Here is a 102,342-nt window from a genome sequence, read left to right as displayed (position 1 = left end):
TCTCAATAATTTACAATAAATTATAGATTTATACAATTACTCAGACTTGGTTGGATATATCTATGAGTTCTTTTTAGTTTTTTCTCCACTGGAGCCGAATGTACACCTCAAACGAACTTTTGAAAGAAATGCGGTCCACAATTTCTGACGATAGAAATCACGACGCAGTAAGAGAGAACAATATATGTTTGTTTGTTTCAGCAGTTGTTTGCATTGTTTTTCATTGTTTTTGACCCTGAAACCGAGGACGAGACTCTGGATTCTGATGTCAGTGCTCTTTAGCTCCACATGCTCGCCACTCAGCCCAAACACCCACTTGCAATTTAGATGCAGTCCCTTCAGAAAGCTGACTGTTGCTGCATGATTAAAGGTAAGAATTACAGTGCAGGGCTGCTCCAACCACATGCTGGGAGAGAGAGGAACAGAGAGGAAGGTGCCGGGCTAAAGCGCTTAAGGTGGTCCGGGCTCTGGGAAGGATGCAGAACCGACGCTCCTCCATACCTGCATGTTCCTAAGCTTTTATTTGGTGTTACACAAAGTGGCTTAATAAGCTTCTTTATCAAACGCTCTGGTAAGCTGCCGTGAATGACTGGCCTTCCTACGTCCCACTTAGTCAAGAGGAGATTTGCATAAAAGAAATAAAAGAGAAGAGAAGCGCAGTGTGTAAACAGAGGCGTCGGAGTCGGGCCGACTCCAGATCTGCCCTCTCTCTCTTCCCTCTCCTCTCTGCAGATGAGTCAAGCGCTGCTTCTCGCTGCAGATGGTGCTCTCAGAAAGGAAAGTGGGCTTTACGGCCCTGAACCAATTTTCACCGTCCCGTGAAACTGTTGCCAAAATAAATGTATCTGCCCTGATTTTTTTTTCTCCCCCATTGATATTCAGATACTGTATTTTCCGCACTATAAGGCAAACCTAAAAGTCTTAAATTTTTTCAAAAGCTGACCATGCGCCTTATAATCCGGTGCGCCTTATATATGGATCGATATTGCGCCTTATATATGGATCAATATTGAGCCGCAATAGGTCTCGCAACCATAGACATATATATACACGTAGACGCCTCATGACATGCTGGAACGTAATCCAGCATGGGCTGTGCGATTAATCGATTTTAAATCTAAATCGGATTTATTAATGTGTTTATTAATGTGTTTGTGTTGTAAATATTGTGTTTTACTTTTAATGCTTCTGTTTTAGGTGTAATGTTTTATAACATCTTGCCAAAAGGACTACAGTTGCGAATTAGCCAGTTGGCTAAAACTGGCGCATTTACAGTAATGTTGATTAATGTGTACTGTCCTTTTTTAAATAAACTGAAACTTAAATTAAACTGAACTAATCAAGACGATGTTAAAAAAAGGATAATCGAAAAATCGATTTTCCTTTTTTGCAGCTGGCTGCATTACAGACAGAGCTCGTCTAGTCATCTTTGTTTGGTCAAGAAAATTGTAAATGTTGTCACTTTACTAAACTCAAGGAGGATTTACAGTATCTTTCAATTGCACTTCATTCCCAATAGGGAAATTTTTCTTTAAAAATAAAGATAAAATATTTGAAACAATTTATTCCATTGTCTTTTGTAGTTTTACCAAAAAAAATCGAAATTGAAATCGAAAATCGGGTTTTCAGATAAAAAAAATCGGGATTTCATTTTTGTCCAAAATCGCCCAGCCCTAAATCCAGCGTCGTCGCCATATTGGATGGGTCTCCTCACTCCAGGCATAATTAATACATATAGGCACAGGCACAATAAAACATAGCCCGATGGCAAAACTAGAATCATTTTAACCCCAAATGGAAGGAAAGGATTTGCACAGAACCCACGTGTGTGTCTGTGTGTGTGTGTATGTGTTTATGTATGTGTATATGTGTATATGTACAGTATGTTTCTATACTACAGATGTACATCATCTGTATCTCTACGATGCAAGTGCTAATCACATTACTGCCGAACGTGTACGTATACATGCAAACAGAGCTGTCTGAGAGATTTGCGAGGCCCTGTGCGAAATGGCCGAGGGGGGGCAAAATTTTGGGGTTTTTCGGGTCGGATCGGGTGTCTATATGCGCAATTTTAACTCTCCAATTAGCAAAATACTGGATACCTTCCCCTGCCTCATCATCATCTCTTGCCTCGACGCGGGGCCCCACGGCTGCTTGAGACCCGGTCGGATTGGTGATTTTTCTAACAAATTTATCAAACGAGCCTTTCAGAGAGGCATTAAACTCTTCCATTTTCTTTAGTTTTTTCTTTTTTCATCCCCTGATGGAAATTTCCTGATTCTGTCTCGTTCTCTTGACATTGTTTGACAGTTTGTTCCAACTCCACCGTCTGGATCAGAGCAGCTTGTGTCTGCGCTTGGTCTGATCAGTTGTATTGAACAACAGACACGCATCATTGCACATATATTTATTGATACGCACAGACTAGTACACATTTAGGTCTGTAATGGAACGTGACTGTTGATATTTATAAGGGAAAAAAGGAAAAAAAAAAGAAAAGAATTTGAATTTTTTTAATTTTATGTTATTTGTGAAGTTATGTCTTGGAAAAAGGGGCATATCAGATAAGATTCTTCTTCTTCCTGCTCCCTTTTCATTCACAATTTAAGAACATTTGTATTTGTATTTGTATTGAATTATGTTATTTTTTTTGAATGAAATAAAGAATTGAAAAAAAAATTGAAAAAAAAATTGGGAAAAAAAAAAAAAAAACGGCCCATAGCGCGAGGCCCCGTGCGGCCGCACTGTTCGCACACCCCTTGCGGCGGCCCTGCATGTAAAGGTGTGAGGTATTTGTTTCACTGCTATGTTTGTATTTAAAACGTGAAAAAACAATAAAAGAGATTTATTTAAAAAAAAAAAAACTATGTTGCAGTAATCAAGTTGTCACATTCAGGCTAGAGTGGAGGGAAGTGGTGCAGCGTTTACGCCTGACGGTGCTCGACACGCTCACGAGGAGCTGCTCTCCTAGCAGAGGAGGTCACATGACCCGGCCAGCCTCCATTCAAGGGCCTCCGGAATAAGGTTCAAAAACATAAATTCAGTTTGAATCCCCGGCGAGAATGAGGCCGCCGTGAGCAGCGAACGTCCCCAAAGCTGCAGCAGGGGGTTCAAAAAAACAGCCATCAGACACCTTCAATGTGATCATCTCATCTTTGGCATCAATCATACCGTTTCCACCCTTTTCAGTTGCAGAAAAAAGGCTCCGAGACTCCTCTGATGTGTGTTATTTTGCTGTCTGACTGGATGAAGAGGTCCACTTTGCGCTGCCCCCTTTATCGGTGTGAGCTTGTGATCATCCTGGTTATGTGGCAGCTGCATTTCTGGACCTTTATGCCATTAGACAGATCAGTAATATCTGTGGGATGGAACGCAGAAACTACTGCAAGACTCAGCCTCAGCAAATGGTTGTATAAAGTTTTACTCTGGAGAGGAAAAAGAGGTATAGAGGGAATGCATTGACGTTACTTTCCTACTGGACCAGCCCCCCCATACTGCACTGAGTGGCAAAAATGTCTGCAACTAGTGGAGAAGACGGGATACCAGACGATTATCGGCTTAAATTAAAGTCAGTTGGACTTGACAGTGACCCGTACAGTTACCCCAAGAACCAGTGGTCCATGGACATTAATATTATTAATATTTGGAACAGTTACCAAGAACCAGTGGTCCATGGACATTAATATTTGGTACAGTTACCAAGAACCAGTGGTCCATGGACATTAATATTTGGTACAGTTAACAAGAACCAGTGGTCCATGGACATTAATATTTGGTACAGTTACCAAGAACCAGTGGTCCATGGACATTAATATTTGACCATGAATCCAGTTTCCTGATATTTATATGTACTTAATTTCTACGCCGGGGAAATACACGAAGTAAAGCTTGAAGGCTTACAAAAGTCTTGACGCTTGGTCCGACTTCAAGGCAGGATTTGTTGGTGAAATTAAAGTGATGAGGACACCGAACTTTATGATTTGACCGTTTAACGTTAGCTACCCAAAAATCCAACATTACCTGATACAAAATGGGAACCACAAATCCACGTTTCGGTGCCTGGAATCCAGTTGTTTCTGTGAATTGCAGCGATCCATTTGTCTCTCTTAATTAGAGAGCTATTTTTCGGCAGTCTGTAAAACGATAACTCCAATTTCTTGCTAAATCTATGAGTACAGTTGATCGTACAACAGCTCTTTCCCATTTTAGATGTTTTCCAGTTGCTCAAACTGAAAGTTTACGCTGCCACTCAGTCTTTCTGCCACTCAGTCTTTCTGCCACTCAGTCTTTCTGCCACTCAGTCTTTCTGTCACTCAGTCTTTCTGACACTCAGTCTTTCTGACACTCAGTCTTTCTGACACTCAGTCTTTCTGACACTCAGTGGGCGAAACCCGCTGTGAAGTTGCATCTGTGACGTCATGTGCATTCCCTCTATTCATGCTTTTATCACAACTTAAACTTGAAGTTTTGAAGTTAAAACTGACCTCTATGGCAAGATGATGGGATAGGGGCAGAAGAGCTAAAGACAATCCTGAAATTATGATTATGGACTTGGATATGAATCTTCTGATTGCTCTGCAAAGTTTATCCTCCCTGGATAAAGAAAAAAAAGCCTTTACTTGACCGATTGTCTCCGGAGGCGTGGAGGCCGTGAAGCCGGAGTCCCATCAACGGCAAGCAGCTCTCCTCCTCGTTAAAACCCCTGGAGGGTCATCCCGCGACTTAATGTTTCATTTCCATAAAATCGTGACATATAATTGCGGAAGTCAGGTTTGAAAAAGATCAAAATCAAAGGAGCAGTGGCTAAGCTGTGCTATCTTTTAATCCTACCCTTCCTGTAACGCAGATAAACCCATCAAGATAGAAGCAGAGATGCTTTTCAGAGACTTGACAAAGCTCCCACTGAAGAAATCACATATATAACCTCCATATACTGTATATATATTATATATATATATATATGTTATATATATATATATATATATATATATATATATATATAACATATATATATAACATATATGCAGGGGTGCAGGCAGGCGGAAGCAGCAACAGCAGACATCCACGTAGGCAGGTGGAAGCAGCAACGGGATGACCGGGGATGGGGGGGGGGGGGGACCGGGAACACAGGCCAGAACGCAGCTCCCGAGGCTCCAGCCTGCAAACATGCACAAAAGAGAAAAAAGGGGGGCCGGCACAAGAAACTACAGGAACGATGGACAAAAATGATAGCTATGAGATATTTATAATAAATAAAAATGGAAATGGAGAAGAGAAGCAGGGAAAAGGAGAGGAGAAGAAGGGTGAGAGGCACCGCCCAGCGGATCATGTCGGTGCCCCCCTGCAGCATAAGCCTATAGCAGCATATCTACCACCAAGCTATATTTGAGACTAACTATTATAGTCTTGTTCTATAGCTGCAACTATGACTACCGACTCTAACACACTAGAGTTTACACTACCGAGAGATTTACCAACACCAGCTAGAGGTTTACTAAACACTAACTATAGACTTTACTAAACAGAAAGGTTTTAAGTTTAGTTTTAAAGGTGGAGGTGGTGTCAGCCTCCTTAACCCAGATTGGAAGTTGGTTCCAAAGTAATGGTGCCTGATAGCAGAACACCCGCCCTCCAAATCTACATTTAGATACTCTAGGAACTACGAGTAAACCTGCACCCTGGGAACGGAGAGCTCTGCCAGGAACATAAGGCACTATCAGGTCTTGTAAATACTGCAGAGCTAAGCCGTTTTGGGCTTTATATGCAAGTAATACAATTTAAAATTGAAATATATATATATATATATATATATATATATATATATATATATATATATATATATATATATATACACGCCCGCCGATAGGGGGGGGGACAAACGGGTCTGTTGTCCCAGGCCCAGGGTAGTGGGGGGGCCAGAACTGAAAAAAAAACTACTTTTTTTTATTTTTTTATTCTCATTAAATTATGGAATAATTTTTCAAAATGTTTCAAAATATGCCTATTTGTGTAAAAAATATGTAGTATTTGAGTTACATAAAAGCTTGTTATTTGTTTTCTTCCTACTTGTCCTTGTGGTCAAGAACCCCCAACACAAAAATGGTTTGGCCGCTGATCAAAATTTGACGTTATCATTTAATTCAACCATTAGAATGGTCAAAATGTCCGGTCAGCACAAGTCTGGTGCTCAGAAAAGAAGAGAAAAGAGAAGAAGAGAAGAAGAAAATAGAGGCCTCATAGATTCTCTACACAAATATTTTAAAAAGATGGTGACGGTGAAGCTGGAATTAATAAAGTCAGCGTAGAGCAAGGTAAGAAACAGTGAAGCCAAAGTTTACCAACCTTGTAACTTAACCTAACTGGCTAGCTTTAATGTTAACGTCCATTAGCTTGTATAAAAACCTGAAGAGCAGAGGGAGCTGGCCTGTGTATATATACATATATATATATATATATATATATATATATATATATATGTATATATATATATATATATATATATATATATATATATATACATATATACACACATATATATATGTGTGAAGCTTATTTTCACAAGTGTCCTCACAAGCTGATTGGAGATGGTTTCATGGTTTCATCAGACTCCCCCTGGAGATGAAAGCAGCCGCTGTGACTCCTTTCATACCTGTAATTATCTTGATTTCATCGGCTGGACGTCACTGAGCTTTTGTCAGCCGCTCAGAACAGAACAGGGAGCTCTTTCTCTGATGTGAGCAAACCAAATTGTCCGCTGGTCAGAAATGGTTGTTTTTATCCTTCCCTGATCCCCTTGCATTTCACATTTCCACTGACAGAGAAAGAGGCGCTAAATTACACTCATCAAATCTCACAAACAGCTCGGCCGAGGCCTTTCAGCAGCGAAGCCTGGAAACATAGACCGGGGGGCGAAAAAAGAAAGTAATTCCAAACTTTACAACATTAATAAATGGAGAGAACAGTGTGATTGCAGGCCGGGGATGGGGTGGGAACACCTAAACGCTCTTGCCTTCCACTGCAGAGGAACATGCGCCCGCTATGATGGGTATTTTGGTTTGTGCACGATGATGCTGATCAGAAACACTCTCCAGTCTCCTCTGGTCACGGCCAGGCCTGATTACAGGGGCCGCTGTGTGAGCCGTGCACAAACACTGCCATCTGCTGCCGGTGTTCTGACATTTTTTGCTGCTTTGCCAAAAAATGTTCCCTATTGGTTTTCTACCTTTGTAGAGCTACAATTCTACTGTGTTTTACTCCCTAACCCACTTCCTTTCCCCCTAAGTGGTCCTTGTCGCTTGCCTGGCCGTCATTGTAAATAAGAATGTGTTCTTTTTTTTGTGATCAAATGTTTTTATTTATTTTTCATGATTTTCTTATCAAAGGTGGCATCCACAATGATTTTACACAATCATTAAAACATTCTCAGCCCCTTCCAAACCCACCCCTTGGATCTAAAAAGAAAATAATAAAAAAATCAATAAATCAATAAATTGGTAATGCAGAAAAACAGATACTACAAAGATAATAGAACAAAGGACAAAATAAAACAAAGGCAAAACATAATAATATCAAAAACTGCACAAGGATAGCAGCAAACAAGGTAATTTATGTCAATTTTAAATACATCTTTCTAGTTTGGAATGAATTTTATCTGCTGCCATAAACTAAAATAAAATATTTTGTTGTTTTGCATTATGGATTCGTACAACGGAGTATTAGGGCCAATCTAAGACAAAAAAAATTGGAAATTACGAGAATAAAGTCATAATGTTGCGAGAATAAAGTCGTAATAGAAAAAAGTCATAATATTACGAGAATAAAGTCGTAACATTACGAGAATAAAGTTGTAACATTACGAGAATAAAGTCGTAACATTACAAGAATAAAGTGTTAATTTATGAGAACTCTAACAGGAAGAGCAGTCTTCTCCCTGTGTTAAAATGTTAAATATTGAGCATCTTGTGAAGTTATATTTATATATTTATAATATATTTAATATTACGACTTTATTCTCGTAATATTACGACTTTATTCTCAAAATATTACAACTTTATTCTCGCAACATTATGACTTTATTCTCGTAATTTTACGACTTTATTCTAATATTATTATGACTTTATTTTCGTAATTTCAATTTTTTTTTCTTAGTTTGGCCTTAATACTCCGTCGTAGATTCGGGCTGTAGATATTTCCAGGTAGATAATTTCAAGGAAGGTCAATAAGTCAATAAGTCAATAAGAATGTGTTCTTAATGACCTGCCTGGTTAAATAAAGGCTAATGACTGAATGAATATCAAATAAAGCGATATAATTGTTTTGTTTTTTTCTTTTTATCGTATAATGTTCACAAAGAGTAATGCGATTCATGTCATGGGTCGTGTATTTTGAAGGATCAAATACTCAACATCCCATATTATCAATTTTACATCGTGCAAGAAATGATTGGCGTAGCAATCAAACTTTGAAAACCGACTGTGCGCATGCGCAGAACCACAAAGTAGCATTTCTCGGCAGGAAGCAAAGATTGTCAGAACACGGGTCTGCAGCATGGATGTATTATATAACAGACCTGCTGCTGCTGCAGATCAGCAGATCAACCCGGGGCGTCTTTGGGGGTGTCTGTGTCTCTGCCAGAGGTGGGTAGTAATGAGTTACATTTACTCCATTACATTTACTTGAGTAAGTTTTGGGAAATGTTGTACTTTTAGGAGTAGTTTTGAATCACTATACTTTTTACTTTTACTTGAGTAGATTTGTGAAGAAGAAACTGTTCCTCTTACTCCGCTACATTAGGCTACGTTGAGCTGTTACTTTTCTTTTATCCCTTTTATCCGCGTACGCGTCAATCTCATGACATCACTGGGTGATTCTTTGGGAAAAATGTTTGTTTTTGCATGTTTTTTCACATTTACACAGACTCAAACACACACAGAGTTTCTATGAGTTCATGTTTGTTCTAGTTCTGGTTAAAAAAGAAAAGTACAAAGGCTGGAAATGTTGTGCTACTTGTGCTTAATTTTTTTTTAATTCTGTTATTATTTTATTTATTTTATTATTTATCAAAGTACTTGAATTTACTTTAAGATTATTTTAATTTAAGCTATTTTTTATTAATTTTAATTAATTTTATTATTTTATTGATTTAATTTGCCTGAAGATGATTATTTTGTACTTTTGTCTGTTTTAAATGGTTGTTAAAAAAATAAATCAGACTTTACTCAACAGTTACTCAGTACTTGAGTAGTTTTTTCACCAAGTACTTTTTTACTTTTACTCAAATAATTATTTGGATGACTACTTTTTACTTCTACTTGAGTCATATTATTCTGAAGTAACAGTACTTTTACTTGGGTACAATTTTTGGCTCCTCTACCCACCTCTGGTCTCTGCCCATATCCATGTATTACAATATTTAAAAAGCAAATTAAGAAACACCTTGGAATATCATATGTATAGGATACAATACACACACTTATACAGATATACAGGTTAAGGCATATTTTTGATCTGATTTTCATTGTGTTTTACTGTATATTAGAATGTTTCATGTATTTTTTTTTTGCTTTAAGATAATGATTTACATGTACGGTAAAGTTTAATGTAGGTTTGCCAAGTTATTTCGTTTTCTTTCTTTATGTCTTGTTTTTAACTATATGTTTTACAGAAAATGTATTGTTTTTTAACATGGACCCCAATAAGACTAGCTGTGTTTAAGTCCACTAAACGATCCGTATAGACCAGGGGTCGGCAACTAAAAATCTTTTAGAGCCATATTGGACCAAAAACACAAAAAACCAATATGTCTGGAGCCGCAAAAAATGAAAAGTCTTGTATAAACCTTAGAATGAAGACAACACATGCTGCATGTTTCTATATTAGTTAGAACTGGGGGAAGATTTTTTTTTTCATTATGCACTTCGAAAAAAAAAGTTGAAATGTCGAGAAAAAAGTTGAAATGTTGAGAAAAAAGTCAAAATGTCAAGGAAATAGACAAAATTTCGTGATAAAAGTCGAAAAGTCAAGAAAAAAGTCAAAACTTCGAGAAAAAGTTGAAATGTCGAGATTAATGTTGAATCACAATCTCGAGAAAAAAGTCAAAATGGTGAGAAAAAAGTCAAAATGGTGAGAAAAAAGTCATAATTTCAAGAAAAAAGTCTAAATATCAAGATTGAAAAGGAAAGGAATAAGGAAGAAAAAAAAGACAAAAAAAGGAAAAAAAGAAGAAAAAGGAAAAAAAGGAAAAAGAGCCACCAGGGCGGCGCTAAAGAGCCGCATGCGGCTCTAGAGCCGCGGGTTGTCGACCCCTGGTATAGACGCTGTTGAAGCGTGAGTTGTCCACTGCGGGGCACGGAGGAGGAGTTATAGCGATTAGGAAACACCTGCTGGTAGATTTTCTCAAATCTGACGACTGCAACAACAATCTGGAGTGGAAGGAAAGCGATCAACAACTTCATATTTTGGGAGAATATCCCACGCAAGGACTTCAAGAGGCTGGAGGAGACGGGAAAATGCAAAGCATCGTCACGGCAGAAGGTGATTAGATTCAAAACACAAAACAGACACAAAAATGATCAAAAAAGGTCCCATGTATGTTTCTGTGAGGGGAAACTAAAATCTAGTTCTGTCAGTTGTTCATAAGTAAAAGCAAAAGCAGGTTTAAAACTGAGGAGGTATGAGCTTGAAAATGAAACTCAAGGTTTGTTTTTCTTCCTTTCTTTGAAAAATAAATCTCCGGTTGCAGAAACACTTGGCCCGGCCGCATATCTCGCCAATTCCTGCTGATAAGAAACTGAATAGAACTTTGTAGCACGGCGAGTGCTACGGGGCCCGACCGACAGGATAGAGAGGACACAGAGTTTTGTGCAGAACCCTATTATTTACCAGAAACGCTCAAACACCCACACACGTCCTTCAGCTCCTTCACAGCAGCAGCCTCTTCTCCCAGCAGAGCCATGCCTTATGAAGGCAGGCAGGGTGGAGAGGTTGATGGGACACACCTGTGACCCAATCAACCAGAGTGGCTGCACCTCCACCCTGCCACAAACTTTGGTCGGTAAAAACAAGCCGTCAGAAATCAGAACAGCCCCCAGACGAGGGAAGAACTCTGGCCCGACTCCACTCAGGGCACGATGTTGTCCAGGGATTGGGTATGAAGGTACGGCAGCCGCCACACCTCGGCTTCAGGGGGAAATGTAAATGTTTTTTTTTTTTATACATTTATGGAACAACATGATTGATTTCACTAGATATTTTATCTTTCCCAACACTTCTTGAAATGTGATATGTCCCAACGTCCCTGACGACAGTGATCGCTAGGTCCATCTTGTTTTTAGTGCACTCTGCAGTGTTACTAACTTACAAAAATGAAAAGGAAGCAGACAACCCTGAAATTTTTTTTTTCAAAATAAGACGGCATGTGATGGTCCAATGTTGCCCCAGCAACGGAGGGAGTCAGGCTATTAACGAGGCTGTTAGCCACTGATGGATTAATTATGCAAGTTCATCTTAAGATATCAAATCACCCTACCCTCATATAAATCTGTTTAACGGAAATATTTGACTTTTTTTACTCTCTCTCTCTCTCTCTTTCTCTCTTCTGCTCCCTCCCTCTCCTTTTTGCATTTGAACTTTAACTGTTTGAGGTTAAACTGGGACGTTGTGATATTTTTGCACTGACATAGTGGATGAAGTGAACAGAATGAGTTAAATTGCGTTTGTCAGATACACTATTTCTGCTCTCTAACTGCCACTTGCTGTCCCTGGTGCAGAAAACAGAGGCGTATTGTGTAAAGGTGCATTGACTGAATTGATCAACACGTTGTTAAAGTGTAGTGTTCATAGTTAGCAGGATCTGAGTGAGACTGCATTTGAAAAAGTTCAAATGTTCTTGACAGATAAGCTAATGTACATAGCATACTTCTGTGACTCGTAACCTTGCCGTACCTTAGCTTTGACTGAATTGACGCCACTGATGTTGTCTAATAGGAGTCCGGGGCTGAGAGGGATGAACGCGAGTCCACGTCCTTCAGCCGATGACCCGGCAACAGAACCACAGCAACACCAGCTCTGTGGTCGGACCCACAGCTCTCCATGAAGGCTCGGCCATGGCATGTACCGCCAACGCGCTGAACGCCTCACGTCCTGGTACAGATTCACTTCCACATATCGACTGCTACGTTCCTCTGAAGCAACGTGATCGTTTCAATTTCAATTTCAATTTTATTTGTATATAGTCTAATACAACAGATGTTGTCTCTAGACGCTTTCCAGAGATCCAGAACATGAACATAAACCCCCGAGCAATTATTACATAAACAATGGCAGGTAAAAACTCCCCTAGTGGGAGAAAAGCAGGCCAGCACGCAGCTCACGAAGAATGTAAATGTTTGTTTTTTAAATACATTTATGGAATTACTCTGTGTCTATTTGTATTGATTATTCTATTACTTAATACATATAGAATAACTACAAATGCAAATCAGAACATGATCGATTTCACTAGTTATTTTACACTGTAAAAACTCAAAATCTTAACAAGAATATTTGTCTTATTTCTAGTTAAAATGTCAAATTTTTAGTCAAAAAAAATCTCATTACATTTAAGACAAGACTCAAAAACAACCATTTTCACCTGTTTCAAGTACATTTTCACTTAAAATAAGTAGAAAAATCTGCCAGTGGAACAAGATTGTTTTGCTTGTAATAAGAAGATAAATCTTGTCCCACTGGCAGATTTTTCTACTTATTTCAAGTGAAAATGTACTTGAAACAGGTGAAAATGGTCAAATAACAAGTTATTTTTCTGGTAATGACTCTTGTTTTAAGTGTGATGAGATTTTTGAGTAAAAATGAGACATTTTAACTAGAAATAAGACAAATATTCCTGGTAAGATTTTGAGTTTTTGCAGTGAGTGAGACTGCATTTGAAAAAGTTCCAATTTTCTTAACCACACATAACAGATCAGCTCCATAAACTTCTGTGATGAGTATTTGCTGGACGTGTTGATTGATACTCTAGTTAAGTTCTGTGACTCGTAACCTTGCCGTACCTTAGTAAGACTGAATTGACGCCACTGCCAGAACAGTTCCGATAGCTCTACCTACAACGTCCACGCAACTCACCCTGACTCTGGTGCCGGGCGGTGTCTGTCACGGTGGAGACGGAGCAAGTACTGACCCTGGGTGTCGTTTGGCTGGAGAGGAATATCTGTCAGCGGGGCTCTCTCGCGGAGTCGTGGACGGGGGAACGGGCGAGCCCAGCAGCCGTCATTGGAAACGGCGAGCCAGGTGCCTTTGGAGAGGCCAGTGGTCTCCCGCAGTGGCCACAGTGGTGCCACAGTGTGGCCTCGGAGGGGAACACGGAACCATATCATCCAGAACGCGTATGGAGCCAGCGTATGGAGCCGACACGAGTGGCTTCACAACAGGAGGAAATCAAGAGTTTTCAAGTAACAAAACATAAGTATTTTATTGAATTACAGATCATTTAACTGCAGAAGAAGACAGTTGAGCAACGACAGTGACGCTCTTGACATCGTCGGCCTCGTCCTCCGGCCCGGCTGAGTCTCCACGTCAGACGCTGAGGACGAGGCGGTCCACCTTGGCCCGGTACTCGGGCTTCAGGTACTGCTGCAGCTCGCTCTTCCTGGCCCAGACCAGCGGGGCGTCGGGGGTTTGGGCCGGAGCGCCGGCCGCCAGGACGGCCTTGAAGAAGAAAACCTTCAGCCCCGCCGAGCTCTCCGTCCGCAGCGCCCGGGGCAGCTTGTACTTGTAGACGCCGCAGGGCGCGTTGCCCAGGAAGGAGGCCGTGAAGCCGGCTGCAGGAGAGAGACAGGAGAGAGACAGGAGAGAGACAGGAGAGAGACAGGAGAGAGACAGGAGAGGTCAAGCAGGGGGCGAGACGCCAGCACGGCGCCCGTCTGGTCTAAGGTTCAGCTGAGCTCGGGTCACGTACATCATCACAGCGCGGCGCCTGTCTGGTCTAATGGGGCTTTTACCACTAGTACAGGGGTGGGCAAACTTTTTGACTCACGGGCCACAATGCATTCTAAAATTTGACAGAGGGGCCAGGAGCATTTGGATGGAGTGTTTGGGCTGGATATACTAAAGCATTGCATGGTGTGTGTACAAACCTCAGCACAGTAAGGACACGCAAAAAAATGTACAACCCGATTTATTAACAGATTTTCACTGAGGACTGTCTTTGAAATATGCAAAATAGCCCTTATTAGTTAATAAGTTTGTCTCAAGGAATATGCAAGATATGGCATTTACACACTATTTTGCACAATACTTGGAAGAAGAAAATGTAAATAGATTAAAATAGCATAGCCTACGCATTTGGATTTATCCAACCTGGAGATTATTTCTGTTTTTTAATACATTTCAATCGAAGGTCCAAGTTAAAGAAATCAACATTTATTAAAAAATGAATGGAATCACTTTCAACATTCAAAACATATTATTACTCAACGTAATACTCAATTGTGTAATTGTGTTAAACCCCGCAAAATCATTGATGGATTATCCTGACCGCGGGCTCTCTGAGTCACTGTTTTGCGCGATTTTTTTACAGAAGGCTTGAATGGCGACATGAAACTAAATGAACTATGCGCCACTCCAACGACGGTCAATGTGTTTGAGTGCGCATGCGCCATCTAGTGGGGAAACGTGGGCATTGCAGGGAAAGGTGGAAAATGAACAAGGTTTTTATTATAATTTGGACGAGTCCGGCGGGACGGATTAAAAAGCCTAACGGGCCGCATGTTGCCCGGGGGCCGTAGTTTGCCCATGTCTGCACTAGAACCTACTCAGCCCGACAACTCGCCTCAGTTTGGTTCTTTCCCACCAGGGGTCTAACGTGCCGAGTAGATACTCTTCTGTAACTATTCTGCTGAGGTTCTAAGTGGCTGAGTCGGGCTGTGATGTCATCACACTCCAGGCCACCGATTGGTCGGGGGGTTGGAGTCAGACGTCTGAGTCAGGATGTGACATCAGAGAAAGAGACTCTGACGGAGCTTCTTGTTCATTTTATTCCAGCAGCAACGGCAGCAGAAGTCTGTTTCATGATCCAACTCTGAGGGTCAGATGTTCATAAACCTGGTGCTGAGGAGAGAATTAAAAAGATCTAGACGGAGATAAGGAACGACCAGATCTACCAGGAGCTCTGTCTCTTCATAGCTTGAACTTATTCAAGCTACATTTTTAAGCATTATTGACTATGGTGACATAATATATCTGCATGCTGCCTCCTCCTTGCTAAAGAAGCTAGACAGTGTTCACCTGCTTCCCTGCGCTTCATTACCAATGCCAAATGACTTACTCACCACTGTGTACTTTATCAAATGGTAGGATGGACCTCCCTCTATTTACGGAGGAAAACACACATGTACATCTTCATATATAAGACCATCTTGGGTAAGCTTCCTCCTTACCTTTGTAGTCTCATTTGCCTCTAGCAGCTACAATACCAGATCCACTAGATGGCTACTTTTAAAAACTCCCAGAGCTCTGATCACTGAACTATAAGACTGCATTTTCTCACTTTGCTCCATTCGCATGGAATGGTTTACAAGATCTCACCCACTTAAGCACCCTGGTTTCGCTTGGCCAATTTAAATCTTTGTTACGAAACAATTTACTTGAAGAATGTAGTTGTTGTCTGTAGAATGGATACACTGTTTGATGTTGGTTTTTGAGTGATGTATTTTGTATTGTGTATTTTATTGCTGCTGTTGTTTTAGCCAGGTGTCCCTTGCAAAAGAGATCTGGTATCTCAATGGGACTTCCTGGTTAAACAAAGGTTAAATAAAAAAATAAATAAATAGCTGCTTGTGGCTCCCAACAGACTTTTCAGCAGCGCCGAGACAAACTAAATAAAATTAAATAGTGTCACCGCTTGAAGCTTCTCTCACTCTCATTTTTTAACTTGATATTGAACACAAGCCACAGACCCAGCAGCACATCTATCATCTCCTCCAGGTTCTACATCTTTAGTGTTGTTGTCTTCTTCGTTTAGATACACAATCAAATACGTCACAGCAGCTTCTCCAACCTCCTACTTCTGCTCCAGGTGCTGGATTGTAGTGGAAAAGAAACCAGACCGAGTTGAGTTGAGCTGAGTAGGTTCTAGTTCGGGGGTCATCAACCCGCGGCTCCAGAGCCGCATGCAGCTCTTTAGCGCCGCCCTGGTGGCTCCTGGAGCTTTTTCAAAAATGTTTGACCTTTTTTTTTTTCCTTTTTTTAATTTTTTCTTTCCTTTTTTTTCTTTTGTCTAATTTTTTTTCCTTTTTTCTTATTTTTTCCTCTTTTTTTCGTCCTTTTTCCTTTTCTTTTTTAACCTCAACATTTTGACTTTTTTCTCGACATTTGAACTTTTTTCTCGACATTTCAACTCTTTTCTCGAAGTGCATATTAAATAAATAAATCTTCCCCCAGTTATAACTAATAGAAACATGCAGCATGTGTTGTCTTCATTCTAAGGCTGATACAAGACTTTTCATTTTTTGCGGCTCCAGACATATTTGTTTTTTGTGTTTTTGTTCCAATACGGCTCTTTCAACATTTTGGGTTGCCGACCCCTGATCTAGTGGAAAAGTGCCATAAAGTTCAGCTGCTGGGGTCGTGTTCGTCCCCGTGGTCGTCACAGCGCGGCACCAACATCGCCTCGTTAGCCAGGCGGCTCCTCCGAGTCCAGATACATTAAAAAGGGATCAGCCGAGCTGCCGTAAGACTCTCAGAGCTCCAAACGCTGCACGTTAACGTCAAGCAGGAAAGTCTTAATAGAAAGTGATTGATGGAGGCGGCGCATTATTAGTTGATGAGTGAGGTCGTGAAGCGGTTCCACGTCGTCCGTCGCTTTACTTTAAACACTTTGCGGCTTATAGGCTTCATCTGATTGCTGCAAATAATGTGCCACTTTTAAGCTTTAATATGCATAATGTGAGGATCTCTACCGAGCCCAGAGACGCATTTGGGGCTTTAACTTTCCTTGTGTCCTCTAATTATTATTTTCCATCAAGGAAATTAAGCCTCGTGTACGGCCGACGCCAACGGAGGTCTGAGCCGAGAGACGGGGAAGAGGGAAGAGGGAATACTGAAAGCCCGGCTCAGGATCCGTACGGACCGCCGGAACTCTGCTGGAGTCTGACTGCTCAAGACAACGGAACGATGAGTACCGGATTTTCCGGACTATAAGTCCCGTTTTTTTTCTTCATAGTTTTGGCTGGGGTGTGATTTATACTATTCTCAGAAAATTAGAATATTGTGATAAAGTCCTTTATTTTCTGTAATGCAAAAATGTCATACATTCTGGCCTTTTATTATTTTAATAGTGCTGATCATGGCTTACAGCTTAAGAAAACTCAAATATCATATCTCAAAAATTAGAATATTCTGGGAATCTTAATCTTAAACTGTAAAACATAATCAGCAATATTAAAATAATAAAAGGCTTGCAATATTTCAGTTGATTTGTAATGAATCCAGAATGTATGACATTTTTGTTTTTTTTAGTAGTAGTAGTAGTAGTAGTGTTTATTTCGAATATGAATCATATAAAAAAGAAAGAAAATAAGACAATCGTCTTAACATGAAACATAAAGTACATATTCGAAAGGGAGTGAGAAGAAGTAAAACTTATAAACTCTCACCCCCTCTCCTTAAATATGACTAGCTAACACATGCGAACATAACATTATGCAAACATAATAAAAATAAATAAAAATAAAAAACAAAAACAAGACAATAAAAACATTGTAGCAACATAAGCTACTGACTAGTGTAAGAAAATAAGGATAAAAATAGATAAATAAAAAATAAACACTATCATTGCACCCAAGCATTTTGCTCATCCCTGTACCTCTGAAAAATAATATCTTTGTATTTTATTTTAAACGGTTTAATATTTGGACATTGCTTTAATTCCATTGAAAACTTGTTCCATAGCCTTTTAAATTGCATTACAGAAAATAAAGAACTTTATCACAATATTCTAATTTTCTGAGACAGTCCTGCAGCTCTTTAGCTCAGTCACCAAGCTGAATCTCGGCTGAAACTCCACCGTGAATCAGAAGAATAACCCGAGGAAAAGCAGCAGCTGCAACAGGAGAGCTGGAACCAGAGGAGGTCGACGTGTTTGACCTCAGCCCTGAACCGGACCGACGCCAGGGCCAAGGAGGCGAGAGCTGGAAACGGCAGATATCTGCAGAGCTCAACGACCTGCAGCAGCAGGGGTGCAGATCCGATGTCAGGATTAGGGGGGACACCAATGTGATTTTAATTTTTTGCCAATATGCAACTCATACCATGCCATAAATTGGTAAAGGCTCGCCAAAAAATACTGCACAGGGAATCATTTATTGTGCTTACCTTTCTTGTTTATTTGTCCTAAACAGCCAACAGTGTGTGTCACTGCTTACTTAACTGTTATATTCCTAAATCATCATTTTAAGAGTTTTGGGCATGTAGTGTCTACTCATCTCAAATTCTTCTCACCGTCTTCCTTTTATCCTATGGGACTACATTATGCACGATCAATTGATATATGGATGAAATATGGAGCCCTAAACAGGTACAAGTACGGGCAGGTACGAACGTAAACAGAACGTTGACAAAAAGTCATTGTCGAGCCCGTCAAAAACTTTAAAAATATTAATTCAGACTAAAAAAAAAAAATGTATGGAGTAGCAATACTTTTATCCTGTACACCTGAAAACGCACCATGGATGTATTATTTTTTTAGAAATATATTTTTAATAAATATTCTACATATTCAACCGTTAAGTCTGAAAATACATTTGTTTAATTTTGAATAATTTAGGGTATTTTTATTGCGGGGGGACAATTCATGTTTTTCAGAAATTGGGGACATGTCCCCCCCGTCCCCCCCGGGATCTGCACCCCTGTGCAGCAGCTTTTCAACACAGAGCTGCGAGAAACGGCTTCAGGACATCAGGAGAAACAAAAGTGGTCTGAAGATTAAATGAATCATGTGATGCATTTTGTTTCTTTAAGGCTCAGTTTTTCATTTTTCCATGTTTTTCATCATCATCATCATCATCATTACATCCTGATAAATAAATAAACCCCCTCTGCACTTCTTTCCCGCGAACACGAGCAGGTCAGAGTGCAAAAAGTGTGTTAACCCATCCTGTCGTGCTGAGCTTTCACCGCCTACACTGCTGGTTAAGATCAAATCAAACTTTAACGATGGTCACACGGAAAGTAGGTTGTTATGAAAACAGAGATCAGGAAAAAACTGTGCCATAAAGACGATAAAACCACCTGATATTTAGGAGAAATGCTCTCACGTGACCTCAAATTCCCCCAAATGGTGTCTACGCTCAAACTTTAAACTTTAAACCAGCTCCAGCCACGTTATGAAAACAGGGACACGTCTCAAACCTGCGACCGGCTGCAGAGATGCAATGTGATTCTCTCATCAAGGTTTTCAGGAACAGCAGAAGCGGAAATTGTGTTTAAAATGTCGGACTGACGACTGATATTAATATTTAAAGTTGATCATCTATCACAGAAACAGCTGTCCAGTCAGGCCGGGACCTTTTCCAGGTTTATTCTGACGTTGGAAGGCCGATTCTTTCCTCTAAATGTTTGGATTCAACCGGACCGACAACGCCCCCGCCCCACCCCCACACGTGTAAATTAACCTTAATTACCAGGAAACGGTGGTGGAAGAAGAAGTGTAGAAATGGAAAGAGGCTCTGACGGATGATTGGCAGGCGCTAAACACCTGCGGCGTAATGACATGTGACATTGTTACACTGATTGCATTTGCAAGCGGCAGCCGCAGAGAGTTATTACAACGTCTGAATGCATTATTGAAAGGAGCTTTATTAAAGCCTCGCTGACAGACTCGCTCAGGAACGAGTGGGAGGTGGGGACGCCGCGGGAGGCCGACCCGTCTCTCCCGGTTCCTTTAAATCGTTTGATTCAGCCCCATCTCACACTGTACGATCCGATGCTCCGTCTGCTCACACTATACGTTCATAATCCTCCCGTCGGACCTCTGTTACTGGAACTCGAGGACGGTTTTGGGGCAGGGGGGGCTGTGTCCACCCAAACGTGCGTCCTGCCCACCCGATCAAAGTTATGGGGATCCTTTATTTTTTTATATATATAAAAAAAATCCCCAAATATCTGTACCGTTTCTGATTGGGTGGGCACTGCGCATCATTTTTAGACACAACAATGAACGCATACCGCAAAAGTTGTGTCTCGGCGGAGGGAAGTGTTCAGAACAGCACAGAGCGCACACTGAAGGCTGATTTATGGTTCCGCGTTACACCAACGCAGAGCCTACGGCGTAGGGTAATCGGCGACGCGTATCGTACGTGGAAATGCAGTCTTTTTTTTCTGCTATTAAAACATGATTTGTAATGTGAATTTGCAACACTTAAACTACAAATAATAGTTTTTGACGTGACATCAGAGATTGTGCATGCTCTCTGCGAAAGGATGAGTCCAATCGGGTCGTAGCTGCTTCAACTGAGCGATTCCTTCACGAGGAGCGACCAGGATTTCAAAAACGTTTGATTTTCTTGCGACCTCACGATTTGTGATCGGGAGCTCGTCGTGAGGTGTTACTCTCTCGTCGTGAGGTGTTACTCTCTCGTCGTGAGGTGTTAATCTCTCGTCGTGAGGTGTTACTCTCTCGTCGTGAGGTGTTAATCTCTCTTCGTGAGGTGTTAATCTCTCGTCGTTACTCCACGTAAACTGCACGAGGCACGAGCGATTGGGTCGAAATCCGGCCCGATCCAAAAAATAGTCGCACGACTGGAAAATCGGCTCAAAACGAGCCGATAATCGCACAGTGTCTGCCCGGCTTAACCCGGTTCCTCTCCGGTCTGCAGGAGATCGTCTGGTGGAGCATCCAGATGTTTGGAAATCATAAGCTTCAGCCGGGCTCGTGTGAAACGCTCTGTGCTGCTAAACTAAAGGTTGGATTGTGGTTAAAGCTCATCTGCAGCTTCATCCGGGGCGTCCCTGAACAGATTCAAACACAGAGCCACCACTCTCATGTCCGTCACCCGTGTTATCCAAATAGCAGTTCATGTTGGTGCTCGAGACCTCGAGCGTCAAAATAAACGTCTATTTTGAGCCTCAGACGGGACTGAAACACGTCGTTCCCCCGAGGAGACGTGTGAAGAGGATCCTTCCAGACTAACGTCATCTGAACTCTGCATCCTTGTTAGAAGTCCATACAAATCAATAACCAAACATCAAATGACCTCTCGTAGGGCTGGGCGATATATCGAGATGTTAATATATATAGATATATTTTCAAACACGATATGGTACGAAACAATATCGTTTATATCGATTTAAAAAAAAAGAAAGAAAAAAAAAAAATTACTTTTTTTTTAATGATTTTGATATAGCTTATTTTGTGACAAATTGACTTGAATGTTTTATTTGAGATTTGCACAAATGTTTTGTTATTTGCACAACTGTCAACCTCAGTGGAAAAGTCTACCTGTTACTGTCTACATTGTATTAATTGCACAGTGTATTTTAATTTAATTGTTATGCAGGAAAGGGATATTTGTTTTATTTTATTCAAGAAGCATTTTTATTCTATATATGCAGGCAGTTTATTTTTATTTCATTTGTTTTATAAATTTTGATATTGTGCAGACCTCTGTTAATAAAGGAACCTGTGTGACATTTGGCACGAGGCTTTGTATTAAAACTGACTGTTTTTTTAAGGGTTTGCCTCAGAAAAAATGAAGCTAACAGAGATGCTATGCTATAATGCTTTTGGGGAAACCCCAATTATGGCACAGAAAAAATATCGATATATATTGAGTATCGCCATTTAGCTAGAAAATATCGAGATATGACTTTTGGTCCATATCGCCCAGCCCTAACCTCTCGCCAGGATGTCTACTCCCACAGAACCGGATCAGAGCTTAGATACTCAAAACAGGAGAGTGTTCAGATGGATTTGTCTCGGTGAGTCTGCAGGGATCCATCATCATCGTTTCTGAGCCTTCTGACCCGAAGCTGCTTCCATTCACCTCGTTCTGGTCAGAACTGGAACTTTACTCTCCTCATCATCTAATAATGGACTGTTTTAACTTCCGGCAGCTCTGTTATTAATCAGCAGCTGCCCCGCGACGTCTCGGCTCCCTGCTACTTTTTAATTGAAATAATCAACGTTGCTTCTTGGTGGAAGGATTTGCTTGGTTGTCGTGTCAGGGTCGTGTCCACCCTGCTGCAGATGAGTTTCAGCTGAGCTCACTTTAGTTTATATATACTGAGTTAAAAAAGCTCAGATCTGCCTCTACAACAGAGTTCACGGTCAACGAGCCCGTACCATCAGCCCTCCACCGCCGTGCTTGTGTTTATATACCCGGACACTTTCAACATCCCCCGTTCGTTCTCATCCCTCCAAAGAAGAAATGTTTGGTTGATCAGATGCAACTCTGCTGCGAAGATTTCTCCCGGCAACATCTGCAAACGGGCCTAAGTTGCTCGGCTGTTCCCTCGTTGTACTGATGGAAGTTTCCATGGATCAGGCTCGCTGAGGCCTGGAGATACGGTTTCTCTGATTTCTCTGGTCACAGTAAAGGTGGACTCAGGCTTTCTCAAACTGCTTTAGCATTGCAGCTTTGGATAATATAATATTGGATAAATAGTGACAGTGACATGTCAGGTGTTGTTCATCAGCAGAGATATTCAGATGTTTTAAGACCGGGTCAGAACCGTGTGACCTTTATTACGTCCTAAAAGGTTCATCTGCCCAGAGCGTCAGCAGCGAAAACTAACAGTAAAACTAACTTTGGTTCGTTATTCTGATGGTGTGATTGTCCAGGTTATTAATTCTTTTAAATATTGATTTAATAAAGTTCATTTTGTCCATAGTTTTACAATTTAATTCGCAAATTTCTTTTGTCGGACAAGAATTTTTTTGTTTTTTAAAATACCTGACATGTTTCGGCGATTCCTTTCGCCTTCATCAGAGTCACAAATAGATAGACTAGGTTATCAATTCTTTCAAATATTGATATCAATCACACATTTAGCTCTTTTAGCAAGTATGAGACGAGAAGTACACAAACCCACGACTCACGAAAGAAAGGAAGCACTTTTCCCAAAGTAATTTATAATAAATCCTCAGTTCTGCAATTATTTAAAATTCAATCAACACAAACGTCATCGGCGGGTATTTAAATGATTGATTGGTCCATTTGGTCCTAATTAAAAGCTCTTGCTATAGCTGTTAAAAGTTTAGTTTTTATTCCCCATTTCTGCACAAAATACAATTTGTAGACTGGGAAGTTTCATCTTCCCATCTTTTCTGTATCATCTCTTACAGTCTGAGTGGGCGGCGAGTTCTGACTAGGGGTGTAACAATATATCGTGCCATGAAATTTCGCGATACAAAAACGTCATAATACGTGTCGTGGAGGTGACAAAGTGTATCGCGATATTGGGTTATTAATATTAATCTATTGTGTTGACTAGTAACGGCCGCGCCTCGACCCGCAGACCAAAATCTTCCTCCGCTCAGAAGAAACTAGTCCCGTTTTGGTCCCGATCACGGGACTCTTGCAGGTTTTGAGCTCTGAACTTTTACTTATGTAAGGCTGGTGTAGAGTTAAGCGTTACCTTATTAAATTAAACCTTTTTGGGGTTGTGAGTAGGATAAACACGGGGAAACTTCTGCTGAGTTCCAGTGTACTTTAATGTCCCTCAACAGTGTAGGATTTTAGAACATCAACACAGCACCTAGTGCCGTACTGTGGCGTATCACTCCGCCCAATCTAAAACAGACTAATCACTACAGATAAAATGACTAGTGTCATTATATCAGAATATCAGAATATATTTATAAAATAATGAACCCTGAATTACCAAAATAACCTTCTTAACAAAAATAAATCTCCTCTTACACTTATAAGGTGAGCATGAATCAATCTTTTTATGATGTAAAATTGTATGTATTTATTTACTTGTATTTATTTATTTAATTTTAGTTGTTAAATTTCTGGAAAAGAAAAAAGTCAAGTCATACATGAGAGAAACTATTCAGTTTGTGGCTAAATATTTGTACTTGTATGAAACTGAAGATCATAATGCAAACCTGACATTTACTTTTAGTTCAGTTTGTGGAAAATGGTTGTCCTGGCTTTCTCTTTAAAACTTAAACAGTTATAAAGCATTACAAACTGGAACAATAGGGAAAATGCACAGCATTGTTTTGTATTTTGTGTCTTTCAAATAAAATAAAATTTTTTCTAGTCATATGTTCCTCATTCAAAGTTGTTAAAAAAATACTGCTATAATATCGTTATTGTGACCTCAGTGTCGTGTATCGAATCGTTATCGTGAGATTAGTGTATCGTTACACCCCTAGTTCTGACCCGCTTGTTTTCCTCTGAAAGCATTTAGAAAGCAGTGAGTTGTTTGTTTGGGTTGAGCCGTTTGTGTCGGCGTTGCCGGCTCGGCCTCGTGAGCCGGCGTTACCTGGCAGGGCGGCGAGCGCCCGCTCCGCCGTCTGTCGCAGCGTCTCTCCTCCGCGCCACTGGGCCTGCGGCAGCAGCCACAGCTTCTCCCCGCCCACCGGCTGCCGGGCCAGCAGCACCAGCGTCTCGGCCAGGCAGCGCTCCGCCGAGGTCGCGTCCCCGTCCACGCCGGCTAAACAACACGGGGGAAGAGGAGACGCGGCCGCAGAGCAGAATTTACACCAACTTTCAAAATGTCACAGGCAGGAAAATGCAAATGGAGATTTTCTAAATGTCAGAAAAGAAAAAAAAAAAAGTCTCCCTGGAATTTAATTTAAACTAAGCTCAATAAAACTCCTTAACATTGCACAATTTACTTTCTCCCCTGCTTATCTTGAATAATAACGCTCACACAGATAATTAATGCCGGTTTTCCTGCCGCCGTCGGCCACCGACCTGTGTCCCGCGGCGCCGGCTGGAAGCCCTTCAGCTTCTGCTCCCACGTGTCCTCCAGGTCCTGGCCCAGCATGATCTCCTGGTCGCCGCGGCCTCCCTCCTCGTCGGAGTCGTAGTCGTCCGCCTGCTTGCGGCTCATCCGCTCCGCGTCCTCCAGCAGCCGCAGCTCGTGGTCCGACAGCAGGCTCTTCTCCAGCTCCATCTGGGACCAGAGCGACGGTTCAGAATCAGAACCAGAAAAAGCTTTATTGCCAAGTCAGACATAAATCAGACGAGAGAACTTGACTCCGGTTCACATCGATGGCAGCATTAATACGGACGGCGCCATTTTTTAGAGGAAAGGTGACACTGGGATGGAGGAGGAGGGAAAAAAGGCATCTTCACATTGTGTATTAATACCTAGTGTCAAGGTGCAAAAAAAACACCTCAGCACAGAAAAGCAACATACACACAACAAAACAACATCACAAGACTTGCATGTGGGTGTGTGTGTGGGGGGGGGGGTCCCGGCACAGCACATCCAAGTGATCGCCGCGGCCTTCGTGGCACTCGAAACTCGGAGACTGTTGGGGGGGGGGCTGATAAGAGGGAGGGGCCGAGGAAGGCGTTGAATTGAGGGAGGTGTGATTATCAGTAAGTGTGTGTGTAGTGATGAGTCCGTGAACCTTCGCCCAGAGCTGCTCTCAGCCAATGTCCTTGATGTTATCAGGCGACTCAGTACAGTTCTGAAAACAGGGATCCACAGGTGTTCGTGGGAGAGGGGGAGGGATTAGTGGGGGCAGAGTCACCTTGTTTACATTCCACCAGGAAGATTGTGACCAGAGCGATCGGCCAAAGACCGCTCTGTCAAGGCCAGATTATAGAATCAACAATTATATTGAAAACAGGCAGCCCCAGTAATTTTCCATCTGCCTTCAGTCCCTGGTTCATCAATGGTGACTCCAATCAGACGAATTTGTGATCACTTCCCGCCAAGCCGAGCTTCCAACTTCTCCAAGTTCTTATCAATCTTGCCAATGAGCTCAAAGACCGCCGCCAGCCTGCGATTCTGTTCGAGAATCGCATCCAGTATACGGCTCTGCTCCCCCAACGTAAGAGTCTGAGCGTTGATCGCCTTGCTTGACCCTTCAGCCACGTCCGGCAGCTCTGAAAGAGCCAGAACAGCTGTCGACGACTTACGCGTTTGTCGATATACTAGGAATCCCCCCCCTCCGATCAGCAGGATGATCAAGAGAAATCCTGCTATCATAAACCCAATTATGAAGCATCTTCAACATCCTCGACAGACAGAATCTTGAGGCACAAAGGCTTCCAGTATTTGTAGGAATCCATTATCATTAGTATTATTGCTCATTAACTGAAGTTAACCATCTGCTTGACCTTCGCCGTCAAAGCTTTGTGAAAGTATTTTTGAGTCAAAAACATATCTGAATATTTTCAGTTTCTCATGTCCTAAAGGTTGTCCAGAATCCAAAAATATTGCACCTTTTCTTCAGATGTTGACAGTTTCCTGACTTAGTATCATCAGTGGCACACTTTGGTCAGAATAAAACAGCAATATACTTTTAAGCCATTTATATACACTTCTGCTCTTAGCAGGGTTTTTTATTGGTTATAATTAATTACATTTTATTTTAGTGATTCACTCCATCCTTCAAATGTGTCTTCAAGATTCAAGACAACTTTATTAATCCCTTGAAGGGCAATTTGATTTGGCAGCTCGTGCCCTAACACACACATAACAAACACATAACACATTCAATAGAACACAGAGAGAAAGTTGGCAGCTGTGTGTGCTGTGTCTTGCAGTTTTATTCACTTGTTCTGAAGTAAAACTAATGCAGCAAAAAAGGAAATTAGGTGGAAGTAAGAACAGGGAGGATGATCCCATAAATATGAGGTGAGGTTGTGTTATGCCACAGTATTTGAGTTAGTAGTACTCGGACGACTTAGCAATTACTTTATAACACAAGAAAACTGGAGGCTGATTATTCTGCTAAAGGACTTTGGGACTAGTTAGTAGTCGTGTCAATCCTTAAAAGCACTGGAGTCAATCCTCCAATAGTGTAGAAATAGCGGTAGTGTGGGCAGCTCGGTGGCGCAGTGGATTAAGCGGCGGCTCATATACTGAGGCTCGAATCCAGCCCGCGCACCTTTGCTGCGTGTCTTCCCCGTTCTCTCTCTACCCCTTTCCAGTCTGCATCTCAATAAAGGGCCACTAGAGCCCAAAAAAATCTTAAAAAAAAAAAAAAAGAAATAGCGGTAGTGCAGTCGCCACACATATCTGATCTCAGCTGATGGATGTTCAACATCATCATCCACTTCTCTGTGTTATTGAGCTGCAGTTGAAAACAAGCTCATATGGAAACTAGAACCAGGATGATGGAATACAATTACTCAGGATCAGGACATAACTAGTGTAAGAGCCATTTGTGTTGGGTTTGAATGATTTATGTTTGTATACGTTTGTTTTGGGTTAGTCTCCTACCACTTGGAGGAGTGGTGGCGCTCGTCTTGATCTGAACTAGTCGCGGTCTCGATACTCTCTGGTTCTGGTCCTGGTCTGGTTTTAAGGTGGTCTGGACTACAAGTCTAGTAAACATCAGTTTTTTCCTCCTCAGTTTCAATGACATTTTAAACTTTGCATCATTTTCTAAGGTCACAGATGCACATGTGTCTCCTGACACACGTGACCCCCCCAGAACCCCCAGAACCCCCTCCCGTGGCCCCCAGGTCCCGTCCCGGACCTCTGACCTGGTCCCGGACCTCAAAAATCACAACAGCGCTTGCACTTTCTCCGGATGCTTAACCGGTTCGGAGTGTGCAAGAAATTAATGACCATGTTCTATCACTCTGTGATTGAAGCTGTCCTGATGTGACCGGTGGGATCTGTAGTGGTGTGCGTTGTGTTTAAAACAGACGGGACTCAGACCAGCAGGACTCTTTTGGAGGCGATCTCCGTTTATTTCCTGACAAACAGAAATATAATAACGTTTCCTCCAGTCAATATATGCAGCGAGTTGAGCCCCTACACAGATAATAACAAAGAATATTAACATGCTATACAGGAAACCCAAACTGTGGTCTATCAGACTTCACATCACTCACCTCTCCCATTGAAATCAGTAACAAAAGGGGAGAGGTGAAGGCGGGAAAAATCATTTATACAGGTGGGGGGTTCCACATAAAACACAAAACACAAAGGTTCCACATAATTCTGGAGGTTTGACATGTCAGGTATACTAAATTAACAGATTTTGGTGATTATAAACTATAAAATAAATGCACATACACAAATGGAAAATTGACTGTTACACTGACATTCGCCATTATCTCCTGGTTTGGTAGCCTCTCACTAGGAGATAAAAATAGGCTGGAACACATAGTTAAAGTTGCCAGCAAAATCATTGGTGTTGCCCTCCCTGATTTGCCTACTGTCTTTGGCAGGAGGGAAACATCCAAGGCTCAGGACATCCTACAGTGTCCTGACCATCCTCTCCATGCCCAGTTTGAACTCTTACCCTCTGGCAGGAGATTCAGATTGCCCAGTACCAGATCTAACAGACTGAAAAATTATTTTATAACTCACGCCATCACCCAACTTAATTTAACACTCAATAAATGAACAGTTGTGAACTTCACTCCCCACTCTCCACACTACATCCTCAGTCAAGGGGTATTTGTGTGTACTTTGTGAGCTGTGTCCTAGCTGTGTGAATGTGCTCTGTGGCCTCACCTGCAGCATCATCCGTCGGAACCGCTCCTCCACCGGGTCCAGTCGGGCCGACAGAACCGGCAGCCTCTGCAGAACCGCGGCGGCCGCCAGAGTCCAGCCCGAACCCGCCGGTTCCGACCCGGCCCCGGCCCCGGCCCGCCGGGCCGAGCAGACGGAGAACCGGCGAACAGAACCCGCAGCAGCGGTTCTGCGGAACCGACACCAGAACTGGACTGACCGACCTGCCATGATCCTCTGACAGGGCGCAGCCATGTTGGACTGAGGCGTTCAGGGACACGGAGAAAATCTGAAATCCGAGTGATTAGGCACCATGATGAAAGATAAACCACTGAAATCAAGCAATATAATTATATTTCCCAAACATCATGAATTAAATGCTTATATTTTATTTAAATACACCTTGAGGTAGAACGACAGTAACTTTTCAGGACTCTAACAAATGTAAGTCTGAAATCCTGCTTAGTCAGCTAGCCTGATGTTACTGTGGGGTTTTTTTTGGGGGATGTTTTGCAGTAAGTTCTTCTGTTTCTCCGATGTTTTCTTTTTTTATTAATTTTATGATGTGTTATAACTGATTGCTTTTATCTCTGTTTTTCGTGTTGTGAAGCGTCATGAGATGACCTTTGAAGAGTTCCTATTTCCCACACTTTTTGAATTACCTGAACGCTGCATATAGTAACGCTTACCCATAATTCAGTGCAAGAAAAGGAACAATCTATTCTGTTAAAGATTGGGGGTGACACTTCTATAAATTAAAAAATAAAGGCCATTATTTAATTAATGAAATGGTAAAAAATGCATTTTGCCTTATTTTAATTATATTTATACAGTTTATTTGAATTTATAGGTGAAAAAATGCCCGTTATGTGGATAGTATTGTTATTTCTGACCGTTAAAACCCCTACAGGTTTTAGTGGTCCAGTCCGGACTTACAGAACCTTCAATGTCACGTTTGTTGTGAAGATTTTCAGGCTTTTAAATGTCTTTATGAACCTGTAGAAAATGTTTAAACTCGGCTGTGTGTTAGTCAGTTCTGTGAACACCGCTGGTCGTCAGCTGGCAGCAGCAGTACATGTAAACGGACCATCTCTGTAAGTGATTATTTCCTCCACACTTGTTAGCTCAGGCTAATGCATTTCCTCACAATTCCACATGTTTGTCTTATTTTGTCCTCTTTTATATCTCATCTGATCTCAGATGGAGCAGAGCGTTTGTGCTGCAGAGAGCTGCATGCAGCAGCCTGGTGAAGCAGCAGGAGAATGAAACATCTGCAGGAAAGTCTGGGAAGGAGTTCAGGTAGAGATTGAACGAGTAAACAAACATACATGTCTGGGAATTACCATAGACTGAGCTGGAAACTACACATCAATAACACAAAAACAAAAATCTCCAAATCAATTGCTATATTATACAAAATGAAACACATACTGAACAGCGATACACTCTACATACTGTACTGCTCCCTCATACTTCCATACTTAACTTATTGTGTGGAATTATGGGGGAACACCTACAAAACAAACATCAAACCACTATACATGCTGCAAAAGAAAGCAATACGAATCATAAACCATGCAGACTACCTTGCTCCAACCAACCCACTCTTTATTAAAACATTCACCCTAAAATTGGAGGACCTAGTGGACATTAATACAGCTTTCATCATGTTCAAGGCACACAATAATATACTCCCACCCTGCATGCAGGAGCCGTTTGAAGTTAGGGAGTCCAAATATCCACTTAGGGGGTCATGTATCTTTAAGAAAATGGTTGTACGGACCAATACTAAGAGCAACTGTATATCAATAAAGGGGGTCCAGCTATGGAATAATTTAGAAGATGAACTAAAACTATGCACTACTGTAACCAAATTCAAAAATAAGTTCAAAAATAAAATATTAAATAAATATAAAACATTGATATGATTATTATAATAAATACCATGATAGTAGCAAATTGAAGCAAGTGTTTGCATGACCGCTCTCCGCGGCCGTTTAGCCGAGGAGTTGGTGAAGCAGCACCACATCATACCAGGTCCCTGTTAGCCAACTTGGTATGTTAAAAAAATGTTTTGTTTATTTTGTTGTTTTTTTTACACATCCTACTCATAACCTCTGCTCCCAGCGCTGTACAGTCTCTAGCCAAGAACCACTTCACTTATCACTTCTTGCAATTTATAGTATGTTTTTTGTTTTGTTTTCATCTTTGTTTTTTTGTCTTTGCTTCTTGTCTAGATACCTTTTGTTACTTGTCGATATATATACATTCTTTTTCAATGTTTGAACCCAAATTATTTGTTTTGTTTTGTGTAAAACCTCCTGAGTAGAGGTTCATAAAAGGGTAGGCATAATAAGCCTTGGCTTCAGCCTATACCTTTCCGGTGCCATTTAAAATATTGGACTATTTTTATGTTGTATTATGTTGTATCCAAATGGACCGAAATAAAAAAAACTCCAAATCAAAAATCAATCAAAGGTCAGATTTAACTAAAATCTGATGTATTTATTCTAGTGTCACATGGGTTTGTTTTTCACAAATAAAAAAGCAGTTTTCCATAATCCCAGAACCTCTGTGTTGCTCTCTAACCTGCAGCTTCCTGCCCCCCCTGCCCGGCCAGGACAGCCCGCTCCGGTGGGCCGGGAAGAAGTTTGAGGAGCTTCCCATCCTCCACATCAAAGCCACGTACAACAAGTGGGTCCAACGAGAGGGAGTCCTTTCTTTTTCTGATTTAAAGGGAACCTATTCTAAGGGCACGGTGGCGCAGCTGGTATTGCAGCGGTCTCACAGCAAGAAGGTCCTGGGTTCGATTCCCGCCGGGGACGCTGTGGGTGCTGAGTGCATGTTAAGTTCCCCCATGACTTCAGCACCACACCCTGGGTGGGGTTGGTGAAAGGATCTTTCTGTGTGGAGTTTGTATGTTCTCCCCGTGTTCCCTTGGGTAGCTAATGTGAGCTACCCTCACAAAAACATGCACACAGTCCTGGGCTATACATGCCCCCTCTGGCCAACCGGGGCCAGATGGGGTGGGGAGGATCCGGCCGGAATAACGTGATCCTTCCACGCGCTACGTCCGGCCGGTCTTTGTGTAATTTAATAATAATCTCAAACTATGACCTACTAGTCTAAACTTGTCCAAAATGTGTTGAAAAAGGTGAAATTAGAGTATTACCTTTTCACAGAAGAAATTTTAAGACAGGTCAAGGTTGTCTTAAAGTTAAGAAAAAAGTCAAGAACAAATTTGAGAACTTTTATTTCAAGAATACCATTTATTCTGTTTTTTCTTAAGAAGAAAGTTGAGAAAATACTTAGAACTTTTTGGGAGAATATGAATTCTTCTCTTTTTTCTTCTTAAGACTGAACTTAAGAAAAAAAAATGACACTTAAGAAGATTTTTTTTCTTAAGAATGTTTTGTGAATCCGGCCCCAGTTTGGTGGGAAAGGGGTGACTGTGAGACGTTTTTGGGACAGTTGAAATGTGTCGTGCTGTGTGAGCCGGGGAGTAACCGTCTCTGTCCCGTTCCAGCACACACATCCAGCTGACGGACAGCGCCGGCCTGTCTCTGGTCAGGACGTCCTGCGGCACCGAGGGATTCAAGAACATCAAGAAATCCACGCCCATCGCGGCTCAGACTGCAGGAATCTCGGCGGCTGCGGTGAGTTCCCCTCGTTCAGGAACCAGAGGAAACTTCACGGGTTTGTTGTACGGGACGGCGTCTGCGACCCCTCATTTCCTGCTCTGCCCAGCTGGTCTTCAGTAGGAGGATCCCCCTTATGATCCTAGTCCAGGTTTCTTCCCCTTTATGATCCAGGTCCTGGTCCAGGTTTCTTCCTCCTAAAGGGGAGTTTTTCCTGCCACTGTTTATGTTTCTGTAATAATTGCTGGGGGGTTTATGTTATGGTCTCTGGAAAGATCCTGGAGTCTCAACTTCTGTTGTAATAGACGCTTTATAAATAAAATTGAATTGAAAAAATTAAAATGATCTCCCCAGAAAGGTGCAAACATGTTTTTAATCAGCAGTTAAGGCAGTGGGGGAATTCCATTTATCAAAACAACCAACCGATATCTCAGTTGGATCATCTGACCTCTGATCTGGTTAGAATTTTAAATGATAGAAATGACAAGGTTTTGTGTTAGAAAAGACTGACGTGTAGAATAAGCATTTACAGCTTTAGGTTTCTCATCTTGATGTTTTAGCATTTTATATTAAACACAGATTTTATTGAAGTCACATGGATGCCACACACACACACACACACACACACACACACACACACACACACACACACACACACACACACACACACACACACACACAGACACACAGACACACAGACACACACACACAGACACACACACACAGACACACACACACACACACACACACACACACACACACACACACACACACACACACACACACACAGACACACACACACACACACACACAGACACACAGACACACACACACACACACACACACACACACACACACACACACACACACACACACACACACACACACACACACACACACACACACACACACACACACACACACACACAGACACACAGACACACACACACACACAGTAATCTCATGTGTGTCCTCTCGTCCCAACAGAAAGCCACAGCGAAGGGAGTCACATTCGTCCGTGTCGTCGTCAAAGGAATCGGTCCTGGACGTCTGGTGAGAAACTGGTTTGACCTTTTCAAACCTCTGACATCATTGCCATCAAAACCAAACACACATTTATGTTTTAAGCCAAGTTTACAAACTTTGACTGCTAGCATCATTCAACATAAGATAATATGTAGATGTTTAGGGGTAACTGGTCCTCCAGGAACCTCCGCCCTGCATGTTTTAGATGTTGCTTCGCTCCAGTTATTGGACCAGAAACAGACTTTTGTGGACCTTGATAATGAGCCGATGGCGGTAAAATGTAAACCATGCAGGATTTCTGAGGACCAGAGTTGAAGAGCACTGGTTTAAATTAGTGATGCACCGATTGTTCGGTAACCGAAATTGTTCGGCCGAAAAAAACACGTTTGGTGGAATAAGTGGGAAAAAAAACAATTAATAACGGCGTTGTAATATAAGGAAATAGACTGGCCGCTCCGTCCCGTACCGGTTGCACCACAAACATAAATCGTTGACCAACCAAAAAGTAACCACATAAGAATTTTACCAACATTCACCAGGAGGTGGAACCAAAACAACATAATGCTGGGAAATTAAAACATGTTCAGTTTTTTATGTTCAATAAATATTTTCTACCTTGTAATTTTGTAAAAGATTTTTTTCTTTGAAAAGCCTAAATCAAATTTATTTAGGCAATGGTGAAAAAATTGGCAAAATAAATGAAAAACTGCTGAAGAACCATGTTCGGTATTGTTCGGTATTCGACCAAGTGTTTATTATTATTTTCGGTTTCGGCCACAAATTTTCATTTTGGTGCATCACTGGTTTAAATGAGATGCTCAGCTCATATTTACACGCCTCAGAGAATAGTTTGATTTAATGATTATTAAGTTAATTTTGTTTCTGGATTATCATTTAATCTGCTAGTTCTTTCTGTCAGACAAATAGTGTACGTTTTTTAATTACCTGACATGTTTCTGATGAAGGTGAAAGCATTGCAGAGACTTGTCAGGTAATTAAATATCCTAAATGATTTGTCTGACAAATAGAACTGGCAAATTAAGTTTGATTTAATGACTCACAGCAACATCACGTCCCCTTCACCGCCGTGATCCGGCCATTTATTCATGTTTCTCCATCACCCAAAGAGTTGATCATACTCTTCCATTAATACCGTATAAATGGAGTTAAAGTTATCAGAAAGTGAATGCTCCTCAGGTTCCGTGGGAGAGAATCTTCCTCCTGCAGCTCGTTAAACCCGTCGCTGCCTCAAACAACCGCAGGAATTAACACGTCTGCACATCTGGATCACGCACTTAATGAGATTCTGGCCTGATTAATGTCTAGAATTATCACTTATTCCAGACGGTAAAGTAATAAAAGGATTCATCGTTTCAGCTTCACGTCGCACGGTCAGATATTGATGAGGTCACTCTCATTTTCTTGTTAATTTCCTTTGGAGAATAGTTGCAGCGTGTCACGTCCGGCCGCTCCATCACACGAGTCAAGTATCTCACACGTGCTCGACTTGTTTCCCTAATAATCTGGGATTATGTGATTAATGTGCAGCAAAGCGGTTTGATGGTGTCGCAGCTAAAAGCTGAAAAACTCTGGAGGTTTATCAGCTACTCTGACTGTCTTGGTTAAGTTCCCCGATCACAGACGACGGGTCAGTATATTGTAGGAACGACGACCGGACGAACATCTGGGGAAGCTTTTCATGGTGGATGAGATCTTTCCTGACGTGAAACATTGAAGCATGTCGGAGGATGAGGTGACGTGTGAGAGGAATAAGCTCCTGGTGAGCAGGTGGATGCAGGTGGATATTCTCTGGATTGTTACAGGAGACTATCGTGGTTAAATTCAGACTTTTACACACTAATTAGGGCTGAGCGATTTTTGAAAATAATCTAATTGCGATTCTTTTTTTCCTCAATATTGCGATTTAATATGCGATTATTTTTTCAAGGTCCTGTTCTAATGTATTTTTCAACTACACAAGCAATAAATCAGTCTGTTTTATAATAAACAATGTCAGATTCATTTAAAGCACAGATTACAACAATAAAGAAAACAAATGTGTGTCTTTACCTCTTTAACACGTCTACACACGTCTGTAGGGGTGGGTATTGGGAAGGACCTCACGATACGATACGCATCACGATACTTGAGCCACGATACGATACACATTGCGATATCCCGATTATGCGATATCCCGATTATTATATTCTACATAGTTCACCGAAAAATTTAAAAATGCATTACACATCTTAAAATCCAAGTTGTATAAATGTACATCAGATGATAGTGATGGATCTTAAAATCCGAGTTGCACGTTCATCAGATTATAGTGACAATTCATGGGACAAACTGAGTCAAAACAATGTTTTATTATAACTATACAAGCTAAAGTTACAATTTATTTGTATATGTTTTTCATATTATTTACATCATATGAAATTAACATTAAATTTAGTATGAGGTTGCTTTAATTATGTGGCAAATGATAATAAACACAAGAAAGATGGTACTAAAACCAAGGACAGGCACAGTGATCAGTCAGTATAGATATAAATCCATAAATAAATAAACCTCTGTGCATTATTTTTCATTTTTTAAGGACAGGCAATTGTGTTATATAAAAAATAAATTATAAAATGAAATAAAACCTGAGCTCAGTGCAGGGCCCTCCCAGGGTTGGTAGAGAGTGGCAATGCCCAGGACTGTCACTTAGGTAGGAGCACTGGGTGATAGAATGGGAAAAAAATCGGGAATAAAAAATATAAAAAAAAAAAAAATCGATATTCAAATTTTGAATATCGATATTGAATCGGCTGGAAAAGTATCGCAATATATTGCCATATCGATATTTTTGCCCACCCCTACACGTCTGTACACACGAGTGTTATGGGTCGTTCTCTGAACCCAATCACACGACACCAAACCGGGTTAAACTTTAGCCAAAACGAGGCGTAGTTTAATAGAAAAACACAGAAAAACTCCCACAGGGAACAAAAAACCTTCCTCACAGGAAACTCAGAACTTCTTCATGAATAACTCAAAAATCATAGAGAGAAAAAAAACCACCAGCAAACTAACAAGGCCATGGTAGATTTAGGTTACACGCGGACACGCGGCACTGTTGACTTTTTTTCCCTACCAACGTGACCAGATCACGTGATCTGGTCAAATCGCAGCCTTTGCGGTTAGAAAATCTAGTTTTATCACATCGCGATATTATCGCAAATGCAATTAATCGTTCAGCCCTATAATAGACTCTTCAAAAGTTCTTGTATGAGTGTTCTCATTATAATCCAGAGGCGTTGGTCCGAGACAGCCGTTAAAGAGTTAGTATAATATTGGTACTATACCTTCACCTACACATTAGAGATTTGCTCTAACCAACAATCCGTCTGCAATAAAGGACTGCAGGAAGGAAGTCCTCAGAGAATCTGCTTTGGGGCTTAATTTGCTGTACAAGTTGTCAGTAAGTCAGTAGGAAGGTGTAAATTATACATCATTTGCACAGAAAAATGTCTTCAGATGCGTATAATGTATTCAACATAATTTGGAGATATTTTGAAATGCTCTTCTAGATCTCTGAGGGTGTCAGAGCTGTTTAGATGTTTGCACGATGACAATAATGAGAAACACACTGATCCTGAGCCGCGTTTCCTCCGTCACACTTCAGCTGGAACTTTAAGATTTGAACTGCATTGATTTAAAAGTGTAATAAATGTCCGTACTTCCACCTTCTACAGTTTTCCAGTAAAACGTTATATTTATGTGTAACCTATTTAAGCTGTGAAAATGGCTTATTTGAATGTGGCAGTGACGGCTGTCGACATGTTTAAGTGGCCGGTAATTTAAGTTGTACTTTTATAAAAGGGGAACAGCAGGATCTCAACATGATTGTATGAAAGGGAAACCTGTTTTCCATCAGCTTTAATCCGGTCCTGCGCGGGTTCTGAGTGGCCGTTCAGCTCCAGTAAACCCGTCACCGCTTGAAGGAGCAGCCGTCGATTGAATCTCAGGCCTTTTTATTACGGGGCTAATTAAAAGAGCCAAGACGTCTTGATTGGTTCCTTTCCAGAGGTGTCTTCAGTATTCACATCCATTATTCAGGTAGAAGTATAGATACTAGAGTTTAAAAATACTCCTGTTGAAGTATCAACTCAAGTTTTTTACTCAAGTAAAAGTATAAAAGTACTGGTTTCAAAACTACTTAAAGTATAAAAGTAAAAGTAATGTAAGGGGGAAAAAAGCCATTGAAATGAATGTATCTTAGTATAATGCAAATATATTAAAGAAGCATATATGTGTACTATTGAGCATTAACATGTGTTTCAGAGAGCAGCAGATATGATGACTAGTTGCCTATAAGTATTGTAATGGTGCAAAAAGTCAAACTTCATGTTCATGTTATCATTTATCCTAACCTTTATTGGAATGTACATCCAAGTTTAGTTGCAGGAATCTGAGGGAACGGATGTAAGAACAAAACTGGACAAGAACATCTGAAACAACCACAACCAAATTCACTCTATCCGGGTGGAGCAATTTAACTGGATAGTTTTTATTAAAGGCTGAAATGAAATAGAGTAACGAGGCTATTTTTAAAATGTAAGGAGTAAAAAGTACAGATAATTGCATGAAAATGTAAGGAGTAAAAGTAAAAAGTCGTCTGAAAAATAATTACTCCAGTGAAGTATAGATAACCAAAATTTCTACTAAAGTAAGGTAACAAAGTATTTGTACTTTGTTACTTGACACGTCTGTTCCTTTCAGCTTTTTTAAAGGCTAAAAGTGTTTTTTTCTGTCATTTCTTTCTTCCCTCCGCCGTACAGGCTGCGATCAAAGGCCTGGCGATGGGAGGCCTGGACGTCGTGTCCATCACCGACGACACGCCCGTCCCTCACAACGGGTGTCGCCCGCGTAAAGCCCGGAGGACGTGATGCCGGAGGACGCTGTCGTCGAGATGTGTGATGCTAATAAAGTGTTTTGTTGTGCAACTTCTTCTGGCTCCGAGTTGACCGTACCTGCTTGGGGGGGAGTAACTGCAGATGGCATCATTAATGAGCGGCGCAGCGGCGTCTGATCAGCAGATTGATGTGTGATTAAAGACCGACTGTGTGAAGAGTAAAGAGCACGGAGCTTCACACAGCTGGTCGTCATGGCGACCGCATCCGAGCAGGACATCACAGCCCGGGGAACAGTTTACATGTTGGTGGAGTTTGTTTCAGACTCTGCTGGGGTTTAAAAGCTGCTAAGCAACAAATCAGTCATAAAATATTCCATTAATTCATATACTAGATATAAATATTGCTTACAGCAGGAAAACAAGAGCAGGGACCCCCGCCTGGAACTCTTATTTCCCCCCCCCCCCTTTTTTTTTTTTATATAAATGTGTCAATTTTTAAGTCCAAAAACATGCATGCTAGATTAATTGATGATTCTAAATTGCCCGTAGGTGTGAGTGTGTCTGATTGTTTGTCTGTATACAGGACTGTCTCAGAAAATTTGAATATTGTGATAAAAGTCCTTTATTTTCTGTAATGCAAAAATGTCACATTCTGGATTAATTACAAATCAACTGAAATATTGCAAGCCTTTTATTATTTTAATATTGCTGATCATGGCTTACAGTTTAAGAAAACTCAAATATCCTATCTCAAAAAAAATTGAATATTTTGGGAATCTTAATCTTAACCTGTAAGCCATAATCAGCAATATTAAAATAATAAAAGGCTTGCAATATTTCAGTTGATTTGTAATGAATCCAGAATGTATGACATTTTTGCATTACATAATATATATATATAATTTTTTTTTTTTAACAAATTTTGGTTAAAATTGCCTTTATTGGTAATGAAGTGATCCTCAGCAGGTTCTTCCACATCCTCTTGGAAAGTTTAGTGTTGGATTGTTTGTCCATTTTGTCTTTGGTTCAGGTACGTGTTTGGTTTAGATTCGTCCTGAAAGATGAAACAACTAATATAGAAAAAAATAAAAAACTATATGAAAAATACAAAGTTTATTTGCACACAACCTATACAAAAATATCTTAGTTTTATTTAAAACTGCAACAAAACCCATTACACAAACATCTGAGCAGGATTATTTGATATATTGTACACTTGTACAGATCAGCTCTCGTCCTCGCCGCCGCCGCGTCAATGGTTCGTCAGCCACACATTCAACAAAACATCAATAAACACTAAACTTAAGCCTCAAAAGTGCATCGATAGTTGGAGACGACCTTATAACATAAATAACAGGTTACAGTGGGAGAAAAACATCAGCGCGAGCTCCGCACAAACAAACACGACACCACAGCAGCTAAAACAGGTGGTGATGAAGACGTTTGAGGACGAAGACGACGTTCTGATTTACGTTAAAGCTTTTTCAGGAAGTCTCTGCGACTGGACTGGAGGAGTCGAGGGTCGTCGTGCTCAGACCTTTTCCCTTATCTGAAGGATTGTTTCCTTGCATCGTCAGGTGGAAGAGCAGCGAAGCTGACAGGAGTGGAGAGTTTAAACTATTTAAATTAGCTCAAGTCACTCATATTCTTCACAGCAGCAAATTTACACTTAAAAACAATCGTCTGGGTTTCCTCATCCGCTCTGATATGGAGGCCTGTGGGTCTGAATCACTCGGGGATGTTTAAGGCTGATCTTGCCTCGATAAGAGACGCCCGACCACAGACGTCTCGGTAAAAAACACCCACCGGACCGAGTTTGGAGTGAAACTGGAATCAGCCGGATCAGGGATCAGTACGGTGGCCAAGACCCAACGTTGCTGAAAATAAAAGTAACGCTGCAAACAGAAACAAACGCCGCTGCAAATTAAATAAACGCTTAGCAAATACAATAAACGCTGCAAACAAAAAGAAACCCTGCTGCAAATAAAATAAACCCTGCTGCAAATAAAATAAAAAAAACGCAAATAAAAAAGCCACAAGGGAAGTGAATTACCGGGGACTATTTTTGTCGATGCACCAGTGTTTTTATGTGAGAGGCCTCGCTCTTCTTATTTCTTCCTTTTCACTTACGTCCTCTTCGTCGTCTTCTCCTCTCACGTAAAAAACACAGGTGCATCAGCAGAAATAGTCCCCGGTAATTCACTTCCGTTGTGGTTTATTTTATTTGCAGCGGGGTTTGTTTTTATTTGCAGCGTTTCTTTTCTTTGATTTGCAGCGGCGTTTGTTTCTGTTTGCAGCGTTACTTTTATTCTCAGCAATGGCGGGTCTCGGCCACCGTAGATTAGTGTACGAGGAGGATCTCGGCGTTTGCTGCCTCTTAAATATTGCACTGTCAAAAGCAGGAGATGCAAATTAGAGCTAAAGAATTACAGGGAGTGTTTGAGCACCCGGACATCTCACTGGGAGACGTGGAAGGAGGAAACGTTTGCGAGGACAGAGCGGGAGCAGGAGGGTCCGTGTACTTCGCGGCCATCCGTTTTTTGTTTTGAAATTACAAAATAAAAATAGAGAAATAATCCAAAATAATAAAAAACGGAAAACGGATCGTTATCCGTTATCCGATTTCCGATTTCATTGATGTGTTTGAAAATCGAAATTGGGAATTAGAACAGCGAGTGGAAAACTCTTTTCTCTATTTCCTATTCGTTTCCAAGGATACTGAAAACAAGGATTGGACAAATGGGGGGATTGCACATGCGCAGTAATAAATGAAGAACGTTGTTTCTGGTTCTTTTGTTGATCAGATTGAAAATGAACAGTTTTAGATTTTTTTAATGTTGAAACAGAAAATAAATCAAATATGAAACCTGGGAGTGAAACATGAGTTTAATCTGTAATCTGTCTTCACTCCGTCATGAAACTGCAGTGATGTTGTGACAGTCTGTTCAGCTGCAGCGTCCAATCAATAATCAATAACATGTACTGAACTCTAACATACTGCCCCCCCGTTGGAAACGAATAGGAAATAGAGAAAAGAGTTTTCCACTCGCTGTTTGGTCCGTGTATCTTTTGGTCATTGGATTTTTCCATCATGAGTGGGAATCAAAAAACAAAAAATGATTGGTTTATTTGATTTTCCTTTTAAAACAAAAAACAAATATTGAATTACACTGCATTTTTTCTTTTTCTGTGTTAATATGATTTAACAAAGATTCAAAATACGCTTTTATTTTCGTTTTCTATTTCATATAAGAAAAATGAAAAACTAGTCAACAGGAACGAAAAAACGAACCAAAAACAACCGTTTATTCATATTCAGTGCAGTGTTTGGTGGGTGTGCTTGTGAGAACTGGGGTCCCTGGAGGTCCAGGAGAGCCAATGTCCCCGTAGCGCGAGGTGTCCCCGGCGAGCTGCAGTGTTTGGCGGGCTGTCTGTGAGTGTCCTGGGGGTTCCTGGAGGTCCTGGAGAGCACAAGTCCCCGTACCGGGAGCTGTCCCCGGTCCTGGCCGGGATCAGTGCAGTGTTTGGCCGGTGTGGTTGTGAGAACTGGGGTCCCTGGAGGTCCTGGAGGCAAAGGGAAAGGACGTGGTCCCGGTCTTGGCCGGGTGCAGTGCAGCTTTGGGCGGGCTGGGTGTGAGTGTCTGGGGTCTCTGGGTCCTGGCCCCGGGACTCCTGGGTGCCTGGGTCCTGGCCACTTTCGCCCGATTTTCAGACACTTTGGCCGGCTTTTAAGACAGAAACGCCGGTTTTTCTGTGATGCTTCCAGGGTTCCTCCAGCCGCCCGTGTCCGCTCCCCGGGCCCCCCCTCGGCCCCGGGCGTCACGCTGCAACCCCGCACCCACCGAACCACCTCCAGACCGATTGGCAACCGCGGCCTGACATCGGAGGGCCCCCGCCGCTCCCGGCTTCACGGCCGGCTCGCGGTCGGGCGGTTGCTCCGTCCTTCGGGCCCGCCTCTGCGGCGCTGCTCCCCCCGACCACCGGGGGGCCGGCAGCGCCTCCCTCTCGGTAGCGAGACCGAGTCGACCCGTCCGCCCCAGGTGTCCCCCCACGGAGCCCCGCCGCCGCCGGGCAGGCCGACCTCCGACGTCGGCTGCCGCTCTGGCGGTGGTGGCGGTCCTCTGGAAAAAACGATGTTTCTCAAACCCTACCACGCCGCATACAGCTGAACCGGGGCCCTGATATGATGGTCACCCCCAGCTCGCGCGGACCCGCAGACGGCTGAACCGGGGCCTGGATTGCCGGTCACCCCCAGCCCGAGCGGACCCACCCGCCCGCCCAGAAAACGGTGCGTCGAGGCGGGGCGAGGTTCCGGCCGCTCCCGAGGTCTCCCCGCACGGGGCTGCCGAGACCCGAGTCCCGTTGCTGCTTTGACCTGGTGTTTACTGTTGCTATGACAACTGGAGGAAGCCTGGAAGCATCACCGAAAAACCGGCGTTTCTGTCTTAAAAGCCGGCCAAAGTGTCTGAAAATCGGGCGAAAGTGGCCAGGACCCAGGGGGCCATGAGTCCCGGGACCCGACCCAGGCACCCAGGAGTCCCGGGACCAGGACCCAGGCACCCAGAGACCCCAGACACTCACACCCAGCCCGCCAAACGCTGCACTGCACCCGGCCAAGACCGGGACCACGTCCTTTCCCTTTGCCTCCAGGACCTCCATGGACCCCAGTTCTCACAACCACACCGGCCAAACACTGCACTGATCCCGGCCAGGACCGGGGACAGCTCCCGGTACGGGGACTTGTGCTCTCCAGGACCTCCAGGAACCCCCAGGACACTCACAGACAGCCCGCCAAACACTGCAGCTCGCCGGGGACACCTCGCGCTACGGGGACATTGGCTCTCCTGGACCTCCAGGGACCCCAGTTCTCACAAGGACACCCACCAAACACTGCACTGAATATGAATAAACGGTTGTTTTTGGTTCGTTTTTTCGTTCCTGTTGACTAGTTTTTCATTTTTCTTATATGAAATAGAAAACGAAAATAAAAGCGTATTTTGAATCTTTGTTAAATCATATTAACACAGAAAAAGAAAAAATGCAGTGTAATTCAATATTTGTTTTTTGTTTTAAAAGGAAAATCAAATAAACCAATCGTTTTTTGTTTTTTGATTCCCACTCATGATGGAAAAATCCAATGACCAAAAGATACACGGACCCTGTTTTAATTCCCAATTTCGATTTTCAAACACATCAATGAAATCGGAAAACGGAAAACGGATAATGATCCGTTTTCCGGTTTCTGTTTTTTATTATCAAAACAAAAGATGGGTAACGGATTATTTCTCTATTTTTATTTTGTAATTTCAAAACAAAAAACGGATGGAAGTCCACGGACCCAGGAGTGGGTTTAACTGACGGAGTGATAGAGGGGCCGCTGCTCTACCTCACTTCCCCTGCAGGTTGCTGAGCTCCATGTCTTCCTTGCGGCGCTTCTGCTGGGTGAAGAGCGAGCTGAAGGGGTAGAGCTTGGCCTTGGCCGGGTACAGCTGGCCCGCGATGTCCACCTCGTAGTCCCCGCGGTTGATGAAGTCGGGCGTGATGGCGGTGGGCAGGCCCTCGGCGCTGGGCGGCGGCGACACGAAGCCCAGGCAGACGTGGCGCTCCAGCGTGTAGCTGTAGGCGCTGCTGGTGGTGGTGCCGGCCAGCAGGCCGTTGCAGTAGATGGGCTCGCCCCACCACGGCCACAGGTCCAGCTCCGTGTCGTGGTCCTCCAGGATCAGCATGACGAACCGCCGGAACACGCCGTCCTGCCGCTGCTGCAGCAACGCCTCCCGGCCCAGGAAGTTGGTGTCCTGGAGGAGGAAACGGTCAGACAGAGGAGGTGAAGAAAACGCTGGTCTACAAAGACCTGAATGGTCTTGGACCAAAATCCATGCTGGATCTTTTAGTTCCTATGAAGCTCCCAGACCCCTGAGGTTCATCTGGATCTGGGGCCGGATTCACAAAATATTCTTAAGAAAAAAAATCTTCTTAAGTGTCATTTTTTTCTTAAGTTCAGTCTTAAGAAGAAAAAAGAGAAGAAGTCATATTCTCCAAAAAAGTTCTTAAGTATTTTCTCAACTTTCTTCTTAAGTTTCTTCTTAAGAATAAATGGTATTCTTGAAATAAAAGTTCTAAAATTTGTTCTTGACTTTTTTCTTAACTTTAAAACAACCTTGACCTACCTTAAAATTTCTTCTGTCAAAAGGTAATAATAATAATAATAATAATAATAATAAGACTCTAATATCACCTTTTTCAACACATTTTAGACAAGTTTAGACTAGTAGGTCATAGTTTGAGGATATACTTTGTAATTAATTACACAAAGAGCCTGTTAACTGTTTGTTAGCATATTAATTAGCGTGGTAGTTAATTATTATTAATTTTCTCAAATAGTATTTTTTTTTTCTCACATTAATCTCATCCACCAGAACCTTGAAAAGTTCCTGCATCTCTTTTTCTCCTTCTCCATGTTTAGTGAGTGACTGACATTTAAGACCAGAAGTACCTGTATGTATAATTTATGTATAATATATATATATATATATATATATATATATATATATATATATATATATATATATATATATATATATAGTTTGTTGGCGTGTGCAATGCAATGACATATTTTAAGAATTTCTTAAGTAGGAAAAATAAGAAATTCGTAAGAAATGACGGTTCTTAAGACGGTTCTTAAGAAAAAATTGAGGAATTTCACTTAAGAACTTTCTTATGAACTTCTTAATTTTAGACATTTCTTATGATCGTTCTTGAGAACATATTGATGAATCCGGCCCCAGGTTTGTTGTGGTTCCAGAACCAGGACCAAGCAAGGTGAGGCAGCGTTCAGTTATTCTGCTCCTCACCGGTGGAACAAACTTCCTGTAGACCTGAGGTCTGCTCCAACTGTAGATCCTTTAAATCAGGATAAAAACATTACTGTTTACTGAAGCGTACTCTTAAATTAAGTAAGAAATTAATAAAATAATAAAAAGCACAAGTAAAAAGTAAGGGTACTTTTTAACAACTTGTGCTTTTTATTATTATACCTCCTTTCTTATCATTTTATTTCATTTAATTTGTTATTTACTGGTTAATTGTGTCTTACCACTTTTAATGTTGATGTAAAGCACTTTGAATTAGCTTGTGTTGAATTGTGCTGTACAAATAAACTAAAAAAATAAATAATGTCACTTTTTATTTATTTTTTTATCCCTGATTTTTATGAACAAATTAAAAAAATATATTAAAAAAAAAACAGTTTAATTGTGTCTTGCTGCTTTTAATGTTGATGTAAAGCACTTTGAATTACTTGTGTTGAATTGTGCTGTACAATAAAACTTGGGAGAAATGGGGGTAATATTTATTTTCCGATCCGCTTTTTGTGTCTCATTTTTCAACCCTTTCATATTAAATGTCAAACTTGAGTGAGACCTTTTCGAGAAAGGGCGTGTGATGCGTCAGGTTGGAGGAGCCTGAGTGAAAATGAGCGTCGGCCCTGCTGGTGATGTGAGACGGACGACCCACGCAGGACCTGCCAATTTCTGCTCCTTTGCCAAAAAATGCTCCCTAATGGTTTTCTACCTTTTACTCCCTAAACCACTTCCTTTGCCCCTCCAAGTGGTCCTTGTATCTTGCCAGTTCGTCATTGTAAATAAGAATGTTCTTAATGACCTGCCTGTTTAAATAAAGGCGAATGACTGAATGAATATCAAATTAAGCGATAGAATTGTTTTTTTTTTCTCTTTTTCTCTTTATGTAATGCAATTCATGTCATGGGTCATGTATTTTGAAGGATCAAATACTCAACATCCCATATTATCAATTTTACATCGTGTAAGAAATGATTGGCGTGGCAATCAAACTTTGAAAATCCACTGTGCGCGTGTGCAGAAACCACAAAGTAGCATTTGTCGGGAGGGAGCAGAAATTGGCAGAACACCGGATCGGAAACGGCGAGGCCTCTCGGGTAAACGGACCTTGTCAAACTTGACCCTGAACTCGCGTCCACACTCCAGCGGGGTGGTGAAGGTGTCCAGGTCCTGGCCCCAGAAGGCGAAGAACTTCTCGATGCGGAGGCTGCGCAGGGCGTAGTAGCCGGCGTTGCGGATGCCGAACTTCTGGCCCACGGATATGACCTCGTTGTAGACGTGCAGCGCGTACTGGAGGACAGACAGACACACCACGGTCACTCCAGCAGCCAGAAGATCGGCTTGTTCCCCCACATTAACATCAGGAACAACATGTTCTGGATCTGAATGTTGAATGTGCTGCCAAGCGTCCTGTGACCCGGTGGCACCACTGAGAGGCATCGCAGGTCCTTCCTCCCCGATGCCATCAGACTTTACAACCAGGCCTGCTCTCAGTAGTTAACGGACAATAACATGTGCAATAACGTATAACATGTGCAATTATGTGCAATATCTGTCTACCTCACACACATCCTACCTGCTTTTTTTTTTCTTTCAATCTACTGTATATACTGCTCATATTTCTGTAATTATACATATTTTATATATATTTTTTACTTTTTAGTCTCTTTTTACCCCTCCCCTGCATGTGTGTGCTAAGTGTACTGCTGCCAACAAAATAAGTTTCCCCACTGAGGGAGAAAATAAAGGATTATCTTATGTTTAATTGTGTTAATTAAATCATTATCGATGATTGTTTAAATTGGATACAACATATTGATACTGTATGCATGAAATCTATGAAGATGTTTGGTATTTTGAGAAAGGTTTGTCCTTTTGTTCTTCCTTCCTCTCATTTAACTCTCTATTATAGTTTAATCTTCCCTCATCTTAATTACTGCAACATTGTTTGGGCTTCAACACATTCAACATATATTAATAAATTATTGATTATTCAAAAAAGGTTTCTCAGAATGATATCACATGCAAACAGATATGAGCCATCTGCTCCCCTTTTCATTAAATATTCATTATTATCCGTCAATAAACATTTTTCAAACATGTTTATTTATGTTCAATTTTAAAAATTATATACTAGATCTTCCTTCTTCTTTTCATAATTTCTTTTGTGTTAATTCCAATATTCATTCTTATGCCACAAGGAACAAAGATGATTTTAATTTACCGTTTTGTAGAACATGTAAACATCAATCTTTCTCCACTTGTGGAATTTACTCAATAAATCTCTTAAATCATCACCATCCTTGCCAATATTGAAAAAACATTTAAAGAACTTTCTTATTGTTTCATCTTTGTAGTGTTTATTATTTAATCTGAGTTACATTTTCTTTTGTGTTTTTTTTACTCCCCCTTGTGTAGCTTTTGTTGTGTTTTTTATTCATATATGGAAAGGATTCTATATAAGTCACCAGGCTTCTTCCTTTCCTTGCATATTATTTCATTGTTTTTTCATTTTTTGTTCAATTTGTCTTATATTGCCAAATGAATAAACTAAACTAAACTAATAGATGTTGTCGTGTGTTCAGGTTGCACCTCTATGGGGATGTAGAGCATGAAACCCGGCTCTCCGGTGTGAGTCATGCTCATCACTCTGATCCCGTTGGCGTAGCCGACGCTCATCTCCTGGAAACACAGGAAACACAGTCAGCAGGAAACACAGTCAGCTGCTGCTCCCGACGATCCCAGACTGATCCCAGCCCTGAGGTCGACCAGGTTTGGGTTTTTTACCTTGCAGAACATGGAGGGAAAACGGTCAGGCGTCATGGAAACGTACGACAGCTCGGCCAGAACGTCCATCGCTCGGGGTCCGATCAGATTTAAAGCTACAGGAAAAGAGCAGGGAGATAAGAAAAGGTGTTCTGATGAAGGCCAGACTCCTTGGTTTTCCACAAGTTGATTAAATACCAAAACTAGGTTTCTCAAACAACTGTACTGGATATGAATGTGTTTTTAATGTTTCCTCCCTGCTCCCGACGCCGCCCCCCACATTCTCACCCGTGTACTTCCAGCTCACGTCCTCCAGGTGGAGGTGCGGGTCCTCCGGCATGTGCTTCTTGATCCAGGACCAGCAGTGGACCTGCTGGTCTGTTGGAGAGATGATGAAGAAGCTGGGGAGGAAACGGCCGTGAGTTTGGATTCATAACTCACTGTTTCATTTAAAAATGTAAATGAAAATAAGACGGAGGTTATTGTGTTTGGACATCCGGTTGTTTTAAATGACTGTTGCTGCTCTGGTCCCCCTTGGTTCCAAAAAGTTATTTTATTAAAAGCCTTGGTGTCACTTTTGATAGTGAGTTTAAATTTGATAGATTGGGTCTAAGTCAAAGGTGCCTTTTTTCAGCTAAGGCTCCTGGCCAAAGTTAAGCCCTACCTGTCTCCTAAAGACTTGGAGAGAGTCATTCACGCGTTCATTACGTCACGGCTAGACTATTGCAACGCTCTGCATGTGGGCTAAAGCTTGAGTTATGGTTCTGCGTCAAAACGACCCCGTGCCTACGGCGTGTGGTACGCGTCGACGCAGACCACACGCCGAAAATTGGAACTACGCGTCAAGGCGACGCAGACCAAACGCAGACGGAGAGGGCTGTGATTAGTTCATTTGGAAGCAACGCATTTCCGGTTTCCGGTTTGAAGCAGTCGTGAACTTTCAGCACTTTTTTCTTCGTGTATGTGTGATTCTTTTTTATTAGTTTTTTTGCACAATAGTTGTCCTTATCTCTTTGATTCACTGTGACCGGAAAAAGTTGGATAAACCATTCAGGAAAAGATCGCGAATTAGCGGTCGCGGGGGGTACTGCACCGTGGAGAAATGGAGTGACGGAGAAGTCCGAAGGTTCACGACGGCGTCACGGGGACTGCGTGGTTTGACGCAGAACCATAATTCAGGCTTTAGACCAGCGTTGTGTGCGACGCCTGCAGCTGGTGCAGAATGCTGCTGCTCGACTTCTGACTGGCACTAGAAAATGTGACAACATTACCCGGTTCTGGCCTCCCTGCACTGACTTCCTGTTCACTACACAATTGATTTTAAGATTTTGGTTGATAAATCACTGAATGGCTTGGCATCCCAATACCTTACTGAACTTCTCCACACTCACACACCAGCCAGAGCACTGAGGTCATCAAGTCAGTTGCTCTTAGACGTCCCAAAATCCAGACTCAAAACAAAAGGTGACCAAGCCTTTGCGGTGGCTAAGCTAAGCTCTGGAATAGCTGCCACTAACCATTACATCTGCTCAGACCCTAGATGTTTTTAAGTCTTCTTTGAAAATGTATTTCTCACTTTGTGCGTCTGTTGTTTGCTGTCTATTTTTTATTACTATTTTATTGATCACCCTAGTACATTAGTGATTTCATTGTTTCTGCACTTTGTACTGTATTTTCTTGTGCTATTGTTTCATGTTATTGTAAACTGTACAGCACTTTGGTCGACCTTGGTTGTTTTGAAATGTGCTATATAAATAAAATTGACATTGACATAACAAACTTTGTCTGTGCAGTTTTATCAGCCGGATGTTTCAGACCTGTTTTTGCTGATGCGGACGACGCTGCAGTCGTTCTCGTATCCCCCTCTCTCGTTCAGCATGCCGGTGTGGACGATGTGTCCGACAGGAACGTCCAGGTCGTTGGCACAAAGATGCTGCAGCAGCTCCAGAGCCTGATCGCCTGTAGACTGAGACACCGGAGCAAAGCAGAAGCTTCAGCGTTACACCGAATAAAACTGCTCTGCTTCACGTGTACGCAACACAGTAATCCCTCGCTGTAACGCCGTTCACCTTTCACGTCTCGATGCTTCACAGATTTGCATTGTGCATCGTGTTCTGCATTCTGTTTGGCTAAACCAGGGGTCGGCAACCCAAAATGTTTTAGAGCCATATTGGACCAAAAACACAAAAAACTAATATTTCTGGAGCCGTAAAAAATGAAAAGTCAGCCTTAAAATGAAGGCAACACATGCTGCATGTTTCTATATTAGTTATAACTGGGGGAAGATTTTTTTTTTCATTATGCTCTTCGAGAAAAAAGTGGAAATGTCGAGAAAAAAGTGGAAATGTCAAAAAAAGTGGAAATTTCGAGAGAAAAGTCGAAATCTCGAGGAAAAAGTCAAAATTTCGAGAAAAAAGTAGAAATTTCGAGAAAAAAGTAGAAATTTCGAGAAAAAAGTCAAAATGGCGAGATTAAAAAAGGAAAAAAGAAAAGAGAAAAAAAAGGAAAAAAAGAAATCAAAAAAAGGAAAAAAAAGAAAAAAAAAGTCAAACATTTTTGAAAAAGCTCCAGGAGCCACTAGGGCGGCGCTAAAGAGCCGCATGCGGCTCTAGAGCCGCGGATTGCCGACCCCTGGGCTAAACAGTCTCCCTGCTTTTCCACTTCCTGTGTGTCAATAACGTTACGGTTTAATATGTACTCCAGATGTACATAACACAGTTTGCCACATTTAAGTTTGCAAATTTTCTCCAAAAGCCAGAATGTTGACACATAGTTCTGCACCGATTCTCCCGTTCAGATCCAGGTCGCGGTGGGGCGGTGCTGATCTCCGCAACCTGAAGCCTTGTATAATAATATAAAAGGTTACAACTCCACGGATTTCACTTATCACAGGTTCTTTTTGGAATGTAACCCCCGCCAAAAATGAGGGATTCCAGTACTGATGTACAGACCGGCTCTTCCAACAGTTCATATCAAAGCGCTCACAAGCACGACGGCTGTAAATCAGTGATACTTATAAACGGCCCATGATGCACTGCAACTCACAGTTAGTTCAAACTTGGTGAAGGAGGACATGTCGATGACACAGACGGCCTCTTTGCAGCATTTCACTTCAGCTCCGACGATGTCGAACCAGTCGGGCTTGTAGAAGGTTTTGCTCTGGTCCAGAGACAGCAGATCTGCAACGACACACACGTCACTCCTCAGATCTCTGAACAACTTCAGCGCAGAAATCCTGCTCTGATTCACAGAGTGTGTAGCTGGACTCAGATTTTATTACTCCTGTTCAAAATCTGCTAAAAGTGCTGCCCAGAACGTGGCGATCACGCTCTGATATAAACACTCTCTGGCGCAGAGCTGGAAACCATATGTGACATCACAATTAATGCTAACTGGAATTAAAGTTTTGTTGGGCTTCTAAATTTAAGTGAACTGGAAGCTGTAAATTTCCCCCAAATCACCCCCTTTTTTTTTTTTTACAAAAAAGTAATTTGTGTAAATTAAATTTTTTCTTTCAAATGATATTACCTCATGAAAGAAATCCCTGCAAGCTTCCGATTACTGATGTTAGACTATAATGAAAGCTCTTTTCACATGAAATCGCCTGCTTAATAATAGATGTAAAACCAGTTTAACCACACAGCTTCCAGGAAACCTGGAGTAAACTGTGATTTTCAGTTATGGGACGGCAGTTTCAAAGCGAGCTACTAAGATATAAAGCATTATGTGTGACCTGAACGTGCAGGGAGGCGCTTCGACGGCACCTGAAAAACTCAAGTCTTGATCTCTTGAGACTCACCGAAGAGTCCTGAGAATGAGAAAGCTGCTGTTCAGGAGGCTGTACCTTTTCCTGGAGGAACAAAGTATTTTGGACGTTCGAAGCCGTGTTTCTCCATCCAGCGAGCTCCCTGGGTGTCCAGCCGGTCGTACAGAGGGCTGGTCCGGAGCTGGCGGCCCGTCTGGAAGTCCCACCGAGGAACCTTGAGCTCGTACAGCAGAGCTAGAGGACGGAACACACACAGTTATTAGAGCAAGAGTTAAAAAAAAATACAAATAAAAAGGAAAAGCACCAAGATGTTGACTGACAGGTGCTTATAAGCGAACTCCTTTAAGAATTTTCTCCAAACTGTAACAGGTTGCAACTGCATTATCCTCGATAACAGCACAGAATATTCCAATAAACCCTCAAACACTTATTTTAAATAATTTATCAACAATTAATGCTTCACTATGTCAGAAACTAATTTTGCTTGCTGGCCTAACAGCAGCAAAAAAGATAATAGCAGTAAGATGGAAACCACCACACACGCTTAACATCTCCCATTGGTATTTGACCTTCCTTGAAATTATCTACCTGGAAATATCTACAGCCCCAATTCATAATGCAAAACAACAAAATATTTTATTTTGGCATATGGCAGCAGATGAAATTAAGTCCGAACTCGAAAGATGTATTTAAAATTGACATAGATTACCTTGTTGCAGCTATCCTTGTCCAGTTTTTGATATGTTTTGCCTTTGTTTTATTTTGTCCTTTGTTCTATTATCTTTGTAGTATCTGTTTTTCTGCATTACCAATTTATTAATGGTTGTTTAAAATCATTGTGGATGCCACCTTCAGAAGATTTATTTAAGAAACATTTAGAGTGATTTCAAAAAAAAGTTTTCAAAACAAGAGTCATGGTCGGACGGTCGCACCACATGACATTTTGACGCTTAAAACAACAACAAAATCCCAAATAACTAGTATTTTTTGTAAAATTCAAGTGTGTCCATATGTGGGACAGGTTGGTCATATATATATATATATATATATATATATATATATATATATATATATATATATATATATATATATATATATATTCTTATCCATTTAAACCTTTTTTGAATTGAAAAAAAAAATCTGTTTATCAGAAAATATAGGCGTCACGTCATTGACCCTTATAACAGTATTATTTGCAGGTGTGTCCCCACTCACGCGTGACTTCCATCACTCGGTGTCTCAGGAAGGTGCGGCTGCTCTGCAGGTTGCCGAAGCGCTTGACGTCGAGCGGCCAGACGTTGGCGGTGGGGTAGCCGTAGGTCATCCACTCTGCCAGGTATCTGAACAACAGAACACACAACGGGCTGACTCTGCGTCGCTGCACAATCACAACCCGTCTACACGGCAGTGCCGACAAACAACAACGAGCTGCGGCCGACAGCGTTTCAGTGGGAAACACATTTACAGGAACTAGGGCTGGGAATTTTTGAGAATTTGGTTTTTAGCATTTTATGCAAATGTAACCCCAATACAGTATATAAAGTAATTAAATATAGACAATTTATGCAATTATAACTGAAAACTTTAATGTTTTCATAACATTAAACATATTTAAAAGGCAAAAACATGGCACCAGTTATTCTCGTGTCCAACAAAACATTCCTTTTTTGAGCATAAACAAAAAAATACCAAAAGTTGTAATGATGGGAATTTTTTTTTTTTTTTTTTTTTAAATCGATCTTTAGACCTACAAATCGATTTTTAGGAATTAATATAAGAATCGATTTAGAATCGGAAAATTGATTTTTTCAACACAGGCCTAATAGGAACCCTCGACAAATTCAACTTAAGACAAAAATAAGTTTACAATTCAGCTTCCAGCCCATCGGGTCGTACCTGTGCTCACATACAGCAGACGTACAAGCGTACTCACTTGCCAGCTCCTCCAGCGAAGGACAGACCCGAGGAGTTCATCCCTGCTAGCACGTAGTAGCCCGACAGGCCGGGTGTCTCCCCCATCAGGCAGCGCATGTCGGGCGTGAACGACTCCGGACAGTTGACCAGCTGATGGATCTCAGCCGACTCCAGACTCGGCATCCTCCTCAGCAGGGCGCTGAGCATCGGCTCTGGGGGCCAACGTGTACAAATGGATTATCAAATCATCTCTGTTAACAGATGCTCTGAAAAGGTTCAACAAAAACTATCCTAATTTTAAACACTGGTTCCTACTAGTTTTTTAATTTGAATTTTGGATAAACTTGTGTAATGCCACTTACAAGAGAGAGAGAGGAAAAAAATAGGTGTTTATTTTTTGTAAGAAGTTGGGTCAATTGACAGATTAAATAACCCCCTTATTGTACGTAGGGATGGGCGGTATGGACTAAAAAATGTATCACGATAATTTCTGGCATTTATCCTGATAACGATAAAAATGATGATAAAAAAAATACCAATTCAACTCCACCTTTGTAACTATAAATCTATCACCACATTCAGTCTTTGGAGCTCCCAAATCACTGCTCTAAAAGAATACTAAATACTAAACTACACCAATTAAATTGAATTAATAAAAACCAATTAAATGAGTTACACCTGTACTGCAAAACTGTAATGACTCAGATCCGCCCCGTCATCAACGGGAATTTTCCTTCCTTCCTTCCTTCCTTCCTTCCTTCACATACATTGTGCGTGGATTTAACGCAGAACCATAAATCAGCTTTGCACAAAAACGTCATCAATGGGAATTTATCGTTTCTACCGCGAGATGACAAATTCTTACCGTGGAGAATTTTTTTGACGGTATATCGTGAACGGTAAAATATCGCCCATTCCTAATTGTACGTAAGTGAAATGTATTTATATAGCAACTTTCACAGACAACGGAATGTCACAAGGTGCTTCACAAAAAAATAAAACATCAATAATAAAACGAATAAAACAATAAAAGTAGAAATACGATAAAAACAAGAAAATACCGATAAACTCCTAGAATAAAAGTACATACAGTAAAATCAACATGATGGTCATAAAACAACTGTCTCACTACTAATGTTTAAAAGCTGGGAGAAACAAGAGTGTTTTAAGTTTGCTCTTAAAAGCATCGATTGTTACAACTATAATAACATGAAGCTGTACTTGTACATGTAGTACAGACTTATAAAACAAATAACTGGTAGTGCAGAGCAACGTAGGACAGGTGATTTGAGTTGCTGCAGTTCTGGTCTGGCTGGTGATTAAATGTTTATGACGACCGTCGAGCTGCCCAGGACTCGGATTACTGCCCTCAGGCCAAGGGCAAAACACAGTCATGTGAGTTTCCACGTGCAGTTAAAAACATTTAAAAAGCACTTTAGTGTTTGTGTGAATTTCAATTTTTGCTCTCTGAGATATGACTGAATAAGTTTGTCTTTTACACTCAAAGTATATTTGATACCCTTTGGTGTATAGAAAAAAAAAAAACAAACCCAGCGCGGGTCTCTATATTAAGGAGAGCCGGGCGGATCAGCTGATCTGCTGATCTGACTACGATGTTCTGCTCTCAGATGCTTGTGAGTTCAGAAGTTCAGAGGAGCCGACACCCCCGACCACCCGACATTCAATATCCATCTCATTCATCCTATTTCTCCCTCTGATGAAATGAAATGTGGCTGTCTAAAATATGTCACACCATAAACAAATGTATAGCACGCCTAGCTACTGATCTGATGACCAAGTACGCCCAAGAATACATACCGTACTAATATAAAACAATAAAATGAATATAAATACCTAGGTGTCTGGATCGATGACTCCCTCACTTTTAAGCAGCATATAGAGAAACTTGTGAAGAAACTGAGGATAAAATTGGGTTTTTACTTTCGAAATAAGCTGTTTTTCCTTTAATGCTAAGAGGCGACTTGTTGCTGCTACCTTTCTACCAGTACTAGATTATGGAGATATTCTGTACATGAATGCTTCTGCTAAATGTCTTCATATGATCAATACTGCATATTCTGCTTCCCTGAGGTTCATTACAAATTGTAAACCATTGACACATCACTGTGAGTTATACTCTCGGGTTGGATGGTCTTCTCTTCACCCGAAGGCTCAGTCATTGCGATACTTTTATATATAAGGCAATGCTTGGTCTGCTGCTTCTTTCATCTGCTCCTTGATTGCACAGAGAAGTCCTGGTTCTTACTCGTTCCGTTCACAAGACGACCTGTTGCTTTCTGTTCCTTTTGCCCGAACTGAACTGGGCAAAAGAGCCTTTGTTTATTCTGCTCCTTCAGCCTGGAACACATTACAAGATGACTGGAGACTAACAGGGTTCATTTCTCTGAGAAATTTTAAGTCTAAATTGAAAAATACTTGAGGCTGACTCCATTACATGTACCTGTTTTTTTGTGATTTGCTTGCTTTTTTAATTTAATTTTAATTGTATTTTATCTGTTGGTGTTTTCTGTCATTTATAACTATGTGTTGTAATTGCTGCTGCCTATCTTGGCCAGGTCTCCCTTGGAAGAGGTTTTTAATCTCAATGGGATTTTCCTGGTTAAATAAAGGTTAAATCAAATTAAAAAAAACTACCCCCCCTACCAAAGTGATCCCAGTCCTCCTGCATGTTCTGGATCTCCAGCTGGTTCCGTCCTTCAGTGAAGATGGGTTTGGGGTTCTTCTCAAAGCCTCCAGAAAGAATGCCCCCCTGCCACGGCCTTGAATAAATCCTGCCGTCCATATCGATCACCACTGGGGAGAAGACACGCTTTTACAACGGCTGCTCTAAACTTTAACAATAATTAATTACTTTTACTCGCCCTGCAATTGATCAGTAATGATAAAAGGCTCCAACATGTTCTGGAGTCATTTCTTTAGATTTGAAGAGTGAAAGAAATTCCAAGGCAACATTGCAATGATAAGCAACAGAAAAGGTCACTCTCAGCTATTTTGCCGAGTAACAACGATGAGGTTTTAAATCCACTACAATCTGCAGCGTGTGTTTGTTGTGTTTGTTCCTGATACCTGGAGTGTTGGGCGATAGCGGCTCCTGCAGCTGCTTGGTGAGGAGATAGAAGTGCTCGCAGCCGTGGAGAGGAACCGATACCTTCACCTCGCTGGCCTGGCCCAGCTCGTAAGCCCACTGAAGGACAAACAAAGAGCAGATGTTATCGTTAGGGCTGTCAGTTTACCGCCTTAATTAATTACAATGCTAATTAACGCGTTATGAAAATGAACCGCAATTAATTATGAGTGGTAAAATGCGCAAGCATTTTAAATTTGGCCCATTGAGGGACCCGTAGCCACTTGGCAGGTCACTTCCCACCTGCTGCTAGTCAAACTAACAAAGCAGGGTGACACATGGATGTACGGAAGAGTATTAGGGCCAGGCAAGAGAAAAAAATAAAGAGTGGAAGATTTTTTTTACTGTGCACTTCAAGAAAAAAAAGTCTAAATTTCGTGAATAAAGTCGAAATTTCGCCTTTTTTCTCTCAACATTTCGACTTTTTCTCGAAATTGTACATCAACATTAATCTCGACATTTCGACTTTTTTCTCAAAATTTTTAATTTTTTCTCGACATTTCGAGTTTATTCAAGAAATTTTGACTTTATTCACGAAATTTTGACTTTTTTCTCGACTTTTTTCTGGAAGTGCATAATGAAAAAAAAATCTTCCTCCTCTAAAATATAATTTTTATTTTTCTCCTGCCTGGCCCTAATACTCTTCCGTATGGATGTGACTCATGGGAGCGACTCAGCAAATCTTCGCTGGGCCTTTGAACGGCAAGTTTATGTATAAAAAGCAAGAAGACGGGACTATCAACAAGAACGCGCTGATTTGTACATTTGGAAAAAAATAATTTTCTTCTCAGCGGAGCTGCTCCAGCCTGAATTATCATTTAAACGATAAACATGTTCGGACAAGTTCCACTGTAAACGTTACAGCTACTAGTGCTTGAATCGCTGTATTGAGTCAGCTTTAGTTTTAATTTTGAATTGAGAGTCTGCTTAAGTGCCTATTTGAGACTCAGCCTTATTTTATTTCTGAATTTATTTAACTGTATTTGTATTGCATTTTTGAATAATGCACCTGGCCTAATTGGTTTGCTGATGCGCTTGAGCTTTTTCTTTTGAATTTCATTAATGAAACACATTTCACCAATAAAAATGTGGATTTCAAATCTTCTCTTCTCAGTGTATTCAATTGATTAGCCATGCACTGCAATTTTGCAATGTCCTAGAATTTGAATTCTTTATTTGGGGACCTTTAGCAGATATGAGATTAAAATGCGATTAATTATATTAATAGTTTATTAAAAGTGATACTTATAAAGATTAAAAGTTTTTTTTTTTTTTACTCCCCCTTGTGTAGCTTTTGTTTTGTTTTTTATTCCTATATGGAAAGGATTCTATATAAGCCACCAGGCTTCTTCCTTTCCTTGCATATTATTTAATTGTTTTTTCATTTTTTTGTTCAATTTGTCTTATATTGCTAAATAAATAAACTAAACTAATTATAAATCCTGTAATAATTTTTTTTTTTTTTTTTTTTTTTTTTTAAATCGCCTGACAGCACTAGTTATCATGCTAAATAATGACACAATGAATAAACAAGATAAACAACTAAAGTCAAGACCGGGTGCTAAAACACACAGCTACTTTGTCTAATATCATATAGCAGCATGCTTCAATTCTACCATGGTTTATACTGAAATGCTTCACCTGGCCGGCACAACTGACGAAATATTCACATTCGATGGGGCCCCGATCCGTCTCCACAGCCATCACGTGGCCGTTCTCCACCACAACCTGCTGAACAGTCGTTCGCTCCAGGATCTGAACCCCTGCATGGGATAAGAGTGTGATGGATGAGGAGAAAAGGAGAGAACAGGTATTTCAGATAACACTGACGAGTGACAGTGACAGGATCGTGAACGGAGGTTGGCGTTGCCTTGTCCTGCAGCTGCTACAGCCAGCGCGTGGTTGACGTCAGGTGAAGACACCACGGCGTCGGCGGGGAGGTGCAGCGCCCCAACCAGGTCATGAATATTAACCAGAGGGTGGAGTTTGGCCACTTCTTTTGGTTTAATGATGTTACAGCTGATCCCCATTACCCTGAGAACAAAGTGAACGTTAAGGAACTATTTCATCTTTTGATTATGCACAAAGTTTCACACACACAGTCCCCAGAATTAAAGACAGACTTGCAGCCTTACTTGAGTCTTGAAGCCAGCCGTTTAAGGGAGATGAAACGGTCTTGATTCTGCGCCAGACACAAAGAACCCGTCTGCACATAACCTGCAACACAAATGGACTGTATTTATACTAGGGGTGTAACAATATATCGTGCCACGAAATTTTGCAATACAAAAACGTCACGATACGTGTCGTGGAGGTGACAAACTGTATCGCGATATTGGGTTATTAATATTAATCTATTATGTTGACCAGTAACGCGCATCCGACCGCGCCTCGACCCGCGGACCAAAATCTTCCTCCGCTCAGAAGAAACTAGTCCCGTTTTGAGCTCTGAACCTTTACTTATGTAAGTCTGGTGTAGAGTTAAGCCTTACCTTATTAAATTATTACCTTATTAAACCTTTTTGGGGTCGTGAGTAGGATAAACACGGGGAAACTTCTGCTGAGCTCCAGTGTACTTTAATGTCCCTCAACAGTGTAGGATTTTAGAACATCAACACAGCACCTAGTGCCGTACTGTGGCGTATCACTCCGCCCAATCTAAAACAGACTAATCACTACAGATAAACTGACTAGTGTCATTATAGTCCCTGATTTACATCAGAATATAAAGAATATATTTATAAAATAATGAACCCTGAATTACCAAAATAACCTTCTTAACTAAAATAAATCTCCTCTTACACTTATAAGGTGAGCATGAATCAATATTTTTAATGATGTAAAATTGTATGTATTTATTTACTTTTATTTATTTATTTAATTTTAGTTGTTAAATTTCTGGAAAAGAAAAAAGTCAAATCATACATGAGAGAAACTATTCAGTTTGTGGCAAAATATTTGTACTTGTATGAAACTGAAGATCATAATGCAAACCTGACATTTACTTTTAGTTCAGTTTGTGGAAAATGGTTGGCCTGGCTTTCTCTTTAAAACTTAAACAGTTCTAAAGCATTACAAACTGTAACAATAGGGCAAACGTACAGTATTGTTTTGTATTTTGTGTCTTTCAAACAAAAGACCATTTTTTCCAGTCATATGTTCCTCATGCAAGGTTGTTAAAGAAATACTGCTATAATATCGTTATCGTGACCTCAATATCCTACCGTATCGTGAGATTAGTGTATCGTTACACCCCTAATTTATACTGTACTGCTCTTTTCTTATAGAGCCGTTACACAACAAGTTACATTTACCCAGTCAAAGATCTTTTTTTTTTTCCGTTAGTTTATTCCCTCTTTATTTATGCATACCGATGAACATATCAGCAACAATGTGGGGTTCAGTGTCTTACCCAAGGACACTTGAATATTTTGACTGCAGAGGCCGGGGATCGAACCACCAACCACCACACAAAACACACACATAATATCACTCCAGCGGGCCTCAAAGAACTCGAGAGCCTTTCTTGTTCAAATAAAGGGGGATAATACATCATCGTCATCATTATCATTTTGTATAATACAAAAACCAGAAAGTCTGTTTTGTATATTCTAATAACTGTTCCTAAAAGTAATTAGATAATAATGTAAGTGGTACTCTTTCCAGTGAATTATTAGCACAGTCTTGGGTCCAAAAGGAGTAAAAAGCAATCAAGTGAAAGTATCTGACCTGTTTTGACCCCCGTTTCCTCTTCCAGTCGCTGGTACAGACTGTTTGAGTAATTGGCCATCTTGCACTCTATAGAGATGGGTTTGGCCACACTCACGATTCCAGCGCACAGCCTGGTTGTCCCAGCGCCAAGTCTGGAGGGGATGAGAACAGCGAATAAAGCATTTATACTAACAGTTATTTTAGTTGCCCTAGAAGGCAAAGATTTGATCGTTGATTGAGCTCCTTGTCTTGCTTATTTCAAGACCTGGTATGGCAGGTGAAGATGTGCCTGAGAGTGGCTACAGACGGGCAGAGGGCACACGCTGGATCTTCTGCTGATGGAAACACATTATAGGTTCCACTGCTGATGAAGCCGCCCCTATTTGTTTCTATTTCCCACAACTCCCTCCAACTGATCTTTCTCCTCCTCACATCCTCCAGCCATATCCACTGGTCCTACTGGCACTAGTCAAGGTGACCTACATGTGATTTAGTGGAAGGAAGCCTTCTCTGACAGACTACTACTACTACTACTACTACTACTACTACTACTACTACTACTACTAGTAAGGCAAGAGCGCAATCATGGTTCATTAAGTTGAGAGGCTTCTGCACCTTTATACACTCACAACAGTTTAGGGCTTACACACTTACAGGACTGTCTCAGAAAATTAGAATATTGTGATAAAGTTCTTTATTTTCTGTAATGCAATTAAAAAAACAAAAATGTCATACATTCTGGATTCATTACAAATAAACTGAAATATTGCAAGCCTTTTATTATTTTAATATTGCTGATTATGGTTTACAGTTTAAGATTAAGATTCCCAGAATATTCTAATTTTTTGAGATAGGATATTTGAGTTTTCTTAAGCTGTAAGCCATGATCAGCAATATTAAAATAATAAAAAGCTTGCAATATTTCAGTTGATTTGTAATGAATCCAGAATGTATGACATTTTTGCTTTTGTAATTGCATTACAGAAAATCACAATATTCTAATTTTCTGAGACAGTCCTGTATATCTTATCATACGATCTGTCTTTTTGGCTTTTATATTACTTATATATTTAATTGTTATACATCATATATATATATATATATATATATATATATATATATATATATATATATATATATTTTTTTTTTATTAAATTTTGTTTTTATTCTTATTCATCTTTTATATGGGTGTTGGTTTTTGGGTTGTTTTATTTCTCCTTTCTTGGTTCTTGTATATGACAGTGCTGAGTGTGTGAGATGGAGATGGGAACCTCCCAAAGAGATTAATAAAGTCTGAATCTGAATCTCACCTGCCCTGCTCAAGCAGCACAATGTCAGTCCAGCCCAGTTTGGCGAGGTGGTAGGCCACCGACGTCCCCACGATCCCCCCCCCACAGATCACCACCCGGGCCTGGCTGGGTAGAGGGAGCGGCTGGGAGTCTCCCTGGACAGCCAGACACTGGTTGGAGGTCCAGAGGCTCCTGTGGGCCAGCCTGAACCCGGTCTGGGGGGGCAGCAGCCGGGGCAGGAGGACGGGGGACAGAGCCCTGGAGCTCCGCACACAGCTGCACATGGCTGTGCTTCCTGCATAAACACACAAACAAACGTACAGCATCAGGAAAACGGCTTTAATCAACACTGCCCTTACTTTTTAACAACTTGTGCTTTAATTATTTTATCTCTTTTCTTATCATTGTATTTGTTATTTACTGTTTAATTGTGCCTTACCGCTTTTAATGTTGATGTAAAGCACTTTGAATCAAAGATACTCTACACAGAAGATCACGCATTACCGTTGCTGCCAATGGTATGAAATGGTATCCACTTCCTGTCTCCTAAGTGGGCGTGGTCGCCCCTTATTTACTTATTTACATATTTACTTAGGTTACTATGGGGCGAAGGAATTGGTAATAATCTGTGCTCACGTTCACTTTTCCCATAGGAATCAATAGACTTAGGACCTACTTCCTGTCTCCTAAAGGGGCAGTGGGGGAACCCACGTGACACAGATACAGGAAACCCAACCGTAGTGGGGGTAGAGTTTATAAAACGTCTCTGTTTGAATTAGCTCGTGTTGAATTGTGCTATACAAATAAACTAAAATAAAACAAAAACAAATGTCACTTTATTTATTTATTTTTTATCCCCGATTTTTATGAAACTTTTTTTTTAATATTTAAAAAAAATAATCCCACTAGCAACCCCTAGATGTCACGTTTTATTTATTTATCTTTTAATTTTTATGAATTTCTTTTTATTAAAAATATTTTTTTTCAAATCTTATTTTTCTTCCACTAGCAACCACTAAATGTCACATTTTATTTATTTATTTTTTACATTTTTATCCCCTATTTTTATGAAAAAAATAAATAAATATAAAAAATTTAAATCGTATTTTCTTTCACTACCAACCCCTAAATGTCACATTTTATTAATTTTTAATTGTTATCCACGATTTTTATCAAAAAATAATCTTATTTTCTTCCACTCAACCCCTAAATGTCACATTTTAATAAAAGTAACAGGAATCTGCCCAACTGCTTTCTGTTTACTTTAGTATTTTTGCGGCGTTTTAACTAATTAAACCACAATATTCCTCTAAACTACCCCGTAAATGTTCTCTTTGGGGACAACATTTAACACACTATTTGACATTTCGCTGGCAGCTCTGGGAGGCTCAAGGTTAACACTTTAAAAGACCTTAAAAGTCCTTGAAACACCGAATTAATAGAAACTATTAGCTCCTTAAGGATGATTTATGGTTCCGCGTTACATCAACGCAGAGCCTACGGCGTATGGTACGCGGCGACGCACACCGTACGGTGTGCGTCGCCGCGTACCATCGTCGGCGACGTTCTTAACGCAGAACCATAAATCAGGCTTTAGCAAGCCCACTAGCTTTAGCTGGAGAAATAGTCCAATCTTCCTCCAGAAACTCAACCTTACAGGACAAAAGTCTTGACAGACACGGTTTAAACATTATATAACACTTGTCATGTTGGAGGTTTGTTGCTGGTAAAGTCAACGTTAAGGTTAAAACTAGTGCGTAGCGACACCTGCTAATGTTGCTGCTGTTGCAGCAAAACACTCAGATATAAGTGTCTCTGGAGTTTAATTTACTGGACTAAAGTACTTTAAACTCACCGAGTCAGACCAGACCAGAGCAGACCCTGCTGGAGTTAGAGACACCAGTGGAAACAGCAACACAGATGCGAGTGAAAGTGTCGAGATGTGGAGAAATATGACAGGTTCGATGACAGGCGCTACTTCCGCCCGGGACTTTCACAATAAAGGCTCGCAAAATAGTTTTATTCTGTCAATGTGGAAACTAGTTCAATTATTGTTAGTAGTAGTAGTAGTAGTAGTAGTAGTAGTAGTAGTAGTAGTCAGTACTCGAGTTGTAAAAATAAATCAGGGGGGATGGGGGATGGGGGATTTGATCATATGGGGACAGATAATTTGTGCTGATTACAAATAATATAATATTTTACAAATAATAGCAGTGACCAAAACAGCTGCAGAAATACTGCAGGAATGACATAGCAGCAGTTAAATGCAGCCTTCTGTAAGCTTTAAATATCCACTTGGCTTACATCAAATACATCAAAACACAACAATAAAAAACACTTTTCTGAACTTATCAATACGACTCTGTCCTTCACAGGATAAGTAACATGGATCACTGCAAAAACTCACAATCTTAACAAGAATATTTGTCTTATTTCTAGTTAAAATGTCTCATTTTAGTAAAAAAAAATCTCATTACATTTAAAACAAGACTCATCACTGGAAAAAAACAACAATTTTCACCTGTTTCAAGTAGATTTTCACTTATAATAAGTAGAAAAATCTGCCAGTGGAACAAGATTTTTGTGCTTGTAATAAGAAGATAAATCTTGTCCCACTGACAGATTTTTCTACTTATTTCAAGTGAAAATTTACTTGAAACAGGTGAAAATTGTCAAATAAGTTATTTTTCTGGTGATGACTCTAAATGTTGAAATAGCAGTAAAACCACATTCATTGATGAAATGACATAAGGGATGGAAAGGAGGGATGGCAGTTTTACAGGGGGGGATGATTTGGACCGTTTTTATTTCAGGGGGGGATGATTTGGACCGTTTTTATTTCAGGGGGGCATGCCATCCCCCCTCATCCCCCCTCATCCCCCCTCAACTCCAGTACTGGTAGTAGTAGTAGTAGTAATAGCATTAGTATTATTATTAGTAGTAGTGGTAGAGGTAGTTATAATAGTAGTAGTAGTAATAGTAGTAGTAGTAGTAGTAGTAGTAGTAGTTATAATAGTATTAGTATTATTATTAGTAGGCTATTAGTAGTAGTAGTAGCAGTAGTAGCAGTAGTAGTTATATTAGTAGTAGTAGTAGTAGTAGTAGTAGTAGTAGTAGTAGTAGTGCAAACCCAATATTAAATTTATTTATTTTTTAATAAAAAAAAATTATTTTATTTTTTCCTTATTTTTAATTATTTTATCTTTTTATCTTCAGGGTGTTTGGCTCCTGGGGTGTTTGATGTAAATGACAGTGCTGTGTGAGTGAGATGGAGAGGGAACTTCCCAAAGGGATTAATAAAGTCTGAATCTGAATCTGAAAGTTTCTCAAGATGACACACTGGAAATCATTTCTACCTTATATGTTGAGGCAATAACTTTTCTTGGCCTAATGTAAACACATTTAATTGAAAGTATATTTGAGAAGGCTCTTTATGTGCACAGTAACATGTAACGTGTAACATGGGATTGTGGCTTCCCATCCAGTTCTTATTAACAAGGGAAAATACATAATTTGTCAGAAGCGCTTTCTGATGTTTGTCAGATGAAGGAAGACCTCAAATGTGATTGTAAACATCTGCTTAAATAATGAGCTCATCTTTCAAAACTACAGCACCAGAACTATCTGATTTGAGGGTATATTTTGTGTTTTTACTGTAAGATGAAAGTTTATCTCTGACTGAGGCATTCCATTTTTTATTATTTGATGCTTAAATTTGTCAGTGGTTGATATTTCCCCCAGTTTGAGTTTCTGTTTTGCCCCTGATTGTCCCCTTGTGTATATCTGGTATTGTCATTCCCTTGCTCCTTGTGGTTCCGTACTGTTTCTTTCCTCCATGTGTCCCACCAAGTTTTTGCTCTAGTTTTTTGATCCCTGATCCCGTGTGACCTTTTGATCCTGCCAAGCAGCGCTTTTGGTTTTTGGTTCTTGCCTTTTTGGAAAATAAACCCTTTTTTGTTGAACTCCTGCCTCTCGCTCTCCTGCATCTGGGTCCTCACCTCACCAGCCTGACAAAATTGCTCTTTTATTCAGACATCAGTGTCAAATCTTTCTAAATATCACATTATAAACCAACTGAGGTTGATCATAGTGCTTAATAACCTGAAATGAAGAAAGCAATTTATGTATATATAATTAATCAGAGAGAAAGCGAGGGAAAGAGAACTTTTTATGTCCTCAAGGGCATATTTCCGTATGAGTGTATATTTTGGTTGTTTGAAGTTTGAACCAAATCAGGGACTCTGACACACGCCCCTACAGTTTTGGTTTTTACACCTTGAATCTAAAAACACGACATTCTGATTGTTGTTGTTTTGAATTTATTTGAGCTTTACCTTTAGCTCTGACCTTCAGGGAACTTGCTGGAAAGATCGGCATCTCTCGTTAATGTTTTCCACTTCCTTATGAATGGATGATTGACTCCAAATACCTTTGAAACTAAATTGTAACTACCAAAACTGTTGAGCAGAAGAAAAAAAGAAAAGGCTCCAGACCAGCAAATTACCAACATTTAATGCTTTGATAGAGGTGATCAAATTAAGTAAAGATCATTTAATCAAGTGTTTTGATTAGACGCCCGACTGCTGCCTAACCCCTTGATTCATTTGGAATCAATAAGGTTATGTGGGTGAGGATGAGGTTTGTAATTTGACTTACAACAAATGATGACAGTGTTATTTTAGGAGTTTTGTTCCTCTATGTCTGTATCTACCACATTTTAAAACCGATTGAGGACTTAATACGTTGTTTTTTTTAATATCCTGTTATGTAAGAACCAGAGGTGTCAAGTAACAAAGTACAAATACTTCGTTACCTTACTTAAGTAGAAATTTTGGTTATCTATACTTCACTGGAGTAATTATTTTTCAGACGACTTTTTACTTTTACTCCTTACATTTTCACACAATTATCTGTACTTTTTACTCCTTACATTTTAAAAACAGCCTCGTTACTCTATTTCATTTCGGCCTTTAATAAAAACTATCCAGTTAAATTGCTCCATCTGGATAGAGTGAATTTGGTTGTGGTTGTTTCAGATGTTCTTGTCCAGTTTTGTTCTTACATCCGTTCCCTCAGATTCCTGCAACTAAACTTGGATGTACATTCCAATAAAGGTTAGGATAAATGATAACATGCCTCTGAAGTTTGACTTTTTGCACCATTACAATACTTATAGGCAACTAGTCATCATATCTGCTGCTCTCTGAAACACATGTTAATGCTCAATAGTACACATATATGCTTCTTTAATATATTTACATTATACTAAGATGCTTCATTTTCAATGGCTTTTGTCCTTAATGGCTTTTTTCTCCCTTACATTACTTTTACTTTTATACTTTAAGTAGTTTTGAAACCAGTACTTTTATACCTTTCCTTGAGTAAAAAACTTGAGTTGATACTTCAACTTCTACAGGAGTATTTTTAAACTCTAGTATCTATACTTCTACCTGAGTAATGAATGTGAATACTGAAGACACTTCTGGTAAAAACCTTTGACTCTGAAGAGGCTGTACTTTCTTTTCCATATAACTGCAAATGACGCAACAGACATAAAGAACAAAATACATCAAGACACAGAATCAGTTGCTGCATGACAAGCCACAAAGGAAATAGTAAACTATATTTATTGACATGTTTAAATTCAGCTATTTACAAGGACTCAAATGTTTCACATCGACATTGTTCAAAGACAGTTTGTATTTACACGTCTGTGGCGTCAAAACACAAGATCCAGTTAAACATAATGATCACTTGTACGTACGGTCAGCTGGACAGACTGATTGTGACATGAAGTATGAATAACTGTCGTCTTTTGCCACATTTAATCATTCATTTAGTGGTCCTTATTCTGCGTTTAAATGTACAACACATATGAATCAACACATTGTATCTGTGTTTTTATACATCTTCACTTCTTTAGCACACACATCACATACAGTATTACGGCAGATAATTCTCTAAACGAAACATTAAGAAAACACCGGTATTACCGGTCAATGGACACGTCTTTATTTAGCCACTAGATGGTGGTATAATAAAAAGGGAGGATACACACATTCATCTTTAAAGGCTCCTTCAAGACTGAGGATGGTGAATGAAATCATAAAACGTTTCATAAATATTAATATTTTAGATTAAAGAATCAATAACTGTGCAAGATTTATCTTTTAAAACAAATTTAAATAAAAGAAATCTCAGTATTTTACTGCAGGGCTGCTAAGAAAATGCAAGGTGAAGGCTTCTTTCAAAGGAGTTTGAGCAGAAAAGCAAATGAAGCCGTCACTTCCAGGGGTTAGACCGATCCAGCCAGGATGTCAATGTAGGAAAGAATGGAATTAATATCTCTTTCATGAAATTTTCCAGGACTTCCATTATGGGATAACAGTGGATGAAAAAATAAATAACCAGAGTTGTGCTGATGAACAAAATACACATGTTGCACGACAGAAAAGGCTATTCTTATGTTTCAGGACAACAGGAATTTCCCTCGAAGTCCTAGATCAGGGGTCGGCAACCCAAAATGTTGGACCAAAAACACAAAAAACAAATATGTCTGGAGCCGCAAAAAATTAAGTCTTGTATAAGCCTTAGAAATAAGGCAAATGGCGAAATGTCGAGAAAAAAGTTGAAATGTCGAGAAAAAAGTCGAAATGTCAAGATCAATGTTGAAGTACAATCTCGAGAAAAAAGTTTAAATGTTGAGAAAAAAGTCGAAATGTCGAGAAAAAAGACGAAATGTTGAGAAAAAAGTCGAAATGTCGAGATTAACGTTGAAGTACAATCTGGAGAAAAAAGTCGAAATGTTGAGAAAAAAGTCAAAATGTCGAGAAAAAGGACGAAATGTCGAGAAGAAAGTCGAAATGTGAAGATTAAAAAGGAAAGGAAAGGAAAAAAGGAAAAAAAGAAGAAAAAAAGAAAAAAAAAGTTGAAGAAAGAAGAAAAAAAGAAGGAAAAAAAAGGTCAAACATTTTTGAAAAATCTCCAGGAGCCACTAGGGCGGCGCTAAAGAGCCGCATGCGGCTCTAGAGCAGCGGGTTGCTGACCCCCGTCCTAGATTTTGGGCTTATTTTGTGTAAATTCAATAGGTCAAACCTAAAAGTTGGCAAATAATTGACGGTAATACAAAACAAGATCAATGAAAACACACCAGCTATTTCTTTCTTTCTTTTTTTTTTTCCAATGTATGGCCCTTAAAGGTGCAATCAGCTAAACTTCATTCTGCCGGTTGAGGTCGTCTGACACGCTATTGAACCCGGTGGCCTTGGAGCTCATTCCCAAATACTGCTTCAGGAATTCACTGAAGCGTTTCTGGTTGTTCCACTTGCGGGCCGACTTCCGAATGCCGATGAAGCCGCCGTATCTCTTCTGGTACGATCTCCCCGGAGACATCAGCCTCCTGTAGCTGTGCCGTCCTTTGACGAAGCCCCCAAACCTCTTGGAGACGCTCAGCTCTGCATCATCTCGTCCCCTCGGGGCCCCGCCGGCATCCTCTAACCCCCGTCCCGCCTCCGCCTCCTCCTCGTACTCATCGCCCACGGACAGGGCGTTCTGGGAGTCGTAGGCGGCGTTTAGCTCGCTGCTCTTGTAACCCAGGTCCTTCTCACTTATCCCAAGTGCCCGGGTGACATGATCAAACCTCTGTAACGCCACGGGTAGGATCAGATCCCCCTCCGTCGGCTTCTGTTCTTTGGAAAAAAGAGCTTCGGCCTCTTCTTGAGATCTTTTCTTCAGAGTACCGTCGAGGGAAGAAATGGGCGATGATAGGACTGCATGGCAGACGTTCCAGGAAACGGAAGGGGAGACATTCCCTTTGCACTCAAGGAGACACACCTGGGGAAGACAAGGACAAGAAATGACATCAAATTATAGTTATAGTCAATTATAGTTAATTTGATCATCAGAGTGAATCATTGAAAAACAGAGCTTATGGTGATCTTGTAGAGACGAACAATAATGGCCAGGTTTCCCAGATCCGACCTCTCTTAAGGATTTAAGAGAGGTTCAAAAAAGGTTTCAACTAAGAAGGGGCCCTAAGATACGGGTGTTTCCCAGATGACTTCTTAACACCGTTCTCAGGACCGCTTTTTAGTTTCGTTATTTTAGAAGCTCTTTGGAGGAGCTGTCCACCACCGCAGTTCTGAAACCAAATAATCGATGCCAGGCAAATCGATCACCGATCACTATCAGCGGATTTTCAGATGCAGCACTGCTGCCTAACGCACTAATTCCCTGCTGCCTGTGCGTTATGTGTGTTATAATGAAAAACTAAGATGATAAATATGCTTTAATGACCCGTTTTCATGATGAAAACAAGACTGCAACTAAATAAGAAGTAGTCTTGGTAAGAGAATAATGAGGAAATGTGTTGTTTTTATTAAATGTGAAAGATGGACAAAAGGACAAATTAATTTAGGCTCCTAATGATGATGACATGATAATACATGAAAAATAATTACACTAAGTTATTATCTAACATATAATCACAAACGTTTCTTTTTCAATGTCCAATAACTTTATTTGTATTGGAAACGCCTGCAGAACTCAGACAAAATTTGACTGATTGATCAGGTTTCTAACTCGTTTATGATCCATATCCTCCGCTGTCGGTGCTTAATTGTGAGACTGCATCCAGTAGTCGGTGGGTTTGTGTATCAGCACTGTTGTTTCCTTTAGTTTAGTTTAGTCAGGTGGGAAACACCTTACACAGTTGGTGTGGACTCAAGTGTACCACCAAAACAAAGAGTATTGACAACGCTCTGGTTCTTTTTACTCCAAATTTTCACAGTGGACATCATATTCACATCATCCACAAAAACAATAAACCCCCCCCCCAGCCCCCTTCCAGTATATAAGACTACCCGAAAAACCATTCACTACAAATCAAAGGGGTGTATTTATAACTGTCTCTAAAAACCATTCAATACCAAAATAACATCTATAGTCCAAAATACTTCCAATATGCCATTCTAACCATTTATTCAATCTATCAAAAAAAAAACAACAATACTGATAAAGCAAAAAAAAGACGCACTTTTAGCCCAAATCTCCCCCTTCTCCTCAGGCCATTTGTTTCATGCCAAACTAAATCAGCACACCAGGAACTCATCAGCCATGGAGCGCCTCCACACTGAAAAAACTAAATCTAAGCGCATGTAAATATAACATATTTAAAGGAGCTTGAGGCAGGATTTATGAAAAAAATTTGTATACGTTTTAAGTTTTCTAGTAATGTCAGATGAAGCGTTCCAAACCAAAAGAATGAGCCCTCTAGTGTATCTCTCCGTTGCCTTGAACAGGCTGTGTGCTGCAAAATGTGCTGCAATTCCGGGCCGGTTCTCCCCGTTCTCCCGTGCCGGCTTCACTGTTGGCTGCAGTACCCCCGACGGCCGTCGTGGCGAATGGTGGCGCTAGAGAGTCTCATTTCTTAAAAGGAGCCTCATGCTCCTTTAAATCTGTGATATTAACAATTAAAAATGAGGTTTGTTGCTTTACATGAATACATCTAGTTTTGAACTTAATCTGCATTTGTTCAAAAAACAAGACATTGTGCATGTTTTCCTTAACAAGCAGTATTTATGTAATCCCAGTAATCTTTTCATTTACACACAAACAACAAGCAAATGATCTTGTTGTATTTACCTTTCCTTTAACAATTTGAATCTATTGGGCAGATTGACCAACGTTTAAATGAAACATGCTTTTTTTTTAATGTACAACACAACAGTAAAAAATATCTTGCTTGATCTACTTTAAAAAAAATTATGCGATTATTTCGCATGAGATTTTTATGTAAATCAAGAAACACTAGTCTTTGTATAAACATAAGAAAGCATAGTATGTATACAATTTATTTGCAAGTAAAGTCAACTAATTTTGATAAATAAAGTAAACTTAACACAATTAAGTTGACTATACTTGCAAAATGTATTATTTACATACATAAAATTGAGTAGTTTATACAAAGACTAGTCTTTCTTGATCTACATAATAATCTCATGCAAAAAGTTGACTTTTTTTTTTAAGTAGATCAAGCACAATATTTGTATCAGTGCATGACTGTGCTGATCTCCAAAATCACCTCAGAGAGAGAAAGAGGTTAGAAGTAAGCAAGACAAAAATAATGAAAACAACCCTGAACAAGGGATCCAAAATAAATGGTATCTGACTTAAAAAATGAATGAATGATGTGGGCCAATACTGATCACCTGCTTAATGAAGGGATGTCTGCAGCTCCCTCACATCACCTTAACTTAATCCTCTAATCCTAACAGCAACTGAACCGTAACGTTTGAACACACTTCCAAATCACCACTAATTCAAACATGATGCACAAGAGTGCTATTTAATTAAAGGCTTAGGCAATACTGCCTTATAATGATACTGTATTGATTTACAAGTAAAACACATTTCATCCAACAAAGGGGGAGGGAGTGAGAGAGAAAAGGGTAGAAAAATAGGAAATAAAGGAAAAAATACAGGACTGTCTCAGAAAATTTGAATATTGTGATAAAGTTCTTTATTTTCTGTAATGCAATTAAAAAAACAAAAATGTCATACATTCTGGATTCATTACAAATCAACTGAAATATTGCAAGCCTTTTATTATTTTAGTTTAAGATTAAGATTCCCAGAATATTCTAATTTTTTGAGATAGGATATTTGAGTTTTCTTAAGCTGTAAGCCATGATCAGCAATATTAAAATAATAAAAGGCTTGCAATATTTCAGTTGATTTGTAATGAATCCAGAATGTATGACATTTTTGCATTACAGAAAATAATATAAATATAAAAAAATAAAAAAATATTCAAATTTTCTGAGACAGTCCTGTACATGAAATAAGTAAGAATGAATGGAATTCAAAGAATGAAAAGAATGACACATCACTATAATGATTATTATGATTATTATGATTATTGTTATTATTATTATTATTATTATTATTATTATTATTATTATTATTATTATTATTATTAATAGCATTATTATTAACATTATCATTATTACAATGTGAGATGAGCCTACACCAATGTACGCATGTACAAAATCACATTAAAATAGAATCAAACCATAAAAGGCTTTCAACAAAGAAAATAAAAGAGATGGTTTTCTTCTTCTCTAATCAGACTAAAGTGTTCAAATATTGTTTGAGTCAGTTCACTAAGCTAAGCTGAGATCCCTGTGATCTAAGTGTCCACCACTAACAGTTCAAGGCCTGATATTTTAAGCCATGCGGCCTTAAATGACTTCCAGAGGACTCACTGCACAAACGTCTGAGAGCCAGACATGTCATTAGCCAGCCGGAGAAACAACCAGCAGGCACACAGAGGAGAGACGCACATCTGTCCCCAGGAATCAATTAGCCACAACAAATTAAAACTCAAATGGCAAAAGGGTAATTTGTTGAGTCAGTCGGGGACTGCTCAGAGAACAGGATGAGTACAAGGAGGTGGGGTGACGGGTTTCCAGCTATTTCATCGCCAAATGAGTTGGAGTCCCGATGGAGGAACTGAATTTGGTGTGAGTTAATTTGTCTGAGCGCTGTCCAGTTTTATTGAGAGGAAATGTTTGCTAAGAACAGTAATATGTTATCCAGTGTGAAGTTTTTATCCCTATTGCAGCCCAGAACCAGACCAGACACTCTGCAGTGTAGTCCAGCTGTTTAGCTATAAAATGTATAGGAATCGTTCAGTTTGTGATACAAGCATGACATTTGGTACACAAATAGCCAAAGGTTTCCCCAAAAGATATGGACGTGGATCCATCGTGAATTTTCAACATGGCGCCCATGGCAGTCATTTTTCAAAATGGCCGCCAGAAACAAGTGTTTTCTAATGAGTGATTAGTTGAAATGAGTTGCCAGTTTGCCCTGGCTGAGCTTCAACATCCACTCTATTACTTATCTATTCATTGGATGGTTCAGTTCTTGTGACGGTATATATTTTATTTTGGCTTTTATTTTGGCTAATATGGCTGTTATCATGAAAGAAACAGTTGCCATGTTCAGTTTTGAGGTACAAGGAAACTTCTGGCCAATTCCAATGTTTCAAATTTGATTTCTGCGTCATGAATAATGACTGATTAGACACCAAGATCATCCAGATCAGTCACACAAATGATTGGCTGCCATCTTTAAAAAAATGGCGGCCATCTTGAATATTAAATGACAACTTTTCAATTATCCAAGAGACAGCTACCAAGTACCATATGTGGTAAACATGTCTAAAATATAATATTATGTCCCCAAGTCATATAAAAAAAGTTGTTTCTGGCGTCCATTTTGAAAAATGGCTGCCATGGGCGCCATGTTGAAAATTCAAGATGGCTCCACGTCCAATTATTTTTGGAATGCCTTTGGCTATGTGTGTACCAAATTTCATGCTTGTATCACAAACTGAACGATCGTTTTGGTTATCTCCTGCACTAGTGTGTGAACGCCTCACCATGGTGTTGAAGCCGAGGCCTCTGGGCAGGATGTGGCTGCAGGACAGGCAGTCTGTCTGGCAGTCGCTGCGTCCAGGATCACACAGGCAGAGAAGCAGCAGAGCAACAACGGTCTTCATGGTTCAGCGGTCTGCTGGACAACACAGGACAGAGAAAATACAGTACATTAACCATCAGGGCGGCAACAGGAAGGTATAATCATCACATGGGTTTTGTCAAAAATGATAAACAGTGTATTGACCAGTGTGCTTGTCTTTTCTGATGCACAAACTGGTATATAATGGCTGATGGTGGATAACATGTTGTTGGAGCTCGTTAATGACATGTTGACTTTAAAATGGACAACAACAATGGGCATCCTCGTCGGCACCTGGTCTCGCAGGTGGCAGGGTTGCCCCCTATTACACACACACACACACACACACACACACACACACACACACACACACACACACACACACACACACACACACACACACACACACACATACACATACACACACATAGCCACACATACATATACACACACACACACACACACACACACACACACACACACACACACACAGCCACTCAGTCATATACACACACAAACACACATACACATACAAAGCCACACAAACATATACATACACACACATACACACACAAACACACATACACACACATAGCCACACAGACATGTACATACACACGCACGTATACACACACACACACATAGATATACACACTGGCTTGTTCTCCTGCATGCTTGCTCTGTAGTTTTTGGGGTTAGTTAGCGGTAGCTTAGCTCAGACTGTCATTGGATCTCGAGATTTGGGTCGATTGCTGCTCGTGTTTCGGTCGGCTACGTGTCGGTTTTGTGTTTCGTTTGTGGTTTTTGTTGCAGATTTCCAGTGCTTGATGTGAGGCCTCCGTGCGTTCCTGCTTCCTGTATTGGCAGTGGATGTGAATGACTAATTTAATGACACTGATGATGGCAAGAAATCACTTCTACCTTATATAAACATGAAGCAAGCAAATACATGGCCAAAAATATCAATATCATTATATGATTTACTTTTTAACGGGGCCGTTCTCACTAATATATCACGCACAAAAAAATGGGATGAGAAAATTTTCAAAAACAGTATCAAACTGTTTGTTAATCTGTTTTAAATGTCAAAAATACCCCAATTCCCCTCAAGGTGACATCTATGATAAGCTTCAGCAAACCTCCATAACTTTGAGAACAAAGAATGGGACGGACAATGGATTGATGGATACAAGATTTGACGGGGGATATTGGGGTTTGCTGAGCTGCCAGATGATGAAAGTCTGGTTCCTATCAGGAAAAAAAAAGCTAATGAAGAAAGTTTCATCCCATAGGGAGAAAAAAATGGGTGACAAGCAGGGAATGAGGAAGACTGAGGGGTAAATGATGCAACAGTGTGCACAGCAAGTACAAACAATGATAAGAAGGAGTTAAACAGAAGAAAGAAAACGTGTGACCTTAGTCGTGTAGGAGCAGAGCAGTCTGGTGGGGAATGTCGTCAGAAATACAGACAGTTTTCATCTCATTAAACAAACTCATTAACTCCTTTAATTGATGCCTCAATTAATGCCTCTGGTAATAAACTGAGTCATTATTTCTTGCTGACACACACACTTTAAATTACAAGCACCAAATATGCACACACAACACCCTCGTAGTACACCAACACGATTAAAAATACATGCATTCCCACAAGAACCTAATGGACATTGAAACCAGTGCTGTTTTTTGCCTGAAGGTTGTCACCGACTCTAAAACTGATGTGGTACAGAGCTAAATTAATTTGTCTTAACCCAACCACTTCTGTGATGTCTTAAAGTTGGGAATTTATTAAGCCTAATTAAAAACTGATAACAATGAGAATGCCCTACAGTTCATTTTGAAAACGTGCCTGAATTTTTGTTTAGTCTGGTAAGAAAAGGGGGAGTGACAGTGAAGGACAAAAGAATATTATAGCTGTAACAAACGATAACTGGCAGATGGTGGATTCAAATAAACAGCTTGTGGGTGTTTTCTGACCACGGCAGCACTGCTATTTCTACATCATCTAGTCAGTGACTTTGACTTCCAGAAGCAGAGAAATAAAGCATAAAGGAACCTCCTCGTCACGTACATTTCTCTTCTTCACTGAAGTGTGGCTAAAGCATGCAAGTACAGGTGTGTCACCTGATTGTTTAGCTAAGTGTGAAGATCATAAAAGGGACAAACATCGAATACATCCATCCATCCTCCATCCTTTTTCCTAATGTTGAGTTTTGGGTTTTCCTGTGGTCTTTGCTTTATTGCCCCTGTTTTGTGTTTTGTTGCATGACTGCAGTGGTTTCAGGGGGTTTCTTTTGTTAATTTAAATTTTGTTAGTTTACATTTTTCTTACGTTGTCATTTTTTGTATTCTGTTCTCTAGTTTTGTTGTGTCTTCGCTGTATCTGCTCGTTTGTGTTAGCGAATTTGACCGCTACGGGAGATCTTTCAGACCTCTACAAGAGATCCTTCAAACCTCTACAGCAGAACATTCAGACCTCTACAGGAGATCCTTCAGACCTCTACAGGAGATCCTTCAGACCTCTACAGGAGATCCTTCAGACCTCTACAAGAGATCCTTCAGACCTCTACAGGAGATCCTTCAGACCTCTATAGGAGATCCTTCATATTGCTACAGGAGATCCTTCAGACCTCTACAGGAGATCCTTCAGACCTCTACAAGATATCCTTCAGACCTCTACAAGAGATCCTTCAGACCTCTACAGGAGATCCTTCAGACCTCTACAGGAGATCCTTCAGACCTCTACAAGAGATCCTTCAGACCTCTACAAGAGATCCTTCAGACCTCTACAGGACATCCTTCAGACCTCTACAGCAAAACCTTCAGACCTCTACAGGACATCCTTCAGACCTCTACAGGAGATCCTTCAAACCTCTACAGGAGATCCTTCAGACCTCTACGGGAGATCCTTCAGACCTCTACAAGAGATCCTTCAGACCTCTACAGGAGATCCTTCAGACCTCTACAAGAGATCCTTCAGACCTCTACAAGAGATCCTTCAGACCTCTACAGGAGATCCTTCAGACCTCTACAAGAGACCCTTCAGACCTCTACAGATCCTTCAGACCTCTACTGGAGATCCTTCAGACCTCTATAAGAGATCCTTCAGACCTCTACAGGAGATCCTTCAGACCTCTACAAGAGACCCTTCAGACCTCTACAGATCCTTCAGACCTCTACTGGAGATCCTTCAGACCTCTACAGGAGATCCTTCAGACCTCTACAGATCCTTCAGACCTCTACAAAATATCCTTCAAACCTCCACAGTAGATCCTTCAGACCTCTACAGGAGATCTTTCAAACCTCTACAGCAAAACCTTAGGACCTCTACTGGAGATCCTTCAGACCTAAAGGAGACCCTTCAGACCTCTACAAGAGATCTTTCAGACCTCTACAAGAGATCTTTCAGACCTCTACAGCAGAACCTTCAAACCTCTACATGAGATCCTTCAGACCTCTACGGGAGATCCTTCAGACCTCTACAAGAGATCCTTCAGACCTCTACAAGAGATCCTTCAGACCTCTACAAGAGATCCTTCAGACCTCTACATGAGATCCTTCAGACCTCTACGGGAGATCCTTCAGACCTCTACAAGAGATCCTTCAGACCTCTACGGGAGATCCTTCAGACCTCTACGGGAGATCCTTCAGACCTCTACGGGAGATCCTTCAGATCTCTACAAGAGATCCTTCAGACCTCTACAAGAGATCCTTCAGACCTCTACAGGAGATCCTTCAGACTTCTACAAGAGACCCTTCATACCTCTACAGGAGATCCTTCAGACCTCTACAGATCCTTCAGACCTCTACAAGAGATCCTTCAAACCGCCACAGTAGATCCTTCAGACCTCTACAGGAGATCCTTCAGACCTCTACAGGAGATCCTTCAGGGGGGCTAATAAAGTATTTTTTGACTTGAATTGAATGTTATTATAAAATATATCAAAGACCAAACACCCTTGGAGCAACATTAAATTGATTTTTAGCAAATATAATGAAATATGGCACCGCAGTAAATCAGCAGATTCATCAAGCAGGTGTTGACGGCATTAATCAAGGAGGTGACCCCACCAGCACTGCAAAGCTCCACAATAGCTAGTGGGGTCTATGTTTCTGCTAGAGATTTCAGAAAGATTATCTCCGTGGGCAAATATCGAGATTTGAAAATCAAAACCCAGAAGTTAGAGGGCTGCACACCCATCATGTAGCTCGCTGATCTTGTGCAGTCACATAGGTAGAACATAGAGCAATGTCTCCCAACCTAGGGACCGGGCCCCCCCTGGGGGGGGCCTGAGATCTCTGGGGGGCACAAAACTTTGTCTGCTTTGAGGATATGTAGTTGTAAAAATTATATTTGCGCATGTTAAATATATAAAAAATCATAATAACACAACTAATGGAATACTGTAATACAAGTCTTTATAAACCCATTTAGAAATATATTTTGGTCATTTTAAAATACTAAGTTATTTATCAGGATAAAAACTTAAAAACGTATTATTATATCATTATTCAACATTTAATCATACTACTACTCCGACAGGTTGTTAAAGGAAAAATGTTAAAAAATGTTGCTCTCATATTAAAAGAGATTTTTCAGAAATATTTTTATGTCCTTGCAATTATTTTCTGTGCGTATTTTATACATTGGTGACACAAAAGGAAGCTGAGAAAAACAAAGTACAGGGTAAACCAAAGAGAAATGTATCAAAAAAACATAATTAATGTTAATTTTTTCAATTAAAGGTTTGTAACGAATAACTTTACTCTTTTGCTGCTAGTACGTACGGGTCGGGGGGCCGGCTGGTCTTAGACACAAGTAGGGGGGACAAGGAAAAAAGGTTGAGAACCACTGCCATAGAGGATAATCACCATCATCACCATGTAGTTTTATAAACTTTCACCAAAAATTATCCTGTATACTATGATCTATTATAGCTATATTAACTCTCTCTTCCGCTATCATCCTAATGTTGTGTTAAAGGTATTGTGACATAATTTTTAACATGCTTTTAACACTATTAAAAGTCTTGGCCAACATCCCTCAAATGTGTCTAAAAAGGTATAACAAGAAAAACTTCACTCCAGTACTCCATGCCTGGCTTTTTATGACGGTGTTTTTTTGCGCAGTGAAAAACGGGTCCTTTTCCCCCTTTCATGTCAATCATTGCCCCGCTCCTCCTCCCAACCTCCTCCAACCCAACTGCTACACACTTCTGCCGTCTCCACACACACGCGCGCGCACACCGAACCACAAACACCCACACACACAGCCCAGACAGGGCGACTACAGCCCGGGGATGTCCGTGACCAGAGGACTGGAAGGCAGCACCGTAGTTTTTGCATAATTGTGCGAAAAATCCCAGAAAGCACACAATACACTGAATGTTAAAAGTTCATTTTTTTTGGGTGTAATTGATGTCAAGACACCCAACAAAACACAAAAAATCAAGAAAAATGTGTTTTTCATGTCACAATAGCTTTAAGATGTAATAGTGCATTTGGAGACAGAACATGTCCTGCTATGATCTCTAAAAAATGTAACTGTGTTGGCAACTTAAGTGACAGTTATTGAAAATGTGTGTTTTTGTGATTTCACATTAGTGATTTTAGTACAGTGTAAATAAACTCAGCACTGCTTTCCCTTTATTACAAAATAAAGTGCTATTAAAATTGCGTTGGAGAAGCCACTGGCATGAATACACAGGTAGTTATTAAAGTTGAGGCTAATTATTCACAATTTACATCTTTTTTTTGTCTTTTGAACTAATAATGAAGAATGTCTTATCCAGATTCCCCTCTCAATGTTTGCTTGCCTGCTTGCACACGTATTACAGATATATGCACGAATGAAAGTACTACAGAATGCAATCTTTCTTTGTTTGTTGGTTGGTTGGTTTTCTTTTCTTATTATTTGTGGAGCAAGTTAAGAAACCTCTGGTCTCAGTGTGAAAGGCTTGAAACAAGGCAGCTGGACTTCTTTTTCTTTTCCTGGATACGTTTCACCTCCCATCCTGAGGATTTCGTCACTTTAAACTGACATTTGACATTTGACTGACATTTGAACTGACGAAATCCTCGGATAGAAGGTGAAACGTCTTCAGGAGAAGATAGAGGAGCCTTTTGCTTCAAGCCTTTGAGAGTCCATGCCAGCATGATGGTTAACAGAGGTGTCAAGTAACGAAGTACAAATACTTTGTTACCTTACTTAAGTAGAAATTTTGGTTATCTATACTTAACTGGAGTAATTATTTTTCAGACGACTTTTTACTTTTACTCCTTACATTTTCACGCAATTATCTGTACTTTTTACTCCTTACATTTTAAAAACAGCCTCGTTACTCTATTTCATTTGGGCCTTTAATAAAAACTATCCAGTTAAATTGCTCCGTCCGGATAGAGTGAATTTGGTTGTGGTTGTTTCAGATGTTCTTGTCCAGTTTTGTTCTTACATCCGTTGCCTCAGATTCCTGCAACTAAACTTGGATGTACATTCCAATAAAGGTTAGGATAAATGATAACATGCCTCTGAAGTTTGACTTTTTGCACCATTACAATACTTATAGGCAACTAGTCATCATATCTCCTGCTCTCTGAAACACATGTTAATGCTCAATAGTACACATATATGCTTCTTTAATATATTTACATTATACTAAGATGCATTCATTTTCAATGGCTTTTGTCCTTAATGGCTTTTTTCCCCTTAAATTACTTTTACTTTTATACTTTAAGTAGTTTTGAAACCAGTACTTTTATACTTTTACTTTAGTAAAAAACTTGAGTTGATACTTCAACTTGTACAGGAGTATTTTTAAACTCTAGTATCTATACTTCTACCTGAGTAATGAATGTGAATACTGAAGACACCTCTGATGGTTAAACATGTCTCGTTATGATTGAGGGGAACTTTTAGATGAAAGCTCAGCAGCATATTGGTCTGTTACTGTAAGTAAATACTAACACTAAAACCATGTGTGGTGTAACTTGTCCCATAAAATTGCTGCGGGAGCAGTGAAGGTAAAGTCATCATATGTTATCGTGCAAATTCAGTTTTTTGGAGCAGAAAGCAGAAACATCCCGACTAGGCTCAAGTTATTTAAGTTGCTCAAAAGTAAACCTTGTCAGCGATGATGAAGACTGAACTGCTTAACTGCTCCGATTTGATTCATGGCCTCGTTATCAACCAAGAACACACATCCAAATGTTCGTACCATCTCGAATCGCGTTGTCAGCTCTTTCCACATTTTTATTTGCTCCATTATAACAATTCTCTTATCAAAAAGAAGAGTTATAAAATGACTTTCTCCCAGCCGGAAGCACGACCTAAAGCCGGATTATCCACACATGGCTGAACAGAGGGAGCAGCCTGCATCTGTTCTGGAGAGTGTTTTTATTTGGGAGTTTTGCATAACTTAACCATGAAAACGTCAGTCTGACGTCACGACACGGTGACAATTCATCTATTTCATGCAATGTTACTGTTTTTTCAGTGATGCCTAGTTGTGCCGACACAAGAACAGAAACCGGAGAGATTTATTGAGTAATACAGGGATGTGTCCAGGGATGTACCCCATTGAAGCCACTACAATAATTACTGTATAACATAAATATTGTATTAAGTCTGCAGTGTGTTACAGGGGCTTCGCTGCACACAATGCAACTTCTTCAGGTTTTAGTTTGCAAGTGATTAGAGATAAATTTGTAAATAAATAAAAACCTGATATAAGACCATTCATGTGTTTTATATACTGAAAACAAACGTTTACTCTTTGTGAGAAACAGCACAGTGAATACAAAACCAACTGCCTCTAATATTGATTTCTTTAACATATCTGGCATTCACTAAGGATTTGTACCCATTAGGTATTACTTTACAGTGATCATGGGGTCCAATTTATCATGTCTATGTTGAATGTAAGTTAACATTCAGCAGATATGAGTGTTATTAATTTAGGCCAGTTCTGGATCTAATTAACGCTTACGCTCGTCAATTAAATGCACCGACTGCTGGGATGAAGTACGCTGCTAAATGATATCTGTGTTGGAGGGAGCCGCTGGAATGAAGGTGGAAAATAAGAACTTTTGAAGGTAGAAAACTAAAGTCATATAAAATAAATAAAAACATCTCAGTGACGACAAACTAAGTTTTTACTTACTTTTGTAAAACTCCAACGTGAAGGAAGGGCGGTTGCAATATGGAAGTAAATGTGTGTCACCAGGATTTGAATTAAAAACGCCTCTGAAAATTTAATTTTGTATGTTTGTACGCAGAAGATTTAATTTTGTATGTTTGTACGCACTTTTTCAGTGTTAAATTATATTCAGACTAAATTTTAACTTAAAAAATATTTCATTGTCCTTATCTCCATATGGTGGAAATTTCATTTTTTATTTCCACTTCAAGCTAAAAATTCACATTGTTATTTCAAAGTTATCATATTTTCAATAGCTGTTTCTCATATATATAAATAAAAATTCATCCTTTCATAATTCAAACGCAATTTTTTCACTCTTGAGATTCAACTGTCTAAATTTCTCTGTCTGTAATTCAGCGTCTAAATTCAGTGTAAAAAGGGGGTTGTAAAAGCCGCTGAGATGATCTGTGGTGAAGCACTTTAGGAAGAAAAAACAGGCTATATTTTGTAAATCAGAAGTTTAAATTTGAGTTGAATTAGCAAACTAAAGCCAGCTAGAATTAAATTTCCTGAGGGTAGGGCCTGTTCACCGTCTCCTTTTTTTTTTTTTTTTTTTTTATTTATAAGATTTTTTCCAGTATAAAACACATACAAAACAGCAGAGTCAGAATATAATGAAAAAAAAAAAAAACAAACAAAAAAAACAGAACAGGACAAAACAAAACGAAAAACTGCCAGAAGGGATATAGTCACGTAATAGTAACACTTATGCATGTCAGCTCACATACAGAGTCAGGGTATACAGGTAGAAAAAAAAAAAAGTCCAGGACAGAGTCCACGGTGTCCAAAGAGCGAGGTCCAAGTGTAGACAAGGGGGGGGAAACTTGACTGTGTAAAACTTAACGTGGACATAACAAGACAACATGGGATGGAATAGAAGAATCCAACATCACTGGTCCGGAGGACGATGTCTACCATTTTTAATATACTCAATAAAGGGTCCCCAGACATCTAGGAACTTGTAACGGGTGTCTGACAGAGTATATCGAATTTCTTCCAGGTAGATACAAGATACCATGTCGTTCAACCACTTCTTGAAACAGGGGGGAGAAACTGATTTCCAATCTCTAAGAATAACTCTTTTTGCTACCACCATGCCAGACATAAGGGCTTGCTGCAATGATGAGGGAAGAGTGAGAGAGAAGATGGAGCAGCCAAATTATATCAGATGACTGTCAGGGGTCAGCTGTTTACCATATATAATGCTATACAAATGAAAAACATCGACCCAGAAGTTCTGAAGCTTAGGGCAGGACCAGAAATGGTGACCCAGCGTACCATCATCTAGTTTACATTTATCGCAGGTAGCAGAAACCGAAGGAAAAATCTGGTTCAGTTTGGCCTTGGAATAATGCAGACGATGAATGACCTTAAATTGAATAAGTTGAAGTCTGGCATTGATGGAGCAAGACTTGATCCTCTTAAGGCCCTGAGCCCACAGCTCATCCGAAATCTCAATCCCGATGTCTGATACCCAGGCTTCTTTGATATGGAGAGAAGGGGCAGTCAAACCGAAAAGATCAACAAACTCAGAAATCAAGTGTTTAGAGGTGGGGGGTTTGGACATAAGTTCATAAAAACTGTGTTGCACCGGCAAAGTTTCAAAGTGAGGGATAGATTGTTTAGTAAAGTTTCTGACTTGCAAATATCGGAAAAAGTGGCTGTAGGGGAGGCCAAATTTCTGTTCACCGTCTCCTTGACAGAAGTAACTGCACAGGAACTCAGAGATGTGTCTGTTTACACACACTGAATACGTGAGAAGCAGCACTTTAATGTTGTTTCAAGATGTTCCCTATCAGAGTGTGTGACGGACAGACACGCCGAACCGAACCAGACGCCCTGAACATCGATTCAGCCTCACGGCGCTTTCCATCTCCAAAGGGTGGTTGTGTGAGAGGTAACAAACGCACACTTAATGGTGCTCTCACAAGCTCCTTTTTATGTTGATTTTTATGTTTATGCATAGAAATCTTGTTATACTTTTCCACTCTCAACCTTTTAGATCCGTCTGCACGGGTTTGACCTTTCCTCTGTTCTGCCTTTCTGACAGAGTAATAACAGCATCGGCGCTACTGGCACGGATGGCGGATGACGTTACAACTTCTGTTCTTTATTCTCTTTTAGCTAGTAAATGTTGTGTTGTATTTATTTATGTGAACTTTTTAAGAAAGTCTGTCTATCTGTCTATCTGTTGTGCCTGCGCCTGCGCACTTTATATGTTTCACCGTGGGAAGTGGGAAACGTCCTCTCGATTTTTTGTATGTCTTGACATGTGATGAATCGACAATAAAGCTACTTTGACTTTTTTTACTTTGCCTTTGACTACAGTAGTCTCCATTTACTTATGTTCTTTGTTTTACTTTAACCTTTGCATTATCTCTTTCTTTTAATGCATCATCTTTTGTGTGTTGCGGTCAGACTTCTCTTACTGTCCTTTCATCACCAGTGCTTTCTTAAGTCTCTTGTGTCGGCATACGACAGTCTCGTCTCTCATGGCTCCCCTGCTAGTCCGTTGTCATTTAGTTGCTGTCACTCTTTTGTCATGCTTTCTCTCGTGCTTCCTTCTGCTTCTGGTCTGTTCTGCCTCGCTTGTTTTGGATATCCTGCAGTACTTTGCTTCTTACTCCTGCCTCTCCTTTACAAATCAAGTGTCCTGTATTTTGGACCTAAACAATGTGTCGTCTTTTGAATCAATATGGGACGCAGTTTGGTTCTATCCTTTATAACCGAAATGTTTTCGATTAGGATTTACCAAGACTAATATATAGCCTCTGTCTGATTTCCGAGCTCCAGTGAAACAGCAGAGCCCCACCGATGAGGAAGATGATAACTGCATATACCGCCGTCCACTGAGGCTGGAACAAGGTTTTTATAACTGGTTGGTATCTCCTAAAGCAGGGGTGTGAAACTCATTTTGCTTGGCGGGCCGGATTTGACCAATTTTTTTCTCGCGGGCCGCACGCTCAAAATAACAAAAACGGTGCGAAAGGTTTTTTTTCTAATTCTTTTTTTTACTATTGTTATCTAATCCAATATATATTTCTTCTTCCTTATATTTCTTCAGGATCTTTTTTTGAAATTTCTAATTTTTTTTCAAATTATGTAAGATACTTTTAATATCATTTTACAAAGATAAACAGAAACAAGTATGTTTTTTTATATTTTGCTTTTTTATAGGAAATTTAATTAAAAGCTAAATCTTTCTTATTACATCCGAGAGTGTTTCTTTGTGATTTAGAGATTTTTCCAGTACAATTAAGTGTATTTATTTTTAAAAATTGCTGATATTTACGCCAGTGTGCCGAAAAAGTCAGCACTTCTCTTTTAACTGTTTTACTTTGTCACTATCCTCGTATTCAAAACTGAAATTCTCAGAATAGATATCTTCTATCATCTTTTTTAGCAGTGATATTTTTCCTGCGAAAATATATAATAGTAGTCAATTAATAAAAATAAACGACCGTCTACAAAGAAATAAAATCGGTAAATGCATTCTAGAAAACTAAAAAAATGTCAAACTGCTCTCTTTGTGGAATAACGATGGATTTGTAGAAGAAATATATTATCGGATATGCTGCGATTCATGGCAATTATTTATGCCTTCCTTTTAGTAATTTAACATTTCGTTTTTTTGCGTTGGAAACTTCTCGCGGGCCGCATGAAAACCTCTCTCAGGCCGCACATTTGACACCCCTGTCCTAAAGGGTGACCCATCCAGGTCTAGGCTACCCACTTCCTAGGGATTGGCTCAAGCAGATGCCTTTTGGCTTTTTGACAGAAATCTGTAGCATCTGAAACAGCGAGGCTTCGAGTAAGGTACTGATCCTTTTTTCATCTTTTTTTTATGTATAGTCCCAGTCACTTATGTTTTTCTAGTCTCTGTAACATTTTTACTCTATTCTGTAGCTGCTTTCACTTACAAAATATGTCTCTGTGCTGCGCGGAAAATAAGTGAACATATTGACTTGCCACAGTTATTTCCTCTCACTTCTGCTGCTTCAGCTCCGGGGAAATTGTTCAGTAAACCTATGGATTATTATCACATCCTTTCATGTCTTTTTCCTAACCCAACCAAGGAGTTTTATTTGCTGATTCTTTTTGTCGGAAAAGAATATTTAGATTTTTATTGAATACCTGACATGTTTCGTTGATTCCTTTCGCCTTCATCAGTCACAAGATGGTGTGTGAAGTTGATGAAGGTGAAAGGAATCGCAGAAACATGTCAGGTATTAAAAAAAACGAAATATTCTTGTCCAACAAAAAGAATCAGACAAAATGAACTTTATTAAATCATTACGCATAACCAAAGGGTTGTATTACTTAAACTGAACCAAGCAGCAGCTGGAAAATGATGAAGTATAAATTTAGATCCTTTACCTCATGCAAGTTGTCGTGTCATGGAAAGACGACTTATTCATATGTTTTCCTCTAATATTGGTTTGAACTATTTCATAGGCTATTATGCTTTGGAGAAAAAATTGTACATTGGATTATTTTTGCAATTCAGCTGAATTGAGAGTTATTTATAAGAGGCGGAGTCGCTGTAGAGCGTTTCCAGCTACAAAACTGACTCAGTACACCTTGTCTGATTCTCCCAAAACATCCTTGTGTTTTAAAAGTAGCTGACGCCAAGTGTTGCTGGTTATTTGGCTTCCAAAAATAAAGAAGCCCGATCAATCCAACATCCAACATGCTTCCTGGAAATATCCAAAAATAGTTTTTTTAACAGAGATGGGGATTCTAATTTGAGAGGGGAGAACAATTTAAAACATCTTTGTGTCCGCACAACACTCAAAACATTTACCATTTCCATATGTGGAGTGAAGTTGTGGAACAGTTTGGGTGAGGAGCTCAAGCAACGTCCAAGCATGAGCCGGTTCAAACAGCTGTACAAAAAGATGGTTTTACAGGAAACAGGGAGGATGAAGAGCTTTGACCATCACCAGCTGTTTCCACCACGCCCGCCGATAGGGGGGGACAAACGGGTCTGTTGTCCCGGGCCCAGGGTAGGGGGGGGGCCCAGAACTGGGGGGAATTTTTTTTAATTTTTTTTTTTTATTCTCATTAAATTATGGAATCATTTTTTCAAAATGTTTCAAAATATGCCTATTTGTGGAAAGAATATGTAGTATTTGAGTTACATAAAAGCTTGTTATTTGTTTTCTTCCTAATTGTCCTTGTGGTCAAGAACCCCCAACACAAAAATGGTTTGGCTGCTGATCAAAATTTGATGTTATCATTTAATTCAACCATTAGAATGGTCAAAATGTCCGGTCAGCACAAGTCCGGTGCTCAGAAAAGAAGAGAAACGGGAAGAAGAAAATAGAGGCCTCAGAGATTCTCTACACAAATATTTTAAAAAGAATCAGAATACTTTATTGTCAGGCTACCTGTGTATAGTGAGATTTGAGATTTGAAAAGGTGGTGACGGTGAAGCTGGAATTAATAAAGTCAGCGTAGAGCAAAGTAAGAAACAGCAGCCAACGTTTACCAACCTTGTAACTTAACCTAACTGGCTAGCTCTAATGTTAACGTCCATTAGCTTGTATAAAAACCTGAAGAGCAGAGGGAGAGGAGAGGGAGAGGAGAAGGAGAGATCCGGGCGCAGGGGGGCCCATCTTAGATTATTTTGTCCGGGGCCCCGGCAGGACTGTCAGCTGGCCTGGTTTCCACACATCATTTAGTCACTTGTTTACTCACATTATTTGTTTTCTTTGTTGTAAATGTGTACATATGTAATGTAAATATGTAATATGATACTAAAATCAACTGAGGATTGTAATTACTGAGAAGGGAGAAGGGGTAGGATTAAATAAGCACATGCTTCTTTCTACTCCTTTTCGGACATGGTAACATTGTTTTGTTTTATTTATCTATTTTATTTTGTTGTTGTTTTGACTATTTTGACTTATGTGTTGTTTTATGTTTTCCCATGTTCCGAATAAAGCTTTCATTCATTCATTCATTCATTCATTCATTCATTCATTCATTCATTCATTCATTCATTCATTCATTCATTCATTCATTCATTCATTCATTCATTCAATCTGTGTTTAAGCGTCAGCATCTGTCTCTCGGTGCTGAAACACCAGGGAGACTAGACTAGACTAGAGCATCACTGGGGGCGGCAGAGACACGTCAGACAGGAACTGTGAAACCTGCAGCCCAGACAGACGGACGGATGGGCGGACGGACGGGGACCCCGCTGTGCTCGGAACATTGAATACTTGGATTAGCTCCACACGTTCACAGTCGATCCAGTCAGACTATCAGGCCCGGCAGCACCGGCGCTATGGGGTGTAACCAGTGATCCAGCACACGTTGCCCTCTTTCCATTTTCTCCATATCGCCTTTGAGTGGAAATGATTTCGTGGGGGTCAAGGAAGTGCATCCATAAAGCTAATGTGGTTTGCTGTGTTGTGGAGGAAATAAAAAAATTCTGCAATATTGAACAGGGGAGATTAGAAAGGCTTTTCAGAGGCATTAGGCTCAAACAGGAGTGGAGCAGATACTCTGGTGAGCAGGAGTGGACGGTGGAAAACATGCATTAATAAGCCTGGGTTAAGTGAGTTAATGGTTAGACTATATGTACATTTATATAATATCATATTGTGGAATTATATATTTTTTACACATTTAATATTATGTCTGACTGCTTGAGTCTCTGTTAGTAATTTGTATGACCTGTATATCTCTTGTTGTGAGACTTTTGGACATTAGAAGCATAAATTAATGTGTGTTTCTGGTTCTGCTTTTTTATATATATTTTAAATCCTTTCAGGATTTCAAAACTTTAAAAGACTAGTTTTGTCTTTGAGGGATTTTCATCCCAGGCTTCACAAGACTTTGTAACATACAACATTTCATAATGTTTAAACTGTCTCTTTCAGTGTTTTTCAACCAGCTCAAAACAAGTGTTCACTATGTCCGAATGCCTCCAATACATGAGACACCCCGGCATGTTGCAGATTTCAAACCAATATTTAAAATACTATATTTACAATACTACATATGTTAAAGGAGTCACAGGGGAAAGAAGGATTGAAAAGAGCTCGAAAGAGTGGCGTGAGGGGAAACCATGCAGAAAACCAACGGAGAGAAATGCAACAAACAAGCATAAATCAAACACCGTCCAGAGCTCGGCAAAGAGAATACGCCCCACACTTTGCTTGGATTTTGCCAAGAGCTTTTTATTTTCAATCTGTAATATCAAAAGAGACTTAACAGAGAAGGTTTAGAAGAGAAACTGCCACTTGTCTTTAACAACCAGGTGAGCGAAACAATTTATTCCACAAGAAACTGCTTGTATGATGGTGTAATGTTAATGACCGGGGGGCGGGTGTGGAGGGGCATTTGTCTCCATGATCAAACATGCAAACTACAAGTGCTAAATAAAGAAATTACAGCTGCCAGACCTCATCACAGGACTTCAAACCCTCAAAGCTCTGAGAGTCTGTCAGTTAGACAGAATCATAGTAAAGAGTTTAGCGCGGTGTTGATGTGCTTTGTTAAAAGACAGTAGGCTATAGTCCAGCTGTTTAGCTATGAAATATATAGGAATCGTTCAGTTTGTGATACAAGCATGAAATTTGGTACACAAATAGCCAAAGGTTTCCCCAAAAGATATGGACGTGGAGCCATCGTGAATTTTCAACATGGCGCCCATGGCAGCCATTTTTAAAAATGGCCGCCAGAAACAAGTGTTTTCTAACGAGTGATTAGTTGAAATGAGTTGCCAGTTTGCCCTGGCTGAGCTTCAACATCCACTCTATTACTTATCCATTCATTGGATAGTTCAGTTCTTGCAGATATGAGGATCTTTTTTGGTTTATTAGTTCTAAGTTTGTTTTTATGTATAATAGATCTATTTTCCTAAAATGACGGTATATATTTTATTTTGGCTAATACGGCTGTTATCATGAAAGAAACAGTTGTCATGTTCAGTTTTGAGGTAGAAGGAAGCTTCTGGCCAATTCCAATGTTTCAAATTTGATTTCTGCATCATAAATAATGACTGATTAGACACCAAGATCATCCATATCAGACACAAACACAAATGATGGCTGCCATCTTTAAAAAATGGCGGCCATCTTTAATATTAAATGACAACTTTTCAATTATCAAAGAGACATCTACCAAGTACTATATGTGGTAAACATGTCTAAAATATCATAGTATGTCCCCAAGTCATATAAAAAGAGTTGTTTCTGGCGTCCATTTTGAAAAATGGCTGCCATGGGGCCATGTTGAAAATTCACGATGGCTCCACGTCCAATTATTTTTGGAATGCCTTTGGCTAATGTGTGTACCTAATTTCATGGTTGTATCACAAACTGAACGATCGTTTTGGTTATCTCCTGCACTAGTAGCAGATGCTGTTTTGTTGCAAGTTTACCATTTTTACTGACCTTAACATATTCATTTGTTGTTTTAACTGTAACTTAATGACAGCACTGTGCTAGGGAGTCAGTAGACTTATACTGTATGTAAATAGGATAATAATGGAGCTCTGTAGTTTTGGCAACATGTTTTTCAGCAGAAAAGTCCTATCCAGTTTTGCAAAACACTTTTTAATAGCATTTTTTGTCACGTAATTTAATTTTACAATGAATGTCCTGAGTAAAACAGGCTGCGGCTACACGCCTGGAGACGCTCTCATGGGACGAACAGAGGTCGGGGGACAAGGATATGAGGTGTGTGGCTATATGTGAATAAGGTAATGTAAAGCTAAGTGTAGAAACCATCTGCTTACTGTTCTCTGAAGCAGAAAACTGCTTACTCGAGCTGTAACAGTATTTGTAAGAAAACACTAATTGGCACTAGAACATCAAAAATCAGCGATTAGGTTTTTTCTTTAAAACACAAAGCATCTTTGGTTTCTCTCAATGTGAGTTAAAAGCAAGCTGCAGAGCAAACACAGACATTAGGTTAATCATTCCCAGCTCGTTACTGACTTCCTGATTTGCTGACAGTATAAAAATAAAAGACAGACTTCTTAGTAATGGCTTTTACAGCACAGACATGGCTGAAGGCAAAAAGATCATACTATTAATTGAGCTACTTTAGAGATTGTCTGGTACTGTCACCAGTAATACAGCAACGTCAACAGGTTTTAGTACAACAGCTAATCATCAGTGTTTTAGGGTAAGATATTACGTACAAACCTGCAAGAGTTGTTTATCAAATTTTATGGAGAAGCATCAATAAGTAAACGTAACAGCGGAGGAGAAGGTGGAGAAAGTTATCGCTTCAATTTTACTTGACAGAATAAAGTTTTGTGATGTTTTCATTGGAGAACTAGTATTTAGTTTTTTGGTGATGAACAAAGAGCATGTTTCAAAATGTCCTTCGTTTAGGATTCTTTTAAAAAACGTTTTACCTCCAACAAACTTTCTGTATGTTTTTGAATAAGTGTTAGCCTGCTAGCTGAGCTGTGATGCCGTCACGCACACGAGTTACTGCTGTTCCAGCCAGAGAACGACCAATCTACATCCTCCAAACTACATCCTCCAAACTACATCCTCCCATCCTCCAAACTACATCCTCCCGTCTTCCAAACTACATCCTCTAAACTACATCCTCCCATCCTCCAATCTACATCCTCCCGTCTTCCAAACTACATCCTCCAATCTACATCCTTCAAACTACATCCTCACATATTCCTTTCCTCCAAGGTAGATCCTTCTGTCCTCCAAACTACGTCCTTCCGTCCTTCAAACTACATCCTCCGAACTACATCCTTCAAACTACATCCTTCCATCCTCCAAACTACATCCTCTAAACTACATCCTTCCATCCTCCAAACTACATCATCCCGTCTTCCAAACTACATCCTTCAAACTACATCCTCACATATTCCTTTCCTCCAAGGTAGATCCTTCTGTCCTCCAAACTACATCCTCACATCCTCATAACTACATCCTCACATCCTCCAAACTACATCCTCCCATCCTCCTAACTACATCCTCCAAACTACATCCTCTAAACTACATCCTTCTGTCCTCCAAACTACATCCTCCCATCCTCCAATCTACATCCTCCAAACTACATCCTCCAAACTACATCCTCCAAACTACATCCTTCCGTCCTCCAAACTACATCCTCACATATTCCTTTCCTCCAAAGTAGATCCTTCTGTCCTCCAAACTACATGCTCCAATCTACATCCTCCAATCTACATCCTCTAAACTACATCCTCCCATCCTCCAATCTACATCCTCCAAACTACATCCTCCAATCTACATCCTCCAAACTACATCCTCCAATCTACATCCTCCAAACTACATCCTCCAATCTACATCCTCCAAACTACATCCTCCCATCCTCCAAACTCCATCCTCCAAACTACATCCTCCCATCCTCCAAACTCCATCCTCCAAACTACATCCTCCCGTCCTCCAAACTACATGTACTTATTTTTTTGCAACATAGTTGGTGTAAAGGTGAAGAAAACAGAGTGAAAAATAAGATGCAGAATCCATTTCACAATTAAAAGGTAGGAAGTGAACCAGACAAGACCTTTCAAAATAAAAGACAAACCCAACCTGCACTAAAACCTGACCAAACCTGACATTAGAGACTGAGCCGGAGGGAGTAAATTTGGTAGGAAATTTGATTTGATGCTGTTAAATGTCACTACATTTTGCTGACGCGACCTTTATTAATTTGGCTGCAGCTACACGTGGTTGAGCCCTGTGGCGTTCACTCGTCAGTGTCATCACCGTCCCTCAACGAGACTACGTCCATCTTCAGCGCTATAGTAACATGGACACTCACTTTAGATAGAGATCAGTAAAAAAGCTGAATAGAGAATTGATCATTTTCTTTTTTGGCAAATTACTTAAAAAAGACACCTGTGCAGGTTATCAGAGGAGATAAGGCTGTGTTATACTTTAATATAAATGCTTTAAGTTGCATTTTACTCTTTAAATCCAACACAACCCTGAAACTTTGACCCCTCCACCTCTCAAATGTCGATATGGAAATTTAAAATTAAGAGTTTTAGTTTCTCAACAAATGTGATGTGAAGCTGAAAAGACTTAGGTTATTTCTCTGTTTTGAACTAATTAAGTAAATATTCGCTGTACTAGAGGGAAAGCATATAAATCTTCGGTTGTCAGTTAAGCCTCATTTTCAGCAGCTCTGGATCAAACCTGCACGATGTTCAGGAGGAATTTTAAATGATTTCTGCTTCCGGTCCGACACATTGGTAGCTCATCTTGGGTGAACGGCTCTATTGAGGTCATTCATTTCATTTTTTTTCATTTTATTCTTTATTTCATTCAAAAAAATAAAAAATAAAACAGTTCAATACAAATACAAATTTTCATAAATTGTGAATGAAAAGGGAGCAGAAAGAAGAAGAATCTTATCTAATCTGCCCCTTTTTCCAATAAATAAATTCATAAATTACATAAATTACAAAAAAAAAAAAAACTAAGTAAATAAAAAAAATAAAATAAAATAAAATTACCGCCGTCTATGGGTATGTCAAACGTAACTAACATATTTCATTATATTAACTTAACATAGAGGCTTTAATTGTTCTTTTGAATGTAATGTTTGATTTGGATTCTTTGTTTTCTTTATTCAGATTGTTCCATAAACTTTTTAAAATCTCTGTTCCTTTTAAGTTATACTTGCTTTCCCTTTTTTCAAATCTTTTCTGAATGTTGATTGGTAAAGTTTTTTTATTAGCTTTAAACATAATTTGCAGAATACTATAGTCTACTAGTTCATGAAATTTCAACAATTTTAACTGAAGGAATAATGGATTTGTTGGATCTCTATATCGTTTTCTACTGATTATTCTTATGGCTCTTTTTTGCAGAATGAAAATTGATTAAATATATGTTTTACAGGCATTTCCCCAGACTTCAACACAGTAGGTCAGATATAGGTCAGTTCAGTTCATCTCATTGGCGTTAAAGTCTGGACTGTCTCTGACTCTGACTCTGACTGGACTACTGGAGCATTTTTATAATATTTACTTTTTGAAGCCATTCTGTGGTGAAGTTAATTACGTGGTTAGAGTCGTGGTCCCGCTGCTTCATCCAGCCTCTTCTACGGTTCAGCTGCCACGCTGACATCATGTCTTTAGGGCTCCGGCAGTTACTAGAGCCAAACTGTTGGCATTTACTGGACCCCACGTCTAGGAAAAGTCACTTTTTTTTTAGTTTAGTTTAGTTTATTTTCGGTCATGACACAAAAACAAAAGAATAAAAATGACAACAAGAAAACTAATACACTGTTCAAAGAAAACATTACAAAAAGGTTTCCAATATACAAATAAAAAAATAACATCTAGACTGAAAAAGGTGTAGGCTGAAGCAAAGCTTATTATTTGCCTACCCTCAAAAAGATTAATTAAATTAATGAAATAAAAGCAAGAAGTAAGAGAAAGACTGCCAGTAAAACAAATTGCCTCCATGGGGATAACAAAAATTCCTCAAGAAATAAAAAAGATTTTTAAAATAAAGGTGCAGTCTACATGTTTCCTTCATCCTTAGAAAATCAAAGCAAATAACCAATTTAATAAATACCCAAATCAACATATCAAGCATCACTCATTAATTTGATATAAAGAAATCATCTTTCTTTTCAATGTTTTTTTGACATTGAAAAGAAGGATGATTTCCTTATATCAAATTAATGAGTGGTGATGCTTGCTATGCTTGCTAATAATTTAACTTCAGTACTTGACAGTCTTCATTTAAACCGTTTGTCTGACTGCCTGCACATTTTGATATAACTTGGTATTAGTTTTTCCACCTTATGCAGAATAAAAACTCTTTATCATGTGTTTTCAGGCATTATTTACATTGGAGCTTTGAGGTGGCTTGGGGTAAAAAGTAAAAAGGTTCTTGGTTCAGTTACCACTAATGGGCCTTTCCGTGTGATGTGTGCTTGTACGGGTTTTCTCCGTGTTTTCCAGTTTCCAGTCTCAAAGCATGTCTATCATGTAAGATGTTGGTTCCACGTTGACTCTGTGTGTCGTTACATAGAGCTGGGATCAAACCTGCACCGAGCCCTGGCTCTAAATAACAACTAGTGGATACAGATAATGATTGCATGGATGTTTCAGATCAGCAAATTCCCTTTTTAAAGAGCAAATTATACATTTTTGAGTGTCTTTTCTCAATCAAGTAGCTCTACACCTCCAATCTAAATTCTCGTCTATTGTTCATGTATTTTATCAATGGATTTGTTTAAAAAAAAAGATCTATTTTCTCTTTGCAAATGTCTGTTATTGTGAGTTAGATTAATATCTGATCAGATTTTATGGTGAATAATTTAATACAGGACTGATAAACAATTTCTCGTCACCGTCCATAACTGCTTGGTTCATGCTTTTATCTCCAGTAGATTAGATTATTGCAATGCACTTTTTGCAGGACTGACAAAGCAAGTACATAAACTCCAGCTTATTCAAAATGCTGCAGCCAGAATTCTAACCAAAACCAAGAGGTATGAACACATGACTCCTGTTTTATCCTTAAACAAAGAGTAGATTTTAAAGTACTTCTTATTGTTTTTAAATCTATGAATGGCTTCGCTCCCTCCTACATAGTTGACATGCTGACTGAATACATACCGGACCTACCGCTAACTACAGAGCAAGCATGCAGGAGAACAAGTGTGTGTGTCTATGTGTGCGTGCGTGTATGTACATGATCATGCATGTGTGTATGTGTGTGTATGCGTGGGTGTGTGTGTGTACATGTCTTTGTGGCTATGTACTGTATGTGTGTGTATTTGTGTGTATACGTATGTGACTGAGTGGCTATATGTCTGTGTGTGTGTTTGTGTGTGTGTGTGTGTGTGTGTGTGTGTGTGTGTGTGTGTGTGTGTGTGTGTGTGTGTGTGTGTGTGTGTGTGTGTGTGTGTGTGTGTGTGTGAGCGTGTATATGTATGTGTGGCTAAATGTGTTTGTGTGTGCACATGTGTGGCTATGTGTGTATGTGTGCATGCATGAATGTATGAATATGTATATATATGTGTATGTGTGCGTGAGTGTGTATATGTCTATGTGGCCATGTGTATGTGTGTGTGTGGGTATGTGTGTGTGTGTGTGTGTGCGTGTGTGTGTGTGTGTGTGTGTAATAATCCTAACAAAGCTCCACCTAAAGTGTATCTATAGTGGGGGAGGGGGGGGAGGCAACCCTGCCACCTGCGAGACCAGAGGTCGACAAGGAAGAACCCGGACCCCCCGCCCCTTCGCCTATGTGCGTATGAGTCATGTAAGGGGGGGAAGGAGGGGGAGCGGTGGCCAAAGCCAGGAGGCAGGACCAGCGGAGCCGGCCCTGGAAGGATGCCCACGCTTCCCCACCGGCCATCCAGTTGACGGCGGCCGGCCCTCCGAGCCGGGCCAGGGCCCCACCGTACCTCCACGGGCGCCCCCGGCGCCGCCGGAGCCCCCAGGCGGAGGGGGAAATGGTCCAGCAGTCCTCCATTCATACTGACAACATAAGACATAGACACCTGAGAATCGTTCCACCCTGCCGCCGCGCTGGCCCGTGCACCTCCAGGGGGGCCCGATCCCCGGACCCAAGGCAGCAATGCCCCCCCAGCGCAGACAGCCACCCCCCACCCAAGCAGGGCCGGGCCCTTTGAGTGGGACCCCCACGCCCAAAGCCCAGCGCCACCCAGGAACACCGGAGATGCCCTAGCCACAGCCCCCCGCCCGCCCCCCCCAGGTAACCCCCCCCCATAGGCCCCCAAGGCCCCCACCGGCCAGGGACATGGCCCCACGGCCCCACCCACCGCCCCCCCAGGGGCCACCAGAGGCCCGCGCCCCAGCCCCCCCAAGCTGACCCCCAACCCCAAGGGCTACGAGATCACCACCCCCCGCCCCCACTAGGTAATGAAGCATATAATCGGGGACCAGAGAGAACGCAATTCAGCCGAATGTTGTTCAGTGGAGGCAGACATTATCTCACTACTAATATGATCTGATAAAAGATTCCTAAAATGGTTAATACATAAACTGGACTTTTGTTTCCAATTCACTAGAATGGTTTTCTTTGCGATACATAAGGCAGTGAGAACCCGGTGTGTCCAGTTAGGTTCCATTTGAATATCTCCCAGGTGACCTAATATACATATCGTGGGGCACACTGGAATTCTGTAGTTGATCCATGTGGATAAATCCTCACAAATCTCCTTCCAGAACCTCCGTACCGGTGTACAAAACCTTAAAGCATGCATATAATTATCAGGGGTGTTCTCTGTGCACTGTGAACAGATATTAGAGGTGACAAAGCCCATCTGGAACATGTTTGACTAAACTCTAAATGATCGGCTGAGTGATAGCACTTTTGTTTAAATGGAATTATTGTTGCTATTGTTGTTTTTATTTTCTCTTGACATCCTTTTGTCTGTTTCTGTTATTTTAACCCTGAAATTTGGTTTGTTTGTTTGTTTATGCATTTGAGCACATTGAGTCCATGCTCGTCGTGTGAAATATGCTATATAAATAAATTTGCCTTGCCTTGCTTGCAAAGGCAGCCAATACCTTTACGTGGCATTAGAAAATAAACCACAACTGCAGCAGAACAGGAACTAACGTCCTGTAGTTTTACTAACACGCCCAGATGATGTGGTTAAAAGTGAGCTGCTCTCTGGATGTGAACATGAGGCTGCATATGCACCACACTCCCCACCCTGGACTGCAGTCCAGGAGTACAAGAAGAAACAGATACAGAAGAGAAAAGAAAACACATGCACATGTGAAATGTGTGCAGCTCAAAGCTTGTCCAGTTCTTCTTTTTCTTCCCAAATCCGTTGAAACCAGCCAAATCAAAAATGTTTGCCACTGTGGCAACGGTAAATGAATCCCCCTCATAGCTGAACCAGCTTCATGCTTGCTAAGACGGACTCTGATGATTATGATCTTATTTTCAAGATAGTCCAAAATATAACAGAAACCAGCTTTATCCAAAATATGAAAACATTCTTATCTAAATGAGGTCAAAGTCGGCACACAAGCAAATACACACATGCACGTTTGAGGAAGCTTGGACCAACAGCTGGCAAGCAGCACAAACATACAGAGACTCCTTCATTTATTAACGGGATTAACTGGGATTTGTGTAATTTGATAAGTAAAAGATACAAAGATGTTACATCTGTTTAATCTGCTTGATTAACTCAACTCACAAATGCTTCAGAGAAATTACAAGGAAATTACATCTCAAAAATCTGCAGCAAAGAGCCATAAATACTTTGTATGCCATCAATAAAATGCATGTAGGCCTACAGCCTGTTTGGTTTTTCTAAGTCTGCATTTATTCACAATCAAACTTTGTCATCAATACATTTACAAAGGTTGTTTTTTTCCATGCTAATTACCAATTCATCTGTTAATTTTAATTAGGTGACTGTGGTTCTTTTTTTAAAGGAGCATGAGGCTCCTTTTAAGAAATGAGACTCTCTAGCGCCACCCTTCACCACGACGGCCACCGGGGGTACTGCAGTCAACAGTGAAGCCGGCACGGGAGAACGGGGAGAACGTGCATGCAGCGTCATGTGACGTCACATCCACAGGACAGCGCGGGAAATTCGGGACCGATTTGCAGCACATTTTGCAGCACACAGCCTGTTCAAGGTAACGGAGAGATACACTAGAGGAAACATTATTTTGGGTTTGGAACGCTTCATCTGACATTATTACTAGAAAACTTAAAACGTATACACATTTTTTTCATAAATCCTGCCTCAATCCTGCCTCATGCTCCTTTAAGACTAAAAACACTCCTCTTGTGAAACGTGCTCTGTGAAGTCGTGCCCTGATAAAGCAACACCAGCGTCCTCGTTTGACTTCACTAATGTGCTAATTGAGCTACAGTATAAATGAAAACAGGATCTTTGTTGCTGAAACTCACCTTCCACTCACGGAGCCCACGAGAGTAAATCAGACCTTAACCACTATGACTAATCAGCACAAGCAATTATTGACCTTTCCTTTCCTCTTCGCCAAATACCAGAACACTTCAGCCTCTTCAGACACGGCCGAGTCCGTCAGCGCTGCCTCTTCCCCTCCCAGAGCATCACGGACTGCAGTTACTTCACTTAAAAGTGCTAATTCTGCCAAACTCAAACCATGCAAAACAGTGTTTTAATTCACTCTGTCACTAAACCACCCGTCTGTAATCCCCAGCCTCTAAAGTCGTGAATATCTATTGTTCTGGGGTTTTTTTTTTTTCGTTTTTCTTTTTTAATTTCTCACCCAAAATATCTACAAATTCAGTGTCACAACCATGAGGTTGGGGCTAAATACGTTTTTTCTTATCCTCATACTGATGTCAGGATATGATTTCTCTCTGATAATGATTTATTGTGAATTAGAGAGTAATAAGAGCAGGTCACGAGTCAGTAATCCGGCTGCGATTAAACCTGCTCTGCAGGTCCGTAACTTTTGTTGCAACATTTCATTCTTTACTCTTTCTTTTTTTATTTTAAACAGACCCAGACAAGGTCCTGGCTGTTAATATCCTTGTTCAGGGTCAATACCCTTCAGAAAGAAACTTATTTTGTGTCGTGAGCCTCTTACATGTCGACAAGGTTCACATAAAGGAGGGTATTTGAAACGGCCTGATGGGAGTTTGAGTTTGTCCGGAGGTCGCAGACCTGACGCTCCAGCGCAGTCCAGGGGCCAGAGCCCAACATTTCACTGGTCAGTACCACTCAAGGTGACCAAACTTGCTTATAATTTTTGAAAATATCCATGTCTGTAGATGATATTTTGGTATGAAAACCTTCCTGAGTGGCAGCTGGATCAGAGTTACCACCCCCTTCAGAAAATTACATTTTAGATGTTCCTGCATATCCTGGTTTAGACTCAGGATATCTGTCAATATTTTACTATATTGTCTTTGGTATAATTTTAAAGGGGACCTTTAAAGGAGCATGAGGCTCCTTTTAAGAAATGAGACTCTCTAGCGCCACCCTTCACCACGACGGCCGATGGGGGTACTGCAGCCAACAGTGAAGCCGGCACGGGAGAACGGGGAGAACGCGCATGCAGCGCCATGTGACGTCACATCCACAGGACAGCGCGGGAAATTCGGCCCCCGAATTGCAGCACATTTTGCAGCACACAGCCTGTTCAAGGCAAAGGAGAGATACGCTAGAGGAATCATTCTTTTTGGTTTGGAACGCTTCATCTGACATTATTACTAGAAAACTTAAAACGTATACAAATTTTTTTCATAAATCCTGCCTCAATCCTGCCTCATGCTCCTTTTAAAGCATTCATTCAAGCTAAGATGTGATACATTTCCTGAATCCGTAGGCTCCTATGAGTATTCCAATTTTTGTATTTTGTGTCTCTGTTGTTCCTAGATGACACAGGGATAAAAGATAATATATCATTTAGGTGAAAATTGTGTAAAGTGTGTTGTTTATAGTTTAAAGAGCTGCAGTGACCTCTATGTTGGTCAGAAAGATTCACATCTTAGCTTGAATGAATGCTTAAAATGATACCAAAGACAATATTGTGAAACATTGACAGATTTCCTGTACATGAGTCTAAACCAGGATATGCAGCAGCATCTAAAATGTAATTTTCTGAAGGGGGCTTTAACTTCATGAGCTGATAACTCTGATCCAGTTGCCACTCAGGAAGGTTATCGTACCAAAATATCATCTACAGACATGGATATTTTCAAAAATTATAAGCAAGTTTTGGTCACCTTGAGTGGTGCTGATATCTGGTCTGGAACACGGAATAAGCAGGTGTGGATGACGGAGAAGGAGACGGATACCGGCTGTGGGACGGTCACGACCGACTCTGCAGGCTGAGGACGAACATGCAAGAGCACTTTCCCCCCGTCTTCTGACCCCCTTGTTGGGTCTGTAATTTGGTTTTAACTTCCCAAAACTGGCAGACCCACGTTCCTAATGTTACAGGCAGCTGTAGATGCAGAGTGATCCAATATCACCCACTCCACTCAAAAAGCTTCTTTTTCTGAAATAGTCCAATTTAACACCAATTTTAAGACTGTAAAAATACAAAAAGTAAAAGATTGAAGATCAAAGGTCAAAGGTCAGAGATTTTTGAATGCTTTTCCTCCTTTAGCATCTCCTTCCTCTCCTCCCTGAGCCCCTCTTACCTGTTTTTGGGGGGGAGTGAGACTGTGGGCGCCGTTACGAGGTCCGTGCAGGTTCGTCAGCGTACGTTTCCTTCTCTGGGTCTCAGCGCAGCGTCTCAGCGTGGCGTCTCTGGCTACGTGGAGGCTGGACGCAGCTGCTCTTATAGGGACCCACCCCTTCACTCCAGCCTCCTCTTCCCATCCTCTCTCTGTCTCTCTCTTTCTCAAGTAAGAGGGTAAAAGATGAGGGGGAGAGCAAGGAGGGATGGAGGGAGAGAGGGAGCGCAGCGAGGGGTTGAGGAGGGCTGGACGGAGAGAAGACAGACTGAAGAAAAGCAGTGGGGAGAAGTGAAAAGATTAACAGCAAAACATGAGCGAGCAACAAAAGGAAAGGGAGGAGAAAGGGAGGAGGAGGAGGACGTGGATCCATCACAGATGTTGTAATGTGCTGAAATCTTATATCAGATTAACTTGAATATTAAATTCACACTAAAAAAACACAAATACAAGCTTGTCATTATACATGAGCTGCCCTCAAAAAATACTATTATACTGTTTTCTTCAAACAATTTCTCTGTACTGGAAAAGAGAAATAAATTAATAATGCATGTTAAACCTCAACTTTAAAGTCTTTATAGTAGGCAATACTTCAATAATCGTGATCTCTCTGTAATCATGCTGAATAGGCTCCAGCTGATCCAAAATGCAGCAGCACGAGTACTGACAGGAATCAGCAGGAGAGACCACGTCTCTCCAGTGTTAGCGCCGCTCCATTGGCTACCTGTAAAATTCAGAATCCAATTTAAAATTTTATTACTTGCATATAAAGCCCAAAACGGCTTAGCTCCGCGGTATTTACA

At 40.3% G+C, this 102,342-nt stretch overlaps 4 protein-coding genes across 4 annotated transcripts; 1 reads left to right on the top strand and 3 right to left on the bottom strand.

Annotated features, from left to right (window-relative positions):
- Positions 1-13,452: 13,452 nt before the first annotated feature.
- mrpl46 (mitochondrial ribosomal protein L46) lies at positions 13,453-28,926 on the bottom strand. The gene is made up of 4 exons (XM_061747004.1): positions 28,663-28,926; positions 24,927-25,128; positions 24,493-24,663; positions 13,453-13,820 (listed from the first exon to the last, which is right to left on the bottom strand). Exons 1-4 carry the CDS (start codon positions 28,912-28,914, stop codon positions 13,576-13,578), a joined length of 870 nt encoding a protein of 289 aa, XP_061602988.1. The 5' UTR covers positions 28,915-28,926; the 3' UTR covers positions 13,453-13,575.
- Positions 28,927-29,584: 658 nt separating this feature from the next.
- mrps11 (mitochondrial ribosomal protein S11) lies at positions 29,585-38,318 on the top strand. Its single transcript, XM_061711592.1, has 6 exons — positions 29,585-29,753; positions 29,860-29,958; positions 31,255-31,353; positions 32,186-32,315; positions 33,285-33,350; positions 38,150-38,318. The coding sequence occupies exons 1-6, from the start codon at positions 29,665-29,667 to the stop codon at positions 38,255-38,257; spliced, it is 591 nt and encodes a 196-aa protein (XP_061567576.1). The 5' UTR covers positions 29,585-29,664; the 3' UTR covers positions 38,258-38,318.
- Positions 38,319-43,320: 5,002 nt separating this feature from the next.
- On the bottom strand, positions 43,321-63,646 carry pdpr (pyruvate dehydrogenase phosphatase regulatory subunit). The gene is made up of 18 exons (XM_061711580.1): positions 63,527-63,646; positions 61,693-61,966; positions 60,401-60,534; positions 58,807-58,888; positions 58,542-58,705; positions 58,313-58,434; positions 56,614-56,731; positions 56,191-56,340; positions 53,546-53,738; positions 52,828-52,952; positions 51,691-51,846; positions 50,892-51,025; positions 49,664-49,812; positions 48,135-48,247; positions 47,868-47,962; positions 47,673-47,762; positions 46,188-46,370; positions 43,321-44,018 (listed from the first exon to the last, which is right to left on the bottom strand). Exons 2-18 carry the CDS (start codon positions 61,953-61,955, stop codon positions 43,611-43,613), a joined length of 2,679 nt encoding a protein of 892 aa, XP_061567564.1. The 5' UTR covers positions 61,956-61,966; positions 63,527-63,646; the 3' UTR covers positions 43,321-43,610.
- Positions 63,647-68,576: 4,930 nt separating this feature from the next.
- pnoca (prepronociceptin a) lies at positions 68,577-101,608 on the bottom strand. Its single transcript, XM_061711567.1, has 3 exons — positions 101,504-101,608; positions 74,117-74,250; positions 68,577-69,504 (listed from the first exon to the last, which is right to left on the bottom strand). The coding sequence occupies exons 2-3, from the start codon at positions 74,234-74,236 to the stop codon at positions 68,881-68,883; spliced, it is 744 nt and encodes a 247-aa protein (XP_061567551.1). The 5' UTR covers positions 74,237-74,250; positions 101,504-101,608; the 3' UTR covers positions 68,577-68,880.
- Between the last annotated feature and the right edge of the window lie 734 nt (positions 101,609-102,342).

Source organism: Cololabis saira, chromosome 2 (assembly GCF_033807715.1).
Source record: "Cololabis saira isolate AMF1-May2022 chromosome 2, fColSai1.1, whole genome shotgun sequence".
In the NCBI taxonomy this organism is placed as follows: domain Eukaryota; kingdom Metazoa; phylum Chordata; class Actinopteri; order Beloniformes; family Belonidae; genus Cololabis; species Cololabis saira.
The sequence above is the reverse complement of the archived record's forward strand: the minus strand, read 5'-3'. Positions and strand labels throughout refer to the sequence as shown.

Coding starts and splice junctions, on each gene's coding strand:
- mrpl46 (XM_061747004.1), bottom strand. CDS start 28,914: ATGGCTGCGCCCTGTCAGAGGATCATGGCAGGTCGGTCAGTCCAGTTC. Junction 25,129..28,662: donor TCCGACGGATGATGCTGCAG/GTGAGGCCACAG, acceptor CTCTGGTCCCAG/ATGGAGCTGGAGAAGAGCCT. Junction 13,821..24,492: donor GGCGCTCGCCGCCCTGCCAG/GTAACGCCGGCT, acceptor TCTCTCCTGCAG/CCGGCTTCACGGCCTCCTTC.
- mrps11 (XM_061711592.1), top strand. CDS start 29,665: ATGTTTAAACTCGGCTGTGTGTTAGTCAGTTCTGTGAACACCGCTGGT. Junction 29,754..29,859: donor CATGTAAACGGACCATCTCT/GTAAGTGATTAT, acceptor ATCTGATCTCAG/ATGGAGCAGAGCGTTTGTGC. Junction 32,316..33,284: donor CAGGAATCTCGGCGGCTGCG/GTGAGTTCCCCT, acceptor TCGTCCCAACAG/AAAGCCACAGCGAAGGGAGT.
- pdpr (XM_061711580.1), bottom strand. CDS start 61,955: ATGTGCAGCTGTGTGCGGAGCTCCAGGGCTCTGTCCCCCGTCCTCCTG. Junction 60,535..61,692: donor GTGCTGCTTGAGCAGGGCAG/GTGAGATTCAGA, acceptor CATCCCCTCCAG/ACTTGGCGCTGGGACAACCA. Junction 51,026..51,690: donor CTTTGTTCCTCCAGGAAAAG/GTACAGCCTCCT, acceptor GTGTCGTTGCAG/ATCTGCTGTCTCTGGACCAG.
- pnoca (XM_061711567.1), bottom strand. CDS start 74,236: ATGAAGACCGTTGTTGCTCTGCTGCTTCTCTGCCTGTGTGATCCTGGA. Junction 69,505..74,116: donor GCCTCGGCTTCAACACCATG/GTGAGGCGTTCA, acceptor TGTCTTCCCCAG/GTGTGTCTCCTTGAGTGCAA.